We start from the raw sequence: 144179 nt of genomic DNA on the forward strand, positions 1-144179 counted from the left end.
GACACCTCAGAATCCTTGGCCAGAACAACAAAAAATCAATCAAGTCTCAAACATATAAAAATATATACATATTTACAAATGTACTGTTTATGGCACTCTAAATTGTTTACCCTGGTTGGCTCTTAAAGCCGTATAGTTTACGGATCCCATCCACTGCAAAAGCCAACATGGAGGGTGTGCACGCAGGGCACTGAATGCTGCACCTGAGACAGCCTCTCAACTTCAAATTTGGCATAGGTCTATTCCAGTAATGCATTCTGCATGGTATCCCCACATATCTTAATCTGCTAGAAAAAGACAAAAATCCAACACTATATTATAGTAAATATATGGGAAACATATTGCAAGCAGTCGGTAATTAGTTCCATTTTATAGTCACCGACCTAAGACTTTTGTGCGATGTTCAGGCATGCTAACAAAAGCTTGCCGTGACATTCCCAGAGCCGCAATCTTGAGATCCTCATATTTAGTGAACCAATCCACTGCATACAAGGTTTTAAAATTGACTGTTGCTGGCCAGTACCCACTTTCAACTAGATCAGCAATGTCCACTGAAAAAGTCTTTGAGTGTATCGCCCTGAAATTCAAAGACAAAAAGCAATTATTTCAATGCACAAGCAATCTTAAATGACATTACTGCATACATTTTTTTCCCCAAAAAACATTTAGATTCCTTCCAATCAAATTTACTTGCCTTCCTGTGGAAAAAGTTGTTTTCCCAGTTGAACAATCACAGCAGGGAAGCATGCTTGGTCAAAAATCAACCATTCTAGGAAGCAAGGGAAAAATAATTTGATGTACTAAATTCCAGTAACATCAACGTTAGTCAGCGGAGGTATTCTTTCAGTGTGATATTAACTTATATTTCACCCAGCGTACTTTGGGGATTTAATAAAAAAATTATATTTAGTATATTATATAAAATGGTGTTTGTGGTATGTAACTTAAAAGTACCTCTTTAAGGGTAGGAGAATTTCTCTCCCTCATCTTCCTCGATGTATGTGGATGGTGGCAGTGGCTTAAACCCGGCTTCTGTTTCTCTCCAGGTCTCCTTCTCTTTGGGAGAGGCTGCCCTTCCTGTTCCTCATCAAGCAAAACAAACTGTTCGGTCCCAGTTTTTGACGTTGCTGAAACTCCTGTAGCTTCACTTGGATCCTCCTTGATTAAAAAAGAGAACATACCAATTGTTACTTAAAATGTATCGCAAGGCCCGAACATCTTGTTTTGAAAACATTATTGTCATATTGCATACTATAAATTAAACCAAATTGATCTGATATTGTGGAGTAATGGTAGACAAATACATCCCTTGTTAATCTAAAGCATTCATAAATCAAAGTTCAAATCATAAACCACCCTTAATTTGAAAGACGAAATCAAACTATCACACTCCAAAAATAGGGAAGCTCTCAAAACTTAGAATGAATGTATAGTAAAGGCCCCACAATGGGCCTTTCACCCTGCACCCTACACTGTATCATGTAGAACTATTTTATGGGCTGATTCGTGGTTTCTGTTAGTTTCCTTATACCATTACATTATCTGTTTATGTTTATATTTATATTGTAGCGTCCCTCAATGATGAGCTAAGCGTCTGGAACTGGTCTCACCAACCATGTATTCACATCCCAGGTAACACAGGCTACAATGGGCCGTAGCCTGAGTACAAACAATAGAATATTAGCAAATGAATAGCATCCATTGTCTGTATCGACAGACTCCACATTCGCTGTGTCAGCACTCGGACTGTAAACCCAGATCGTTACAATATTTAAAAACAAAACAAAATAAACTACTTACCTGACAGAAGGATTATAACATCGTCGTCTTCCAAGCGCTCCATGTTTATGACGTAGCTTTGTGTTAAATGGACCGGAAAGTTAAAAAAAACTTTATTTACGACAGTCACACGACAGGTCCGCTCACGCATGCGCACTCGGGCCCGCCTCGGTATGAATGTAGTTGCGGGGACTTCTTAGATCCTTCGAATTAGAGGTGTAATCTATCATCAAATATTAATATCAAATAACGTGAATAACGTTCACGCTCACTGAACGACGCAACGCACGGACGATGATTCAAACAGCACGCTACGACGTGGTTTACGGCATGGCAGCGTTCACAGCAACCACCATAGCAACGATAAAAACGTGACATTACTACGATTTTTCTGGCGAGATCTGAAAAATATTCATGATAACTAATAAAATATAGATCGTAAGCATGAACTGGCTGAAGATTGTGGAAGCAAAGAGCATATTTCTCGCTAGAAATGGTGTCAGAATGTATTTTAATGCCCAAACTATATTATAAAATGACATTTTTATCTGAAAATACAAGGAATGTCCGCCATGTTTTCGTTTTCGCAGACGGGATCTTGAGAGTCACGTGACGTGGGCACAGGCCAATGCAAAACAATGGGCAGACAAAAACGTAGGTATCTCACAATCTGAGAGGCCAAATTGTGAGAATACTACGTTTTTCCAAGTGGACCAACGTAGGTGGTGTACGTTTTCTGATGAGACTGGGTTGGCATATTCCACTTACAGGCCTAAATACATAGAAACAATCCCAATTTTCCCCGAAAGCTCAATTGATTGTGTTGACCAAATTTACATACAATGCGTAACTAACGCGAGTGAATTTGTCTGCACCGGGGATCGAGCCCCGAACCCTGTGATCAGTGGGTGAACTGCTCTGCCTGCTGAGCCACAGCCACAAGTAAGGTATCCATCTCACTCCTCTGTTCCTCAACTTTCTCCGTCTCACTCCTCTGTTTCTCTCCCTTTCTCCGTCTCACTCCTCTGTTTCTCTCCCTTTCTCCAGCTCACTCCTCTGTTTCTCTCCCTTTCTCCATCTCACTCCTCTGTTTCTCTCCCTTTCTCCAGCTCACTCCTCTGTTTCTCTCCCTTTCTCCGGCTCACTCCTCTGTTTCTCTCCCTTTCTCCAGCTCACTCCTCTGTTTCTCTCCCTTTCTCCGTCTCACTCCTGTGTTTCTCTCCCTTTCTCCAGCTCACTCCTCTGTTTCTCTCCCTTTCTCCGTCTCACTCCTGTGTTTCTCAACTTTCTCCGTCTCACTCCTCTGTTTCTCTCCCTTTCTCCGGCTCACTCCTCTGTTTCTCTCCCTTTCTCCAGCTCACTCCTCTGTTTCTCTCCCTTTCTCCGTCTCACTCCTGTGTTTCTCAACTTTCTCCGTCTCACTCCTCTGTTTCTCTCCCTTTCTCCAGCTCACTAAAGACTACAAAAGCTGCGCGGGTTACAAATAGAAGCGCCCCGTCAGGTTTTAAATCATAACCTTCTGTTTTGGCTGTAGGTCCGGGTCCGTACGGGACGGCTTCTGGGTCCAGACCCGGACCGCGGTCCGCCTGTTAGTGACCCCTGGTCTAGAAGGTCGGGGGACACATGACACTCTGAGCTTCTCTTTCTCTTTCCAGCTTCTCCTTGCTCTTCTCAATCGTTATCACATCAAAGAAATTCATATCTCATCAATACATGTTACTGACTTGACTTCTTCCCCGGAGTCCCTTTGCCTTATCGTCCGCAGATCCAGGGCCGCAGCTGTGGCCACATCGTGGATTATGATCTATGGATCGCGTATCAGAGATCGTAATGGTGGATCCAGTATGGCGGATTCTGTATCATGCTGGCTGACCCTGATAATAATGGCGGATCCTTTATCGTGTTGGTATCTGATAATGGTGGTGGACCACGATCGAGGTGGCAGCTGATGCTGGATCCTGATGGCGGCAGTGGACAATAACTGTGGACTATAGTAGCGTCCGATCTTGATGGTGGATCATGATCGTGGTGGCAGCTGACCATAGACTATGATTGTAGCAGGACTGCTTGATATATAGTATTTCTCCTCAGATACTTGACCATTACTGACAATAATCCATCAATTCACCTTCAGTTATGCTTCAAAATGTTTACCCTTATCAATGCTGCTAAAACCTTTATCTTGATGTTCTCCTTTACACTTGACATCCATTGCACTTCTGTCCGTCCTGGGAGAGGGATCCCTCACATGTGGCTCTCTCTGAAGTTTCTACGTTCTTTTTTCCCTGTTAAAAGGGTTTTTAGTAGTTTTTCCTTACTCGTTGAGGGTTAAGGGCAGAGGATGTCACACCATGTTAAAGCCCTATGAGACAAATTGTGATTTGTGAATATGGGCTATACAAATAAAATTTGATTGATTGATTGATTAGCTAGCTTAATAATACATACATTTTTAAGCTAATTCATCATCGTACGTTCCTGCGACAGTAAGTCGGAATTTTTGCAGTCATCAACAACCCACCAAATTCCACAAGTGATGGAGAGATTCAGTTTTTGTAACCAGCCGGGCTTCCCAGCAAGACGGGCGAAAAGCTAGTTGCTTCCTTTGCTACTTTCCCTGGCAAGTGAAGGGGAGCCAGAGCAAGCAAGCAACCTGCGATAAACAGTCTATCTGACAATACTTTTTGTTGACTACCAAATACTCCCAGCATACTGATGATGAGAGGCAATGGACGGATGCACCAGAATGAGTGTGAAAGGAGCTGTGTGAGACCGATGACCTGGCCACCGGTTTGATGCTGGACCCCCTGCTGGGCTTCAAAACCCGTAAAATGAACAACAGTCCTCCACCAGAGATACAGGGTTGGGATAATCTCAAAGAGACCCTGGTGCAATTTCAGCGTACGCATGACTTCAACACAACATTTGAGGCGCTGACTGTGGGCAAACTGGCTGATGACTATTTGAATTCTCTGGGAAGCCATCGTCAGGAGCTACTGAGGCAACATGTCTATCGCTACCTCAGCGCCTTTCTCTTGGACAGTGGTGTCAAGATAGAGTCCTGTGATAGATACTCTTCAGAGACCAATGGAGCAACGGTAACCTCTACAAAGCAATGGTTTGCAGGACAGCATGTGGAGGTCCTGCTGGGCTGTATTGCAGAGTTGAGTCCTGCTGACAGCGCTGTGCTGAAGGCAGGAATCAATGACTTTAGTGTGATGTATTTCACACGCAAACGCTGCGCTCAGCTGTGGCTTGGGCCTGCAGCTTTTATTAGCCATGGCTGCAAACCAAACTGCAAGTTATTTGCTGGTGAGAAGAATATCGCTTATGTTGAAGTGATTCGTCCCATCTCACCTCACATATCACACAAAACTGATACCACTGAAGCAAAACCTTACAGTTTGCCAAAATAGGTGCCACAAGGTTTAGAAGCAGAAAAGACCTCTGGAAACAGAAATGGAAATGAGGCGGTAAGAAGAAGGAGCAAGCAGAGTTCTAGACTGGCTCTGACAGCACAGTCAGAAAGACGAGTGTCCAGAGCCCATAAGAGGCATGGAGGAAATACAGAGATCTGCACAGCTAAAGGTAACAGGGGGGTTAGGGAAATGTTTCAAAGCCATTGATAAAGTAAAGGTAAGGAAGCGAAAAAAGTGAACCTATTGTACATGTGCTGCGTTGGAAGTAAAGTCAAAGAAGCCTGTCAGGAAGAGGAAGCTGTTAAATTATCAAAACAGATGGCAAATCATGTCAACCACAAAGCAACAACCAGCTAGTAAGCATGAAGAAGAGATTGTCATAAAGCAGGCAAAGCATTGCTGGTCTGTACTGCTGCTGCTGCTGCTCGCCTTGATTAAAACACTTAAAAAAGAATATTAAGTGTTCTGGCTTTTCTTCACACCTAACCCTAACCTTCCTGAAAAAGTTTATATTGTTTGAATGTACTCCTTTTTCCACTGTTTTAACACTGTAAACACTTGTCCTTCTTCTAAATCAGGTATCACAAGCATTCTACATTACCTGGTTGGCATGGTGAGTAGATATTAATAGGGAGTGTACTTTACGATAGTTTGCTGAGGGTACAGAGCCTTAATTTGGTATGTTATTTTTAATTATCCACAGACGGACAAATTGTGCGGAATGTGTTTTGCCAGCTACAGAAACCTGCTGGTGTCCCACATCATTACAAATAAACAGGAGTTTCAGGTTCTCATGAAATATGGGAATGCATGGTGAGATTAGGAGAAATCTTTTTTCATATTTATACCTAGATACTCCGTTATGCCTGGACAAATTATTTCTTTATTTCCTATGACAGAACTCCACAAAAATTGACGTGACACTGATAAGAAGGCTTACATCATCATATCTTATTTAATTTTCTATCTAACTATACACATATTAAACTTGAGCTTTCTACGGTATCGATTTTTGTATGTCTTTTGTGTAACAACCACAAATGTTAGGATATAGACTGAAATCTGGAACCACAGGGTTTTAGTTTGCAATTTATATCTTTTACACTTTATTGTAGAGCAGGGATTCCCAAAGTGTGGTGCACGCGAGCTGCCTCTAGGGGGTGTGTGAGAGGAAAAATGTAATGGTGCTCTCTCCCCCTCCCTCTCCCTCTCTCTCTCTCTCTTGCTGCAGGTTGAGCCACTTGCGCTGCACTTGAAAATCCTCAAATGGATCATCTTTTTTATCCATATCTGTTTCTGAGCCTATGCATGTGCCACTCTTTGTTCTTTATGTGGTGGATCATGTGTAACTTTATTGTAATTTGATTCAGATTAATGGTGTTCTAATTTCCGTAACCGCTGTTATGTATGGTTAATTGTAAATTAAATTTGAGGCAATTTTTCTTTAATGTGGCGGAAAATATGACAGCATTTTTCCCCATGTTTTCTCATGATGGGCAAATCTGCAAATCTTGTTTTTTTGGGGATCGTTCAACTATTGTTTACTGTTTTTTGAATGCAGAAAAGATTCTTGAAGACTGTCAGGGACCGAGCAGGAAGATCAGAGAGCCACAGATTTTCTTTGGGAAAAAATGGTATTTTAATTTTGTTTTCATTAACAAAAAAGCAAAAAGATAAACTTCACAAATCTTGGGCCAGTAAAAGGTACACTAACCAAACTAGCCTCCAGTAACAGATGAAGACCAGTTAACAGCACCACAAAAAACTGCCCCCCAACTGACACAGGGGAACATATATAGTGGCTGATCAAGCCACTCAAAACACAAAAGGGGATAGACTTAGACATACTAACATTCAGAGATGGGCAAAAATACATCAAAATGTATTTTGATACAAAATACAAAATACCCCTCAAATAAATGTATTAAAATAAAATACAAAATACTGGTGCCAGAAAATTTAACAAAATACAATACAGCCCATAAACTTTGGCTTTGTATCAACAAGAAAATATTCATCACAAATGAATAGCATCACACATTAGGCCTATGTATACTATAAAAGCAAAATATATAATTAAAACCAGTTGTACACAGGTAAAGAGCCTAAATAAATGACTGTACATCAAGTTCTGCACAGAAAAATGAATGAAAATCAAAAGTAAATAGTAAATCAATACAAAAGTGAACAGGTAACTTAACAAGTGAGTAGCCTACTTACTTCTCTTTTATTGTACCTTGGCCAGTGGCATGGTAGTCTACTTATTTCTCTCTTACATTGGCCAGTGGCATGGTAGGCCACATAGTTCTATATTACAGTGTTAAGTGTCTCATACAGGTTAAGAACAACTAACTTTTCAAATATTTCTGGTGTTAACCGCCTCCTGTGCGGATGGAATATTATTCCTGCAAACGAGAACAGTCTCTCAACCGGAGCTGAAGAGGGGAGGGTTGTGTTAAATCAAACAAAAAGGAGCTTGATAAGTGGGTACTGCTGAAGAGAAAGCAGGTCTTTTCTGGTGTCCTCCAGAAAACGAAGGGTCTCTAACTCAGCTTTGCTGTGGCTTGTGATCTCCTGTCTTTCCTGGACTTGAGTTTCTTCAGCTGAGAAAACAAAGAAGTCATCTTCCTCATCATCTTGGAGGTTGGAGGAAGCCGTTTCACTCTCTGCCACCAGGCCAAGATCTTCAGCTGAGTGGAGCATAAGCTGGTGGATTCGCCTCCTTTCTCCTGACAATCGTGGTGGTAGCCAGCGCATTTTGAAGAATGGGTGAGTGACTGTTGCCAAGATGGCTTCGTTCACATCCGTCTTCAACTCCAGATAACTACTGAACCTTTTCTCAAAACCTACCAAGATGGCTTGTAAAAGGGGAGAGGTGTTAGGTTGGAGGCTTGTAGGTCATGGAGTTTGGATTGCACAGCAAAAAGGGTAGGGATAAGTTCACCATAGTAGCAGGATATCTGACCCTGTAGCCGATCTATGGCTACTGCAATAGGTCTCAGGATTTTGCAGTACTCTGCCAGGTAGTCAAGCTCCACCTCTTTGAATGGAGGGAGCTGAAGTTTTTCCATCATTTCAGGTCTCTTAAAGTGGCCAGCTGATTCAAACTGTTATACATAGAATTCCAACGTGTTGGGCATGGTGTTTTCAACTGTTCTTTTGTCACTTCTGACAGGAGTTCTGCCGTCTTGGGTCTTTTTGATGCATTCCACAAAGCTGAGCACTTTCCCATGGCTGTGTGGTTCAGACAGGAGAGTGTGGGAGAGTCCTTCATCGCCTGCTTCGCATCAGTGGTACACACTAAGCTCAGTGTATGAGTGGCACATCTCACATGAGGTGGTAGGATGATTGCACCTTCAGACACTTCTTCTGTGTCATCATTCTCGTCTTCATCTGCAACAACAGATATGTTGAACTCCCTAAAGGCCTTTACAAAATTTGGCCCATTGTCAGTCACTGTTGCAATGATGTTTTCATTTGACAGGCCAAATTCTGAGTGGATTTCCTCCAATATCTCAGCAATGCGGTTGTAGTTGTGTGGACTTGGGAAATGTCTGCATGCGAGAACGACTGATTCACGTTCAGTTGAATCTGGCTTGATCCAGTGAGCTGTTACGCCCATGAAGCTAGTCTTACTAGTGGACCAGATGTCAGCAGTGGTGCAAACATATTGCACCGTCTTCAGTTTATCTTCCAGATCACTTTTTTGGCATTGAAATATGCTTCTGAATGTATTTTGAGTATTTTAAATACAAAATTACTCCACTCTAAAGTATTTTGTTACAAATTACGTTAGATTTTTTATCGGCCCTATCAAATACAAATTACAAAATACTCAAAAGTAATTGAAATACGTATTTCAAATACAAGTCATAGAAATACTGCCCATCTCTGACCGTAAGCAGCACCTAGAGAAATCCTACTTGCATCGGTGCCATCCATAAAGATTTAAAGATAAATACCATGTTTGCTGTGTTCATTCACGCAACAAATATAGTTCTCTGCAGGGGTGTCGTCCCCCACCCCCCCATCCCAGAGCGATCAGCTCCAAAAGGTAATAATCTGGAGATATTGTCCCTGGTAATATTCATCCCAAATTAGGTGAAAATCTGTCCTTACACTGTTGAGTTACTTTTGCTTGTGTGCGTGCACACACAGGGCACACAGAGGTAAAATCAATACTCTGAAGCAGGGATCAGAACTGTTTACATTCAATAAACAAGTCCTCCAGTTCTAAAAATGGGTCTATACACGGTAGTAATCTATTTTCATTAGCCTACAACGAAAAAATATGACAACTAACTGACTATTTATGTTCTGTGCCCAATGTTCCTTGTGTCAGAATTTATGTGTTTTCAGATATAGGACCATAATAAATACAATTTAAGACCTCTGTCAAGAACATAGACTGTATAGAAAGATTCGTCTTGCTAACCAGAAATGAATCTGAAATTTACGGGACATGAACAATGCCATCTTGTCCATTTGGAACCCCAGACCCAGTAGCAAAAGGGGATGATGTCGGCAATCAAGATCACGTGGATACACATGCTTGACCAGTCTTGGCTGTCAAATATGAAAAAGTCAACATTTGAACAAACATCAGCGTGATAACAACTGCATAGAATGACAAAAAACAATATCTGAGAAAAAAAAGTATTTAATTTGTGTACTTTGTATTGCTTTCGTCCATGTCCCATCCACTGACATAAAGGAGGTGAGATGTATGACCCATACTGCAGCCAGCCACCAGATGGCGATCAACAATCTTTGGCTTCATATTTGGTTTCAGTCATGCTGTCCATCTTTGTATAGTCTATGTTCAAATAGAGTCCTTGAATGACTTCCCAATAATTTAAAGGGCCCATATTTTACATCTTTCTGGGATTTAATTGTAGGTATTGGTACCCCTAAGATGATATATCAGTGGTTTAAAGTAAAAAAACTGCTGCAATGTGTATTTCCATGTCCTCACTTCTGCCTCTCTCTGGCCCTCCAGACAGAACAGACTGTTTTCGCCTGCCTCATTAATTATTTATAAGCCCCTCCTTTGATTGGCCTAACATTCAGATTTTTGACTTTTGACTTTTTAAGCTCCTGTAGAAGCTTTGCCTTTGGGAGGCTGGAAAATTAACAAATCGACTATTGCTATTTCAGCCATCTAAAACCACAGTGAAAGATGTAATCTCAATCTTCGGCCAATCATAGTTAACATTGGGAGAAAGGCCGGGTACACCCTTGACAGGTCACCAGCATGTAGCAGGGCAAACATAATAATTAATATTGACATATGCAAACACAATACTAATCCTCAATAATAATTACTAATGACTACAATACTAACTACTACTACTCAATACTAACCAGTGAAACTCTCTCACTGAGTGGTGATTTGTGTAGTTTCTTTGTCAGCAAAAATAATAACCAGATAACTATCATATTTTGATGATCATTTCAATTCGCTTTGTGATCTGAATATTAAAGTTTAAATAACACATTTTCTGTCAACAGACAGATGTGTGGACCTCACATCTGCAAACTGGACTGCACTACACAATGGTAACCTGACCAGAAACTGGACATCTGGAAATCTCACCAAGTCTTCAGTCTCTGAGTTCTGGGAGTGAGTCAGTGTTGCCAAACAAAGCTCATTATAAATGACATAGGGTGGCAGGAACATATTTAATGTATAAATACATTCTGTCCTTGGTAAGGACAGTAATTCTTTGCACATGCAACCACCACCCACTGTCTGGTGTCCCCACACAGGAGAGGAGTGTTGTCCATGTCTGGGGGAATAGACGAGATTGGCACAGTGAAATGGGAGCTGCTGTTGTGTCTCCTGGCCTGCTGGGTGGCCTGCTACTTCTGCATCTGGAAAGGTGTCCGCTTCACAGGAAAGGTCTGTGAGCAGATCAGACCTGTGTGCAATCAATTTAGTTTTTATAGCCTACCAATGGTTTTGCCAAATTATATTGGAGGGACTGTTATAGATAGTTATGCAAAATGGTGTATCTTGCATCTGAGGTACTTCTAGTTTAAAGCAACAGGAAGACTTGGCTTTGATCAGGGAAACTACACTATTGAGGTTTATGGTTATTATATTTTTCATAAATATTTCTATGGTTATGGAGTAAAACTGGGCCAAAGCTCTCCTCACTTAACGGCTTTGTCATATGCTCTTCTTCAAACATATGTGTAAATTTAAATGTAAATGTTACTCTCTGCCACTGAAACAATGTTCACAGTTTAATCAGTTTAATTCTCTGTCATAGTTCAGAGATAACAAGGAATGTCAAGGACCCGAGGATAGTAGCTAACAGAAGCAGCAGCAGTGTCAACCAATGGTCAGCAGGGATTTTCCCACTTACTGCTGATACAGTTACAGAACATTTAGAACATTTGCATTGAACAACTGACATCTGCTACATTGGTGCAACTGACTCATCTTATAAAAATGAGGAGCATTTTGACATTTGGTTCATACTGGGTTTATTTTTGTCAGTTCTCATTACAGTGCCAACATGTATTTACTATCCTGGAAAAGTTATCGAACACTTGTAACAAATTGTAACTATTTTCTTCATTTTTCTTTCTGTTGTGTTGACATGGAATGGAAGCACCTCTTGACCAACACTATCAGTATCATAGGGTCAGTGCTCTTGTAACCTGACACAGAAATATGTTATCTATCCTCTGAAATTTCAGGTGGTGTATGTCACGGCAGTGTTCCCCTATGTAATGTTGGTCATTCTGCTGGTCAGGGGCTTGACACTGCCAGGGGCCTGGCAGGGTGTGGTCTATTACCTTTATCCAGAACCTTCTCGTCTGGCAGACCTTCAGGTGAGACACCTTAGATGAATCATGAAGTTTTACAATGTTTTTTCTGGGACTATGTGACTAAAAGATGTTTTTCAATGGTAAATTTTTATGTTGACCAGTCAAAGCTACTTTTGGCCAATTATTGTTGTAGATGTGCAAAGAATGGTGATGAAACCGCAGTTCTTTTGACACAGTATTATGACGATGACCTTATTACATATGGTTTTTCACCTTTGGTAATCAGGTGTGGATGGAAGCCTGCGCTCAGGTCCTCTTCTCCTATGGTGTTGCATCAGGGACCTTAATCACTCTGGGCAGCTACAACAAAGTTAAGAACAACTGTTACAGGTAAACCATGTGATCAGTAGTTCCACTGAAACATTGATGAAGTTGTGTTTTTGGAGTCCAACCATCAGTTTCACCCCACAGTTAGTATCAGGTTTTCTCTCTTGTGAAGGAAGACAATTTATTTTGAAAAGACCTATAAATTATGAATCTGCTTTTGCATTGCACTGTTTCCACAAACCTTTCAGTTAAATACATCCAGAGCCTTCTGCAATGCTCTGGGAGATAGCACTGAATGGTCCAAAATGTATCTAACTTATAAATTGTATTAAGTGAGAACTTTATGGGGTGACCGTAGTTAGGTATAGTGGGTGTATATACACACCCACTATACCTAACTACTTAGAAATCAGGTCAATATATATATATCTATATACAGATATAGATATATATATATAGTGTACCACATTGTAAAATTGATAGAATATATCATTTCTCTGTGCAAGAAGGCCCCAGTTTGTCTTCTGGCCAGACAGTTTGCGGCATGTCATTCCCCAACCCTTCTCCCCGTCTCCACATTCCCTATGTATATCCACTGTTGCTATCAAAGAAAGGTGTGTGTGTGTGTGTGTATTTGTGTGTATTTGTGTGTGTGTGTGTGTGTGTGTGTGTGTGTGTGTGTGTGTGTGTGTGTGTGTGTGTGTGTGTGTTTGCAGGGACAGGGTCTGTGGCTGTGTGTGCTGAACAGTTGCACCAGCTTGGGTGCAGGATTTGCAGTCTTCTCAGCTCTGGGCTTCATGGCCCAGGTCCAGGGAGTTCCCATCAACATGGTCGTGGATTCAGGTCTGATTTAAACCTTGAAGCAACCATGTCTGTTAAATATGAATTTTCCTTCACTCACATTTTTGCTTCAAAAGGACAAAGATCTAATTCAAGACAAGTGGAGAGGAAGAAAATTCAAATGTCTCTTCTTTCCTCTAAGGACCTGGTCTTGCGTTCATTGCATTTCCTCAGGCTGTTGCCATGATGCCCCTGCCTCAGTTTTGGGCTGCCTGCTTCTTCATCATGCTCATAATGTTGGGGCTGGACACAGTGGTAAGATAAGGAGTATTTCTTACACGAATGGGAACGTGGTCGCTTTTGGACCCCATTGTATTTGAAGATTTTATTCATGCTAGGGTCAGTTTGTTGGTCAGTCAACTACTTAGGTCCTGAAATATTTCAACACAATGTTTAATTCAACTAATATCATTGATCAAGATTTTTTTCTGAGATGATGTTGAGCTTTTGATGATATGTCATGGCAGCTGCATGTTTATAGGGAGAAAATTAAGCTTTCAAAGAAATGAAGGCTCATTTATGTTATGGGAGTGCTGTGTCTGGCACAGGAAGCATTGAATCTGTACAGAGCACGATCGGAATTACAATAGTCACAATATTTTTACCTTGCCATTTTCATTCATAGTAATGTGTTCTGAATATACAAATCTATTTTATGTAGACAAGAGTGGATGGCAGTTACTTGAAACTTATTTAAGAGAAAATTGTGTTTTCTCTTTCAAAGTGGATGGGTACTCTATTGCATGTCGTGTCATTACCACAGCTGAAATGATAATAAGCCTGGGCCTGATGCATGTTTTTTTAAATAATGTGTTGAAGTTATTCTCCTTTTTGTCTGTTTTCATGTGTTAGTTTACAGGTTTGGAAACAATAACATCATCAGTGATTGACATGTTCCCAGGAACGATGCGCAGACCCTGGCGTAGAGAAATCTTGATCCTCCTCTTTTGCTCTATCTGCTTCATCATTCAGATCCCTCTCACTACTCAGGTACCCTATGATGGTGAAACCTTACCCAAACACAACACCTATCACTAAAACAATTCTTATAGTGGAGGAGTCTTTTAAGTGACACTGTATATGTATGTTCTCTGTTTCCCAGGGAGGAGTCTATCTGTTCCAGTTGGTTGATTACTATGGTCCGAATGGAGCATGTGTATTATTTGTGTCTCTGGTCCAGTGTGTGGCTGTTGGGTGGGCCTTTGGTAAGTGATATAACTCACGGATGCATGGTTTTGGGTTTAAACCGGGATTTAAATTAGGAAAAATACATTGTGTGAGTAGTTGTCCTAACCTAGTCATCTCGTTTCTCTTTACTGTTTCTTTCCAATCAGCATAAAATAAGTAAGCAGTGTTCTAAGACTCACAAATGGAGGTACAGCTTTACTTAGCATAAAATGTACAGACCCCAGACTCTGAGAATACATCACAAAGATTATCGACACAATATATATATATATATATATATATATATGATGTGTTGACTTTTGAGGATAGGCAAGGAGGATAAGCATGACTTCATGTTTTCAAAAGCCTCCTCAGCTGGTGAGTTAGACTAAAACTTAAAACTAGAGGAGGTGGGAGCATGTAGAGGTGCAGCAATTGAACTACAATATTATGAGGAGAATGTCTGCCAGGGTCTCCCCAAAGTTTATGTTGATGGCTGCTCATTCCACCATGGGAGTGAACTCCGGGCCGGAGTTGGTATTGTCTGGGTCAATAGAATGATCACATTGACCTCACTCACGACCTGGCATGCCTGAGGGATGGTCTGCCCAGATGACATTTGGGCTGGTTTGGAAGACAGAGAGTATCTTTGGGCCCTGACCTGGGACCATAAGTCTTAATTAATGGTATCCAGCTGTGTGCCGAGCCTGACGAGAAGATCTGCCCCCACAAAGAAGGAGGAGTGGAGTTGAGGAACCACACTCTCAAAGTTCCTGACTTGTCTCTTTCCAATCTGTACAGAAATGGCGCATATTCCAATCGCTTTTAGAGGAGTTTGCGGCAGCTCTGCTGAGCGATGACAGTTGCTGCACTGTACTGTGACGGCCCTGCCTAGCTGCTTAGATGCGGGTGTGGTGGAAAGTTACTGTGTTTTCCTGTGTGTCCTTGAAGGTACCAGAGGAGCGCAGTGGTGACAGCCAGGTTTCGCTCCACAACACCTTACACCTCACTATGCTCACACAGTCACATCTACATGACTGATGTTACTGACGTACACACTCCACATTTGTCGTTACTTATTGGTTGTTTAATTTATAATAAATACTTTAATTTACCGTCATTCATTGTGTCCATCTTCGTATTTGTCATGACCTGTGAGCCGGGCCATGACAGTACAAAGGTGGGGGGCATATCATGTTTGCACAAGTCAGTGTACAGGTCCATACTGACTGCGGATTTTTCGGACCAGAGGGCTCCCAGGGTGTTTGAGACTAGAACACCATTAAGAAAGACACCTTCAATGATGCGGGGGCTGTATAATGATGGGTTTTCATTGTTCAATGAACAAAGGAATGAACTGTGACTTTTAAATGTATACTTGGAGCCATGTAGTGGTACTGGCTGACTTGCAGTGGTCCGGGTAAGATCAGAGCTGGAGTCAGACTCTGAAAGAGGCATGTGCATTGGTGAGGCTCTGCTGGGTGCCTGGATGACAGCGACTTTTCCGTCTAGTATTGGAAAACTAGCACCAGTTGGTTGTTGTTGACTTTAGCCCAAATGCGTACCTGGTAACAGTCAATGAGCGGAGCCAGTCGGTCCAGCAGGTCCTGACCAATGAGAAGAGGTTCTGTATCGATGGCACAGATAGGATGTGCAAGACTCATCTCTTGGAAGGTGATGTTAACCCAGGCATGTTTGGTGATGAGTGTCTTATCCTGCTTGTGGACCCTTATTGAACCCGTTCAATAATGGCGCCTCGAACGGCCGCCTCGGTGTGTTGGTGCGCACTTTTTTGTTTGTTTTTAGTCTTTAACTCAGTTAATTGCGACTCAACTCGGATTATTTTCACGATGGACGAGCTACTTAACATCAGGGACACAACACCATCTGATTTATTTCCCAACTTTCTCGCCTCTTCCGTGGATTTAGTGGATTTACTTATCAAAGGTGCCGTGGTCCTCGGTCACGCAGCGAGCCTGAGGCGGAGACGGAGAGGAAAGCGCGCTGGGGCCCTGGTGCGCTTCAGGGAGAGAGGATTACGCTCGCCTCTCCCGAGTATACTCCTCTCCAATGTCCGCTCACTGTGCAATAAGATGGACGAACTGCGCCTTCTCATCAGGACAAATAGAGACTTTTCCCTCTCTTCTGTTTTGTGTTTTATGGAATCGTGGCTGACGGAATCTACACCGGACTCTGCCGCACAGCTGACCGGCTTTCAGCTGTTACGCGCGGACCGCGACCCGATCCTCTCACGCAAAGCAAAAGGCGGAGGGATTTGTTTCTATATAAACCATGGCTGGTGCAACGACGTGAAAGTGATTTTACAATCCTGTTCTCCTGACCTGGAATCTTTTTTCATCACCTGCAGACCGTTTTACTCTCCCCGTGAATTCACTTCTTTTATCCTGGCCGGAGTTTACATCCCACCGCAAGCTGACGTGCGCGAGGCCCAGCGTCAACTCGCTGATCAGATACTAGGAGTGGAGAGAAGGAGAGAGAACACGTACTCCCCTGTTATTGTCATTGGGGACTTTAATAAGGGCAACTTAACTCACGAACTCCCCAAATACAAACAGTTTGTTAAATGCCCGACCAGAGGGGAGAATACTCTGGACCACTGCTACAGTACCATCAGCAGGGCTTATCATGCAGTTTCCCGCGCTGCTCTGGGTCTATCCGACCACGCGCTTATTCATCTGATCCCGGCCTACAGACAGAAACTCAAACTTTCTAAACCTGCTGTGCTGAGATCTAAGAACTGGAGCAGCAGTGAAGCTGTGGAGGAGCTGCGTGATTGCCTGGACAACACAGACTGGGACATTTTTAGAACTTCTTCCAACAGCCTGGACGAATTTACAGATGCTGTGACGTCATACATCAGCTTCTGTGAGGACAGATGTATTCCAACACGCACCAGGGTGAGTTACAACAACGACAAGCCCTGGTTCACAGCAAAACTCAAACAGCTTCGTTTGGAGAAAGAGGTGGCCTTCAAGACTGGGGACAAGGATAGGTTCAGACTGGCTAAATACTCGTTTGGCAAGGAGATTAAGGAGGCCAAACGGCAGTATTCAAAGAAGCTGGAACAACAATTTGCAGCCAACGACTCCTCGTCAGTCTGGAAAGGCCTTCGGGTGATCACCGGCTGCAAAACCAAATTCCCCCACTCTGTGGAAGACCTTCAACTTGCAAACGACCTGAATGAGTTCTACTGCAGATTCGACAGACAATGGACCAGTTCTAACCCTACCCCACAGCTATCACACCTCTTCTTCCCAGCCTGGACAAAGACACTCCCCCCCCCCACACAAAATGGTCCCAGACTGCCCCCTCCCCCCCATCACACCTCTCTCCATTCAGGAGAGAGATGTCAACAAACTACTGAAGAGACTGAACCCCCGCAAGGCAGCTGGACCAGACGCTGTCTCCCCCTCCACACTCAGGTACTGTGCGGACCAGCTGTCTCCAGTGTTCACGGACATCTTCAACACCTCACTGGCTGAATGCGTGGGACCTGCCTGCCTCAAAACATCCACCATCATCCCCGTTCCCAAAAAGCAGAGGATCACAGACCTTAATGACTACAGACCAGTCGCCCTGACCTCTGTAGTAATGAAGACCTTTGAGCGCCTCGTGCTGACCCACCTCAAGGCCATAACCAACCACCTCCTCGACCCACTGCAGTTTGCCTACAGAGCCAACAGGTCTGTAGACGACGCAGTCAACATGGGACTCCACTTCATCCTCCAGCACCTTGACTCCCCCGGCACCTACGCCAGGATCCTGTTTGTGGACTTCAGCTCCGCATTCAACACTATCGCCCCAGCTCTTCTCCGAGACAAGTTGACACAGCTGAGCGTGCCTGAGCCCACCTGCAGGTGGATCACTGACTTCCTGACAGACAGGAAGCAGCGCGTGAGGCTGGGCAAGCTTGTCTCTGAGCCCCGGACCATCAGCACTGGAGCCCCACAAGGTTGTGTGCTCTCCCCTCTACTCTTCTCCCTCTACACCAACAACTGCATCTCCAGCCACCCCTCTGTCAAACTCCTGAAGTTTGCAGACGACACAACCCTAATTGGATTAATCTCCAATGGGGACGAGGCCGCCTACAGAGAGGAAGTTGACAGCCTGGCTTCCTGGTGCAGCCAGAACTTCCTGGAGCTGAACGCTTCAAAAACTGTAGAGATGATAGCAGACTTCAGGAGGAGCCCAGCCCAAACTGCCCCCCTCACCATGTGCGACTCCCCAGTTAAAACAGTGGAGTCTTTCAGATTCCTGGGGACCATAATTGCACAGGACCTGAGGTGGGCTGAGAACATCACCACCATCACCAAGAAGGCCCAGCAGAGGATGTTCTTCCTGCGGCAACTGAAGAAATTCAACATGCCGCAGAAAGTGATGGTCGAGTTCTACACGGCCATCATTGAGTCCATCCTCACTGCATCAATCACCGTCTGGTTCGCTGCCTCCACTGCCAAGGACAAGGGCAGACTGCAGCGGATCATTCGGTCAGCTGAGAAGGTCATCGGCTGTGACCTGCCGGCTCTCCTACACCTGTTCCACTCCAGGACCAGGAAGAGAGCAGGCAAGATCATTGCTGATCCTTCCCATCCCGGCCACCACCTATTCCAGAGACTCCCATCTGGAAAAAGGTTCCGGGCCATCAAGACCAAAACCTCGCACCACCTGAACAGTTTTTTCCCCATGGCAGTGGGGCTCACAAACAAGCCCCCTGCATCACACTGACTCTGCCCCCCCCCCCCGCACATAACTTATAACTTATATATTGTTGGCACTATCCGGAACCAATCACTGCACCTTAGCACCGCACGTGCCTATTGTTTTTTTTGTATATATTGTTGTTTTATGTCCGATTTGTTGTTATGTCCAAAGGCACCAACCACACCAAGGCAATTTCCTGTATATGTAAATATACTTGGCAATAAAAAGAATTCTGATTCTGATTCTGATTGTGATATTAATGTTGCAGGTTTCAATCTGCAGTGGTTTTCCAAGGGAGAGGTTTTGGCGACTTCAGAAAAGGTGTTGGAGCACATCAGGCTGATTTCAGAGTCAAGTAGGGCAAGGGAGCTGATGCAGCCTCCTATCGCTACTGAAGTGTAAATGCTCTGTGCATTGCCTTTATGGACGAGGTCACCTGAGAAAGTCAAGGAAGGAGCGGTGTCGGTGGTGAAAGTCTCCGGAGGCGTTCTGGTATTGCCTGGTCCTCCCAAACTGACAAAGTAAACTTTAGAGGTGGGGAAGGCATGCCAATTGGGGGCCAGTGTCTGGCTTCTTAGGAGAGCCTGGTGGGGCAGGTGAGCGGGCAGATGAGCAGGCAGGGACCTCAAGGTTCCTTACAGCCTCAGCCACACATCCCTATATCCATCCCATGATGCATTCCATGTTTTGGATTTCTGTTGCCATACTTACTTTCCTGGTGTTGATGGGGGCATCGGAACGATCCCTACTTCTCTGTTTAGAAGTGTTTTGATATCTAGGTCTTACCTGATTGTGGGGCTGGTTTGATCCCATACCTCCTTATCTCCTGCACGGTGAGGTCACCTGCTCTGCAGTGCATTATGACATCATACCGTGGGGGTTATGCAGAAATAAGGACTTAAAGGAGGTTTGCTCCTGTAGAAATACGCCCTCCTCTGGCGTCCATAATACTCCCTCGGGGGTTCATTTCTTTTTTGCGCAACAGCGAATGCCGCAGAGTGCGGAATAATGGTCTCTGGTACCAGGTAGGAGCGTTTCCATGAACACATGGATGCTCCTGGCCGTGGTTTTCCAGACCAGCTTCAGCTTCTCTGGGGATGGTGCATGAGGTAAGTCATGACCTGACTGTCCCCTGTATCCCTTTTCTGCTGATCACCTTGAAGCTGCGTGTGCAGAGCTTCGCACTCCTGCTGCACCTGGTCATTCTCTTACTGGGTTCAGGCCCGTTTTTCGGCCTGATAAATAGCTTGCATGGCCCGTGAGCTGCTCCACATTATTTTTGGCATCCAGCTGGGCTTTACAGTGGCAAAGCAGCGTCAGTTGTCCAAGCACTTTGGGAAATGTGTGTTTCTGACCAATGGGGTTATTAATGTATGTGAGCAATTCCTCGATCTTTTGGTCACAGGTACTTGCATTATAATTATTTAAATCACCTATATCGTCAGTGGAGAGGTTAATAAGACCAGCGACCAACTCTGGCAGGCCAGCTGGCTCCGAGGAAGCCCTCATCACACGGTGGTCCCTGCTACTCATCTTATCTTCTGAGTAGAGCAAGACACCCGGTGGACTGATCAAGCTTGCTTGTGTAGCGGTTACAACACTTAAGGATGCCGTTAAGGCAAATGTACAGGTGATGCATCAACCTGTGTCTTACAAAGTAACACTACAGGTTGTAGTGTTACTACAACCAAGCAGTTCTACTAGGATGCCGTGGCGGCTCAATCCCCTAAACTTAGTTAGCTGTTAGTGACTCTCAAAATCAAAAGCATGCAGAATTTCTCTAATAAAGGCTACTAACCACTAAGTAAAAAAAAACAAAATAACATTTTCACATTTTTTTTAACATTTAAATAAATTAAAATAATAAAAAAAAATATTTTGGAAAATTATTGTGCATAAATATTATGACACAGCTGGAATAAGACATCCTCACACGGGGCACAATTCATGGTGTGCACAGGAAGGAGCAGATTTGATCATTGGCTAATTATTTATAATCATCAAATATGATAATTAATAATAATACAATTATTAATTAAAATTAATTAATTAAATAAATCATTCAAATCAATAATACTATCTCACTGTGTGTGTGTGAGAGAGAGAGAGAGAGAGAGAGAGAGAGAGAGAGAGAGAGAGAGAGAGAGAGAGAGAGAATAAAGAAATTAAAAATGGCGGCTGAACCGCGTGATTTAAACAAAAGGGAGGTCGAGAACAACGTGGCTCTAATCGCAAAATGGCGATTGATGAACGACGTGGCTCGATCACACTATCTGGTCCCCAGAATGTATATAAGTGTGATTGTGTGTATAGGTACGTTTGAATGTGTGTGTGCAAGCGGGTTAAGAGAGAAAGAGAGAGGGAGAAGAAAGAAACATGCAACAAGTGATAAGAGGAGATCTAAATCACCACCAAGGACAATATGCAGTGATTTTACCACACAGTAACCAGGCGGGCGAACTGAGGTCAGTCCAGCTGGGTACCGGTCTTCTAACACGTAAAATACCCAGTATTGCTCTAACGGTGGCGAGTGTAACAGGGCGCTGCCGCTGTGTAAAGTGCGGATTCTATGCACAGTGCAATAACACAGTAAATACACAGCAACAACGAGGATCCAGCGGTCCGACACAATACTGCATTCAACAATAAACTATCTATTAAACTAGTCTTTCATCCTTCTGCAGGCAAAAACAGCTGACTACACGCAGCTGACTGTGGATCTGATAAAAGTATATAAACTCGACCCGTGAGTGAAAGACGTGTGGCCTTGGTCTTTTAAAAATACAAATAAAATAAAGGTTAACTCAAAAAGAGGGAAAGGTAAAAACGATACTGAAAGTAAAACAAACGTCTGCGTGTTTGCTCCCTATTAGCGACCGGGACACACAGAGGTCCATGTAGAAACAGCGGCGCACTGGAAAAAGCACGGAGCTGCGGAGTTGGGTCTCTTTTATCAACTGCGTGGCGTCACAGGCAGCTCCTGGGAAGTCACTGGGAGTCTGTTGGCTCTCAGCCAGTGAGAGGCCAGAATTTGAATTCAAACAGCGGTTTGCAAAGGAATTCTGGCGCACTTTGACCAACTGCTGAAAACTCTGGCTCAGACTTCTGGGGTTACATGTAGGCCACTCTATTGTTCTCTTTAGCTGGCTTTAGATCCCAACAATGTTTAACAACTGCCTGTACTTTTAACCTGTTATATAACTAACTATGTTTGTCATTCAGGTGCTGAGCGGATGTGTGATGCAGTTGAGGAGATGACAGGACAGAGACCTTTGGTTCTTTTCAAACTGTGTTGGTGTTACTTTACACCATTGATCTGCATGGTGAGTTACACACTATGAGCACTACAGTGATTTGCTTAAGATAGGCAGCAACAATAAGTTAAGAGAGTTCCTCCTAAATCAGTTTACATGGACAATTTCTGACATTTCATCATGTCATGTTTTATAACAAACAGTGTTAAAACTCATAGACAACACTATAATTAAAGGTTTACATCAATAAAACTGTGAGATTTCATGGTTAGTTCAGTGAGCATGACCATAGAAGTTCTCCTTTGTTTCTGTGTTTTGCCTTCAGGTTTGCTTCATCTGCTTTTTTGACTATCTGAGTCGCTCCCTGAGTCGCCCCAATAGAATGTTGGATTACTGAATGAATAATCGATTATTGTTGCTTGCTGTTGATTGAATTTTAATAGATTTAAAAAAAATGTGATTTGCCTTTAATATACTGTTTTAAATTAATTTAATAGTTTCTTTATTTAAGATAGGGTTCTTTATGACACAAATATTATCTGTACATATAAATATGAATTAATTACATTTCTATGAACAATTTTGTTTTAAAAAATAGGTGATTTAGGCTTATTTTAAAGCGTAGTTCAAGTGTCCCAAAATCAGGCAGAATTTTATTTTAGGCGAAAAAACACTAAAAGCTGTGTCATGTCTCCTCTGAGTATGATATCTCCATTATTTCTTCTGTTGTGGTTAGAAAACATCTTAAGGATTACAGAAATAATATTATATATATTAATATTTTAATCTGTTGATCTAATGTGTAAAACTGATATTGGAATAAGTTGTGTAATTGTAAAATTTTCTGTCCCCAACAGCGTCTGTTGGTCCTGTGGCATCCTGTTAGAGACCCTGTTGGTCCCAAGAAAAACAAAGAACATGTTCTGAATGAAACAGAGATGAAACCAGTGTCAGCTCCTGTCCCTGACATGTTATGAGTATTTCGGATTGTTTTATTGTTTTTAACATATATGTGCCTGAAAGCAGTATGACATACTGACTGCATGTGTATCATGTTAGTATTATATATTGTTTTGCAAATATAGGTTATTTTCTATCCATGGTTATATTTATTCCTTTAAATATAGAGGTGATTCTTTACAATTTGAAGCATCATATTATTACAACAGATTTTTTTTGTATGTTCAAGTGTTTCATGGATGTGTTAGTGGGTTCTTTCTGGCATTGGGATTATTATTATTATTATTATTACTACTATTATTATTATTATTATTATTATTATTATATTTGTCCTCTTGAATGGTATAAAAAAGGAGTTTCACTGTTTGGGGGAAATTCTGCTGACACATCTTGTATGAGTAAGTATTCTTTATATGTTCTGCATAAATCTTTGGAAATTTTAAATACTTTAAGTCTTAGTGCATATAGATACCTTGAAACAGTTTGGAGTAAGTTAACTATTTCTGTTTAATTAAACAGCATATTTAAATCATCTGGGGCTGTAAGTAATGGTTGTGTTGCGATTGGGTGAATTGTGAGAAAATTACTTTAAAGGGCCCATATTGTGTAAAATATATTTTCTGGGCTTTTACTATCCGTAATTACTTGAAGGGGGTCAGTGGGTACCCTCAAAGTATGAAAACAGTCACTCCGCGGACTTTTTCACTCAGTCCATTCGAAAAAATATGTTATTGAAACGTTGGGTTTCGTACTTCCTCTCCGTATGATGTCATCATGGAATCGCACTCTTCTCTCAGCCCTACCCAGCCGGTACCAGTCCAGCCTCCGAACCCACCACCCCCGCTCCCCACCACCACCATCAGCACCACCCCTCCCCCTCCACACCGAACGCGACACCAAGCTGACATGTTGCTTTCTTCTGACGTGCCGTGTCGGTGTGTGCTCGGCTCATTTTACAAATGCAAATCAGAATAGTTTCACTCAGTGGTGCAGAGGTTACACCTTTTTCTAAAAGGTACTAACTCCCTTTTAAGAAAATCTCTCCTATAAATACATCAGGTTTAGTATAATTATAGAATCATAAATTGTAGCTGGAATAGATTTGCCTTATATAAGTAAGTATGCTATAATGAGTGTAATCAGGGATACAATTTTCAGGGTACATCTGATGATACATCTAAGAGATGTCTTTCTGCTAACACCAAAACACTGTGCTTCACATAAAGCATATCAGCTGTGTCCTCCCAAACTACTGGGAAAAACTCAGCACCATATTCACATGTCCATGGCATACTAAGCTGTTGACTCTGCTGAAATTGCCTCATAATTTGGACTTCAATTGTCCAATTGTTATCATTAAACTTTCCCAGTATTCCATTAAAACATTTAACAATTTTATCCAAAGCGACTTACAATAAGTGCATTCAACTATGAGGGTACAAACACAGAACAGCAAGAATCATGTAAGTACATTAACTTAACACCAGAAAGAATAAACTGGTCCTCAGTCACATACTCATCCCATATAAATGTAAAGTACAATTTAAAAACTTATAACCGCTGCTTCAAAAGTGAAAAGGTCATTTGTGAAGTTTTACTCTGAAAACGTCACACTCGTAGTGTAATGGAAAATTTCACTGATCAATGTCTTACTACTGTTTTGACTATTTTCTGTGCACTTAGTGGATGCAACCTCAAAGTTCATGCCCTTACTTGGTAATTTCACCTCCTGTTGACCTTTATCTTTGCAACTGTGTCCTGGGTTTGATTCCTCTTTCTGTAGCAGTGGTGCCAGACAGCAGACATTTCCTGTCTGCTTTCTGTTTTGTTTCCTGTTTATCACATTGTATAAAAACCTTCCTTTTTTCCTATTCATGGTTGCACTCTGAGCCGTGTTGCTGGCTGTGTTACCCTCTGCAGAGCTAATAATTAAAACTCAAAGAAAACTCCGGTCTGAGAAACTCATTATTTCAAATCTCATTTCCACTAAATTCTAAATTTCCACTGCAGTTCATTCCTGAAGATGCCACGTCAGTCATTAACGTCAACACTTTAGAGGGCTCGTCCAATCACAGCCTTGTGAATGAAGTGTCTGTCTCCTGCAGACAAGAAACTACTGGCTCGTGTTTTGCGTGGTTCAATGAGTGACTCTGTTTTCTACGGTGGCCCTGAGAGCTCAACGCACTGCAACTTAAGAAAACACAAGCAAAGTAAGAAAACATCTTCATCAATTTCACAACACAACACAACACATTACAGAAATGCGCAGCAAATAAAGAAATGCGCAGCAAATACAGAAATGCGCAGCAAATACAGAAACGAGCAGCAAATACAGAAACATGCAGCAAATATAGAAAACGACAACGGAAGTGTTTCCAGAGGACAGCTAAAAGTGATGGACACTGCTGCCACAGGAGACACAAAAACGTCCAATACATCAAACAAATACGGTTCCACACAGGGGTCGGCAACCCGGCGCTGGAGCCGCATGCGGCTCTTCAGCCCCTCTGCAGTGGCTGTACAGTGTTGTGCATATTTTTCGCGAACGGTGAACTTAACGAATCAGTTTTCATATGATTAACGTGAACGTAACGATGAACGTGAGTGAACGTCACGTTCATTTTTTAAATCATCATCGTATCAGGCCATCATGAAATACCAGGAGCGGGTGTGTGTGTGTGTGTGTGTGTGTGCTCCCAAATAGCGCACATACACACTGGCCCCGGGGCTCCGCCCCCGCTCACTCGCTCGGAGAGACGCACAGTGAGATCAGAGCTCGGAAGAGGGGGCAAAATTGCTCTTTTGATGTAAAGGTTACCTACCCCTGCACAATTTGGACAATACATTGCCTCACGAACAGGGGCTTGCTTGTTAGCGCTGTTTATTCAGTTTAACAGGAGAAAACGGCATGTCTCTAGCTCAGACCGTTGAGGAGTCATGACGCTCTAAAGACAACGTGATATTTGAGATCGTATACGGCCCAGTGGGTCTCAGAGGGTTAACAGGATACATCTGCAGTAATAAAGTTTATTATTTATTAAAATAAACCAAAAACGTTTACAGTTTAGCAAATATTCCAAGATCACTGACGGACACCGACTTTAACAACTCCAAACTGCGGCAGCAACAACAAGCGGACGTGTCCATCACTTTTAGGTGTCCTCTGGAAACACTTCCGTTTTCTGTATTTGCTGCGCGTTTCTGTATTTGCAGCGCATTTCTGTATTTGCAGCGTGTTTCTGTATTTGCAGCACGTTTCTGTATTTGCAGCGTGTTTCTGTATTTGCAGCACGTTTCTGTATTTGCAGCGTTTTTCTGTATTTGCAGCGCGTTTCTGTATTTGCTGCGCATTTCTGTATTTGCAGCGCATTTCTGTATTTGCAGCACGTTTCTGTATTTGCAGCGTGTTTCTGTATTTGCAGCACGTTTCTGTATTTGCAGCATTTTTCTGTATTTGCAGCGTTTTTCTGTATTTGCAGCGCGTTTCTGTATTTGCTGCGCATTTCTGTATTTGCAGCACGTTTCTGTATTTGCAGCACGTTTCTGTATTTGCAGCGTGTTTCTGTATTTGCAGCACGTTTCTGTATTTGCAGCATTTTTCTGTATTTGCAGCGTTTTTCTGTATTTGCCGCGCATTTCTGTAATGTGTTGTGTTGTGTTGTGAAATTGATGAAGATTTTGTCTTACTTTGCTTGTGTTTTGTCCACTTGCATGTGTTTTCTTAAGTTGCAGTGCGTTGAGCTCTCAGGGCCACCATAGTTTTCGGTGTAAAAAACTTGTTGAAGTCGACACGACACTGTTTCCCTGGAAGAGAGGATTACTGCGTTGGAAAGTAAAGCTGTGGGCCCAGTGTAGACGAGTCGAGGCAGAAGATGGGCGCACAATCCCAAAATTACGGTAAGAGCTAAGCTACAGAGAGAAGCCATTGCTAACTGCTAAGCTAACTCTTAGATCTGAATAGCGTGTTAACAACTGTGGGATTAGCTCGAAAGTTGCTAAAAGAAGAAGAGAGCATCGAGTGCTTGAGCAGAACAAGTGCAAGTTTAAATATGTACGAACTGCTTAAATTTAAGAGTTTGTTCTCGTTAAGTTTTTTCAGAAACGTGACGTTTTGTCCTGTTGTATTCTATAGGAAACTGCCCGTCTCTTCACACCTCTGAGGCAAATGGCCGGCACCACGAACCGGAGCAAGGGTAAGACTAAAGAAGAGGCCGGACCTTGCAGCTCTTGCAGCAGCATTGAGAAGTTCAGGAGTCGACAGAGAAGAAAGAGGGTAAGATTAGATTCATTAGATCATTTTTCAGTTACATGTGTAGGTGTATATTGTCATTGAACTGTGCTGATTGTACTGATTGTGTTTATAGCTGATTGAAGCGGGACAGATGACATGGATCCATCCTTCAACAGCCAGGAGCTCACGACCTGTGTGCCACACTTCAAAGAAGACTAGAAGCTACACTGAATCTCACAGCTACACATCATAGACGTCTACACACTGGAGCAGATTCGGACAGAGTCCCACAAAGAACTTATGACCCAAAGAGACATTTCAAGCTTCACCTGATTAGTTTTTCACTGGCTAGGCCAGTTGTGTTTTTACAATATTTGTGCTGTATGTAAATAAAGCTTTGACTCAACATATAGCTTGTTAATGTTTTTTTCCCTCTACAATATGTTCAACATATAACATCAAGCATCACATGAATAAATGTATAGTCCTCAGTAACTGCAGTGCTTTTGGTAAAGGCTTACTAATAATTAATATTAATAAATAAATTATTAGTAATAATAACTATTAATTATTATTATTATTATGATTTCGCTGCAATTCATATGTTAATTAGATCATACCTTCGCTCCGCGACTCCCCGCCGGCACTCCCCCCTCACCAGCCCCCCAACTGTGCTACCAGTGGTATGTTTATGCCCGTTTGTGTCACGGGCGAACGCGGAATTCGCATCCTGTAAATGGGCACTAACTGCCAGGAATTAGGTGAGTTTGCAGGCGTTTGCAGTGGCGAAAATTCGGCTTTTCGTGCAGTGGGGGTACCAATACTTCAATTAAGTCCCAGAGTTGTGTAAAATATGGGCCCTTTAACTGGCCTCTTTCAATGCAAATTAATAGCAGTTCTACTCAAAACTTTCTCTGGTTGAGGCCAGATACCAAGCAGAGGAAATAAAATTCCACCCTCGTGTCTATGAACTCCTTTCAGTCATTACCAAATGATTGAAGAGGATTAAATTGTAGATTGATTGATACATGACAGCTTTGCGTTTAGTCCCTGATCCTTTGTCATTACATTACATTACATTTAGCTGACGCTTTTATCCAAAGCGACTTACAATAAGTGCATTCAACCATGAGGGTACAAACCCAGAACAACAAGAATCAAGAAAGTACAATTTCTTCAAAAAAGCCAAACAACAAAGTACTGTAAGTAAGTGCCATTTAAGTGCTACTAAATTGTTAGTTTAAAATTGTATTCAAGGTACAGACAGAAGAGGTGTGTTTTTAGTTTGCGGCGGAAGATGTGTAGACTTTCTGCTGTCCTGATGTCAATGGTGAGCTCATTCCACCATTTAGGAGCCAAGACTGTCCAGTGCAACATCTCCATTACTGCTACCACTGCATCAACCCATTTTTAACACTCTGTCATAACTTTATTCTGTCATTCTCACGGGAGCATCAACCTGCAGAGTACAATGAGGTACATTAATTTATCCGAGATTATAATGACTTCAGTGTCTCCTGAATTTTTCAGCCACCAACAGTTTGAAGTTTTATAACTAGTTGATGGATTGTCATGAAATTTGGTTCACACAGTCTTGTCCCTCTCATGATGAGATTGTATAGGGCAATCTTCATTCTAATTCCACAATCATCTTTTCTTTCTGTCATCTTATCACCTTCAACTTGGTATGTGTGTCCTTAATGATCCAAGGGAGTGGAGTGTCACATTTGGTTGCTATACTTTCATTATTAATAAAAATTGAATAAACAAATAAACGACTGGCAATATGTAGCAGTTAAAGGGGATGGGGCAGTGTGCTGTCAGTCTGCTGATCAAGTTGAGCGTTTCTTCTTCCACGTCCTTGGATAAATTAAAGCAACCACTGGCCAAAAACAATGCAAGATAATTTTGATAGTTTGTTGTTTTTATTGACACAGTCACGGGTGTCGTTGGTGCTGATCACCTGCAACAACATCCTCTTTAGCTCTTTCTCTACAAAGATGAATTTTGTTGCAGCAAGGATTTATATTGACCTGGATTACAGAGCTTTTATTTTGAAAAGTTCTGAACATTTTAACGTGGCCAGATATTTAAATAATATATGTGTATTTTGGCCTGTATTTCAGACATTTGGGGTTCATGTCAGTCCATCCTTGGGTGTGTGTGAGCCTCTTGGTGAAAAGAGAGAGAGAAGCTAACAGGATCTAAATGACACTCAGAAATGAAAGAAGTGGACGTAAAATCAGATGGATGCATGGTGTGAATCTACATTTACAAATCTGTTAATCGTGTAAAAGAACGTTAGTGGACAGATAGTGAAGTCAAAATTGTTATTGTGGCAGAACATACACTATGTCAGTGGACTTCATTTTAAAAATCACATCTTCATTAAAACACTTTCCTAGTTAACAAATGAGGCAATGAGTGGGAGGGGGTACCTGTTCTTAATTGTGAAGTTGTTGAGACCTCTGTAGTCAATACAGGGCCGGAGGGTCTTGTCCTTCTTTTCCATAAAAAAGAATCCTGCTCCGGCTGGTGATGAGGATGGGCGGATGATCCCAGATGTTAACGACTCCGTGATGTATTTCTCCATAGACCGTGTCTCATGTGCTGATAGCGAGAAGAGCCGACCCTTAGGAGGTGTGGAGCCGGGGAGCAGGTCGATGGCGCAATCATAGGGGCGGTGAGGAGGCAGGGACATGGATTGAGACTTATTGAACACTTTTTTAGGTCCAGATATTCAGGGGGAATTCCTGAAAGGTCAGATAACTCGGGGGAAACTGAGAGGTTGGAAGTGGAGGGGCAGGAAGAATTAAGACAGACAACATGACAGAAGTTACTCCACTGTAAGATAGCCCCAGTCTCCCAGTCAATATGAGGGTGTGTTTCCTTAGCCACGGATAGCCCAGAATAACAGGTTGTTGGGGAGCATTGATCAGGTGGAAGGTAATAGTCTCAAAGTGGTTACCTGATATGCCCAGGCGAAGAGGAGCCATCTGGTGGGTAACCGTCTGCAGGAGTCGACCATCCAGGGCGATGGCGTTGATGGGTCTCTCCAGAGGAACCCGGTGGAGGTCCAACTGATCAGCGAGCAGAGTATCGATCAAGTTGGTATCTGCACCGGAATCGATGATCACAGAGATCTTAAACCCTTGTCCGAGGCAGAATAGCTGTGCATGGAGCGGAGGCCGAGAGGGCATATTAGAGTTCACAGTCCGGGTCACCAGTGCCCTCTGAATTACTGGTGAGCCATAGCTTTTACTGGGCAGGAGGAAACAAAATGACCGCTTTGTCCACAGTACATGCAGCAGTTATCCCGCAAGCGGAGCTGTCATTCCGCAGCTGAAAGGCGGGCTCACCCTAGCGACCTCGGCTCCGGAGAGGGGGGTGGAGACTGAGTGGATATGTGAGGCTGCCCCCGGGGGCAAGCGAAGCCGGCCCTCTCCTTCTGCCTAGTGCGGAGACTTCCGTCAATACGGATGGCTAGAGCGACTAGGGCATCCAGATCCCCCGGGAGCTCCCGGCTATCATTTGGGCACCTCGTGGCTCCAAGATACACCATCATTCGATGTTTAAACATTGTTTTCATAGTATAGTTGGTAATGGGCTAATGCATACATTCTTAACCATTGGGCTCTGGCCCATTTGTGGGCCTTGAGTGCCCTCTATTGGGCCGCTTCCATTTGTGAAGCCAAGTTGACAGATGAGCTAATGCTGACCGCTATTTTGTAGTGTGTGGAGTGATGGAAAAGTTCCTAAAGCGGAAAAACAATGACGGCTACGCTACTAATCCACTGAAAAATGTCAAATTTGGACGTAAGTACAACCCGGATTTCATTAAATATGGTTTTGTCAACCGAGTTGACGATGGAGAGCCCAGAGCCCAGTGTGTGGAGTGCGGCTTGAAGCTGAAGCCTTCCAAACTAAAGCTACATCTTGAGACAACACACCCAACTCTTGCTGGGAGGCCAGTAGACTACTTCAAAAGAAAAGACAATGGACTACAAACACAGAAAAGGTCTATTGTTTCTCAAACTCAAAATGTGCATTGAAAGCCAGCTACTTGGTCACGAGATGTGTGGCACAGACTAAGAAAGCCTTCACGATAGTGGAGGAATTGGTGCTACCTGCCGCTGTGGATATGCGCCGTGAGATGATAGTGGAGACAGCCGCGAAGAAGCTGCAGACAGTCCCGCTCTCGAGCGACACAGTGAATCGGCAAATTTTAGAAATGCCAGGTTGTGAAAAGAATTAATGAGCTCACTGATTAGTAGTGCCGCATTACTGCTGTTCTTTGTTGAAACATAAAGGCGTCATCAGGCAGATACTTGATCGGGCACCTGAGGCTAAATGGACTCGCAGTTCTCTACACCATGAAAGCCTTGCATCAAGAAAGATGTCACCAGAGTTCCATGAAGTGATGGATGTGATCGTGAAATCCGTCAACTTCATTAAAAAGAATGTTATGAACTCCAGATGTTTTTCTCAGCTGTGTGAGCACATGGAGGCAGATCATGTCCAGCTGCTGTATCATAGTGAGGTGAAATGGCTCTCAAGAGAACTGGTCTTCAGTCGCCTGTTAGGAATGAACGTTTCTGTTTTCTCACAGAGAAAACATCCCCATTCGCACACTACTATGCAGATACGCGGTTCCAGGCTAAACTTGCCTATCTCTGTGACATCTTTTTACAACTGAACCAGCTGAACCTCTCACTCCAAGGGAGAAATAGCAACATATTTTTGGTTGCTGACAAAGTCCATGCTTTCAGACAGAAACTTTCCCTGTGGACAAAGAGGGCTAAGGAGAAGAGGATGGACATGTTTCCACTTGTAAGTGAAACATTGGAGAACTCCCCACATGTGAACATTATCGATTCAGTCTCTCAGCACCTCTCACAGCTGACAGGGAAATTTGGGAGATACTTCCATGAGGATCCCAGAGAAGGAAGTATGGATTTTTGACCCATTTTTTCTGGACCCCACTGCAAATGACATTGCCTTGCCCACACATTTGGAATTTCAGCTCCTTGAAGTTGCATCAGAAAGCAGCCTCAAGTCGCATTGGGACAAACTGGACGTGGTCTCTTTCTGGATAACTGTTTCAAAGGAGTACCCATGCATCAACAGCTGAGAAATTCCTTCTCCCATTCACAACTACATACCTGTGTGAATCAGAATTCCCCATTGTGGCCACAACCAAGACCAAGGCCCGAAACGGACTGAGAACAACCCTGAAGGCTCCATGTTAGCCCCTACCCCGACTGCTAGGAACCTGGGTGTGACACTCGACAGTCAACTCTCCCTTACTGCCAACATTACTGCAACAACACGTTCCTGTAGATACATGCTGCACATCAGGAGAATACGTCCCCTTCTCACCCAGAAGGCGGCGCAGGTTCTGGTCCAAGCCCTGGTCATCTCACGCCTAGACTATTGTAACTCCCTCCTGGCAGGTCTACCTGCTAGTGCCATCCGACCTGCAGCTCATCCAGAATGCAGCAGCTTGCCTGATCTTTAACCTACCTAAATTCCCTCACACTACTCCGCTCCTCCGCTCCCTTCACTGGTTACCAGTGGCTGCCCTCAAATGTAATGTAATGTAATGTTATGAAGGACACCCTTAGAGTGAGCCTTTCCCCCATCCCACCCGAAGTGGACCTTCTGGTGTCTGAGAAGCCAGCTCAAGTGTCTCATTGACTACTGGACATGAAAAGTAAGTATACGAAATCGCCAAAATGAATAGAATTATACAGCTTTCTGATCAAAATCTTTGAATGTGAAAATTGAAATTGATACATGCTATGTGTTTGTTTGTCACAGATATAAAGAATAACTACTTGTTCTGCCTTTGGGCGCTTTCCTCTCCACTTATTTTGAGAGCAGAACTTCCTGGTTTTAAGTACTTTCTTGTTTGCTGTGGCAAATATTGAATTATTAGTTCATGTTGTGTTCATAGGCAAGACTCCAGCCTTATAAATTGAGGTTTTAGCCTGTTGGGTTTTACTTCATCATATACTTACAGTTCATGTGCATATAGGATGTTGCATCTGCAGCTTTATATATGCTTTTGTATAATAAATCCCTCTGGGTAGAGTAATTGTTTTTTCTTGGCATCTGTCAAACCCATATCATTTTTAAAGAACCTGTTGTGTATTCATTGTATTTGATGGCTTTTGTCTGTAAAACAGGGTGTGGCTTTGTTGTAGATATTTAATACAATTAAGATAGAACAAAGAATATAATTGATTAGCCAAAATAATAAGGGATGTGTTAAAGGGCCTTGGACCACTACATGTATGAAAGGGTGGGCCTTGAAGTAGAAAAGGTTGAGAACCCCTGCTTTATACTATATATAGTATATATATATACATATATACACACACTCACCAGCCACTTTATTAGGTACACCTTGCTAGTACCGGGTTGGACCCCCTTTTGCCTTCAGAACTGCTTTAATTCTTCGTAGCATAGATTCAACAAGGCGTGGCATTTAAACAATGCTCAATTGGTACTAAGGGGCCCAAAGTGTGCCAAGAAAATATCCCCCACACCATTCCACCACCACCACCAGCCTGAACCATTGATACAAGGCAGGATGGATCCATGCTTTCATGTTGTTTACGCCAAATTCTGACCCTACCATCTGAATGTTGCAGCTGAAATCGAGACTCATCAGACCAGGCAACGTTTTTCCAATATTCTATTGTCCAATTTTGGTGAGCCTGTGCGAATTGTAGCCTCAGTTTCCTGTTCTCAGCTGACAGGAGTGGCACCCGGTGTGGTCTTCTGCTGCTGTAGCCCATCTGCTTCAAGGTTCGACGTGTTGTGCGTTCAGAGATTCTATTCTGCATACCTTGGTTGTAACGAGTGGTTATTTGAGTTACTGTTGCCTTTCTATCATCTCGAACCACTCTGCCCATTCTCCTCTGACCTCTGACATCAACAAGGCATTTTCGTCCACACAACTGCCACTCACTGGATATTTTCTCTTTTTCGGACCATTCTCTGTAAACCCTAGAGATGGTTGTGCGTGAAAATCCCAGTAGATCAGCAGTACTGAGAAATACTCAGACCAGCCCGTCTGGCACCAACAACCATGCCATGTTCAAAGTCACTTAAATCCCCTTTCATCCCCATTCTGATGCTCGGTTTGAACTTCAGCAAGTCGTCTTCACCACGTCTAGATGCCTAAATGCATTGAGTTGCTCCCATGTGATTGGCTGATTAGCTATTTGTGTTAACAAGCAATTGAACAGGTGTGCCTAATAAAGTGTCCGGTGAGTGTATATATATATACAATTATGCTGTGTCCTGCACAGAGCTGAGCACTAGAGTTGTGGACATTTCTCCATTATAAGATGCATCGCCACATGGACTTGGACTCCGCTGAATAACACCTTAAAGGTCCGGTCGTCCTGTGTCTCTGTCGGAGTCTGTTTCCTTCTCACTCCCTCTGACCGGCGCTCACTTTACACTTAAACAATATGGGTTATGGCAACACTGATCACAAGTTATTAGGACACGTACAGGACTGACGTTTACTTTGTGTTTGTTTGATTCTCTAGAGTTTATGAGACATGCTACACAACACGAGATGTGACGTGACACGCACAGTCAGCACATCAGGGTTAAAGTTATCGGAACGATCCAGAGTAATAATACGACATCGATTAAAAATAATTGCATGTGATTATCAGTTCAAGTGTGAGGAGGGACAGAGACGTGAACACACACACACACACACACACACACACACACACACTCCTGCAGACAGAAGTTCTCCCCGCAGATTAAGAAGCAGCGCGGAGCAGAGTCACTTGTTGACCAGCGGAGTAATGCGCTTCAGTGCTATGGCACTGCCAAGGGTGTGTGTGTATGTGTGTGCTATTAGCTAATGTGATGTAATGTACTGTACTTAAGTGGAGACACTTCAGGTGAATACAGTCTATTAGGTCAATAAACTATTTAACAAAAGCCAAAACTGTTACATTTCAATATGAACATTCTCATATACTCTATTTATATATACTATTTTAATTATGACAATAAATGATGAGGATGAAAGGGCATCAATTTCATGGTTATTTAATACATTTGGTCAATGCATTAGTAAATTAAATTGTTGTCTATTAAAGACTTTTAATTGAGTTTTAAAATATTATTCATTTTGTTAAAAGGGTGTGTGTTTACATTTTCCAGGACAGCCAGTCCTTCATCATTTGTGCGGACGCATGGTCTGAGAAAGTTCTAAATTTGTTCGTACTCTGCGGACAAATTTAGGGAAGAACTTATCGATGAATCTCAGATTTGCACGTATGCACTGTTTGTAAATGAGGCCCAATGTGAGCGAGTGTGCAGTGGTGTGTTCAGTTTCTGTGAGTGTTTGATTAAAACTGTGTGAGTTGTTATTATTGCACATTAATATGAATAATGTTAAATATTTAAATACATTTACTGTCCACACAAAATAAAAACAAAATATATAAATGTTATGCCCATGTAAACAAGGCAGATAGACCCAGACTACAAGAACGCCACTCAGGGAATTTTACCCAGAGAATAACTACCAGAGAATAACTACCCAATAAGTGCACAAGTTCTTGAGACTTGAGTTTCCAGTTCAAAAATAGTGTAAATATTATTCAAAATTAACCAACCACCTGTAAGAATTCAGCAAACCAACTAGCCTGTTACCCGGCCTAAAAGCAAAAAGTCCAGCCGACTCAAACCCCTCGTTATTAGACTGCAGTTGGTTAACATGAGTCTTTATTCCTTGAGACTCATGTCAGTGACCCTCATGCATTTTAACTTAGCTATTTACGTATGTAAATGAATGGTCTGTATTTATATAACTCCTTTCTAGTCTTGATGACCAGTCCACTTTACACAACAGTTCATTGCCATTCACACACATATTCATAGAGTGCATCTATGGGCAGCTCTTTTTTCTATGAGGGGGATTCGGGGTTCAGTATCTTGCCCAAGGACACTTCAGCATGCAGATGGGGATCTTCTGGTAAGACAACCGCTCTACCCCCTCAGCCATTTTGTTACATGTATGTAACATGGATCAGCAACAGTCTGCAGTCTGACAGCTGGGTCAATGATGATGTAAGACAGAGACAGAAGGAGGACAGGAGGAGCCTGGGTTCCATGAGGCAACAGTAAACAGTCCTGCTGATAGTGTAACGCTGTTCCGCTAATAAACTACTGGTGGTGGAAACTGTCCTACAACTTGTGAAAAGAAAAGAAGAGTGGTACCAAAATGCAAACCATGTTACACAAACTCAAAAGGTTTCATGAAGAAGGAATTAACTTTTATACATGTTTTCTAAACATCTAGGGTTCATACAGTGAGTTTTTCTGAGTAATACAGAATAGAAACAACAAAAAACTCCACAGGGTTGCCATGGAAATTGTGTGTATAACTACCATAACACAAAATGTAGCAGATGAGTAAATAATATATAACACTATAAAGAAGAGTTTTCACTTACACAAGCAGTGTCAGAATGGTAAAGAATTACAACTTATAGCTGCATAATGTTGCATGATTGCACATCAGGCTCACACATGTAAAGAACAATCATGTTAAGATATATAAGAATGTTTGGATGTTTTCATAGTATCATGCAAAGTACTTTCACCGATTATCTGATGTGCTTTTGTTTTGGCAGCCTTTTAAAAAATACCCAACATGTCAGGGAGAGGAGCTGATACTGGTGTCAACTCTGTTTCATTCATGTCTGTTATCTTGTGACCAACATGGTCACTAACAGGATGCCACAGGACCAACAGACGCTGTTGGGGACAGAAAATTTGACAGTTACACAAACAGAATTATTATCAAATTAATATACTGCATATACATGCTGTTCTGAAAAAAAATATGAAAACTAAAGCAGAATGAAAGAGAAGGCCGGATGTATCGGCGCTGTTACCTGTCTGAGGGAGCCCTTGGTGAGGCAAATCTTGCCAATAGCCCAGATGGGTATTATAACTATGGAGGAGAGGGCTATGGCCCAGCCCAGATAGTGGGCCCAGTCTGGATACACATAGTTACCAAATGTCAGGGGCTGATAGTCCACAAAGGAACAGATGAAGCAAACCTAAAGGTAAAATACACACAAAAAATTAAAATTCTCTGGACAGACACACTGAACTACCATGAAATCTCCAAGTTGTTTGAAAGTACACATTTTTCACATCTTTCAGATTTAATGCTGTTTCTTGTAAAAACATAATAATAACAATAAAAATACTTTAACACTTTATACTACTTCATACTTCTACTGATACATTCATACTTCTACTCTGATACATTTCAGAGAGCATTATTGTATTTTATACTGCATTACATTTATTTGACAGCTTTAGTTCCTTTTAAAATGAAGATTTCAAACAATAGACTAGAAAAAATGAAAATGAACATAAATTTAGTTTTTTCAAATGTCTGAGTTGTTAAAAGCTTTTTCCCTCTGAAGTTCTCAAATGCTTTCATGATCTATCTCAGCACAAATCAAAGAGAGAAATAAGCTCTCACAATATATCTAATGTATTTAAAACTGTTTATAATGTATTTTATTGTAGCTTCACTTGCTGCTTACACAGCTGCTCCAGTATTGATGATTTAATGGTGTCATATAGCTTAATAAAATAATATAATAGTCAGTCAAACAGTCAAACAAGTACTTTTACTTTAAAACTGTAACTACAGTGAACTCGTGTCAGGTGAAGTTAAATTTAAATATTTCAGCCCAGAGACCGCAGCGAAATGGTACAAAAACTTGTGCTTTAGTATTATAGTTACAGTGGTCAGTTCAGTGTTTATTGTTAAAGTGTAAAGTGAGCGCAGGTCAGAGGGGGAGTGAGGAGGAAGCAGACCCCGACAGAGACTCTGACACATACAGGACGACCTAACCTGTAATGAGCATCTGTCCTGGAACAGTGGTGGTTATAATTATTCAGCCTTGGGAAAACGGCGGAAAACATTAATCAATTATGTTCTGTCACCACCTTCAGATATGAAGGTGGTGGAGGCTTTGTGGGAGGCGGTAGATAAGGACAACCTGGAGCTGTGCGGACCCAGCCAGAAAGAAGGTGACACATTCAACCACCAACCTGCCCATTTTGAATAAAAACGTAACCTGGGTGTGTGGCTTGGTTAAGTGTGAGAAAGTCCAGTTGGTTTTGCCACTGCTCTGTTTGGCAGAGAAAATCAATTTTCCTGTCATTGATGATGTCATGGATGAGCAGTGCTTTGTTGTTTAAGGAGATATATTAGGGATATTAATGTTGCAGTGTTGATGTTGAGGTAAAGGGGGTGAGGGGAATGATGCTGTCAATACAGATGAGAGGTCTCAAAACATAACATGGCGTTTCTGAAATGTTGAAAAATTTGGAAACAGGTTTGACGCTCTTGCTTGACAGCAACCACTGTAGTTGTCTTCTTTGCTATATTCAGTGTGTAACTCACCATGCAGATCAGTGGGGTAAAGTAACGCCAACACAGTATGAAAATAAACCATGGCCTCTGTCCTGTCATCTCCTCAACTGCATCACAGATCCGTTCAGCACCTGAAGGATAAAACATAGTTAGTAATATAACAGTTTAGGATCCATGAATAAGTCTAAGAAGAATATTATTATTTTGGTTATCATACAAGGTGTAATGGTTTTGTATTGGGGGTTTTATTTGGATTATTTGTTATTTACTGTTTATTTGTGATCATACTAATTTGGCAGGAAGTAGGTAGCATGGGATATGGGCAGGGATTATAGTTTATATGAGCACCTGTTGTGAGTGGGGACGTCGTATTTTTTGTTGACCGTTACACTATTTTCAGCTTGATAACTGTGATTGCTTTAATCTATGAGTTTGGGCATGTCCCAATAAGTTGATCATCTTTTTTCTTTAAAAGTTGAAAGGCATTTTTCCGGTTTTCAGTGAATTTTTTGATTAGTGTGTCATTCAAACTATTAGGCCCAACCTCAGCCTCTGAACGAACCACAATAAGGTAAGCTTACGGTTGGCATTTATGGAAGGAATGCCAGTTGCATATTGACTGCTGTTCATTGGGGATAAGTGCCGGATTGATTGAGGATTGATTGACTATGCGCATCGACATAAATATGATTGCTCAATTTATCTCCAAGGTGAAATTGTGAATCATCGCTCTGTCTCTGAATTTGCTGCTGCTCTGCTGCTATGTGGGGAATGACGTTTGCTGGATGAATTTCTTTTCTGTCTGTGGATGTGTTTTAAAGGCCCCATATTTTACATCTTTCTGGGATTTAATTTCAGGTATTGGTACACCTAAGATGATATATCAGTGGTTTAAAGTCGAAAAAACGGCTGCAATATGTATTTCCATGTCCTCTCTTCTGCCTCTCTCTGGAGCTGCAGACAGAACAGGCTGTTTCCCCCTGCCTCTTGAGCCCCTCCTCTGATTGACTGACTGCACTTTGAGTGACACACGACCAGGCCTATCACTGGTCTCATTCTGGCGCATTTTACAATCTCTGACCGTAAACGAGACGTTTTCAATAACATATTTCTTAGAAAAAGGCAGCGGAGTGACTGTTTTCATACTTTGAGGGTCCCTACTGACCCCCTTCAAGTAATTACGGATAGTTAAAGCCCAGAAAATGTATTTTACACAATATGGGCCCTTTAATGCACAAAGTTTTGGAAAAAATCCAACAGGAAATAAAAGACAAAATGAATGGTTTTCCAGCATAGCAAAATACAGTGATGCATTTAATGAGGATGTCAAACAGTGGTTGATTGAATCTTGAGGAGCTGCAACATAGCAGGCTTGGTAATTCCAATCCTGCTGCAATAAATTAAGAAATGCTTTTCTGTCTTACAACACATTAACCTCAATTACCATCCTAGTATATCTATCTGAGAGAGTTTTTCTTTCGTAATGAAATGACACACATCCCTACCGATTTTTGTACATGTCGATCAATCATGGTGCGACATGTACAAAAATTCCTTAAAACCATATCAATGTCTTCACAGGGGCTGTTGTTACACACATGTAGTTTGAGGAAGATTGAACAATGTACACTGAAGTTACAGCAATTTCATGTGTCACGGAAAATCGTTGAAATTTGACGCCACGCCACTAACATGGCGTCCGACGAAAACTCAAAGTTTCCATATGACTTCATCATCAGTGTCTTGAGGCCCTTTAAGACAAAGTTTGACATGGTTGCAGTCAATGAACGAGGAGTACGTCAAAGTGTAAGACATGCAAAAAACAAGACATTTCTTGTTGCCACCAGGGGGCACTGTGATTTTAATTTAATTTTAAGATTTCTGGGCAGATGTCATCAGGCGGGGACTCATATAATATATGTCCAGTTTGGAGTCAATTGGACCATGTATGTCCAAGATACAACAACCTTGTGTTTGGATGGCGAATCATCAAAATTTCACGCCACGCCACTGTCACATCGTGTGACAAAAACTCACAATTTGAGTTAGTTTTAATCTCCAATGAGTCATCATGACACTCTCTGAATTTGATCCAAAATGGACAACTTCCTGTTGCGTAAATCTAACTGGTGGCGTCGACTTGATACACGTGTGTACCGAATTTCGTGAAGATCGGTTAAACCAGATGGAATTGCTGCATTTTAGGGGGGCGATGTTATGCCATTTTGCCACAACCATTTCTAATTACTCCAGAATAAGTACATTTTCATCAGGTCTGACGCACCTGTTGAAAATATGGACAAAGCTCTTTCATGGCCTCCTATCTAAACAGAAGATGTAAAAGCTCTTCAGGACAACAGCCTTTTCCTCAGAAGCTGATGTAACGCCATGGAAGGAATCAAATATTTGCATGAGCTAAATCTTCCTGCCAATATGTTGACAGTTATAAGAATATTGCCTTATAAACTCAGGGACAAATGGAGAAGTGTAGCTTGTGAGCTGCAGGAGAGGCGGCGTAACAGAGCCACGTTCAGTGACATCACAAATTTCCTGGAGAGACAAGTGAAAATTCTAACCGACCCAATGTTTGGCAACAGAATGCTTCAACAGTGACAATAAACAAAGTTTTGAACAAATTTCCGCAGTCTCGTTCTGGAATTAAAGTAAATAACTTTGCCACAACTGTAGCCCCTGTGGAAAACAAAACTCAACTTGGAACTAAAAGAAAGGAACATGTTCTAACTGAAAGAAGGATGTGTCTTTGTCGTGGAGGAGGACACATATTGGATGCATGTCCGGAGTTGGAGAAGAGACCTCACAAAGAGAAGATAGGCTTCTTGAGGGAAAAGGTTGTCTGTTTCGGCTGCTTGTGTATTGGACACATCAGTAACGAATGCAGAAAATGGATTTCCTGTGCAAAATGTGGTCTCCAACTTCCAAATATACTTTACATTCCTTCAAAAGAAAAGAGAAAAGACTCTCTGACCAAGCAGAGAGGATATTAGAGGGTTAGGGGTCAGCACCCTGGTCTAAGGTGGTCTTCATGGGGCTGGTGATCATGACTGTAAACTTCCTATTGTTCCTGTGCAAGTTAAGTCTAAGAAGGGCACCAAGATTCTTACCACCTATGCTTTCTTGGAAAGGCTAAGCATGGTTCAACACTTGCTGCAGAAAGTCACTGTTCTTTTGTTGCAGGCAGCAGAGTGGTACTTTCCATTTGTGAGTCTAATAACAGATACATAAACTGTGGTTCAAAGAATAGTTGCATTCTGGGAAAATATTTGCTTTCTTGGCAACAGTTACAGTAGGTGGAAAATGTATATGTCTCTCTTCTGTACTGTAAACAGGGATAAGAAGTTTTAAGGTTAAAGGTTTTCAAGGGCTCACCCAAACCCCAGGACCTGAAAACCAACCCATATGGGTATAACGCAGGTTCTGTTTAACATACGGTATGTGCATGAGTTAGGGCAGTTATTATTTCCCAATATACATGATCATTGCAATGTTTAAAACATGAATTATTGATGTGTAATTTTAGTTTCTTCCCATTGTGATGCAGTAGCTATTGCTACTTTCAGACATGCACTGAACTCTGGACGAAGTGCATGTATGAACGAAAATGTCTGAGTGAGGGCCTCTGAATTATCTGCGAACATTGTCCGCCTGGCCCCCTAGTATGAAGTGCGTAGAAATTCAGGAGAATTGGATGTGAATGCAAAACAGTAGATACTAATCAGGATTTACAGCTAGCGAGTGGGTGCGGTCAGGACATTATGAAAGGATAAAGTGTATCAGCAAGGAATAAAAGGTCCGAGAGGAAGAAGTCGGCGACAAAGATGTCCACTTGGAAAGAGAATGTGATTTGCAGGCCTTTGGTGATAAGGGTAGCGATAGCAAGAACCAAACAGAAAATGGCGCCATGGACATCTCGGTTTTAAGTACAGGTAAGTTTGAGTTTATGGTCTTTCAGACCAGACACTGAACCAAACAATACTTAATATCCTGGTAGTATAGGTCTGCTCTTTTTTCAAACCCCCAGCCACTGTTGTAACCTCACGTCTGGTTGGCCTCAGGTATTAGCATTTGGATATGTATTTGTTATGTTTAAATACTGACATCCATAGGGCTTTTGTTTACACATGTTATACATAGGTATCCATTCTTTCAGCAGCAGTGTGCCTGTTTATGACCATTGTCAGGCCTGTTGACCAAACGTGCTGCATAAAGACTGGGTGTTGGAGATAATTGCAGGATTAATAACACACCTGGAATACCAGATCTGAATTGAGTGGGAATATGTATAGGTATATACAGTATATACACATGTAACAAGTGCACACAAAGCCACGTTGATGGAAGTACTTATTAGCATTCTCACGAAGTGCAAGTTACACATATTCCTCAGGTGTAAGGGGTTTGATAAAAGTGTTAGTTGTAGTTTAGAGCAGTCAGTTAATGCAAAATATAATGGAATGCCATCCTTCTCTATTGTAATAGGAACGAGATCATCCCTTGGAGCAATAACAGGAATATGGCTTCCATCAATGGCATCAGCACACATAGCCACACCAGACACTTGAAAGTAGATCGGGGCATTAGAAAATGGCAAATACCCTTCTCATTGTCAAAGTTCTGTAAAACATTTGACCAGAACATATGTCTGATCAGTCCATGGCTTTGTCACTGTGCTGCTGGACATGGATCCACAACACTGCAGCTTTCTGCTTCTGGTGTAATATCCATGCATGATGTATAGCGGTTTTGTACTCCTTTCTGCTTGCCTGTATCTCGCTTTTGACTCTTTTGCTTGTAATATTGCTGTAAATGCAAAAATAAGCATTGCAACATAGTAAGTGATGTTGTCTCCCACCATCTTCGACGTATAGTAAACACTGTAGTTTCCACAGGAGGATTTATACGTCATGTCCTGCACATCCTGCTCTTCCCAATTCCTGAGAACCTCTCGCTACGTTGTGCATGTGTGAAAGGCAAACTCTGGAGAAAATCTGGACCCAATTCTCTGGAGTTCCTCCACAGAACATGTCTGATAAGGGGTTCAAACTCTGTGGCAAGGCATAGTCTCCACCACGTTCTAGCTTCACAAGGCTTCCTCATGGGACACCACGATCAAATCCTCCACACGTACCTCTGCTCCCACTCCAGCTTCAGCTCTCCAGCTGCCCCTCCCATTTCTGCTCCCGTCTCTCGCCCTCCTCAGTTCAGACACGTGAGCCACTTGTTCCATCTCTGGAACATTATGTTGGGAAATTAGGGAAGTGCAGAGCTTTTTTAGGCCTATGTTCCTTAGTTTTTGAACCTACACCTATGGAGGATGCTCTCAAAGGTGAGCTCCTAGCCATCGCTGTCAGCCTGTACAACTCATTCTCTCCGGAAATCACGGTGAGTCCATTCAGCTCCACCCTACCGCCTCAACTCTCAATCACATCGTTCTTGGTCTGATTGGTCCAAAGGAAAACCGGTGTCCCCACTGTCCCTTACTCTGTTTAAAGGTCTGCCTTATCTCCCTCTGAGTGCACAGCTGCCCCTCCCACTTAACCTCCAAAACTCTTGTCTGTTCTGTCAGAATATCACGATCTACAAGAGGTATTCAGCAAACAGAAAGGTCTCTCTCTGCCTCCACATCGCCCATATGATTGTGCAATCAACCTCCTCCCTGGTGCTTATCTTCCCTCAAGCTGGCCCTATAACCTGTCCAGACCTGAGAGAGAAGAAATGGAGAAGCACAGTAGTGAATCACTGGCTGCAGGTATTATTCGCCCCTCCTCCTCTCCTGTCTGTGCCGGATTTTTCTTTGTTTCTAAAAATGATAAGAATCTGCGCCCTTGCATCGATTACCGAGGTCTCAATACTGTTAAAAGTAAATATCCACTGCATCTCATCTCCTCGGCATTCGAGCCATTGCACAGAGCCACCATCTTCTCCAAGCTGGACCGCCACAACCTCTACTACCTGGTTCAAATTAATGAGGGACACGAGTGGAAAACCACTTTTAACACCCCACTTGTACACTGATTACCTGGTCAGGCCATTTGGCCTAATCAATGCCCCAGCGGTTTTCCAGGCACTGGTGAATGACATGCCGCAGGATTTCCTCAACCAGTCAGTGTTTGTCTATTTCTTTCGTACCTCGGAGGAACATGTGGTGCACGTCAGGCAGGTGCTGCAGAGACTTTTGGAGAACAAACTTTGCTGAAAAATGCCAATTCCATGTGGAGAGTCTCCTTCCTGGGTTACATTATTGAGCAGGGTCAGGTGAGAACAGAGCTGAAGTGGCGCTTCACCACGGCTCCTGTGCTCATCCATCCTGATCCAGAGAGGCAATCCATAGTGGAGCTGGATGCTTTTAACACAGGGGTGGGGGTCGTCCTCTCTCAGCACCCTCACCTACCGGCCCAGCTTCAGAAATGTCAAGCCAGATGACCTCTCCCGTCAGTTCTCCCCTGAAGAGGTCTTCATGGATCTTCTCTTCCCTCCTCATTGGTGGTGGCTGCACTCTTGTGGGAAATTGAGTCGGTGGTGAGAAAAGCTCTAATTACATACCCTGATCCTGTCTATGGTCCTGCTAACTTTTGTTTGTCCCTGACCCTGTTTGTTTCCCAGCACTGCAGTGGGCCTACAGGTCCCGGTTTTCCTGTCATCCTGGTGTGAGTCGGACCATCGCTCTCCTGTGTCGACACTACACCTACGCCTTTGTCACCGCTGTCCTGTATGTGCTCGCTCCAAGGATTCCCAGTACCTGGTCGACCCTTGTCCCACATTGCTTTGGACTTTGTAACCAGACTCCCTTCCAATTACTCACCATAGTGGATGGTTTCTCTAAAGCCTCTCATTTTGTAGCTCGGCCCAAGCTCCTATCTGCATTAGAGACCGCTGATCTCCTCATCAATCAAGTGTTCCACCTCCACGGCATTCCCCTGGATATAGTCTCTGATAGGGGTGTTCTCAGGACACCATCCTCAAACCAACGGTCAGTTGGACCGGGCAAATCAAGCCCTAGAAGCAGCTCTGCACTGTGTGGCCTTCCAGAGCTCAGTTTAGAACGGAAGCGTATTGCATTCACTTGAAAAAAACAAAAAAACAAAGCTTAAGTTTTTATTTTTTATTTTTTTAAATGAAAACTTATCTCGGAATTTCCGAGATAATTATCTCAGAAAAACATAACTTTTTTTTCAAGTGAATGCAATACTAGCTCTTTGGCTCTGTCTCCGTGTTTCTCTTGTCTGTGACACAGACTCTATCTGTGTCATCTCTCTGTATATATATATAGGAACCTCTATGTAGAGAATTATATAGTGAACTAATCGGTGAAAGGAAAAACGGTTTTGGACACTACTTCACGCATTCTCTCTGCACCAGTAAGTGTTTCATTGTCGCAGGATTATGATGTACAACAATAACAACTTCAGTCAGTGGAAATTCCCGCAATTAATTTTAAATATTTATTTTACATAGTATTTATAATTTAAGGGTAAAAGCACATTGAATGACCACATTTATATGTAGAAATAAATATAGATATAAACTTTGCTGCAGTTTGTGCTGTGATGCACTGCTCGTATTTATAGTGCACTATATAGGGTGTAAAAAATTTCACTCCCATAGCTTTTCCCCTCTATCTCTCTCTTTCTCTCTCATTGTCTCCCTCATTCTGCAGGTTATGGATCTCACACTACTCAATTATTATTTAATATCTTTTATTATTATTATTTTTATTACTGTTATTATTACATCCATAAATATGATTTTTATTATTGTAATCATTATTACAACCAGACTGTCAGAGCTTAAATATTACAAAATTGTTCCAGCCACCCCCTCTTTCTCTCTTAAGCGAGAGTGAAGGTTGGTGGTTTATTTCCCTCCATTTTGCATACGAAAGTGTCCATGCTGCACATAGATGTACTGTTTGAATGTGTGTGAATAGGTGAATGGCAAAAATGTACTGTATTGCCCTTTAAGTGGTCAACAAGACTCTTTTCCACCCAGCTCTCCTCCTCAATTTTCTCCACTCACTCTAAACGGTTGAGGCAAATGGCCGCCCACATTGAGTCTGGTTCTGCTACAGGTTTCTTCCAGTTAATGAGTTTTTTCTCTCCACACTCACCAATGCTTGCTCGTTGTGGGAACTGTTGGGTTTCCCTATAACTTTGTGGGGTCTCGACCTTACTACGTAAAGTGCATTGAGAATCTGTTTGGTGCTATGGTGTGTTTTGAATTTAACTTGAAAACTAAAGAACATACAGGACAACAGAACTTATACCACTTACCAAAGGCCCACCCAACAGCCACACACTCGACGAAAGACACAAATAACATGCATGCTCCATTAGCACCATAGTAATCAACCAGCTGGAACAGATAGACTCCTCCCTGGAGAACGGGGACATACATATAAAGTGTCACTTAAAATACTCCACTATAGCTGTGTCCCAATTCAGCGGCAGCATCCTTCGAAGGATGAGTGTAGACCATGAAGGCCAAACCTATATGTCATGGTCTTGTCTACAAACAATTTCCAATTGCATCACCAGCTTGTTGTGCCTGTACCTTGCTTGATTTATTTGGGTGGCTGTGGATTAGGGGCTGGAGCGGGTTGTTGTTTAAACGGAATTATCGGCGGTTCAATCCCTTTGCCATACTGATAGAAATAGTGCTGCCCATAAATGCACTCTATGAATGTTTGGGCGAATGGTAAAAAACTGTACTGTAAAGTGCGTTGAGAGGTCATCAAGACTAGAAAAGCTGTACATAAATTCAAACCATTTGGCTTACTGTTGTCGCCTAGCAACAGAGGTAAAGATGAAAGATGAGAAAGTTCTTTATTTGATTAAAAATCTGGAAAAACATGAAGCATTTATTTTTTTGTTTCTCTGGTATCAGCAGAGATGGCGATGATTAACCGCCAGTATCAGCATGTGATGTATCTCATGGTAAGAGGGGACCATGGCCAGGTGAAATAACCTGGTTAATCTGAATGCATTTAGCCATCAATGATGCTAACATTAGCTAATTAATGGTGGTTACTCAATGTCATTTCACTTTGACAACTGTATATTTCAAATAACCAGTGATGGAATGTTACTAAATACTTTAACTCATGTACTGCATCTAACTGCAAATTTATTGTATTTGTACTTTATGCAACTTCAACTCCACTTCATTTGAGATTCAAATGTACTTACTGTACCTACTGTGAAGCTAAAATTAGCTACTTAAGATTACAATTTCCATAACTTTCCTGTCCATTGAAAACTACCTATCTACAAATACATTGCTTTTAGAAAATGTTGAATTCATAAAGTATATAAAGTAGTTAAAATAGCTCAACTTTAAGTATCTAAAGACATAATTGTAACATTCACATGAAAACAGCAGTAATATTAATTAAAGACCCATATTAACAATCAAACATTGAGATGAACAATTTTACGACATGAGTACTTAAACTTTTTCTATTTTAAGTACATTTTGCTGCTATTACATACTTTTTTCAAGAATGCTTCGAAATGTGTAGTCTAATCGCACCACAATCTGTCTTTAAATGCAGCCTCTGAAGGAAGCAGCCACTGAATTAGGACACAGCTTATGAGAATTTCTTGAATGTTGTGTGGTTTGGGTAAGGTTACATCATTGAATAGTACCTGAGTGGTGAGAGGGATCTGTATGATGAAGCAGACAGAGCAGAAGAGAAGGAGGAATATTTCTCTTCGCCAGGGTCTGCGCATCGTTCCAGGGAACATGTCAATCACTGATGATGTTATTGTTTCCAAACCTGCAAACTGACATAGAAATAGACAGAAGGGAGAATACCTGAATAACAGATTGTTATGTCAAACATGCATAAAGTAGAGTCTCCTCCATGTTTCTCATTGAGGATGGTGCTCTTTTCTTTGAAAACCTCAAGCCTCTGTGAATACATGAGGTGACTAACCATAAAGCTCTGATTTAATTTCATCGATCCACAGCAAATATTCCAAGAAGAATTTTACTTAGTCAACATGCATGTTTCCAAACTACATTCTGCTGTTATGCACTGCCAACAGTACCATGACTCTTTTTATTTATTTTTTCAACTAAATTAATGATAATAATTATAAATGAAGATACTTCTGATACTAGATCAAAACAATAGTCTACTTGAAATAACATTGCAACCCACTTATTTATCAATACTTTTTTGTCGCATTATAGATGATCTAACAATAGCCTAACAGCTTATCCCATGGCAAGCATGTTCATACACATCAATAAAACCATTAGTTCCTCCTTGTGAGTGACATCCATTGTCTTCTACCTCAAGATGAAACTTCTGGGTATCAAACCTCTGCACACAGGTGTGCATAGGCTTGCTTTAGTTTCTTGAAAACCTGTCAATTCTCTTTTTAGATCCTCTTTAAGTTCTAACTTAGTAGTGGGAGGCTACAGGTATTTCAACTCTCTGGCCCTTTGCATATCTTGACATTGCGTGTAACCCTAATGACTCACACCATAGCAAGGTGCTATACACACCTTGACTCAAGGAGCTCCAACACCCCACCAGTTGGTGGGGGGGTTAAACGACCTGCATGTTTAACACAACAACTCTGAGGATAGGTGAAGATCCTCGAGAGATTAAATACCTGAAACCTCCCACAAGTTGTTATTTTTCTGTTAAAGACTTTTCATTAAAAAGACTCTTTAGTTTAAACTCTGCATCCTGGGTCCATCTGCCTCACCAACCCTGACACAAGTCTGTTAGAACTAAAGAAGCCTCTTGGACGACCAGTGTAACATCTTCAAGAAACACAAGCAAGTCCAGTTGCCTATGTACACATGTCCAATACTAGAAAACATTAGTCAGAGTTCTGTAATCCTCTAAATTGTTCCCCGATAAAAAAATGATAACCCACTGTGGTCTGCATGTGTGGGTTCGAATCCCATCTTTGTCGCAATAGTTTTTACTCTTTTTGCTGTTTCCACAGCCACTTGTCACCGTTGTTAGAACTCTCCTAACAGGAACAGTTTGACTTTCAGAAAATAAAGTTACCTCAAAACAGGAGGAAGTGGTTGCGTGGTCAAGGTGATGGACTGTTAATCCATTGTGCTCTGCGTTGAGCATCTAATTAATAAACAGCATTCTCTGTTTATTATCACACGTGTAGTTTTCTTCGATGATACTGCCAAACCCTAAAAGTCCCTAAACATCAACAGTGGTCATTGACCAACTCATTAAAGCAGTTAAAATATCTAACTGACTGATGGGGGTAATCCACTGAACATGGTGCAAAAAAGCTGTTTAACAATGCTGTAGCGTGTAAAGCCAATGCTGTTCAACTGTCACATGTTTACAGATATAAAGGCTTACCATAAGGTAAGGCGCTCCAGATGGAGTATTACCGTACCACACGAGTGTGCCGTATGTTTTGGTACTCTATATTCCCCTCTATACACGTGCACACATCAAAGTAGGCTTGAGCACCTGCCCTCTTTTTTCCTCGAGAGAAAGTGCCCTTTTTCTGGGGTGCTAATTTTGTTATAATTTTTTTTTTAAATAGATGAATGTTATACTCCTATTCGTGCACAGCTACCTTGTCAACAAATATATTGATTAAATAAAAAATCTATGTATCAGGTCGTCTCTACCCTTCCTCCCTCCAAGTCTCCAGCACAGGGCTGAGCACTAGAGCTGGGGTATTGGGGTGTGTTTATCATCCTCAATCACAAGGGATGGTAGAAAGGGTTAACAGAACCCTCAAAGCTAAGTTAAACAATATCTGTGCTGGCACAAAGCTAAACTGGGTAGATGATCTACCACTTGCACTAATGAGCTATTGCATGTAAACTAACATTTAAACCTGCATGAAATGCCTACAGGTCGACCTATGCTTGCGCCGAATTTAAGGGGCCCATACAAAGGACCCCCGCTTGAACAAATGCAGATGAAGCTGAAAACTAACTGCCATACAAAAGCTATTTATCTTCAGGAGAGGAGCAGAGTCCCACAGCCCGGAGAGCCTGGTTCTGCCAGGGGACGAGATCTTCATTAAGGAAGTAGCACCAACCAAGACGGAAAGGTCCATGTAAGGTGGTCCGAGCAACGCCCAAGGCCATCCAAGTGGAAGGAAGCACTATGTGGTACCATCTGAACCATTGCACCAAAGCCAGCCAGTGGCAACACAGTAGAAGGATGAACAGGATGCCATAGATTCACCTTCTAATGGAGAAGACGTTTGACAAAACATCATCCCGGAGCTGAGGGTGCAGCTGACTGATTGCAACGGGGCTGTCACTTTGGATATGTGGACAGATGATTTCCATAAAATAGGTTATCTTTTTGTCACTCTGCATTACATTAACAACAAGTGGGAGCTGACTGAGCGAGTGCTTTGCACTTCAGAATGGGACAGTGCATTACGCAAAACCGCAGATAACCTCAGACCAGCTATAATCCAAGCACTGCGTAAATACAATCTTGGTGAGTTTTTCTCGAAACTGGTGTATGTGACTGACAGAGGTGTAAACATAGTGACGGCCCTCCGCTCTGTTACTAGACTTAGTTGCACCGCACACATTTTGAACACAGTGCTTCATACCACGCTTGGAAAGCCCGCAGAAGATGATGTCTTTGGCGAAGAGGTATCTGCCCTTATCGACTCTGCAAAGTTGCTTGTCACTTACTTTAAGCAGACCAACCTACAGAATCGTCTGAAAAAACCACTGAAAGCTTCCGTGGAAACATGCTGGAACTCGCTACATTCAATGCTGGACTCTATCAGCAGCCAATATGAGGACATTCGTGCTCTTCTGGAGGAGCGAGGAGAAGAAAATCGCCTGACCAGCTTAAGCACAGAGACTTTGGGTGACATTGTTACATTTCTTTTACGATTTAAGGAAGCTACCAAGGTCTTAGAGCCATCCAAAACCCCGATCATTCACATGACCGCTGTGTGGTTGCAGCGCCTCAGGCATCACCTGCAACCATCATCCACTGACAGCTTGACACTGTCAACGCTGAAAGAAAACCCCCTGAAAATTCTGACTGAGAAGATCAAGCTGCATCTCCTCCATAAGCTTGCAATGTTTTTACATCCCAAACTGAAAATCCTGAGGCTGCTTCCAGACCAGGGTGATGTGATGAGCGTTTACAGTGAAGCAAGATGTCTTGTTGAAGGTATTATTACAATATGACTGCATAATATAGCCTAATAATAATATTTGTCAGTCTCGCAACGTATTTAACTGCCAAATGCTTCATTTGGAATGCATATTAAAAATGCCATAAATTGGGCTATTATTTCTTTCCTGCAGTGTGCAGAATGTGAGTTTGCGCTTTCTGCTCTAAAACATAACCCTTAATGTTTTCGCCCTCCTCTCGTTCATACTCTTTTGAAATCTGACTTTCCTCTTAAATTAGCATTGATATTACATTTCTTTTACTATTCTCAAGAAATCAAAGTGAAAAGTGGAAGCCCCCTGCAATGTACCATGGGGCCGAGCATACCACCACCGGTGAAGAGACCCCGTCCCCTATCAACAGATAAGGACTTGCTCTAGCGATGAAAGTTTGCTGCCGACGGATGAGGTGGCATCCTACATGGATTTCAAAACACCCAAGGAGGATCCTGTCAATGTTTTGTGTTAGTGGAAGGAGCACTCGACAATGTTTCCTAACCTGGCAGTGATCGCACGGAATGTGCTCGCCATCCCGGCTTCGGGTGCAGCCAGCGAAAGAGACTTTTCCATGGCTGGGTTTGTGATACAAGAACATGGAACCCAGCTTAAACCAGGGACTGTTGATGATATTCTGTTTTTGCACAGCAACCTCAAGCTCAAGGATAATTAAATGTCAGCACGAGCACAGTGAGTACAATAATTGGTGTTTTATTCTGCCAAAGAGGCAAGTTTGTTCTAATGGCACAATATTGACTGTATTGTATTTCTGCACAGCAACCTCATTCTCAAGAGCAATGACACGTCAGTATGAGAATAGTGAATAGCAACAAAGTTTTAAATGTCACAAGTAAAAATAAAGCGTTTTGAAGTGAGTGACTGTTTAGCCTCTGTGTTTAAAAACAGGTGAGTCGCAGGTCCAGATTTGAGTTAGAGGTAACTGCGGGTAACGGGTCGGTTCTGGTACTGAGTTTTGCAGGTGCGGGTGGGTGCGGGATTGCAAAACTGGACCCGTGCAGGGACTCTGCCCCAGTGTTTTTTGGTTTATGGATTTTTGGACTATGCCTTATTTTGTAAGAACTCTACCTTAATTAAAAGGACACTTTTGGTTATACTTTTGCCTCTGCATTTTTGGGTCCACCTGCTTCCATAAAACTTGACAGGGTCCCAGTTACCAACATGACAATAGAGCTACAATCCGAGCATGATTAAAAACCCAATCAAATACAGTGGGGTCCCAAATTCTGCTATCCCATTAAAGTAAGAAATCTTCATCTTACTACTGTGTCGAGCCCCAACATTATGAGCATGATGAAGAAGCAGACAGCCCACAACTGAGGCAGTGGCATCATGGCCAAAGCCTGAGGAAATGCAATGAACGCCAGCCCAGGTCCTTAGAGAAAATAAATAAAATATTAGTTGTCATCCTCTCCACTGCCTCATTTTTTTATCTATCCCCATTTGTAATGAATATGGGAGGATAGTTAAATTCATGTTTAGCACAGACAGTAGCGTCAAGGTTTAAATCATACCTGAATTGACAACCATGTTGATGGGAATTCCCTGAGCCTGAGCCATGAAACCCAGAGCTGAGAAGACAGCAAACCCAGCAATGAAGCTGGTGCAACTGTTGATCACACACAACCACAAACTGTCCCTGCACACACACACACACACACACACACACACACACACACACACACACACACACACACACACACACACACACACACACACACACACACACACACACACACACACACACACACACACACACACACACACACACCAGTATTGTTAAGATATAATCCACAAGTTCTTATTTCTTCTAGCATCTTTTGCATGTATTTGACATCAGCAGTAGAAACAGATTGGAGTCAAACTGGGGCCTAACTGCTGAAAGAAATTACACACGTGATTTACTCCCTAAAAAGAAAACATCGATGACATCAGTGCAATGTTTTAGCTTCCTGTTTTATTTAGAAATTATGTCCCTTGTGGGTCTGTAGCTTAAAGGGATAGTTCTCCTAGAAATGAAAATTCCCTCATTATCTACTCACCACTGTGCCGATGGAGAGGTGGGTGAAGTGTCAGAGTCCACAAAACAGTCTCAGGGTAAAGAGTGTCAGATCAGAATTCAATACAACTGGAGACCAAATCTTCAGACGTAATAAAACCACAGAAAAAACATACCTTGCACCCACACTGCTCGTGTGTCATCCAAGTGTCCACAAGCCCTGACAACAACGTAATTTACACGGTGTTTTAAGCCTAAAAGTCGACCAGAAGTGGCTAAGCTACCGGCTGTTAGCATGTCTCGTTTCTAGTCCAATATGAATGTCAGGGCTTGCGGACACTTGGATGACATACAAGCAGTATGGATGCAAGGTATGTTTTTTCTGTGGTTTTATTACGTCTGAAGATTTGGTCACCCTTTATTTCAGTTGTATTGGACTCTGCACCCCTGAGACTCCTAAAGTGTTTTGTGGATTCAAACACTTCACCAAGCCCTCCATCGGCATAGTGGTGAGTAGATAATAAGTGAATTTTCAAGTGAACTATCCCTTTAACTTCCTGTCTTTGTCCTCTTTCCTTGGACTTTTCAGTCACGTTTTCTAGCCTTATCTTACTTCCTAGTGTTACTTAGTATTTTTGGTTCTTTTTAATTCGTTTTTTGGACCACCCTTTGCTTTTGGTACCTTTTGTTTAATAATATTTTCTATTTGCTGTTATTAAAGGACTACTTCAGATTTACCTTCCTGGCTCCTGTGTTTGGGTCCTTCAGCTTTTCCATGCATGACATACTGATCACATGGTTTACCTGTAACAGTTGTTCTCTACTTTATTGTAGCTGCCCAGAGTGATTAAGGTCCCTGATGCAACACCATAGGAGAAGAGGACCTGAGCGCAGGCTTCCATCCACACCTGATTAACAAAAGTGAAAAACCATGTGTAATAAGGTCATCGTTGTGTCAGAGAAACTGCTCTTACATATACATTCATTTTTCCTCTACAACAGACTAAATTAATTCACTTTTAAAAACATTTCAGGCACATAGCATCACGTTATGTTTTCACAAATGCCACCAGTCAAACATAAAACTTCATGATTTATCTAAGGTGTCTCACCTGAAGGTCTGCCAGACGAGAAGGTTCTGGATAAAGGTAATAGACCACACCCTGCCAGGCTCCTGGTAGTGTCAACCCCCTGACCAGCAAGATGGCCAACATTACATAGGGGAACACCGCCGTGACATACACCACCTGAAATTTCAGTGGATAGATAAAATACTTCTGTGTCAGGTTACAGAAGAATTGCGCCTATGCTCCTGATAGTGTTAAGCTGGTCATACACTGTACAATATTAGAAATGCTTCTGTCAAATTCCAACTCATTCTGTACGAGTAAATACTGTATGGTCCAATCGTCTGCCACAACCTGACTGCTCACACTGTACGTGTAAAATGCCCTTGTGCAAAGCTACAGAGCCCTTCTGGTGACATTTTGGGAAAAAAACATTACATGTCCACGAAATAACGGGAATGGGAACTAGAGAATAGGTTGTGCACCGTACACTGACTCTGATTGAGGCTACACTTTGGTGTAAACGTTTGCAATAACTTGTCAATAAAAACATAGGGCTCTATTCTCGTGCGCCATGGCGCATTGTGCAAAGTGCAGTAAAATGTCCAGAGCGTGACTGTGTGCGTGGGTGACAGGATGCGTCTGGTGCATCTGGAAACAGTGTTATGGGTGTGTTAAGCGTTGACAAAAGTAGACATACTGTGGTGTTATACTTTCATCCTCCCCTATGATAGGATCTGAAGCCAGCTAAAGAGAACAATAGAGGGGCCTACATGAAACCCCAGAAGCCTGAGCCAGAGTTTTCAGCAGTTGGTTAAATTGCTCCAGAATTCCTTTGTTGACCCCCAGAGGTGCAAACCTCTGTTTGAATTCCAATTCTGGCCTCTCATTGTCTGAGAGCCAACAGACTCTCCGTGACTCCCCAGGAGCTGCCTGTAAGGCCACACGTGATAAAAGAGTCCCTGCTCTGCAGCTCCGCGGTTTGTCCTGTGCGCTGCTGTTGCTACAAGGACATTTCCAAGTTGTTCCGTATGACCTGGTCACTAAAAGGGAGCAAACCCGCAAACGTTTGTTTTACTTTCAGTTTTGTTTTTACCTTTCCTTCGTTTTTAGTTAACCTTTTATTTTATTTAGACCTAGGCCACACGTCTTGCACAGCAGGTCATCGCCGCCATTCCAGGGACGAGATAATGGCCCCTGCCTGATTTCAGCTACGGACCGCGCTGATAACGCACGGACGAACTGCGGAGCACCACCATGTGAAAGGCTTATGTCTGGGCAGAGACTAGTTAATAGTAAGGTTTGTTTTGAATGCAATTTTGTGTCGGACTGCTGGATCCTCGTTGTTGCTGTGTATTAACTGTGTTATTGCGCGGTGTATAGAGTCCGCACTTTTATGCAGCGATGGGGCACTGTAAGACACAGCACTGTTAGAGCAATAGCGGGTATTTTACGTGTTGGAAGACCAGTACCCAGCTGGACGAATCTCAGATCGCCCGCCTGGTTACCGTGTGGTAAAATAACCGCCTATTGTCCATGGCATTGATATAGATCTCCTCTTTATATTTGTGTGTTTGATGTTTCTTTCTTCTCTCTCTCTCTCTTTCTCTCCTAACCCGCTTGCACACACACATTCAGACGCATGTATACACACACACTGACACCAGACACTGTGACCAAGCCGCTTTGTTCATCCATCGCGATTTCTGTGACTAGAGCCACGTGTTATGTCACATTGTCTTTTGTTCTTGATTTTTTCTTTGTTTAAATAAGCTGCCATATTGAATTTGGCAATACGACATAAACCAGCGTGACCTTGTGTGCCATCTTTAGCCCCCATCCTCTCTCACACACACACACACACTATGTGTGTTATCATTAGTGTAGTAGCTTGTGTTGGTAGTGTCTTTAGTACAGTAGACATTTGTTGAATTTAGTATTATTGATGTTACTGTTTTTTAAGAAATTCTGTTTGTAATTAAAGAGCAAGTGTTTGATTATTCGTGCATACTTGTGTGAATACAGCTGGATTGTGACAGTCAGTGCTCGGATTCAAACCGTCACTGTTCAAAAATATTGATATTGCATATTGATATTGTAAATTGAACTTTTCAAATTGAGATTGATTTTTACAGTTTGACTATTGGTCCCTGACACCAGGGTGGTGCCCAGTCTTTATTCATTTTAATTAATAATATAATATTTGATTATTATTAATAATTAGCCAATTATCAAATCCGCTTCTTCCTGTGCACAACATTTATATGTAGGTTTATCCTATGATAATAAATATCTATTTGGAATGGGGGATAGATTGTTTACAGATTTAATTTTTTACAGACCCCCTCTCTCTCTGAGACTTGAGCAGTCAGCCCTTACCAAAATGACTCTACACTGTTGCGTGGTGCACACACTCCTTAAAAGGGAAGGATAAGGGAAGTTTAATACAATGTTTGGTTAATCCTCACTGCTAACACACTGAGTACATCTCAATCTCTCAATTTCGTCATGGTAACAGATGTGCCAGGTACATCCTGTCACCAGTTTGCCAAATGTGCACAGTCATGGTCCCTGCGCACTGGACACTTCACTGTGCTTTGCGTGGTGCGCCGTGGCGCATAAGGATAGGGACCTATGTTTTTATTGACTTGTAATTGCAAACATTTCCACCATAGTGTGGCCTCAATCAGAGTCAGTGTGTACAGTACGTGTCAAACTCAAATCCAAGAGGCTTCATAGTGTGATTAAGTGAAACATTTCATCTCTTATTCAAGCGGCTTCTTCAATCCAGTTTGTTGTCACTGTGTCTGTCACTTTGCGGCGGTGCGGGCAGGAAAAAAGGCACAGAGATTAAGGAATCGACTCGTGGATGTTTCAACTGTGAGAGACGATGAAGTCGGCCGACCAAAATTTCGGACATGTCAGAAATTTATCAGAGCGTCCGACGGTCGGTCCTGAGCAATAAATCACTGCTCGCTCCCCCCTGTACACTGCACAGCAAACGATGTATAACAAAGCTGAAGATTGTACGACTCTTTTTAGAGTCATACGTCTCAGAAATCGGGGGAAAAACCAGGCTTAAATCGGACAGTGTATGCCCAGCTTTAGGCCCTGTCCCAATTCCTCTCCCTTGGCCCAACCCCTAGATATGAAGTGCCCTTTGCTGTGAATGTCCCCTCCAGACGGAGCCACAAGGGGAGGACCAGAAAATATGTACTCTGTATGAATGTGTATGAATATTTGGCTTAGTTATTGCCTATAATATGGATAAATATCCGTTTGGATACAGAGAATGAGATAAACCCTAAGTAGTGAAATGGGCCCTAACCCTTAGCCTAGAAAAAGGTATGTATGTAAATGTAACATAAATATAATAATAAATCAACATCTCAATACTCAAGAAGCATGACGTTTCCCTGATAACTGGATACAAAAAAGGTCTCCATTTCATACACCTAACAACATTTCCACCAAAAGTCGCACATAACAGACCTTTCCTGTGGAGCGGACACCTTTCCAAATGCAGAAGTAACAGGCCACCCAGCAGGCCAGGAGACACAGCAACAACTCCCATTTCACTGTGCCAACCTCGTCTATTCCTCCAGACATGGACAACACTCCTCTCCTGGGGACACCAGACAGACTGGTGGTTACACATGTGTTGAATCACTGTCTTCCACAAGTACAGAGTATACTTTACACATGTAATCCATTACTGCCACCCTACATAATATATAATGAGCTTAGTGTGACATTAGACTCACTCCCAGAACTCAGAGGCCGAAGACTTGGTGAGATTTTCAGACGTCCAATTTACTGAAAGGTTGCCACTGTGTACTGCAGTCCAGTTTGCAGATGTGAGGTCCACACATCTGTCTGTTGAAAGGAAAACAAATAATTATGTTCATTAAAATTAAAATGTATGAAGTTGTGCATACATAGGACTCATCATTCCTTTGTACATCTGGGCAAACATGAAGCTGAACCCCACTCCACCCATTTTCCACCTTTAATTTAACAACAACAATGTTTTATTCGGCATCCTGTCCATTGGGACCAAGAAACAAAAAGATTGTGATAGTTTTGCAGAAAATAAAGAAGTCAAACATTCGGGTCGATGTCAAGCAGATCACTACTGCCCAGCGCTAAAGTGTAGCCAGAAAGGGTGGAGGGGCAGGGGGGTCAAATAACTCTGTTTGAAGAGAAAGTTGTATTTCATGTGATGTTGTCACAGGGGTAAATGGTCTGTATTTATAAAGCACTTTTCTGGTCCTGATGACCACTCAAAGCGCTTTACAGTTTTACATTCACTCAATCACACAAGCATTCATATAGTGCATCTATGTGCAGCACTTTCTCTATGAGAAGGGGCAACAGCCGCTGGGGTATTGGGATCATGTGAGAGAGACTCTGATTGCATAAAAGAGAGCAATGAAGGTAAAGGAATTATTTTGTATTTGGGTGTAGTGGACATTCTCAGCCTTAGCCAACATTGAACCAGGATGTTCAGGATAAGGACAAACAGATCCTATTACCTGCAGGACAAATTGATCCTATTACTGATATTGAAGTTTATTCAAATGGAACTGGTCGAAGGAGATCAACAAGCAATGATGCCCAGAACCCATGTTCAACTCATTAACAGTGCTTCCCCTCTCTAGAGGGGAATGTCACCAAAATAGAGATATTACAAACATATGTCATAAAACCACATTCCATTATGTACTGAAACCCTGTTTATTTTATATCTGAAACAACATGACAATAATATTTCTTTCTAATTGCTTTCAGGTAATTTGACAGGATTCCTACACAGAACTTAATAGAAGCTAAATGGAGAATTTAGAAGCCATTTACCATATAAATGCAAACAATAAACTGAGACTAGTAATGTAATATTTTATTTCTCTTGTGATTATGGTGGCAGCTAATCGTGGATCGTAATGGTGGACTGGGGATCCTGATGGTGAATCCTGATCATGGATCATGGTGGTGGATCTTGATGATGGATCAGGCCCAGATCTAGAAGTGAGCATTGGTGGGCAATGCCCAACCTAATTTCTACTCTGCCCACCTATTTGTCAACTTTCTTCTGTACTATTTGAATCTGATGTGGTTCGGGGAAAAGTGCCAGGGAGGGAGTCTGATTGTGCACAGGTATTCTGTGTTGGCTAATCACTCTCTCCCTGTGGCAGGTCATGTGAGTGAATGACAGAGCTGAGAGAGATGGTTTACAGAGCGAAAAGGAGGGGACCCAGGACGGAACCGTGACGGACCCCAGTAGTGAGTGGAAAAGGTTCTGACACAGATCCTCTCCAAGTTACCCGGTAAGTGCGGCGATTGAGGTAAGATGAGAGCAGGGAGAGTGCAGAGCCTTAGACACCCAGATCCGAAGGGAGGAAATAAGGATCTGGTGGTTCACTGTGTCAAATGGAGCAGAAAGGTCTAGAAGGATGAGGACAGAGGAGAGAGAGGCTGCTCTAGCAGTGTGAAGTTGCTCTGAGACAGCAAGGAGGGCAGTCTCAGTTGAGTGGCCGGCTTTGAAACCAGACTGGTGATGATCAAGAAGGTTGTTATGTTGAAGATAGGAGAGTTGATTAAAGATGGCTCACTGGAGAGCTTTGGAAAGAAAGGGAAGACGAGAGACAGGTCTACTTCAGATGGGTTGAGGGTAAATGGTTTGTATTTATTAGTTTTTTGTATTTATATAGTGCTTTTCTAGTCTTGATGACCACTCAAAGTGCTTTACAGTACAGTTTGCCATTCAGCCGTTCACACACACATTCATGCAGTGCATCTATTAGTAGCACTTGGGTGGGTTTCTTTAGGAGAGGGTTTACTTTTGCCTCCTTAAGAGAGTTAGGAAAACAGCCAGTTGACAGGGAAGTGTTAATAAGATGGGTGAGAAGAGGAAGAAGGTTGGGAGCAATAGACTGGAGAATTTGAGAGGAGATGGGGTCAAGGGGGCAGGTGGTTGGGCAGGCGGAGGTTACCAGGGTAAGAACTTGATTGGGAGACAGGGGGGTGAAAGAGGAAAGAGAAGGGGAGGAAGATGAAGTTGATGGAAATGTAATTACAGAAGGTGGGTTTGAAAATGAGGAACAGTTTACGTGTGCGTCAGGCTCCGACGCAAGGGGATGAGCGTTGTGAGAGGGTTGTGGCTGGCGGGGGCTCCGTCGACGGGGGAACAAAAGGCAACACAGCTACCGTGAGCCTTGCCTGGGGCGAGCCATAAAATGTGCCCGCCTTCGACTACGACCTCAAATCAGATGAGACAACCTGCTGAATTTAAGCATATTACTAAGCGGAGGAAAAGAAACTAACCAGGATTCCCTCAGTAGCGAAGAGGGAACAGCCCAGCGCCGAATCCCTGTCCGACAGGCGGGCATGGGAATGTGGCATACGGAAGGCCGCTTGCCCAGTGCTGCACCAGGGTCTGGTCTTCTCGGATTCAGGAGAGTATTTTTGAACCGTCCATATTATAATAATTCTGAGATTCTTCAGCGTACCATTAGTGGGAGCATGCGTACCACTGTTGGTGCTACACAGATTTTCCCATAACAGTAGTATGACCTCTCGCAGGATGCTCGCTTGCATTCTTAAGCCAATCATTTTAGAGGTCTGCAGCATGCTTGCTGCTACACTTACTATTGTCACATAATTGTAGTATGCCCTTTTGCAGACTGCATGCTTCCATTCCTTAGTCAAATATTTCAGGTCTGCAGCATTCTTGCTGCCACATATAGATATTTCTCACAACAGCCGTATGACCTCTCGCAGGATACATGCTTGCATTCTCTAGTCAATAATTTAGAGGTCTGCAGCATGCTTGCTGCTACATATAGATTGTATGATTCTAGCTTGGCATAGGTTTCCATTGTTTTGGGGGATTTGCATGTGTTCCCTGTTTTATCTTAGCATGCTGCGTGGCTAATCCAGGTAACATCCAAAGAATGGAGCCATCCGCACCAAACATAACTGTATTCCCATTTGTGCAATAAATGGTTAAATGACAATGTGTTTCTGACTGAATGGTGGATTTAGGGAATCTTGAATTTTTGAAACTGTACATGCCATGCTTGTGTGTAGTTTTTATGGAAAAGTGGTGACAGAGTTCAAGTTACAAGGCCTCTAAAAGATATTTTGTGTAATATATAGTGTATATAGTGTAATCTGATATTCATCCCTGGTATTTTTAAACAAAACAAGGTAGTTGGTATTACTTATAGTTCGACTGGCTTTGCCTTGAATGAACAGATTTTGCACTAAATATGGGCAGCTCAGGTTCCTATGATGAACGTATTTGGTAATAACATTTTGTACTTCTATATTGTTACTGGCGTCACTCATTAAGTCATCTATGATAAGTAGGTTGTTCTGGTCTAAGGGTAGTAGTGCATCGTCACACATAGAATCGGGTAAACCATTCAGAAAAATGAATGTCCCTTATCTTAAGGAGGTGATCATATAAAGGCTGCCAGCAGGAGTAAATATATACAATATTATCAATCCTATGTGAAATAACAGTCAATACGGTTTAAATATTGCTCTTGACAAAAAACATCTTTCAGGAATTTGAAACACCACTCACCACCAGACTAAATTGATGTTGGAGTCGACCATCAAACCCCTGGTCTGCCCTAATATCCATAAGGGAGTGTACTAAAATCAGGCTACAACTTTCTTGATGACTGTTGACTAATTTCTGGAGTAGAACTTATTTTTATTACATCTGATGGTTTCACACTCAGTCGTGATGTGGGCATTGATATTCTGTGGGGTATAGTTTTTTTTGCCTCCACTGTGGGATAAAGACACGCAAAGTCATAATATCTAATCTCATGGCGTTTGTTCCATGAGAGTGCCATTCACATTCCCACATCACCACCATCCTCAGACCGTTTCCAATGCTGCTTTTTCTCCCCATAGGGTACTTTAATGATAGGAGTCATTCAAGTCTGCCTGAATGTGGAATTTGACACATCCACTTGTGAAGCACTTTGGTCAACCAAGTTGTTTTAAATGTGCTATATAAATAGAATTGACATTGACATCCATGAAAATGTGTGTTTTTCCTCATTTTGCCCGTCCACATAGTGAGGTTCGAATCGTTGTTCACTGTGATTAAGTGCATGTTTGATCTCAATGTCGAGTCTCAACTTCGTAGAATGTGCACTTATTGTGTGGTTCTATTTTTTAAATCGGCTGAATAAAACACTCATGTGCCACATTGTTCTCCTTTCTCTGCTCATTGCAGTGAGAAAACATAGTGGGCACGCACGTATGCAGCTTCTTTTACATTACATTTCATTTAGCTGACGCTTTTATCCAAAGCGACTTACAATAAGTGCATTCAACCATGAGGGTACAAACCCAGAACAGCAGGAATCAAGAAAGTACAATTTTCTTCAAGAAAGCCAAACTACAAAGTGCTGTAGGTAAGTGCCATATAAGTGCTACTAAAGCGCTACTTTTTAAAAAAAATATTTTTTTAAGTCAAGGTATAGTCGGAAGAGATGTGTTTTTAGAAGCTGTATAGACTTTCTGCTGTCCTGATGTCGTTGGGGAGCTCGTTCCACCATTTAGGAGACAGGACAGCAAACAGTCGTGATTTTGTTGAGTGTTTAGCTCGCAGTGAAGGAGCAACAAGCCGATTGGCAGATGCAGAGCGGAGTGAACGGGCTGGGGTGTAAGGTTTGACCATGTCCTGGATGTACACTGGACCCGATCCGTTCGCAGCATGGTACACAAGTACTAGTGTTTTGAAATGGATGCGGGCAGCCACTGGTAACCAGGGGTTGTGCTGGTGGTGGGGAACGGGGTTTCTTTCTAGCCATGTAGATTTTACGTCATGCCCTGCAGTATTTTAATTTCTGACATGGTACAAAATTGTGCTTGACAACTTGCAGCTTGTGCTGCTCAAAACACTGTCTGGATTTGCAAATGCTTTCACAGTCAACACATTTTATGGTCTTGCCAGGCTGACAAGCTGTGAAACAAACACCACTGCAGCAGCATTGGAAAAATGCACAACACAAAGAGAGAAACAGAAAACAGAAAAAACTAAATTGTTCAGATTGTACAGAAAGCAACCTTTTTTGAGAAAATCTCATCATTGCATAATAATATTAAAGGGCCCATATTGTGTAAAATAAATTTTCTGGGCTTTTACTATCCTTAATTACTTGAAGGGGGTCCCCACCACCAGCACCACCCCTCCTCCCCTCCACACCGAACGCGACACCAAGCAGACATGTTGCTGAGCTAGCAGCTTGTTAGCTACCAGAGGCTAACCACAACACTGAAGAAACACTGCAGAATGGAGGGATGCAAGGAAGAGAACGTGTCCGTGCACATTCCTCCTAAGAACGTTACTGTTCGAGACCAGCTGTTACGCTTTATTTCTTCTGACGTACCGTGTCGGTGTGTGCTCGGCTCATTTCACCACAGTCTCTCAACCTAGCTGTGATCTATTTCAAAAGTGCAATAGATGTCATGTGTAACAGAGCTCTGGATCTGCAAAGGGGAAAGTTGAGGTGGCTTGGGCAATGGGCATATAATCAAGATTCCTTCCACAGGAGGTTTACCAGACACATCGAACTGGGACTTCATATGTCCCATCTAGCTTGGGAATGACTTGGGATCCCCCAGGAGGAGCTAGAAAGCATGGCTGGGCAGAGGAATGACTGGAATTGTCAGCTGCCTCTAAGACCCAATTTCGGACAAGCAGAGGAAAATGGATGGATGGATGGATTTGGTTACACGCTTAATACGCTTGTGCTCTGCACTTTTAACCATGTGCGTGGATAATAAGGGTTCATAGTGTATATCAATGAAAAGCCCATGCTGACCTGTGTTCCAAGGATTGTTGCAGGTAGCCCAGGGCAGAGTGGCCCTGAAACAGTAGATGAGGTATAGGAGGGCCCAGGCCAGGACAATGCTGTAGAGTCTGGAATAAAGCTGGATCACCATGATAGCATAACCAGTTCCTGGAGGAAGAGAACATGTAAAATACAGTATCAAAGTCCTATTGTGATATACAGCTAAGAAATATGACAGCTACATTACCATGATAATACTGCTAGAACTTTTCATAACCATACAGACATTGGGCCTCATTCACCAAAATCTTTTTCTAAAATTGGTTTTTTGAGAAAGTTCTGTCTTCTTATAGTGACTAAATCCCATCGTCTTCGTAAAGGCAAAGTGCATGCCAGTTATTCCTTATTAGCAAAGGTGATCGGTCTGTTACTTTGAAGTGATGCATTTCTTTTTTTATTTATAATTATAAGTGATAAAGAGCCACATGCCAGGAAAATATTCGAAATCCTGAATTAGAGTGGTAATTTAAATCATATTATACAACTGTGGAATTGAAGACAAATTATAAGTTATTATTTTGCACAATCATGTCTGTATTTAAGTGTGCATATGTGTGCTTTTGAGTGTGCATAGATTCTCTTCTCAACCAAGGACAATTCCCTTAGAGAAGAATATTTGTGAATGTCAGAATCTTTGTAAAAACTGCTTGAGTGTTTATATGTGTCTCACTTTTTAAATTCAAGAAGTCAGAAAGTTCCCAGAAGATAAAGCAAGTGTATCCGTGTAAAGGAAAAGGAATGGAAAGAGAAAATATAAATGAAGCAAATTATATCAATATGCAGCTATCATTAACAAAGTAAATAGTAAAAAAAATTTTTTTTGTAATAAACAAGTCAAAATTTGCTGTTTACAACTTGTCAAATGAGTACTTGATGCCTTTGCCTTGTTTCCTTCTGAGTATTATGAAACTTTTCATGTGTTAATGTGATACAGATCTTTTTTTTTGTTTTTCTTTTCCAGGAGGGACAGCAATAAGCTTCTGTACTGATCCATGTTTATCACAGTGAGTAAAAAAGATGCAGCACTTTACTTTTTCGCTCTGCATCTGCCAATGAACACATCCTGTCTCAGAACATGAAAGAAATAGCATTTTTTGGTCTCTGTCTTCTAGTGATTTTATTCTTTATTATATCAAAAAGAAGATGAAAAACACCTTATATTTCACTTAAATTTTTAAACTCAAATAAACTTGTCTTTTGTTTTTTTAATACCTGTTTTGAAAGGAAAAACCAATGATCAAAAGCTACATGGACCGTTAATGTTATCAGTACCACCAGTACCATTAATAAAACCTTTGGAATGTGGAAGAACAGGCAGAGTGTGCTGAAAAAGACAACATGAAGCTGTATCTCAAAGGAAAACTTCGAACAACTTGGAAGATCTACTCAATGTTAGTATGGTCATTAGCTCATTTATAGTCTATATACACAATAAAACATTAAACGTTTGTTGTTGCCCGTTGTGGCAATGGATGGACTGATGGCCTCTGTAGGGCCCCAAACAAGTAGTAAATTCACAAGTATTTACAAGTGGTAAATAGACAAAAATGCTTTTGACACTGGCAATATAATTAGAAACGATAATTACCCTTTGCAACTGGGCAGAGTTTGTTCCAGCAGGTGATGGCACCCTCCTGTGTTAACTGACCGATCGTATTCTCCAGCAAGTAGAGTGGCACACCACACAGCACAGCAAAGAAGATATAAGGCAACAAAAAGACACCTGCACACACAATAACATAACATCAGCTGTTGATAAAGTGAGTACATGGATGATTTACACTCACACATAATGGATTAATAGAATTATGATAAAATTATATAATAATCAATCAATCAAATTTTATTTGTATAGCCCATATTCACAAATCACAATTTGTCTCATAGGGCTTTAAACTGGTGTGACATCCTCTGCCCTTAACCCTCAACAAGAGTAAAAAACATTTAACAGGGTAAAAAGAACGTAGAAACCTCAGAGAGAGCCACATGTGAGGGATCCCTCTCCCAGGACGGACAGAAGTGCAATAGATGTCACGTGTAATGGAGAACATCAGAAAGATAAGGGTATTTGCAGCATTGATTAGAATAAACATTTTGAAGCATAATGGAAGGTCAATGAATTGATGGATTATTGTCAGTAATGGTCGAGTATCTGAGGAGAAATATTGTATATCAAGCAGTCTTGTTGAAATCATGGTCAGCAGCCACCACGATAATGATCCACCATCAAGATCGGATGCCACTATAGTCCACAGTCATTGTCCACTGCCGCCATCAGGATCCACCATCAGCTGCTACCTCATCGTGGTCCCCCACCACTATCAGATGCCAACACGATACAGGATCCACCATTATGATCACGATCTCTGATACGTGATCCACCATCATAGTCCACTATGTGGCCACAACCGCGGCCCTGGATCTGCGGACGATAAGGCAAAGGGACTCCAGGGAAGAAGTCAAGTCAGTAGACGGAGAAAGTGGAGAAACAGGAGTGAGACGGAGAAAGTGGAGAAACAGGAGTGAGACGGAGAAAGTGGAGAAACAGGAGTGAGACGGAGAAAGGGAGAGAAACAGGAGTGAGACGGAGAAAGTGGAGAAACAGACGAACAAAGAGGGGGAGTGGGATATAAGAGGGGAAGAAAGTGATTCTAAAACTGTTCAATTGTTAAGATTTGTTGAGATTTATTATCTGTAAAATTGGTTGAGACTTTTGAGTCAAGATGTGAAACAGAAAAAGGGAAATTCAAGCTTTTGCTCCCTTTATTTTATTTTTCTGAAGTTAAGCCCTTTATTTGAACATGAACAATTTTCACATTTTATTTATTTTCTCTTATTTTGAAATGCAGCCCAACTTTTATATAGCTGTGATAGGCCAATTATTGGCCGACTGATATCTATGCGCTCTAAGTCTTGTTTGAACTTGAGCTGAATTTTTTTATTCAGTTTTACGCAGAATAGGGTGTATTTATTTTGTCTGTTTTATATTAGATTATTATAGAGACTAAAGCAGTTAATTGGCATTAAAGGAACCGCCCTAACCTGGTTTATATTACATTTTTAGAGATAAATTCCAAATTATGCAAATTAATGATGAGTCATCTGTGCGCACCAAAGTTAACCATGGTGTTCCTTAGGGTTCTGTGCTCAGCCCAATTTTATTCTCATTCTCATACATGCTTCCATTAAGGACACACTCTGTAAATTTCCACTGCTATGCGGATGACACCCAGTTATACCTATCAATAAAACCAGAACAATGTAATCAATTAACTAAACTTCAAGCATGTTTCAAGGACATAAAAACCTGGATGACCCGCAATTTTCTCTTATTAAACTCAGATAAAACAGAGGTTCTAATACTCGGCACTAAACACCTTAGAGAAGCGCTATCTAATAATATAGCCATTCTAGATGACATTGTCCTTGCTTCCAATGAAACGGTCAGGAATCTGGGAGTTATCTTTGATCCCGATTTGTCCTTTGATTCTCACTTAAAACAATTTTCTAGGACCGCCTTCTTTCACTTAAGTAACATCTAAATTATCAGACATGTCCTGTCTCAAAAAGATAGAGAAAAACTAGTCCACGCCTTTGTTACATCAGGCTCCAGCATTAAGTCATTAAAGACTCTGCAGCTTGTCCAAAATGCTGCTGAACTTGTCCTGACAAGAACAAAGAAAAGAGAGCACATTTCTCCAGTATTAGCTTCACTACACTGGCTTCCTGTTAAATCTATAATATAATTTAAAATTCTTCTCCTCACCTACAAGGCCTTTAATAATATAGCTCCATCATACCTTAAAGAGCTGATAGTACCTTATCAACCCACTAGAGCACTGTGCTCCCAGAATTCAGGCTCACTTGTCGTCCCTAAAGTCTCTAAAAGTAGAGTAGGAGCCAGAGCTTTCAGCTATCAAGCTCCTCTCCTGTGGAATCATCTCCCAGTTTCAGTTCGGGAGGCAGACACCATCTGTACGTTTAAGAGTAGGCTTAAAACCTTCCTTTTTGATAAAGCTTATAGTTAGAGCTGGTTCAGGTCTTTCTTAGACCATCCAGCTTTTAGTTATGCTGCTAAAGGTCTAGAATGTCGGGGGACACATAACACATGGAGCTTCTCTTTCCTCTTCTGCCTCTTTATCTCATTAATGTCTCATCAATACATGTTACTGACTTGACTTCTTCCCGGAGTCCTTGTGCTTTATCATTTTCAGATCCAGGGCTGCAGCTGCGGCCACATCGTGGATCATGATGGTGGATCTCCAATCAGAGATCGTGATGGCAGATAGTGATGATCGTATTGGTGGATGATGATGTTAGCAGCTGATCGTGGATAGTGGTGGTGGGTCATGATTTTGTTGGCAGCTGATGGTGGATCATGCTGCTGGATCCTGATGTGGATTATGACGATGGATTTTGGATTATAGTGGCATCTGATTGTGGTGGATATTGTTCGTGTTGGCAGCTGATGGACTATTATTTACAACAAGACTGCTTGAACTACAATATGCCTTATCTCATACTCTACCATTACTGACAATAACCCCTCAATTCATTTGTCAATGCTTCATTTCTATCAGACATTTTCTTATATACAAATACATTAAACATAGACACACTTTCCATTATAACTGTTTTTTCTAATCAATGTGGTAAATACTGTTATTTTGCTGATGTTCTCATCTACACGCAGCACCTCTGTCTGTCCTGGGAGAGGGATCCCTCACATATGGCTCTCTCTGAGATTTCTAAGTTTTTTACGCCTTGTTAATAGTTTTTCCTTAATCTTGTTGAGGGTTAAGGGCAGAGGATGTCCCCGAACTTTTTTAAGCCCTATGAGACAAATTGGAATTTGTGAAAATGGGCTATAGAAATATCTATCTCTCATGGAGAGCCAGAAACAGACCCAGAACGTTCAAAAGTAACGCTGAACTGTAAATATTCAAAAAGACTTTGAAGTCATTAAAAACCAGCATCGGTCTCCTCGAGGTGATGAAGGAAGAGTTTGCTCTAGTGTTTAGTGAAGCTGGGAAGCATGAGAAGCTTGGCTCTTTTTTTGTATGAAAACTGTTTGAAAATCGAGCCCGACAGAATTCAGAGGGCTGTTGCCGAGTAAAAGTTACATAGTGTTCCTTCACTATGTAATACTTGCAAATTAGAACTAAGGACAAAGTACAGGTAAATCTTATGAGAATGTCATTAATTCTGCAAGTAGTTGGTAATAAGATGAATGTTTGCGCAAGATTAGAGCAGGAGGCTCTTGGCTTAAAATGAATAGCTGCCCAGGCAGGCACAAACAGGCTAGTGACATTACACTCAAAATGCAGTCTGGCAATTAGAGGAGGGCGTCGTTATTTATGAGGCAGACAAACCTGCCTGTTCTGGCTTGAGCTCCAGAGATAGACAGTTAAGGGGACATGGAAAGTATTTTTTTCTACTTACGACAACTGATATATCACCAATACCTCAAATACAATACCAGAAATGTGTAAAATGTGGGGCCTGTAACTTTTCCTCAAATACCATTAGATTAGTGATTTCTTATTTGTTAATATACACATCTTTAACCATGTTTACCCTGCAATGAAGGAAAAAAGAGTTACAGTCCAATAACTTACCTCCTCCATTCTTGTAGCAAAGGTAGGGAAATCTCCACACATTGCCCAGCCCTACCAAATAGCCTGCAGCTGCCAGAATATATTCCCTTTTCTTGATCCACTGTTCCCTTTTATTTACTTTGGTCTCCATGTCTCCTCGGTGCTCTGATCAGTACTGTCAGCACACACCTCAGTCACCTGTCACCACTATACTGATTATAGAGGGAGGTGCCACAAGAACTGCAAATACTTGTTTGTTGAAATGAGGTTTAGCGTAAATTCAGTCAGGAAGACCTAACCTGCATACTGATCAGCTGATTGTGGGCGTTCCTAAATATCCAATCAGGTCTGGCGTGGTCTCTTTCAGCCAGTCATTCAGCAGCTGTCAAACTTTTAAAATCCCTTCTCCTCTCTTCCCCAGTCAGCTGTCATTCAGTGACTCGCACAACGCAAGCTTTCGCTCACCTAGCTTATTTTCATATCGATGTCGGTCTCTGACAATGATTATCCCCAAGAGGTTCGGACCCAGCATCCAGGAGATGCTGGGGCGAACCCGACGAGTCCCCCCCCCCGGGGAGGCCGATTTCCTCATCGCGGCATCATGCCAGCTTCAGGCCGGCCTCCTTCTTGGCTCCGTGACCCAGCGGTTCAAGTAAACTGTCCATCGATTCTACCTGATCGCAGATTGAGCACGAACCAGCGACCCCAGCCGGGTCCCCCGCCGCGTCTGTTCGCGGCCGCAAAAGTTCATCAAGCGACTTCTTCCAAAGCCCCCTCCCGAAGATAAGTATCACATCGTCCTTCTTAACACTCCTGCAACCACTTTAGCTTAGATAATATTCTGACAACCACTCTGCAGTCCCCGGTCCTCACCGTGCAGAAAACCCTAACGTCTAAAACCCTCAAACGCCGCAGCCGCCGCTTAATGCTCAGCGAACATCAGCGCGCGCCTCCCCGATGCAACCAGGCACAGGTCACTCAGCGGCCCAACTCCGGCTGAATGTGGCCACACACATCTCAGTCTGCTGATATTCCGCACAGCTCAAATCAGAGTATTACAAGGCAAAAAAACATAATCCAGTTAGCCTCATTTCGCCATCCCAGAGTGCGATAAAGCGCCAATACGGCGAATTAATCTCTGCCAGACTCAGAGACCCGTTTGTCGTGTTCTTTTATCCTTAGGTATGAGAAGAGTCAGTCTTATTCTGGTTCAAAAAGTATTTATTCAGAAGCAATGAAAAGGTACAGCATAGTTATGGGCACTCAATACACAGCCTCGGCTTTCTAGTAGCACGGGGTAGTCAAGAGTCGCCCCGAATGGACGACAGGTGCAATATTTATAATAGTAGGTAGAAGGCGTGGTCCCAGCATCTTGGAACTGGAATCCACCAATGATGAGGAGCTGCTCCCAGGTTCGTCCCTCCTTTGATAGTAGCTCAAATCTTCACATTCTGACAGTGTTTGGTTTTGTGTATTAAAAACAAGCCTTTATCCGGCTGAAGCCTTGTGGGTCTTCAGTAGTTTTGCAGATATGGTGTTGTTGTTCATTGGAGTGAGAAACATTGTGTTTCTGCTTTATTGGCTGCATGTTCTGTGTGCGTAAGCATGCGTATTTATCAGACAAGACAACGCCTTTCCTATCTGCCCTTCAGAAGCTGAGGCAGCTGCTTGATTTCTTTCTAAGGCATAGGTCACAGTGTCTTAATGAGCACAGTGCATTCATGTATGTGTGATGTTGAATAAAGCTAAAGGAATACTGTAATATATATATATATATATACACACTACCGTTCAAAAGTTTGGGGTCACTTAGAAATTTCCTTATTTTTCAAAGAAAAGCACTGTTTTTTTTCAATGAAGATAACATTAAATTAATCAGAAATACACTTTATACATTGTTAATGTGGTAAATGACTATTCTAGGTGGAAACGTCCGGTTTTTAATGAAATATCTACATAGGTGTATAGAGGCCCATTTCCAGCAACTATCACTCCAGTGTTCTAATGGTACATTGTGTTTGCTAATCGCCTTAGAAGACTAATGGATGATTAGAAAACCCTTGAAAACCCTTGTGCAATTATGTTAGCACAGCTGAAAACTGTTTTGCTGGTGAGAGAAGCTATAAAACTGGCCTTCCTTTGAGCTAGTTGAGTATCTGGAGCATCACATTTGTGGGTTCGATTATACTCTCAAAATGACCAGAAAAAGAGAACTTTCATGTGAAACTCGCCAGTCTATTCTTGTTCTTAGAAATGAAGGCTATTCCATGCAAGAAATTGCGAAGAAACAAAAAATTTCCTACAACAGTGGGTACTACTCCCTTCAGAGAACAGCACAAACGGGCTCTAACCAGAGTAGAAAGAGAACCTCAGTTGAGGTCCAGTTGAGGACCTCACAGGTCCTCAACTGGCAGCTTCTTTAAATGGTACCCGCAAAACGCCAGTGTCAACGTCTACAGTGAAGAGGCGATGCCGGGATGCTGGCCTTCTAGGCAGAGTGGCAAAGAAAAAGCCATATCTGAGACTGGCCAATAAAAAGAAAAGATTGATATGGGCAAAAGAACACAGACATTGGACAGAGGAAGATTGGAAAAAAGTGTTATGGACAGACGAATCAAAGTTTGAGGTGTTTGGATCACACAGAAGAACATTTGTGAGACGCAGAACAGGTGAAAAGATGCTGGAAGAGTGCCTGACGCCATCTGTCAAGCATGGTGGAGGTAATGTGATGGTCTGGGGCTGCTTTGGTGCTGGTAAAGTGGGAGATTTGTACAAGGTAAAAGGGATTTTAAATAAGGAAGGCTATCACTCCATTTTGCAACGCCATGCCATACCCTGTGGACAGCGCTTGATTGGAGCCAATTTCCTCCTACAACAGGACAATGACCCAAAGCACACCTCCAAATTATGCAAGAACTATTTAGGGAAGAAGCAGGCAGCTGGTATGCTGTCTGTAATGGAGTGGCCAGCGCAGTCACCAGATCTCAACCCCATTGAGCTGTTGTGGGAGCAGCTTGACCGTATGGTACGCAAGAAGTGCCCAAGCCAATCAAGCCATCAAGCCAATCCAACTTGTGGGAGGTGCTTCAGGAAGCGTGGGGTGAAATTTCTACAGATTACCTCAACAAATTAACAGCTAGAATGCCAAAGGTCTGCAATGCTGTAATTGCTGCAAATGGAGCATTCCTTGACGAAAGCAAAGTTTGAAGAACAAAATTAATATTTAAAATAAAAATCATTATTTCTAACCTTGTCTATATATATATATATATAAATAAAGGTTTATGTATGGGAACAAGTTTAAGTACAGTGTATTGTATGCCACGGATTACAGTCCTAACACATAACAAAACATTAATTCTTTCTGTTAAGGTACAAACATGGTGCGCGTAAAATCGATCCTTTTCGGGGCTATAGTGTCTAATTATATTATTAAAATCCTAACAAATCCCTCCTTTCACACCATTTTGTGAACAACTTACTGGGGATCATCCACGAACTCCCCAACCTCCATCTCATCCAATGCAAACTCATCACTATTATCATCATCATCATCATCACCACTCAACAAAGGCAACTGATAGGGTGGGGGATGGGGCATGTTTTCCTTGGTCAGAGCCGTGGTGATGAGTCTGTTGAGCAAGGTCCTAAAGCAAGGGATGCAGCAGCAGCCACAGGTGACTAGGATAGCTGCAAAGATAGCTAGGGAGAGGAGGCAGGATGCAATCAGCCCTTTCCATTTGCCGAATGCAGTGTTCATCCAGCTATCTAGGGGGTTGTTAATTCTAGAGTCTGCGGCCATGTCCTGTGCCATGGTGCGTAAGGCGGAGAGGGCCCTGGTCACCGAGCCATCAGGGGCTGTATTGCTGGGGATAAATGTACAACAAGAACTTCCTATCATAGTGCACACACCACCTTTTTCTGCCAGTAGGAGGTCTAGGGCCATTCGGTTCTGTGTGACCATAAGGGAGCTGTTCGGATAGGCCTGTTATGGCGTCTTGAGTAAGGTTGGTGAGGTGTTGGAGATTGAAATGGACGTAGTTAATGCGATCCAAGTTTTTGTTGGGAGTTACCCATATCCAGATAGACTCAAATCCCGCTGCAATTTGATCCGCTAATTTATATTGGTCTGGAACACCCCGAGGAATCCCTATGGCGTCTATGTATGTGGGTGAGTCCCTATTTAAGTCAAAATGCGTTGTTTTTCGTCGGCGGGTGCTAGTGGGTTGTCCTGGGCGGGGAGAGAGGATAGTCAGGGGCATGGCTAATTGAACAAGTGTGCAGGAACCCTTCCAGTTTGAAGGAAGGCGGTTCCTCAAGCGTTTTCCTCCACAGTACCAGAAGAGGTCACTGCGGGCCCACTCCAGCTGTGTGGCGTTGTGCCAGTCGGTAACATTGATGTTTCTAGAACACCAGGAGGACGGTATCGAACCCACCTCTCTGTGAGATGAGTTACCTTTTTTAGTCAGACACGTGTAATTTCCCTTTACTGGAGTAAATATAGGGGGCAGCGTGTTGTTTGGCGCCGGGGGAAAGAGATGACTGAGAGTAGAGCAGTTGGCGGGACTGGCTTCCATGTGTAAGCCATACATGCAATCAAAACCGGGTCGATCCGAGTCTATCAGTAGGGGGGGCCGGGGTGGTGGTTAAGGTGGGCCGGGGCTGACTGCAGACTATACAATTAGTGAGGTTTTGGGAACGGGCGGTAAAGTGGACCCATTTTAGCCATATGTTTTCATCAGTGTATCCAGTCTCTATTTCTACCACATCTTCAACGGTACTGGCGTCATAATATTGTACCGCAGTAACTTTGACAACTCCGTGTTAACCCCCACTCAGACTGCTAGGAACCTGGGTGTGACACTCGACAGCCAACTCTCCCTTACTGCCAACATTACTGTAACAACACGTTCCTGTAGATTCATGCTGTACAACATCAGGAGAACACGCCACCTTCTCTTCTAAATGGCACTTACTTATAGCACTTTGTAGTTTTGCTTTTTTGAAGAAATTGTACTTTCTCTAATCTTGTTGTTCTGGGTTTGTACCCTCATGGTTGAATGCACTTATTGTAAGTCGCTTTGGATAAAAGCGTCAGCTAAATGTAATGTAATGACCCCCCTGCTTCTAAGTCTAGGGGAGGCTTTCACATGAAAATGACTGTGATCTTTACAAATGCAAATCAGGATAGTTTCACTCAGTAATGCAGAGCTACATCTGTTTCTAAAAGGTACCCCTTTGTGAACTCCCTTTTCAGACAATATCTCGTATAAATACATCAGGCTTAGTATAATTATAGAATCATAAATTGTAGCTTGAATAGATTTGCCTCATATACTGTAAGTAAGTATGCTATAATGATTGTAATCAGTGATAACATTTTTAGGGTACATCGGATACATTGTCAACAGTTCATGTCTGTCAAGCTCATCCAAGATAATCTGTTGGAATGGAGAGAGTGGCACAACTGTACAGTTTTCTAAGAAGTCTTTCTGCTTACACCAAAACACTGTGCTTCACATAAAGCATATCAGCTGTGTCATTGCGTGACAGTCCCAAACATTTGTCCTGCCAAATTACTGGAAAAAACTCAGCACCATATTCACATGTCCATGGCATACTAAGCTGTTGACTCTGCTGAAATTGTCTCATTATTTGGACTTCAATTGTCCTATTGTTGTTATTAAACTTTCCCAGTATTCCATTAAAACCATTCAAATAAACAACACCATTTTACATTACATTTCATTTAGCTGACGCTTTTATCCAAAGCGACTTACAATAAGTGCATTCAACTATGGGGGTACAAAAACAGAACATCAAGAATCATGTAAGTACATTAATTTAACACCAGAAAGAATAAACTGGTCCTCAGTCACATACTCATCCTATATAAATGGGATATGGCTGTAGCTGAGGGGTAGAGCGGTCTACCCCTCAGGTCTGCCCAAGTGTCCTTGTGCAAGATGCTTATAGAACAAAAAAGTGCTGCTAATAGATGCACTGTATGAATGTGTGTGTGAATGGGTAAATGGCAAACTGAACTGTAAAGCGCTTTGAGTCATCATCAAGACTAACAAAGTGCTATATATAAATGCAAACCATTTACCATTTATAAATGTAAAGTACAATTTAAAAACTGCTATAACCGCTGCTTCAAAAGTGAAAAGGTCATATGTGAAGTTTTACTCTGAAAAGATCACTGTAACAGATAGCTCTGTTGCCGTGGGTCTCTCGTCAGGAAAGAGCCGGATATCACGTATGACTTGTAATGTTTGCTTTATTTTCTCTCTTTGCAGACAGATAAATACACATATATACACGCTGGCTCTCTCGCCAGTCGCTGTCTCCATCTTCTCTGGATCCCTGTGTCCCAGCGCGCTACTGCTGATAAAGAGGAGAGAGTCATTTGTTGACATGGAACATCTGTGCAAAATCAGACTCTCTCCCTGGCACCGATCCCAGAACCCCATCCCCACTCTCTCCATTACATTACATTACATTTCATTTAGCTGACGTTTTTATCCAAAGCGACTTAAAATAAGTGCATTCAACCATGAGGGTACAAACCCAGAACAACAACAATCAAGAAAGTACAATTTTCTTCAAGAAAGCCAAACTACAAACTGCTATAAGTAAGTGCTATATACAGTAAGTGCTACTAAATTGCTACATTTTTTTATTTATTATTCAAGGTATAGTCGGAAAAGATGTGTTTTTAGTTTGCGGCGGAAGATGTGTAGACTTTCTGCTGTCTTGATGTCGATGGGGAGCTCGTTCCACCATTTAGGAGACAGGACAGCAAACAGTCGTGATTTTGTTGAGTGTTTAGTTGCAGTAAGGGAGCAACAAGCCGATTGGCAGATGCAGAGCGGAGTGAACGAGCTGGGGTGTAAGGTTTGACCATGTCCTGGATGTAGACTGGTCCCGATCCGTTCACAGCACGGTACACAAGTACTAATGTTTTCAAACGGATGCGGGCAGCCACTGGTAACCAGTGAAGGGAGTGGAGGAGCGGAGTAGTGTGAGTGAATTTAGGTAGGTTAAAGACCAGTCGAGCTGCTGCATTCTGGATGAGCTGCAGAGGTCGGATGGCAGTAGCAGGTAGACCTGCCAGGAGGGAGTTGCAATAGTCTAGGCGTGAGATGACCAGAGCCTGGACCAGAACCTTTGCCGCCTTCTGAGTGAGAAGGGGACGTATTCTCCTGATGTTGTGCAGCATGTATCTACAGGAACGTGTTGTTGCAGTAATGTTAGCAGTAAGGGAGAGTTCACTGATGAGTGTCACACCCAGGTTCCTAGCAGTCTGGGTGGGGCTAACACGTGGTTGTCAAAGGTAATAGTCAGGTCGTTGGAGGGAGACCCTTTCCCTGGAAGGAAAAGTAGTTGAGTCTTATCAAGGTTAATTTTCAGGTTGTGTGCAGACATCAACTGAGAGATGTCAGTCAGACAGGCAGAGATTCATGCTGCTACCTGTATTTCAGATTTGGGGAAAGAGAGGATTAGTTGGGTGTCATCAGCATAGCTGTGGTAGGAAAAGCCATGTGAGTGAATGACAGAGCCGACAGAGTTGGTGTACAGAGAGAAGAGGAGGGGACCCAGGACGGAACCTTGAGGGACCCCAGTAGTGAGAGGACAAGGTTCAGACACAAGTTACCCAGTAAGTGCGTTAAGGCAGGATGAGAGCAGGGAGAGAGGAGAGCCTGAGACACCCAGGTCCTGAAGGGAGGAAATAAGAATCTGGTGGTTCACTGTGTCAAATGCAGCAGACAGGTCTAGAAGGATAAGGACAGAGGAGAGAGACGCTGCTCTAGCAGTGTGAAGTTGCTCAGAGACAGCAAGGAGGGCAGTCTCAGTTGAGTGGCCTGCCTTAAAACCAGACTGGTGAGGGTCAAGAAGGTTGTTATGGTGGAGATAGAGGAGAGTTGATTAAAGATAGCTCGCTCGAGACTTAATTGGGAGACAGTGGGGTGAAAGAGGAAAGCGAAGGGGATGAAGATGAAGAAGAAGTTGATGGATTAGAAAATTAGGAGCGTATGTCATCTATCTTTTTTGTAAAGTAGTTGTTGTGCATATGATACCTTAAGTGTGGCACCATTAAATGGTGTGCCTTTGGGCATTCAATAAATTTGGTTATCAGAAAAAAATAGTGAATATTAATATAAAGAATATTAATATTAAATAACTTTAATTGATTAAAGTTACCTCGGGGCACCACCTTTCAAAGGAGGGGAAAAGATAGCCAATTTATTGATTAAGTCTCATGAAAGTACTCACTACAAATTTGGTACTCTGATCAATAATTAAATAAATAACTATAACCAAAATTACCATATAGATAGTTAGCAAAGTTGAAGGATATGGAGTTCTTGACAGTGTAGAGGTTGGCAAAATTCACACTTATGCAACATTAATGAAGACAACATTTGCCCTAACCTACTCCCCCGACCTGGTACCCCAGATACTGTACCTCCCTCCATCCAACTGCACACATCTTCGGGTTGGCAGTGAGCCCTGCCTGTCCTCAGTGACTCCAGTACCGCGGACACCCGCTGCACATGTTCTCCCGGTGTGAATTGTCTAAGCCTGGCTCCTCTGTTGTACAGGCGCTGTTGACGTGCCTAGGCCTGGAGCAAATTCTCACGTGATAAGTGTCAAAGTGTGTGGAGTTTTGCTTGCAGGTCCAGGACGTACTGAATTAATTTTTTACTGGGGCTTGGACCTTCCTCACAGTTTTCTCTAAGTAGGTCCAGTATGCCCCGTGGTTTTCTGCCAAATAATAGTTTAAAGGGAGAAAATCCCATGGAGGCCTGGGGCACCTCCCGCACTGCAAACAATAGAAGATCAAGCCAGTTATCCCAATTGCGTTCGTCATCCGTGAATGAACATACGGATCATGGATTTTAACGTCTTATTCAGCCAAGACCATCAGTCTGTGGGTGGTATACGCTGGTCCAAATAGGTTTAATGCCCAATAATCCGTACAGTTCCCTTAGAGTTCGTGACATGAACGAGGTGCCTCGTTCACTCAGGATCTATTTCGGGATCCTGACTCATGAGATGACCTGAAACAGTGCAACACTCTTTGCAGAGATGGTGCGCTGCGGCACTTCCTCTGGATATCACGTTGCGCATTCCACCAGGACTAATACAAAGCGATATCCTCGTGCACTCCGGTGAAATGGCTCGATGAGGTCCATACCAATGCACTCGAATGGAACCTCCATTAATGGTAACGGGCGCAATGGCGCTCTGGTAATGGCTGGTTGGTTCACCAGTTGACATTCACAGCAAGACGCGCACCAGCGGCACACCTCCCAGCGAATGCCAGGCCAATAAGATCGGGTCTTTAGTGTGTCACGACTCACTCAGTATAGCCTGTCCCTGATCAAAAATATGGGAATGTCTGTGCTGCGTGAGGGCGCACCATGTGACCATCAATTTGTATCACTTGATCAAAGGCTAAGCGTAGAGTGTCATCATGAGACTGCTCAAGTGGAAAATCTTCCATGGAGTGTAATTCAGGTACCAGCTCTGCAGTGTCGGATAACCTTGTGTCAACACTGAGCGAAGCGCACACTTCATATGTCCTTGTTCGTCGTGAGCACACCCCCACACACTGCCCCACTATTGAATGAAACCCAGGCATCAGTCCTCAGGATTAGGGGGTGCGTAAAGTGGGAGCTAACCGTGACATTGGTTCTATGTTTTTTCCCCTGATGTCTTATTTCCACTGTCACCATCGGGTATTTGTGAATATCACCATGCACACACTTAAAGGGCCCATAATGTGTAAAATACATTTTCTGGGCTTTTACTATCCGTAATTACTTGAAGGGTGTGATGGAAATCTGAAAATACAAGAGGCTGGAACACCAAATTTGTCTTTGTGTATTTTAATAGGGGATTTCTGCAGAAAGGATCAACACAGAGAGTCACAGGAATCTCAGAGTGTTGATGGAGAACAGTCAAATGCAAGGATCTTATGTAGGAGAACTAAGGCTGTTTGTCTGAGCCAGTTCAGACTGGTTCTGTAGATGCAGTTTGAGACAGGAATTAAGACACAGGAAACAGATTTGCATACATTTCCTTTGAAGATAAAGCAGACTGAAATTGTCATTGGACAGTCAATAAGAAATAGAAAGGTCATACAGGTTTCAGGTCACAAACAGTTCAGGTCATAAAAGTCTCTGACAGGTATACAAAAAGTTAATTTTCAACTACAAGGGGGTCAGTGGGTACCCTCAAAGTATGAAAACAGTCACTCCGCGGATTTTTTCACTCAGTCCATTCTAAGAAAGAAACATCACGTTTCGCACTTCCTCTCCGTATGATGTCATCTTGGAGTCTCACTCTTCTCTCAGCCCCACCCAGCCGGTACCAGTCCAGCCTCCGAACACCCCCTCCTACCCACACCCCATCCCCTCCAACTTTATAAACAACACAAGGTCAAGCAAACGTTTTGTTGCTGAGCTAGCAAGCTTACCACAACAACAATGTCGAAGAAATACTGCAGCGTGGAGGGATGCAAGCAAAAGAATGTGACTCTACACGTTCTTCCTAACAACGTTACAATTCGAGACCAGTGGTTACTCTTTGTTTTTTCTGAAGGGCCGGAGCGTTCCAGGAAGAATGTGTTCGTTTGCTCGGCTCATTTTACCACCGACTGCTTCCTCAATTTACAGCAGTACAACGCCGGTTTCAGCAAGAGATTACTCCTCACGGATGGAGCAATCCCCACACTCCAAGATTCCCAACCCGTAAGTAAAATAATTAATGATAGTTTGTATTCCACAAGGAATAAAGCAGAAGCCGACACACTATGCTCTTGTTTTGGTTTTTGAATGCTAACGCTAGCGCGTTGCGCAACAGCTCAGCACTGCTAGCTAACAGAGCAGCTTCACCTACGACCAACTTGTTGTGAACCATACAAACAACACACGTAACGTTATGTACCGTCACGGTTTTGTTTATCCGTGGTTGTATCTTAACTTTCTACTTTGCTGGTGTTTGTGCGACTAGCGCGTTGCTAAGTGTTAGCGGAGTAAGCACAGAGCAGCTTCACACTGAACTGGTTGTAAACCGTAGAAACAACACACGCAACGTTATGTACCGTCACGGTTTTGTTCCTCACACTGGTTCTTTCTTAACGTTCTACTTTGCTGCTGTTTGTACCACTGTTGTCGTTCCCAGCTTTGTTTCGTCACCTGTGCTGGGGCTGCAACAGAGCCTTGTGCCTAAGCAAAGGACACCGAGAGCTGACGGTGTAATACAGTTCAGGAGACTCACAATTGTGTTTTAACTGCATAGCGTTTACATTGACTTGAATCACAGCTAATGTCACTCCGTAAATGTGCTTTCAGCGTGTTTGTGGTTGTTAAAAAGTGTGTGTTGGTAGCGCCATAAAGGATACAGAAAAGGTAGTTCATATCTTACCAGACACAGACTTTTCAAGTCTTTCAATGTGCTTGTTAGAATACCAATAATCCCATCCACAGATGTGTTAGATAGTACATCACATACATGGTTTGGTACACTGTTTTCTAGCAGAGGCTGCTGTGTTTTAGTATTGACTTTATAACGCTAAATCTTCACATGGTCCCTTACATTTATTTTTATCTGCAGGGTACATCACAGCACGTATTGGCCACCTATAAACACGTGGGGACCCAAACAGACCCTCCAGCTACAAGACCGGTTGCGACACAACTTTCCAAGGGGACTCTGAGGGAACATGTGAGAAGCAAAGGTAAGAAAATTGGCCAGTATAAATAATACACATTTACATCTCTCAATTCAATGGTAAATGGAATTGTGGACAATGGTGGAGAGTTTATGCACAGATGTCTAAGTCATTGTTGGTAAACATGTAGAAAAAATCCTATTATGTTCAATGATAATATTCATTTCTTTCTCAAATTACTCAGTTTTTTACATTGGTGTCATTAGGCACGCAGGCCACAGTCACTTGCAGAAACATAGGGGTTGGCTCCGGCACATTTGGGGAGTCTGCAAAGTCTTCAACACCAGTCAGAGGGAATGTCAGCTTTGTCCAAGGCAAAAGACCAGCCAAAAGACCACGTGTCGTGAAACTGGAGGATGAGGATGCATCTTTTGACATTCCTGAGCCTCACGACTCGACATACAACCCGCAGGACTCTGTGACTGCTGTGACAGAGACATCACAAATGTCGTAAGTGTGCTTATCTGTTTTGTTTGGGCAAGTAAAAAAGGGTCATTCACATTTGATCGTTGAATATGTGTCAGATTGCATTTTCAAAAGAGAAATTTATTTGAAAATATAATGTAACCAAATGTAACTGTGTACTAAACACAGATCCACTCAAAGCCCTTCCTATGGTGAAAAAAAATACATCGTCTATGGAAGCTGCCTCCTCAAGCTCTTCGAGACCTGCCCAGTGTGCCAACGGTTGTGTGAAATCACCCCAAGAAGTCGAGGAACTTTCGTGGCCATTGATCAACTCTGCAGAGACTGCAGCTTCTTTAGACAATGGAAGAGCCAGCCAGTTTGTGGAAGCACCCCTGCAGGGAACATTCACCTGTCTGCTGCAATTTACTTCTCTGGTGCATCTTTCTTCCAGCTGGAGAAGGTACTTTTATATTATAAATTTATTTGGGAGAAATTGGTGAAACATGCAATAAAAAAGTAATTATTGTTGTTATATCTATATTAGATATTCAAGGCAATGCACATCAGTGTCTTCCAATATGACACATTTCGAAGACATGCAAGCATGTACCTGGAACCCAGTATCCTCCATAAATGGAAGATAGGCCAGGAGGTGCTTCTGCAACAGCTAAGCCAAAAAGACAGCATCATCATTGGAGGTGACATGAGGACAGACTCACCAGGTAAGACTTATTTTTTTCTGCATGATCAGGCTGTATAACTTTTTACAATCAATAGTTTTTTTTATATATATATCCCCAGGACACTCTGCAAAGTATGGCAGCTACAGTGTGATGCACCTTGAGAGAAACACAATAATTGACATCCAACTGGTGCAGGTGAGATATATTGGTCCTACAGTTTCCACAGGAAATATTATCGGGCTTGTATATGTATTCGGCACATAAGGCAGCGAAAATTATACATTTAGCAAGGACGGGTAATGTTGCATGATGCAATTACTCTTTTTTTACAGTACTGTTATGATACATAACGATAACATGTACGACAAACACTGGGGAAGTCTTTGTGTCTTGTTTGGTGATGTAACAAAGCTGTACAAAAGACAACAACAAAAATATATAACCTTTTAGATACGGTACCCGTATGTAACTATTATTGGCGTTTACTCTCTACAATCAGAGCAACGAAGTTGGCGGGAGTTACCACATGGAGCTTGAGGGCCTAAAAAGGAGCCTAGAACACCTTGCAGAAAATGGTATAACACTGGACTACATTGTCACCGACCGCCACCCACAAGTCCAGAAATACCTAAAGGACAATGACATCAAGCAGTTTTATGACATCTGGCATCTTGAAAAAGGTGAGGTTGTGTGTACGCTTGTGTTTTTGATGAAACAGGATGTCTTGTATGGTTATTTGTGAGTTCACGTGTCATTATATTTATCTATTTGTCCCTTTTATCAACTGTTACAATTTAACAAGGCTTATCAAAGAAGCTTGACAAGATAGCCAAGGACAAAGACTGCCAAATCCTAAAGAAGTGGCAGCGAAGTATCAAGAACCATGTGTACTGGACTGCTACATCTTCCAGCTCTGGTCCAGAGAAAGTGGCGAGGTGGATGTCTCTCGTAAACCACCTCCAAGATGTCCACACACATGAAGACCCCATCTTCCCCAGGTTTGAACATCCAGTGACGCCAACAACTGCCCGGAGCAAGTGGTTTGAGCCAGGTGTGTACTGTAAATGCTGCACAATGCTCCAATTACATTTGTGTTCTATCTGTATCTTTTCAGGGATCTCAACTGTGCATCAAACTATAAGAACGCAGTGTTTAGTCCCATGTCTCAAGAATCAGTGTAATGTTTGTCATTGATCCTCTGTAACAGGCTAATAATGTCTATCTAGCAACTTGTCATGTGGTAATTGGACATATCCATGAAATAATTGTCTGTTTTTTCACCCGGAAAAATCAGGTTCAAAATCACTCTACAAAGTAGAGAAGGCCCTGCTAAACAAGAGGGCCCTGAAGGACGTGGAGAAGTTGAGCCTGCAAAACCAGACTTCATCTTTGGAGGCGTTTCATAGTGTTATCCTATCGTTTGCCCCTAAGAATGTTGTCTTCCCATTCATTGGAATGCTTTGCAGGTAATAAATCTATAATGTATTGGATAGTTTGTCATTTTGATCTGAAATGATTGTCAATCTATATTTTATGGGGCACATTCACAATTTAAGAAACATGTGACCACATTTATAAAGAATTTCATTGGTAAGAAATTAATTAAAAATCAATTACTACAGACCACAGTGATTTACATATTCTTGAATGCTTCCGTAAAAAGGAGGGGTGTGCAGCAGTGAACATTGAAAGTTCATATGTAATCATCAGAAAACCCCAGCGTACAAGATACTTAGTGATGTTTGTCATAAGTTGATTTGCTCTGAAAGTGCCTTATGTTTGGTTGAACTGGTGTGAAAAGGCTCAGATAGGTAATTTACACAGATTTCTTTGTTTTTCAGGTTGTACCTTTCTGCAATGCACTTCAATGAGAATGCTGATCGCACTCAGGAAACTACCTCATCAGGGAAGCCCATCTACAAAATAAAATTTCCAAAGGCAAATAGGGGGCAATGCACAGCAAAGCCAGTTAAAACAGGGACAGATAAAACAGGGCCAACATACGGTAAGATACACAACATTTTATTACAAAGTAAAAATCAGCATAAATCAAATACTTAAAAAAGATTGATTTACAAATACTTTTCAGGTTACATCCAAGAACTTATGGATGTCCTATTTCACCAAGTTTTTCACAATCCGGAACCATATGTTGAGGAGGTTCAGAGGATCAACGTCCCTGAGCCGCTGTCCTCTCAGTACATGCAACAACCAAAGGAAGAGGTCATCCCTGGCGATGTCAGTTGTTTCAGTCAAGGGGCAGTCTGAAACCAACATAACTGTTGTTTGTACACATCATCGGAGAACTCCTCACATATGCGAAGGACTATACACGAGAGTGTCTATGGAGTCCCTATGCCTTATCGTCCGCAGATCCTGGACCCGCGGCCACATCGTGGATTATGATGGTGGATCGCGTATCAGAGATCGTGATCGTAATGGCGCATCCTGTATCGTGCTGGCAGATCATGATAATAATGGCGGATCCTGTATCGTGTTGGCATCTGATAGTGATGGTGGATCCTGATCGTGGTGGCTGCTGACCATGATTACAACAAGACTGCTTGATATACAATATGTCTACTCAGATACTCTACCATTACTGACAATAATCCATCAATTCATTTACCTTCCATTATGCTACAAAGTGTTTATTCTAATCAATGCTGCAAATACCCTTATCTTTCTGATGTTCTCCTTTACACTTGACATCTATTGCAGTTCTGTCGGTCCTGGGAGAGGGATCCCTCACATGTGGGTCTCTCTGAGGTTTCTATGTTCTTTTTACCCTGTTAAAAGGGATTTTAGTAGTTTTTTTAGTAGAGTGCTAAGGGCAGAGGATGTCACACCTTGTTAAAGCCCTATGAGACAAATTTTGATTTGTGAATATGGGCTATACAAATAAAATTTGATTTATTGATTGACACAAGGGAATTAATACCCTCACCTTTTTCTCCTAAGATGGCCCCAGCACCAGCTGACAAAGTTCCAATATGCCAGATGCCTGTAACACCTGAAAGGGGGGGGGGCAAAACAGTTATTGCACTTTATTGACTGAATATCAGGACCTCACAGGTGTCACTGCAGTGAAGTTATTACATTTTTTATATTTTTATTCATAGATTTTTATGCACACCACTGTGATTTTTGCAAGTTGCTCTGTTACTGTGTAACTTCTGTAATAAAAGTAATTTTCTACTAAACACAAGTGCCTCATATGTTACATTTCAGGGAGTTAACATTGCTAACCATTTGATATATTTATTGTAAATATGCATTCAATTTACATCATGTTAGCTACACAGGATTAATAATTTCACACAGTATGTTTTAATCAGAGAAGCTATTTCAATTAATGTATTAAAAACATGTAAAACATCTCTTTACTTCAGCTTCTAACTAGATCTTGCACTCCGACATGCTTAAAATCTTTTTAATCAATTGCTATTTCAATTTTTATGCATTTTAAATGAATTCGATTTCTTTCAAATGTATTATGACGTCTTCTCATTTGAAATCCAATTTACCATGTTTGTATCTATTTTGAATGCAAAGAGCTGTATTTTTTGTTTAAAGGGTTCTATAAAAATTAAGTTTTATTATTATCTATGAAATCATTTATAACTTACCGGTGAGGTCTGAGCCTCAAAGGCCAATAGTCAGCCTGGTAAATATTGTGGGCATTTTGAAGAGAGTACAGATTAAGGCACACAGTTTCCAGGCTGGGATGATAAGTCATGCAGTTTGTGGGGGACTGAAGCAGGTTCATTCTCCCAAGAACCTGATGAGCAGAAATAACAGGAAATGTTGGTACCATATCGTATAGAAGACTTTGGCTACAGTGAAGGTTATTAGATAATCTACAGTGAAGATTATTAGATAATTTACGTTGTGTATCTCCCTGCAGCACACATTCTCTCGTTCTGTTGGCATCTTCGCACAATGACAACAGCTGCACCTGTAGAGGAAGCGACACAAAGGCATGAGTACGTGACGACAACAATAGTAAACGCTAATTATGTAACCACATGATTATACACAAAACATAATACACATTTTTTTAAACTTATTCAAATTCAAAAGTTCTTAATTTGCCCGTGGAGGACAATTCAAAGGCACATAGAGCATGTCAAAACACAAGTTAAAACAATGATGACATCAGTGCAATGTCTGCAGACAGTTAAAAAACTAAAAGAGTAGTGTATATGAATGTAAAAGTATGGTGAACAGGATAACGGTTGTGAAAACGGATTTTAAGAACGTGTAGAAATACTGAATGATAAATACTCAATGATAAAAGTAATAGGAGTGCATTGGGGTAGGTTATACAGTTATAAAATGATGTACAGTTTAAGTAGTTAAGAAAATATATACAGGACCAGGTAGCAGCAGATGAATAATGATTTTAGCTTATGAATAAATATATATATATATATACAGCAGATATGTAGTATATTAATAAATATAGCAGTGAATAAGTAAATCTAAGCAGGTGAGTGAGTATAAGTGTATGGTATCTGTGTGTGAAAAAAGTTCAGTAGCTTGAGACTCTGTATGGGGGGATGGGGGTAAGTGAATGTCTCTTCTTGGAGGGGAAAAAGGAAGAAAATGTATGTGATTGAAGTTTGTGTGTTGGGTGGGGGGGTGTTATAAAGCAACTGGCATCACACAAATACAGTGTTTTGTAACTAAGCGTTTTGTTACATGAACTCAGCTTTTAAACCGAACATTATTAGGACATGAATAAAGTATTTCCACATGCAGTAGTACTGTAACGTAACCGTTACGGCGTACTGTAATTCTATACTGTATCCTGGACACTACTCCGTTCATTGGCCGGCTGTCCTGCTAAAACTTGAAAAATGACGACAATATAACTCACCATTCAGAAAAATCTTGTCGCAACCGCCTTTGAATGGGTGGTTGGTCTTCAGCCGTATCCTACTCAGTGTCTGACTCTGGCTCAAACATGTAGGGTCTTGCGTGACTCTCAGCTGTAAACGCCGCCAGGAGATCTGCATTGTCCCTAAACACCCATTCTCAACTAATTCGCCAAATGGCAAAGTCCAGAGCCAGTATGTCCATCATCCATCATTACGCACCACTGTCACTGCAGTATTTATAGGTTTACAGCAATCGGACTGATTGATCACACCTTGCCAAGTTTGTCAGTGCGCTCTGTGCACCTGAGAGCATGTTCACTCCAGCGATATTATACACAAAATATATGAAACTACAGTCCTACTAAGCCATAAAACTATTAAATATTGAGCAACTCTAATAATATTTTATTGTAGTATATGTGCATGTGAAATTTGCTTGAAGTTGTTTAAAGGGATTATATCTTAAAAGATATAAAACAACTTCAAGCAAATTGTAAATGATGTTAATGATGAAGTGGATCAATAATCTGGATGCAATTCATCACCTCATGTCTGCATCATGGAATGAGTCACTGCTCACTGTGGTGTTGCCGATCATTTGAAATATTTTTTCTTTAATCCCTGAGTTCACACATTTTGAAGTTTGTCATATGCTCCAAAATCACTCACTTTATTGTGAGGTAACCATTTTATAGTGCTATCTAAAAGTTGTATTATATTTTTATACCCTATATATTGGACTATCTACAAATATAATAAATATAATAGATAGTTATATTGAAAATATATAAATATAAAAATTGAAGGTGTATGTATTAAGCCACATGGCTGAAAATCATGACCAGCTACTCAGCTTGGCTCCTACTGTACAGTAATTAGCAGAGTGTCACAAGCAGTAGAGAAAAATGTATTGTCATTAATTTAAGGGAACACTTAATCGTCATAGTATAACACCAAGTCATTTAAACTTCAGGGATATCACTCTTACCTGCTTTGGTGCAAATGAAAGTGACACACCTCTTCCGACTATACCTTGAATACAATTTTAAACTAACAATTTAGTAGCAATTAAATGGCACTTACTTATAGCACTTTGTAGTTTTGCTTTTTTGAAGAAATTGTACTTTCTTGATTCTTGTTGTTCTGGGTTTGTACCCTCATGGTTGAATGCACTTATTGTAAGTCGCTTTGGATAAAAGCGTCAGCTAAATGAAATGTAATGTAATGTAATGTACAATAGGTGCAATGGAGAGGCAAAAGCAAGACAACCCCCAAAAAGGGAACAGTTCTGCATGTGGTGGCCACAGACAATTGTTCTCTCCTTATCCTTCGTGACTGATTCTTCTCTAGTTTTGTGTTCTGCTGGTGTCCTTGTCACTACTGGTAGTATGAGGCCGTACCTGCACCTCGATCAGGTTGCACAGGCAGTCCAGCTCCTCCAGGATGGCACATCCATATGTGAGACCGCAAGGTTTATTATGTCTCCAAGCACAATCTCAAGAGCATGAAGGAGATACCAGAAGACCGGCCATTACAAGAGGAGAGCTGGACAGGGCCATAGAAGGGCATCATCCAGCAGCAGGACCGGTATCTGCTCCTTTGTGCGAGGAGGAACAGGAGGAACAGGAGGAGCACTGCCAGAGCCCTACAAAATGACCTCCAGCAGGCTGCTGGTGTGCATGTTTCTGACCAAACTGTCAGAAACAGACTTCATGAGGGTGGCATGAGGGCCTGACGTCCTCTAGTGGGACCTGTGCCCACAGCCCAGCACCGTGCAGCTTGATGGGCATTTGCCAGAGCCAGAGGACCTAAATGCAGGAGACTGCAGCTTGGTTGCTGATTGATCATTTATTAAAGAGATAAACTAAACTAAACAGTCTTCAAAGAGCAATCAACCATGGTGATAAATCTTCATCAAAGAAACTAAAAGGTAAGGCCTTTAAGGGAAAAAAAACAACCTAAAATACGAGGAAGGACCGTTATAGACTGATGAGGAACAGGGGAAACAAGACGAACTGACAAGGACAAAGGGAAGCACTGAATTGAGACTAACACTGAGACTGAATTGAAATAAATTGATAATGATAACAGGTGAAACACTTAGACAAGTGGAGACAATCAGACAGGCGGGAAACAGGACAAGGACATGAAAATAAAGCTACAGACACACAAGGAGCAAAACTTCTAAATAAAACAGGAAACAGAACTCAGAATAAACAACAAAAACAAACTAAATCTAAACACAAAAAAAATGTCCAATATCAAAAGTTTCCAACAAAAAATCTAAAAGCTCTGCAGAAAAGTAGAGCTCAGAGTCATAGATGTGCAAAATGTTGAAATAATCAGGCGTGTTACTCTTATGCCATAGCTGAATTGGTAGTGTGAATTTGATTCAGATTTGTGTGGTTCAATGTCACTCAACTATTTTATTAAAATAAATTGTGCCATTAACCTCATTGGAACACATTTGTTATTGAAGAATATTCACAGAGGAGAGTTTCTCAAAAAAGCCCTAATTATTTTTTGGGGTCTAATCATTTAGACTTGACAATAGGACTGTAGGTTTATTTCTTTATTTAATGAAATGACAATGGACAATACAATACAAACACAACTGTGACCAGATGGTACTGCATATTCTTATTAGCCTACTTTGGAAGTTGCTTTGACTTTGATGTTGGGTATAAGAAATCTGCCTCGCAGTGTCACTATCAATGTCCATTAGGGTTTGACTGCATTCCACTAGATCTCTCTTTATTCATATATACAGCAGCATTTCTGGCACAGGTTCAGCATATACATTTTCCTGTGCTCCTTTACCCATTGTGGTGTGATATATCTGCTTGAATCATACACGTGTTAAGGAAATAATTCAAGTGGTTGTGGTTGTTTTAGTTTATTAACCCCACCAAAAAGGTTGTTTTTACCCCTGTCTGTTTGTTTGTTAGTTGGTTTATAAGCAAGATTACACGAAAACAAATGAACAGATTTCCATGAAACTTGGTGGAAGGATGGGTGTCGTGGCCTCTCCCCCTCCCTCATTCTGGCAAGAGTGTGACTATCTCAATTTAGGGACTGCATCCTTCATCAGTTGCATTTGTAGATGGATTGCATTTAATTCGCCAGTCATGGGACTACACTGTGTGCACAATTATTAGGCAAGTTGTATTTTTGAGGATACATTTTATTATTGAACAACTACAGTGCTCTCGGTCAATCCAAAATGTTAATAAACCTCAAACCTGAATATTTAAGAAAGTAAAAGTGAGGTTTTGGCTTTCTTAGGAGAATATCTATGTGTGCACAATTATTGGGCAACTATTAGTGTGCAGAATTATTATGCAACTAAATGAAAAACGAAGATTTTCCCATCTCACTTGTTTATTTTCATCTGTTAAAGTGAGAATAATAAACAAACAACTCAAAATTTACAAATAAACATTTCTGACATTTCAAAAAAAAAATCAGTGACCAATATAGCCACCCTTCTTTTCAATAACAGTAATAAGCCTTCCATTCATGGATTTTGTCAGTTTCTTGATCTGTTGACGATCAACTTTTTGTGCAGCAGCAACCACAGCCTCCCAGACACTGTTCAGAGAGGTGTACTGTTTTCCTTCACCGTAAATCTCCCGTTTAAGAAGGGCCCACAAGTTCTCAATCGGGTTTAGGTCAGGTGAGGAAGGGGGCCATGTCATTATTCTTTCATCTTTAAGGCCTTTACTGGCTAGCCACGCAGTGGAGTATTTTGATGCATGCGATGGAGCATTGTCCTGCATAAAAATCATAGTCTTCTTGAAAGATGCAGACTTTTTCCTGTACCACTGCTTGAAGAAAGTGTCTTCTAAAAACTGGCAGTAGGTTTGGGAATTGATTTTGAGTCCATCTTCAACCCGAAAAGGTCCAACTAGCTCATCTTTAATAATACCAGCCCATACTAGTACCCCACCTCCACCTTGCTGGCGTCTGAGTCGAAGTGGAGCTCTGTGCCCGTTACTGATCCAGCCACGGGCCCATCCATCTGGTCCGTCAAGAGTCACTCTCATCTCATCAGTCCATAAAACCTTTGAAAAATCTGTCTTCAGATATTTCTTGGCCCAGTCTTGACGTTTCAACTTATGTGTCTTGTTCAGTGGTGGTCGGGTTTCAGCCTTTCTTACCTTGGCCATGTCTCTGAGCACTGAACACCTTGTACTTCTGGGCACTCCAGGTAGGTTGCAGTTCTGGAATATGACAGCACTGGAGGATAATGGGTTCCTGGTAGCTTCACGTTTGATTCTTCTCAAATCTTTGGCATTTAATTTGCCTCTTTTTTTCTCAACACGTTTCTTGCGACCCTGTTGACTATTTGCAACAAAACGTTTGATGGTTCTGTGATCACGCCCCAATATCTTAGCAATTTCAAGAGTGCTGCATCCCTCTGAAAGACTTTTTACAATTTTTGACTTTTCAGAGTCAGTTAAATCTCTTTTTTGGCCCATTTTGCCTGAGGAAAAAAAGCTGCCTAATAATTATGCACACCTTGATATAGGGTGTTGATCTCCTTAGGCCACACCCTCCCTCATTACACAAATACACATCACCTGATATGCTTACATCCAATAGGCATTCAAGTTTATACAGCTTGGAGTTGGAAAATATGCATACAAATTATGATATAGTCAAAATACTCACTTGCCTAATAATTGTGCACACAGTGTAGACTGTCCAAATGGCTCCTCCCATTGAGGCTAACAAATGTGTCCTTAAACCCCCGAGCAACGGAGGCTCCGCCGGGTGGATCCTTCCCGGCCCAACATATTCCATATTTCATTGCACTTCAGTGACAAACTGCAGAAAAAGGCAGCGGAAAGTAAGACAGAAACACCAGAAGAATTTGTGTCAATTTACCATTTATTTAACACGTCTAATAAACAATTTGAAGCAAGTTAAGTTTTCACATCACTTTAGTAAAAAATTTTGTGTTTAGTTGTCACTTTATTGTAATTTAAAAAAGTTAATATTAATAAGCTACATGTGTACATGTGTGCTTGTGATAGTAACTATATAATGTTTTTAAAATGTTCTGATACAGGTTACTATTACAATCTCATGTTTAGCTTGTTAAGGAATCACAGTGAATTAGACTCAGTGAAGATGTGTAATTATATGTTAAAATATGATTATAATCTCCGCACACTGCTATTGTAAACCGTGCTCATAGTTATTATGAAGCTTAGCGTAAGTTCAGTCAGGAAGACTTAAACCTGCATACTGATCAGCTGATTGTGGGCGGTCCTAAACATCAGGAACGCCCATAGGAGGACTTAACCTGCATACTGATCAGCTGATCATGGGCGTTCCTAAATATCCAATCAGGTCTGCGCGGTCTCTTTCAGCCAATCATTCAGCAGCTGTCAAACTTTAAAAATCCCTTCTCCTCTCTTCCGCAGTCAGCTGTCATTCAGTGACTCTCATAACAGTGTCATTCAGTGATCGCTATAGCACGCTCTCGCTAAATCCTCACTAAATACTTGCTGATCATCTTCATGTCGGACTCCGACAACGACGATCCCCAGGAGGTTTATGATCCTAACACGGATCTGCTCCAGGAGATCGCCTCCAACTCCTCGGGCGGTCGGCGCAAGAGCCTTCGTCTGGCCGAACGCAACGGATCCCCCACAGACGAGGCTGACCTTCTCATCGCCCAGCTACAACATCACGGCATCATGCCAGCTCCAGGCCTGCTTCCTTCTCAGCTTCGCGAGCTAGCAGACTGCGCTTCTCTTCAACCCGGTCCCAGTTCCCACCCAGGGCACGATCCAACTACCCCAGCCGATTTCTCCGCCGCGCCGGTTCGTGGCCGCAAAAGAACCAGGAAAGCGGCTTCATCCAAGGCCCCCGCAGCAAAGATAAGTAACATATCTACCCGATCTTGTGCCTCTACACCCACTCCCGCTCCAGGTAACATTTTGACAACCACCTTGCAGTCCCTGGCCACAACCCTGCAGAACATCGATACCCGGCTGGAGACCCTCGAAAACGCCGCAAACTTCGCTTCTTGCTCAGCAAACATCAGCGCCCCGCTAGTCTCCTCAGCGCAATTAGCCACGCACACGTCCTCTCTGCCCAGCGAAACCATTCAACACACTCTGGCCTCAGCCGTCCCGGCACCGGGTGTAGGTAGGCCATACATACCTCAGTCATCTCCGCACGTCTCAGATCAAAAATATTACAAGGAAAAGACATCAATTTAGTCAGCCTCATTCTGCCATCGCCTGAGTGCGATAAAACCATTGCCACAGGAGAAAACATCACTGCCGTGTTCAAAACCACGGATCCGCGTCTAATCAGAGGCTTAACAATCGGACAGTTTCTCATTGCCTTTAGCATCTACCGCGACACCATCTGCTCCGTCTACCCCGAAAGGAGACAAGAACTTGACGCTTACCTGATGTTAATCGGCGACTTAAATTTAAGATATGGAAGGAATATATTTTACCACTACCACAAAGCCTTCTCTAGCAAAGCCGCGCTGTATATAGCGCAATATAATACACGTCTTAACTGGTCCGAATTAGACACAGAATTACTCATCATGGTCGCTGGAGGCGCTCAAGCAATTACATGTAATTCCTGCGGCAATACGGGACATACATACCTCTTCTGTCCTTCAGTGCCGTTCCAAAATAACACCCCCCTTCCATCCTCCTCTCAGCGCAACGACAGCCTGGGCCACCAGGTGCATCATTTCAACCAGTCACCAATTTGCCATAAATTCAACTTTAATGTGTGTACATTCCCCAACTGCCACTTTCTCCACATTTGCAGCATCTGCAAAGACGCTCATCCCAGGTCCGTCTGTCCCAGACGCCCGAACTCATTCCGGAACCCACCACAGATGCAGAAACATCGTGGTTCAAAGCGATTTTGAACACTCATCCCTCCACACCAATTAACGTTCAACACCTAGCAGCAGAATTGTCTTCTCACCCCGACTCTGTATTCGTAAATTATTTAATCACAGGACTTTCTCAGGGCTTCCGAGTGGAGGTCCTGTCTTCTCCCACAGTTACATACGTAGCAAAAAATCTCCAGTCCGCCGTAAATGAACCAGAAACAGTTTCTCAGTTGCTCGAGAAAGAAGTGAAAAAGGGCTACATTATCGGTCCCTTTCAGTCATCTCCATTCTCCGTGTTTCGCTCAAACCCCATAGGCATAGCCACAAGGAAATATTCGGGAAAAAATAGATTAATTTTTGATCTCTCAGCTCCCCGCTCCGGCCCCTTCGCAAGCGTAAATAGTCTCATTCCACCAGAGCCATTTTCTCTCAATTACGCCACGGTCGACAACGCAATACAATTAATAAAACTCGCAGGGCAAGGAGCCTGGCTTTCCAAAGCAGACATCACCGACGCTTTCAAAATCATCCCCATACATCCCTCGCAGTGGAACCTGCTTGGCATCCGATGGAAATCCAAGTTTTACTTTGCGGTACGCCTAACTTTTGGTGGTAGGAGTAGCCCAAGCATCTTTAACCAACTGTCTGAGGCATTGTGCTGGATTCTGCTTAACAGAGTCAGAGTTCCAACTGTTCTCCATCTACTGGATGATTTCCTTCTTGTAGATCCTCCTCAAGACAGCTCAGGCGCGTCCCTCTTCAAACTTAAATGCTGCTTTCAATCCCTCGGCGTCCCTCTGTCAGATGAAAAAACAATAGGCCCGGATACACGTCTGGAGTTCCTTGGCATTACGCTAAATTCCATCCAAATGAAAGCGTCCCTCCCATTGGAAAAATTACAGCGCATTCGCGACATCGCAAAAACATACCGCGCCGTCAAAAACATCACCAAGCAGCAGCTACTCTCTCTCCTCGGTCACCTTAACTTCGCAATGCGCGTCATTCCTCAAGGACGCTCCTTTATCTCCCGTCTTTTGGACACAGCAACCTCCGTTCCAAATTTACACGATAAAATATCGCTTGATGAAGGGTGCCGATCCGACCTGTGTTTCTGGTCTCATCTGCTCGATCACTGGAACGGGGTCACTTTTTTCTACGACGACCTGGTTCATTCCTCTGATTCCTTGCAGTTCTTCACGGATGCCGCCCCATCCGTGGGTTTTGGGGGTTTCTTTCAAGGACAGTGGTTCGCTAGCCGCTGGCCTCCCTCATTTCCAAGACACAACTTGTCATCCGCGCTATTTGAAATTTACCCCATTGCCGTAGCATGTCATATCTGGGGACAGCATTGGGAACGCAAACGCATCTCGGTCCTGTGCGACAACCAAACGGTAGTTAATATAATCAACAAAGGGCGTTCCTCATGTAACATTATCATGCCGTTCATGAGAAGTATCACGTGGTCTGCCATTACACACAATTTCATTATCACAGCACGTCATGTACCAGGGCATTACAACACTTTAGCTGATTCTCTCTCCCGTTTTAATTTCCAGACATTTCGACGTATCTGCCCAGAAGCCTGCTCCAGTCCGATTCAAGTGCCTCCCCTCCATGTTCTTGCTCTCTATTAAAGGATGAACCCCTGTCTAAATACCTAGACTCAGCAAAGGCCTACATTAGGAAAGGACTAGCAACATCTACTCTAAAAATGTATGATTTTTCCTGGAGGACTTTTGCTCTGTTCTGTATCTCCATTCATGTACCACCTAAACCTGTTCACATAAACTTAGTGTGTGCATTCATCTGTTTATTGTATGGACGTCCGGCACTTCAAACCAACTTACATTCGAGGACTAGTAGCAGGAATACAGTTCAACGCCAGATGTCACAACCCTTCTTTCCCCAGTTTATTTTCAAATCCGGCTGTTAAATTATTACTTAAAGGCATCTCAAAGGTTTCTCCTCCCCTTCCTGACCATAGACAACCCATCACGCTCTCTGTTCTGCACAGTATGCTGTCAGTGCTTAGAAACGGCATGTTTTCCCCTTACACAGATTCTCTTCTCGATGCTGTATGTCTATTAGCTTTTTATGGATTTCTAAGAATTGGGGAGTTTACTACAGGCTCTCAAACATTTAATCCCGATGTTGACATTTCCTTCAACGACCTAAATTTCCACTCTGCGCACTACAGTCTCCAGCTTAAACATTCTAAATGCAACGGCGCTTGTTCTATCGTAGTGGCTCGCATCGATTCACTTTTCTGCCCCTTTAAATCAATGATTAATTTTCTGAAAATCAGACCTTCTACTAGCCCCCTTGGTCCCCTATTTCTCATTCCTGGGAAACTTCCTTTATCAAAAACCTGGTTCAATAATCATCTTAAACAGATCCTCATTAAAAGCAACCTATCGCCCGAGCGCTATTCAGCTCATTCCTTCAGGATAGGAGCTGCTACTTCTGCAGCCAACCAAGGTATTTCCTCTTCTTCACTACAACAAATGGGGAGATGGTCTTCTTCTGCTTTCACCTCCTATATCCGCCCTGATATAAACACCGTCCTTTCGAATCAAAGATCTCTAAAACCCTGATGTCAGTAAATCATGCATATAACTGGTGGTGGTTGTATTATCTGCTCACTCTTTCGAGTCGTGCTAGCTATACAAATAACTTCACATTTAAACACACACCTGAGCACTCTCCTCACTCATTGCCTACGCGGTCTTGGTGACCCTGCTTGGTCTGAAGGACCCCATACGTGCTTCGCGACGTATGTGTGCACACCGTATTTACTTTCGGTCCAGCGGACCTTAATTTCTGTTTGTCATGCGACTTAATTTACGTTACGGAGGCTGTACCGATTTGCATTTCTGTTGACATTTCACTTTATTTGGTCTTAGACCTTAATTTCAGTTGGTCAAATGACCTTTTATTTATGTTCGGTCCTTGCTGACCGTTTATTAAGTTCTACATGTAGATCTTGCACTCACCATGGCTTTAACTTGGTCCAGCGGACCTTTATTTAAGGTTGCCATGCATCTTAATTTCTTTTGGCGGTTGCTGTACCGTTTTAATTTCTGTTTGTCATGCGACTTAATTTCTGTTACGGGGGCTGTACCGATTTGCATTTCTGTTGACATTTTCATTTTATTTGGTCTTGGACCTTAATTTCAGTTGGTCAAATGACCTTTTATTTAAGTTCGGTCCTTGCTGACCTTTATTAAGTTCTACATTTAGATCCTGCACTCACCACGACATTCACTTTCGGTCCAGCGGACCTTAAATTTTGGTATCAGGCAACCTAAAAATTGTAGAGGTTGTTTTACCGATATATAATTTCTGTTAGCATTTTATTATTTAGTCTTGGACTTAACTTTATTTATATCTGATAACCTTTAGTTAGGTTCTACATTTTAGATCCCATTTCATACCTGCATATAATCTTGCACTTACAAATATTTTCATTTCTTTCTTCTGCTCGCCTCAATATTTCTCATTTATGATCTCTTACTTGTCGGTCTCCAGACCTTTATCTCATATCATTATCACTCGGGTTGCAGTTGCACTCTAACGAGTCATCTCTATATATCTATCCAATAAATGTTATAACGATTGTCTGTTTACCAAAGCATGTTTTATTTTGCCTAGAATACTACAACACAAGGTAAGACTCATCATTATCTCACTTCTCCTGATCTACCTTCTTCGTCTTCCTTCTTTTGGGGGTATTCCTGTTTGATGTTCTGCTCCACCCCCTTCTAATCCTGATGACATCACACAGGGGTCTAAAATGCCAAAGACTATAAATATTCACTTTACTTGTGTACGTTTGTCAAAATAAACATCGTTAAATTGTGAATCAAGTCTCTCCTGATTGAAATGAAGCTTAGCGTAAGTTCAGTCAGGAAGACTTAAACCTGCATACTGATCAGCTGATTGTGGGCGGTCCTAAACATCAGGAACGCCCACAGGAGGACTTAACCTGCATACTGATCAGCTGATCATGGGCGTTCCTAAATATCCAATCAGGTCTGCGCGGTCTCTTTCAGCCAGTCATTCAGCAGCTGTCAAACTTTAAAAATCCCTTCTCCTCTCTTCCGCAGTCAGCCGTCTTTCAGTGACTCTCATAACCCCTCCTCCACCCCAATCTCCTCCAGTCTTGAGAGAATTTCATCACCTCTTCCGGATCCCGACCTCAACTGATCGTATGTACTGTTTAAATCCCACATCGTTTTGACAGCGATCATGGACCATGATGAGGATCCCAATAGTATCAGTGGATCATGACAACGGATCGTGGACCATGGTGGCAGCTGATTGCAGATTAAAAAATCTACAGACTGCCTAAACAATATACCTATTACTCGTGGCATCCATTGCACTTCTGTCCGTCCTGGGAGAGGGATCCCTCGCATGCGGCTCTTCCTGAGGTTTCTACGTTTTCCCCGTCAAAAGGGGTTTTGTAGTTTTTCCTTACTCTTGTTGAGGGTTAAGGGCAGAGGATGTCACACTTAGGGAAGTCCAATAGGACTATGCTCATAATATGGGCCATCCAAACAATCTATTGACTGATCAACCACCACCAGTGTCTAGACCCCGGGGGGTATTCCTGTTTGATGTTCTGCTCCACCCCCTTCTAATCCTGATGACATCACACAGGGGTCTAAAATGCCAAAGACTATAAATATTCACTTTACTTGTGTACGTTTGTCAAAATAAACATCGTTAAATTGTGAATCAAGTCTCTCCTGATTGAAATATACTTATCTGTTTTGACACTGAGAGACGTTGAGGGACGTGATGTGGACTGTTATCTACAGCACTGTGAGAGATTATCACCTTGAATATTACAGATGAGGTAGAAAGACATTTTATATATTTGTATATATATTTTATATATCAGTTCTTGCTAAGGTCATCTGTGGTGCTTACACCTCCTGAACACAGAGTAAACTCTATAAGTGCCAGTCTTAGAGTTTATTTAACTCTAAATAAACTTTACTTAACATAGCTGATAATACATGTGTCAAAAGGCCCAAAAAGTATTTACAGACTGTCTTTAATCTGAGGTGTTGCTCCTTTGTTCCATGCTATCCTACCGATGTGACATAGTGATTTCAGCATAAAACATCCTTTATAGTGATTTTTTTTTTCTCAATCGTCCCTGATAAAATGACAGAAAACATAAAAGTATGGCATTATTGCACAGTAAGTGTTACTTACAGTACAGTCTGTCTCCTAATATTCTGTGTATATTCAATTATATATTTGAATATGGTTTTGGATTAAACAGCGCACTTCCAAGACAAAGAATGTACATTAAAAGTATTGCATATATAATGTAATGCATTATGTGCCATGCTTAGCTTTGATCGTTTGTAAGTTATGAAAACAGGTCTGTACCTGGAGTCAGTGTTGAAGTGATGACTCTCAGTGTTCAGCCTTGTTGAATTCCAGTTCTGTCTCCTCATGTTGGACATCCATGGTTGCAGGCTGTCTGAGTCACCTAGAGGAACACCTTACACAAATACACAGATATGTAAAGTCATACATATGCCAGGTTAACTCCTTCACAGACTTTTACATGATAAAAATAAAAGTATAGGTGGTGAAATAGGTGGTGGACATCAGCCTCAGGTTCTCTATTTGACTGTCTATTCTAGTAAAGTTACACTTCCTATTATTTATTTTCATGTGACAAACAAATACATCATTCATTCATTCATACATCATACAGCATGTTCACTTATTTAAATCACGAATGATAGATTCAGTAAGGTTTGCTTAAGATTAATGATTAATTTAATTAACTGAATGTAGCAGACAGGTTTAGTTTTCACTAACACATTACAACACATCAACACCAATACTCTGAATAAAGCGCTTTAGGAGACGTAATGCTACTTTAAACAGCTGCTCTTAAAATGCAGATGTGACGTTAAATATTCACGTTTCAGTCGATCGCAGTAAATCTGTTTCTGCAGTATGATAATCTGGGTGTGTTGTGGTAATATTGTTAAACTATTTATAGACAACTTTACTTTACCGTACAGCAACAATAACAAACTCAACCAGGGTCATACCACAGTAGCTGCACTTCTATTTCGGGAACAATAATCTAATATGACATTAATACTGAAGCCAACTAGGTTGGCGAGCAAAACAACTTTACATCATATTAGATATCTAACGTGGTGGAGCTTATTCTCCAAACACACACAGTCGCCTTGAGTTTAAAAGTTTTATCACCATAAACTCTAACACTTCTCTCTGCTGTGTGGACCGGTTCATGTTGGTGTTGTGTCAGTTTAATAACAGTAGTGATCAATATGCTCCAGTCCACAGACTTATTTTACTTCTCTGTCAGGACAACCAGCCTAACAACAAACCATATTATTCATCCGATATGCGAATGAAAACTTCTCCACAGACTCGGGTCGTGTTCAGTGACGGGGATTAGCCTGTTAGCTCAGGTGAAGCCGAACAGACAACAGGCTAGGAGCCGGAGGGACGAGCTAACGGTGACGTCACCTGTCCTTCAAGTTATACTTGAAGGACAGTATAACTGTAGTCATAATTTCAAACCTTTTTATTATCTAAACGAGCGAGTTAGAAAATATAATTCACCCCCCCCCGTACTGTTGTCATAAAGGAAGAACTTAGTGATTGAGACTCGTTTTTTGAACCAGGCTGTAAACAGGTTTGATTCAGCTCTAAAGTTGAGCTTTTTAACATAGGAGTCAACGGGAATCGACTCATTCTTGGAGCTAGCCTCAAGTGGCCACTCAGTGAACTACAGCTTTTTGCATTTCTATATAGGCTTCATCGCTCAGCCTGGGTTGTTGCCACTTGAGCCAGACCAGTGACAAGTGTTTGCACCAAAGCCGAAAGTGGCATACACCAATAAATTATCAGATTTATAAAACCAAGTGCACGACCCTGAAGGCAATGTTCCCTTTATATACACAGTCCACCTACAGACATGCGTACATGCATTAGCCTCATATACCGCCCTATACATGCCCATGTTTAACCACAAATGGTCAAAGCAAAGCACCTATTGATTGTTAAATGATCCTTCTGATCATGATAAAGAACACGAGTGGAGGATACTTAAAGGTGGAGGCATAAAAATGTATATCTTTGCTCCATCAGTGTGTTTGCTACTGCTGGGGACAAGGGGACAAATGAGCTGTTACTGCTGGAGTGAAGAATAGCCTCTATACTTAGGAAACCAGCATGTGTGGCATTGTGTTGAAGAAGGAGGGGGACACTGACATGGCTGGTAAAGCACTGTTTGATTATTAAATGCATGGCATTCCCTGGTGAGGAGGTCTTTTTTAACACCAGGGCATCTGAACACCTTCAATTTCACTTCAGCAGGCCGATGGCACACTCCACAACTGAATTTATGCACGTGTTTTTGATTTACATAAACAAAATATTTTTTAGACAAAGCCCTAATAGCAATATGAGTGCATTCAACTACTAATTTAAATTATCACATCAAAACCTGCAGCCATTATTAAACATATATGGTAAACATTATATAGTGTTAATCATGTCAAACACATAAAGCAGCTAATCCCACTGGTAACAGCCAGTTGCCAAAAACCCTACAATGGTGAGTGCTTGTGTTGGTATTGGAATGGTTACTGCACGTAAAGCCCAATTTTCGCCCCTGCAAATGCCTGCAAACTCCCCTAACTCCTGGCAGTTAGTGCCTGTTTACAGGATGTGAAGTATGCGTTCGCCCGTGACACAAATTGTCGGAAACGTACTCAAGGTAGCGCAGTGGGGGGGCTGGGGAGGGGGAAGTGCCCGCCGGGGAGACGCGGTTCGAAGGTGTGATCTATTTAACATATGAATCGCGGTGAAACCGCTGGTGAGAATTTATCTCACTTTCACCATTGGATGAAACCACAGACCTTTGAAACGAAAAGTCACTTGCTATTGGTCACCCTGGGTCATTATAATACACACGTGGGTAACCCCTTCCCACACAATAATAATAATAATAAATAGTTATTATTACTAATAATTTATTTATTATTAGTAAGCCTATACCAAAAGCACTGCATTTTGGTATACACATTTAATAGGTACATGTTGAGTCAAAGCTTTATTTACATACAGCACAAATATTGTAAAAACACAATTGGCCTAGCCAGTGAAAAACTAATCAGGTGAAGTTTGAAATGTCTCTTTACTGCCTCTGGGTCATAAGTTCTTTGTGGGACTCTGTCCGAATCTGCTCCAGTGTGTAGACGTCTGTGGTGTGTAGCTGTGTACTTCAGTGTAGCTTCTAGTCTTCTTTGAAGTGTGGCACACAGGTCGGTGAGCTCCTGGCTGTTGAAGGATGGATCCATGTCATCTGCCCGCTTCAATCAGCTGTAAACACAATCAGTACAATCAGCACAGTATATTGTGGCTTTCCACCACAATATACACCTACACATGTAACTGAAAAATGATTTAATGAATCTAATCTTTCTTCTCTGTCGACTCCTGAACTTTTCAATGCTGCTGCAAGAGCTGCAAGGTCCGGTTGGATGTACCGGGAGTTCCTTCATACTGGCTCATAGTACGTCTTAGTATGTCATAGTACGTCTTACAGGCAGCTGGAAAACTACATGAGTAACATGAGTATATTATTAATAAACAGAAATAGCCTCGCTAATTCACCGTTGGAAGATCCATAGTAGAAAACACAATTACTACACAGTTACTTACATACATTGGCGTCATTTTCCACACTGCAAATCCGGACTTGCAGCAAGAGCTTCGGCAAAATGTGCAGTGACTGCCTCGTTGTGGGGGGGTTAGGGGACTCAGGGACTGACCTGATGGAACCGCACCGGTGCGGTTCCATCAGGTCAGTCTGTTCAAAACTAAACCCAGTTTAGCATATAGATCCAAGAGCACAGCTCTATGGTTATCCAGTCATAATCATGGGCCAGGAAACCTTGTGGTTCCTAAACACTCAGCTCCTCCAAATCCTTCTATTTGCATTAAATAAATATTCCCCTTTCCCCCGTATTGTGCATACACAATGATTATAAATGTTTTTTCACAACAGTAAGAAGCCCATCATGTGAGGAAACTGCCGCAGGCTCTAACTGAAATTAGAGTTTGAAAAGGCATTTGTATTTTTCTTACGAACTGTGCCGACCACGGTGATCTTCCTCTCCAGGATCTGCCGCGCGAGTTCGTAGGAGGTGAAGTAATTGTCGCACGTGACGTTACGACCGTGCAGTCCCTCCGTTACATCGAGCACTACCCGCAACCCCTGGTTCCGTTCTGGGCGTCCGCCACTCGGCTTTCCGGTGTACACTTGCATCTTCCAAGCGTAGCTGGATTTTGCATCGCAGGCCACCCACGACTTGATCCCGTATTTCGCCGGCTTGCTGGGCATGTACTGTCAGAAAAGACACCGGCCTAGGGAGAAGAAGAGGAGGAGAAGAGATGAAAGGAGAGGAGATGAGGACGAGGAGTAGCAGCCGCTATCTAGCTATAGCTACATAACATAATAACATAACATAATAATGATATAAAAAAAAACGGAAAAAAAAGACTAACCTCTGAACGGAACCAGTTGCTCGTCCATGGTCACTTCGGGCCCCGGGTTGTAGAGGTGCGGTAGCCGCGACACCCACGCGTCCCAGACCTCTCGCACGGCCGCCAATTTGTCTGTGGCTCGTCTCGTGCGTCTCATCTCGCGGCCGTCGAAGCGCAGCAGTCTGGAGTACGTGTGGAAGAGTTTTAGGGGCATCATGGCACTAAATATCGCCCGGCCGCTCTCGGCGTCCCACAGGCTGGCGGCGGCCTCGCCCCGGGACCTGTACACGCCCGCTAAGATCAGCAGCCTTACGTAGGCGCGCAGGTCGGTCTCGTCCATCCCTTTCCATTCGTCACCGTATTTTCGACGACCCTCCCGATTCGTCATCTCCAGGATGATGTTCTCTACCGTAGGCGTGACGAACAGGCGGAACGTCGAGGCTAGGTCACCGGCATCGTGGGGCCCAGGGGGACCCCGATGGGCGTAGCGGCAGCGCTTTGAGCCGCAGCAGAGGAGGAGGAGGAGCAGCGGCCCTCCTCTCGGACGTACGCCCTCGAGGACCATGTTATTTCCCCGTTTCTTGACAGGAAGGTCTCTCTTTCCATGAGTCCGGTGGTGGTGGTGGTGGTGGTGCCGTGGTCTTGTCCTTCTTCTTCTTCTTCTTCCAAGGATGACGAATCTGCAGCAGCATCACCCACTGGGTCGTAGTCTTCGTCGCCGTCGTCATCGTCTTCGTCGTCGTCGTCGTTATCGTTATCGTCATCGTCATCGTCATCGTCTTCATCTTCATCGTCTCGGTCTTCTTCTTGGTCTGCTTCTCCATCTGCTTCTCCGGCCGCTTCTCGGTCTTGCTCTTTCGCGTCCTCTTCGGGTTCAGAGGATTGTTGCTGGGAGAATAGCTGTTGGAGAACCTGTTCTCTGGTGAAACGCGCCTGACGTGACATGGTGACATGGTCAGGGAGGGTGGCACACGGAGAATGGCACACCGGCTTCTCTGTGGGTCTAATATACCCCCCGAGATTACAATTGGAATCGGGTGTGGGTCTAAATGACCCCACAGAGCACCACAGCGCCCTCTCTGGGGGTCTAAATGACCCCCCAGGAGAATCGAGAATGACAATCCATTGGTCTCAATGACCCCAGGAGAATTGGATAATGACAATCTTTGGGTCACCCTAACCCTGACCGGGCTTGCGGATGATCGCACGCACTCACACACACACACACACAGACACACACACACTCTGGGTCAATCCGACCCAGGAACAACACGAGGGTTAATACTCATGACAAAAACAACTGTGTGCACTGTGTACGCATTAACACTTATTTCCCTTTATCTGAACTGGTGAGATTTTACTTTCATAGACTAATATATCTACATACTCTGTGTCTAATTCAGGTTTAGTCAATTTATTATTGTGAATCAGTGCCAAATTTAAATTAGTAAATGTTCTTAGTAGCTGTGATGGAAATCTGGAAATACAAGAGGCTGGAAACACCAAAGTTATCTACGTGTATTTTAATAGGGGCTTTCTGCAGAAAGGATCAACACAGAGAGTCACAAGGATCTCAGAGTGAAGATGGAGAACAGTCAAATACAAGGATCTTATATAGGAGAACTGAGGGCTGTCTCTCTGAACCAATCCAGACTGGTTCTGTAGGCGTAGGTTGAGAGAGGAATCTAAACACAAACAACTGATTTACATGTGTTTCCTTTGGAGATAAGCAGACATACATTCTGTTCTTTGGAGAGTAAATAAATGGCAAAAGGGTCTGGCAGTTTTTAGGTCAACACAGTTAAGACCATAAAACAGCTCAGGTCATAAAGCATTTGGACAGTTTGTTTATATATGTAGATACAGGTCATAAAAGTCTTTAGACAGGGCTGCAAAAACTTACTTTCCAACTACAAAATAGTTTTCAACCCTACTTAGTTAATTTTTCCAATACAGTAGCTCAGTGCAAAATTAACACATCTTTCCAACTGTGTAAATAGCAATGAATGTAGTTTTTCCGAATCAGCTCTCTGTTTCCTGGGGACATACTTGCTTATTGGGCCTAAGGAAATAAACTTAAACTTGCTCTACTTGTTGTAGCTGCCATATTGTCTCCAGTTGATGAGGTGAATACTGATAGTACTGATCAGAGGACTGAGGAGGAAACACGACATGGAGAGCAAAATGGAAAAGAGGGAAACGTGGATGAAGAAAAGGGAATATTTTCTGGCAGTAGCAGGGAATGTTGTGGGCCTGGGCAACGTGTGGAGATTCCCATACCTGTGCTATAAGAATGGAGGAGGTAAGCTGGAGGATACAAAGCCAAAGACTGAATTTTAGCAGCATCAGCAGTGGAATTAAGAAACCAACTAGAACAGTGCTCTTAATTATTTGCCATTTGTGCTGTACTTGTCTATTTTGATATGGCTTCAAAATATTACAATATTATCCAAGATGCAACAGGCTATAATATTTTTACATGCCGTCTCTTGCATGTAGAGCAGCCACCAGCTGTTTCAAGGTCCATTCACCTGCATGGCTTTTTACAACATCAACATTGTGCTCTACTGTGCACATATGACTCTCATCATATGTGTGATCCTGACTTGTCTGCGTGTTGTCATGATCCAGGGACTTGTGCCAGCTTCTCTTTTTAGCAGTAGAAGGAAATGTACACTCTCCTGGCCACCATGCAATGACATCTAACAGGTCCATGAATACATTTAGAATTATGTTATAACTCTAATTGCAGAGTTAAACAAAACAGCTCAATTTATTCATTTAGTTATTATTATTTATCAAACCAATAAAGCGTAACAAAGTTCAATCTGTTTTCGGTAACCCAATTAGAGTTTGCCTTGATCTCATTCAGCAAATGACATAAAAAAACAACAACATCATTTCTCTCTCTCTTTCGCTGTCAGCTGTCATTTCAGTGATTCACTGCAACACTCCTTCTAGCCAATTAGCTCCAGTCACTAAATATTTCCTGCACAATAGGTAATCTTATTAACTGTGGATTAAAGAATACAAAGAATTGATTAATCAACTGACAGAAAACGAATCTGCAGCAGATGGCTGGATGGATTGACAAACAGTTAGTTCTTGTACTCTGTAAAAGTTTCATGGCCAATTTTTTTGTCACTCACTTTATCAACAGCTGATGTTGTGTAATTCTGTGTGCAGGTGTCTTCCTGTTTCCTTATCTCATCTTTGCTGTGCTGTGTGGTTTGCCACTCTTCCTGCTGGAGACTGTGATTGGTCAGTACACACAGGAGGGCGCCATCACCTGCTGGACCAAGATCTGCCCACTTGCAAAGGGTAAATTGAGCATGGCATTGGTTCAGGTCATGAAGTCAAGCTCAGCAACAATTCAGTACATGAGCTGACAGCAGCTGATCTCCATGCTGGACCACAGCTGATCCTCTTCTATGCATTCAATTGGCAAAGTTTATATTGCGCACTCTATTTAAGATGCCTTAGCTGAAATATCTTCCTACTTCCACTGCAAGCCACTTTGCAACCCACATCCACCCCAGCACTTCCTTCTCATACTGAATCTAAGCTTACCAGTGTTATGTGTTGAGGCTAATGTCTGCTTTGTTCTGTCCCTGCCTCACTTTCCATGATGGCTCATAGAATGGTATGGAGTTGTGCTCTCACTATCTCAGGCTTTCCACCTATGGGGAAGGCAGAACGGTTGCAGAATAGAGCCATCTGCCCAATATAAATTATTAACATCAAATTAATTTTGACAAAAGTGGTCCTGACTGAATTATCAGTTCTGGTTATATTACCAAAAATAAAAATCCACACTCTGATTAAACATTGTATACATTCTCTTTCTGCTTGTCATTTATCGTTTTTGTCTATAAAATTAACTTCATAATTCAAAAAAATCCATAGTTATAATTTTCCAGAGGCAAAGATGATGTCTCCAGATAGACTTTTTTATTTGTCTTTTAATCTTTGTGTTTCAGATAAAGTTGCACATTTTTTAATTTATACACTTGCTGGGCTTTTTGTTATTTGGTTTTGACCTCGGATTTGTAATCTCCTGGTGTTTGGGCTTGGAATTATTTGGCCTCCCTTATGTGTCTCTGCATGATTTACTTCAGGTCTTTGTCTTGTTTCCCTCTCCTTGGATTGTAGCTTACCTGATCTAATGTGTCACACTTGTGTCCAATTGTCTTCCCTCCCTTTGAGTATATAGTATATTTATAGTATATTTCTCTCTGTCTTCATTCATTTCTTCATTTTTGTCTGCATTTGCGTCCTGCTAATTACAAACGTAACATCATGACCAATGTAGCTATAGTCCTGAGCAGTATGAACACTGTTGTCATGGTATTGTTGCTTTCACATTTCTCACTTATAAAGCGTTTATAACCATGTGATACTGTATTGTTTCCCTCCAGGAATTGGCTATTCTATCAACGTGATCCAGGTGTATGCCACCATCTACATCCTTATCCTGGCCTGGGCCCTCCTCTACCTTATCTCCTCTTTCAGAGGCACACTGCCCTGGGCTACCTGCAGCAATCCCTGGAACACAGGTCAGTGTGGGTTTTTACACACTGCAATTATCTACATGACTTCATGGGGGTAATGTCACAGAAAGGGGTGGGGCAAGGGGCAATCAGAAGCTCCCCCTTGGAATTGCATAACAAGGTCTGTGATGTAAAATTTTGACAAGATTAGTGTTAAGGATTTAAATCTGTCTTAAATAAGACAATGCTCCTAATTGTAATCATATTATGTTTGTGATGTATTCAAGCAACAAAATATGCATTGAGTTGTTTAAATGTTTTTTTCAAACATTTTTTATTTCTCCCACTTTATCAAACATGATTGATAATGTGGGACACCCTCAATTTGGTAATCTGGGACAGTCATTGAAGTTCTCTTAATAGTGAAAATATGCATTTAGTGATTCCTTTAGTAAAATAAAAAGATAAACTAAAGAGATGTACCATATGATCTGGAGTTGTCAGACAAGAGTTGGAGGGGAAATACAGTCTGTCCCTGTTTGTTTAAATCAATTGTCCGGTTAGTTAATTTACCTCAAAGGTTTGGCGCTTGGCCCCCCCCTATGGCAAGCCATTTGACTATTTATTGCATATCCTTGATATCACATGTCAGTCCACTCCACTAGTTCGGTCTTTGTCAGCACTAGTTGGACATTTGGTCGCACTAGTTCAGCATTTTATCGTACTAGTTGAACAAAAACTCTAACTAGTCACTCTTTTTCAGCAACTAGTGGCACTTTTGTCCAACTAGTTCCAACAGAAACCTTACTAGTAACACTGTGCGCCACACTAGTAGCACCAAAGTTCCTACTTGTTGGCTTTTTGATGCACAAGTGGACCTCTGGACCGAACTAGTAATGCTGAAGTGAGCATAGTTAAAAAATGAAAGTACATTGATAAGAAGCACATTAATAAGTAAACCTATATACATAGGTGCTCATATGTTATGATACAGTAAATGGATGACATCCTTAGATATGTAAAATAATGATGTGAATGTGTACAGATACTGTGTAATTCCTTGTAAGTGAACACAGTATGTTATCACTAATTTAGTCATTGCCTTATTTGTTTGTATATGACAAGTGTTCAATTGAAAAAAAGTAAATAAAAGCTACTCAGGTAATTTTGCACTGCCACCTACTGGCAACAGTAAATACGGCAGCAGCCCACATAAAATGACCTCCAAGCATAAATCAGATAGTTTTTCATTATATGAAGTCAAAATGTCTCTCACTAGTGTAACTAGTGGATATTTGGGCCTCACTAGTTAACTTGTAAACATTTTGTCTTCACTAGTTAACTAGTGAGGACAAAATAGTCTTTAACTAGTTAACCAGTGGGTATTTTGGCCTGCACTAGTTGAACTAGTGTACATTTTGGCTCGTACTAGTTAAACTAGTGCAGACAATTGTTGGCCACTAGTTAACTAGTGAGCTGAATCCATGTTTGACTAGTTAACATGTCAGAGCTTTTGCAGCTCACTAGTTAAGTAAGACTTTCAGTGTTACTAGTTCGGTCCAGAGGGCCACTAGTGTGTCAAAAAGCCAACAAATAGGGACTTTGGTGCTACTATTGCAGCGCACAGTGTTACTAGTAAGGTTTCTTTTGGAACGAGTTGGACAAAAGTGCCACTAGTTGCTGAAAAAGAGTGACTAGTTAGAGTTTTTGTTCAACTAGTACGATAAGATGCTGAACTAGTGCTACCAAATGTACAACTAGGATATGCAATAAATGTTCAAACAGCTTGCCATACCCTCCTCTTCATTCTCCACATGCTCCCCCTCAGTAACATCATACGCCACCATGGCCTCCATTTCCACTGCTATGCTGACAACACCCAACTCTACATCTCCACCAAATCCATCACTCCCGCCACTCACTCCACCCTCACAAACTGCCTCACAGATTAAAGACCTGGATGCAAAATAACTTTCTCAAGCTCAACAGCGACAAATATGAAAATCCTCATCATCGGCCCAAAATCAAGGGCTCCACTGTTCTGCATCCACACACATCCGTAACCTCTGTGTCATCTTCGACCAGACCCTCTCCTTTGAACACCACGTCAACCACATTACAAAAGCAGCCTTCTTCCACCTAGAAAACATTTCCCAAATACGCCCCTCCCTCTCCTCCTCAGCATCTGAAACACTCATCCACGCCTTCATCACCTCATGACTTGATTATTGCAATAGCATCCTTTACGGCACATCCACCAAAATCATCAACAAATTACAATACGTCCAAAACTCAGCTGCCTGTCTGCTCACCCACTCCCGCACCAGAGACCGCATCACCCCCGTCCTTCATAACCTTCACTGGCAAAGAATACAGTTTAAAATTCTCCTCATCACATACAAAACCCTCCACAACCTTGCCCCCTCTCACCTTTCTGACCTCTTGCACCCGCAACCTCAGATCCACCAACACCAACCTCCTCACCCCAATTACCCTGTCCAAGCACCGAACCTGGTTTTTTATATAAAAAAACTTTCTTTTAACTGCTATAATGTTACCTTATCGTTATTGTTCTTACTGCCACTGTTTTTACCATGTTAAGTGCCTTTGAGTACCTTTTAAAAGCACTATACAAATACAATTTCTAATTTTTATTATTATTATAATTAGCATGTAGCAGTTAGCAGTTAGTTCTCGAGGACACAGATGATCCAAAAAGCATGTGGAGAAGACAATGGGCTGATCGATGATGATGGTCTGTTTGTTCCCTGAGTAGCCCCAATAGAATGAATAATTGGTTATTGTTGTTTGCTGTTGATGGAATTTTAATTGATGTTTTAAAAATGTGATTACCCTTGAAATAGAATGTTTTCAAATTATTTTATTTAATTTTTTTAAGATAGGGTCTTTATGAAAAATTATGACGTTTTTATGTTAATATAAATTATGAATAACATAAAATGTCTTCGTAATTTGTTCCTAATGCTTTTAAAAGATTGACAATCAAATTCAGGCAGAATTTTCTTTTTCTGCACAAGGAACCTCTCCTCTGAGTATGATATCTCCTTAGGGCTTGAGCATTTATGTTATATACAGTATACTGATAATGCACAGTGCTGACATGATGCAATTATAAATGATATTGATGTAAATGCAATGGAAGGTAATGGAAATTTACTTTAGCGCATATGAGACAATTAGGCCCATCTTTAATGATTTATATGTTGCATTAGGGTTTTATATGGCATCTGTTATCTGTGAGTAGACATGCTAATTAGTCTGATTTCAAAATACATAATCTGTATAAATGATCTGCTTTTCCAGTCTTGACGACAACTCAAAGTGCTTTACAGTTTAAGTCACATTCACACAAATTATTATATCCACGATCAGCTGCCACCACATTAATGAATCTTTTAGGTAAGAAAACTGAACTGAATCCCTTCCTCTCAGTTGAGTTGAGATCTGTCAGTTGTGAGCAATATTTAGAGAGGGAACATTTAGAATATCAAGAATTATCAATGAAAGTGAATAAAGTGTTTTTAAAAAAAAAATCAAATACATTTAACATAAATTAAAACGGCAACAAACAGTGTGCTGAGTCTGAAAATGAAACCAAATAACTGCTATATTCTGATTTCGGTGATCTGAATAATAATAATTATAATAAGAACTTTATTTGTATAGCACTTATCTAAATAAGAATATAAAGTGCTTCACAAAATACATGGCAATAAAAGAATGAATACAAATAAAAGGAATTCAATTAAATTCAATTTTAAGAGTCAAATCATAAAATATTAAGGTCAAGACCTTAACATTTATAGAGAAACTCAACAGTTCCCACAATGAGCAAAAACTGTGGCGACTGTGGAGAGAAAAAACTCCCTCAATAACCAGACTCCATGTGGGCGGCCATCTGCCTCGACCGGTTGTAGTGAGCAGAGAAAATAGGGGAAGAGAGGAGAGGTGGGTGGGGAGGGGAGAGAGACCAGGAACAGTTCTGCAACCATCATATTCAAGCTTTGAAGATTAACATTTAATGAACACGATCATTTGTTTTCTTATTAACAGACAGATGTGTGGAACTCACATCTGCAAACTGGACTGCACTACACAATGGCAACCTGACAGCAAACTGGACATCTGGAAATCTCACCAAGTCTTCAGTCTCTGAGTTCTGGGAGTGAGTCAGTGTTGTCACATCAAGATCATTGTAAATTGCATTGGGTGGCAGCAACGGATGAAATATATGAAACGCATTCTTTCCAGACAGCAATTCATTAGGCGTCGTAACCACCACTCACCGTCTGGTGTCCCCACACAGGAGAGGAGTGTTGTCCATGTCTGGGGGAATAGACGAGATTGGCACAGTGAAATGGGAGCTCCTGTTGTGTCTCCTGGCCTGCTGGGTGGCCTGCTACTTCTGCATCTGGAAAGGTGTCCGCTCCACAGGAAAGGTCTGTGAGCAGAACACAGATCAGACCTGTCTGCTGGAAAAGTTTATATACTGCCAATTATATGATATGAGATTGTATAGTTAGTTGTACAAAATGGAGGCCTGTTGTTATGTCCCGCATCTTTGGCCAGAAAAGAGTTTTGTCGAAATTTCATGTTGATTTTTTTATGTAATGAGCATCAGTCATAATTATGTTTCAGTAGCATGTACATTGTAGCAATGTATAAAGTTACTCTGAACCCTAAAGTACAGTATCACTTAATTTACAACATATTGGCTGCTTCAAACAGGTCAAATGGCAGAATGGAGGCTTTTATTTGTATCTGTTGCAGAGCTAACACTTATTACTGTCCAGGAAAAGTTCTTGAACACTTGTATCAAGTCTTAAAAAATTTGATATTTTCTTACTCTTTCAATTGTGCTGACATGGCATTAAAGCAGTCCTTGATTTCATATGTTGTTTCTGTTTTTGAAACACAGTGCTCTACTTAAAGATGTAACCAACACTATCAGTATCATAGGGTCAGTGCTTCTGTAACCTGACACAGAAATATGTTATCTATCCACTGAAATTTCAGGTGGTGTATGTCACGGCAGTGTTCCCCTATGTAATGTTGGTCATTCTGCTGGTCAGGGGCTTGACACTACCAGGAGCCTGGCAGGGTGTGGTCTATTACCTTTATCCAGAACCTTCTCGTCTGGCAGACCTTCAGGTGAGACACCTTAGATAAATCATGAAGTTTTATGTTTGAGTGGTGGCATTTGTGAAAACATAACGTGATGCTATGTGCCTGAAATGTTTTTAAAAGTGAATTAATTTAGTCTGTTGTAGAGGAAAAATGAATGTATATGTAAGAGCAGTTTCTCTGACACAACGATGACCTTATTACACATGGTTTTTCACTTTTGTTAATCAGGTGTGGATGGAAGCCGGCACTCAGGTCCTCTTCTCCTATGGTGTTGGAGCAGGGACACTAACCACACTGGGCAGCTACAATAAATTCAAGAACAACTGTTACAGGTAAACCATGTGATCAGTAGTCCGATGCAGGGTGCAGTCCGATAGGGCTGTGGAGTGTGCTAGCTGAGCATGTTAGGTAGGGAGAAAATGGACAGACAGGTAATCCTGAAAACAAAGAAAAGCAGGTTTGATCAGGTGGACAGACAGGCAAACAGATTGGTTCAAAAAGCAGGCTAAACGAGTTTAAGGGTCAGCCGAGGGATTCCTAAATGGTCTGTAGTTATAAAACTCTTTTCTAGTCTTGATAACCACTCAAAGCACTTTACAGAGCAGTTTTGCCATTTACCCATTTACATACACATTCATACAGTGCATCTATGTGCAGCACTTTCATACATCAATCATACACTGCTACCAAGTGTAAGCATTAAATATGTAGACAGGAGAACAAAAAAAGATTAAACAATCCATAATCCCAACCCCTCCAACTGTTTGTCCTGCTCTGCATCACCAATGAAGAGCAATGCACTGACTCCCCAAACCTATTTTTAGTGGAATGATTCTGAAATGCATGGCATTGGAAGAGATGGTCCAAAATGGATGTAAATGATGGATGTTAATCATGGATGAATAAGTGAGAACACACTGGGTCACATGTTAGCTGAATAATTAGGGAGTAGACTACATGGGTGTAATTTCTCTGACCATAAAGGCTCTAACTTGACTCCTTGCCAGCCGGGTCATTTGAATCCATGTCATTGCCCAACTCACTGTCCCCACATTTCCACTGTTGCAATCAAATAAAAGGTATGAGATTCTCTCAAAATATCTGAAAACATAAATAGGAACGACTGAATCATAACAATACTGGGGGGAAGAATGAAAGAATGTAGGTAGCTCAAATCTGCTCTTTATGTTTTTTAAACTAATTAATCTTATACATGTCAAGTATCTCAGAGTTGGGCATTTCAAAGCTCTGTGTGTTTACAGGGACAGTCTGTGGTTGTGTCTGCTGAACAGTTGCACCAGCTTCATTGCTGGGTTTGCTGTCTTCTCTGCTCTGGGCTTTATGGCTCAGGCTCAGGGAATTCCCATCAACATGGTTGTTGATTCAGGTATGACTTGAAACTTAGAGACTCTGTCTATAAAACATGCATTTACCTGCCCACAGACTTATGCTGCAGAAGGACAAAGATCTAATAAAAGACAAGTGGAGAAGTAGACAATTTAAATGTCTTTTCTGTTCTTCAAGGGCCTGGGCTGGCGTTCATTGCATTTCCTCAGGCTGCAGCCATGATGCCCCTGCCTCAGTTGTGGGCTGCCTGCTTCTTCATCATGCTCATTCTGTTGGGTCTGGACACAACGGTAAAATATCTCCAATTATGTATATGTAAATATATATATATATATATATATATATATATATATATATATATATATATATATACACACACAATCAACTATTCTAAGATCTCTTTTTCAACAAACCCAAACTACCAAACCATTGTGATAGAGTCTTTAGTGCAAGGGGGATTCAGGGGAAGACAGTAGAGTCCGGTGAGGGGAAATCCAGGGCCAGTGTTGTGCAATAAATTAAGTAGTTCACATTCATGTCTTTTTAATTTTAAATGAGCTGCTCCGAGTTATTCTTTTCAAATAGAACCTCCTCCTACCTGTGATGGAAGTTTTTTGGAAGCTGGTGAAAGGAGATTATGAAGAAGAGTTTATTGTAGACTTGATGCATCAAGGAGACCAGAAGGTGGAACAATATACAAACGCTAACAGAGTAACATGAGCAATTGTCACCTCCAAGTCTGAAGATGTCTTGCACCATTCTAACAGCACATCCATGAAAGGCTAGAATTGCTGTCACTCTCTATTGGACATAAAGGTTTTTGTATCCTATTTGATAGTTAAACCTAAAGTATGCATTCCTAAATCATGTTGTGTCCTTATGTCTTGCCACTGGTGAAATACGCAAAAGAGTTGGAGTTGGTGCCTCTTTGTCTGGGGCATCTGAGTTAGATATGAAAGTCCATGACACTACAATGTACTGCTAGTTGGCCCGTTATCTATATCCTGATCTTGGGTATTGCTGGGAGAGAAGAGAGGGCTCTATTCTCATAATGGTATTGTGCAGATGTAATGTGTGAGGATGGTGAAAAATTCCTTACCCTACCCACACATCCCCAGCCCCCTAATGACTGCCACATCCCAAACTAAATGAACAACTGCATACTATTATGGAATGACAGACAGGGGTGACTTTAAATTAATCCTGACACTCATGATACCAGGGGCAACCGCCCATCTCACAGAGCACAACATATAGGAAGGAGCATGTCACACACCTAGCAACATAGCCATGTCACAAAATACAGTTCCAACACTAAGCAACTCAATCAGCATGTGATAAACTGTGTATGTCCAAAAAATAGTCACTGAGTATCATGTTATTTCATGCTAACAACACAAACTATATATCAAATGAAAGCAGAGACTTAGAACTTTTTTCTTTTGGCCAATCTTTCTTTCTTTCCTATTTTTGTTAAGATTTTTGTTCATGAATCACATTCTTATCACAGAGTCTGGCCTGCCAATATGCTTTCATACATATACTTTTAAAGTTTTCAGTGTACCATGACGGAGAGGCGCTACAAATGTAATAATCTGTTGAATCTCTATTCTGTCCCTTTACATTTTAGTTTACAGGTTTGGAAACAATAACATCATCAGTGATTGACTTGTTCCCAGAGACGATGCGCAGACCCTGGCGTAGAGAAATCTTACTCCTCCTCCTCTGCTCTGTCTGCTTCATCTTGCATATCCTTCTCACCACTCAGGTACTCCACAAAATGATGTGACCTTACCCAAGCACAGCACCTAACAATCAAAGAATTATTATAGGGGAGGATTTATTTAAGTGAAATTACATATACACATAATTACATATCCCTGTTGTCTGTTCTCCAGGGAGGAATCTATCTGTTCCAGCTGATTGATTACTATGGTGCTAGTGGAGCATGTATAACCTGTGTGTCTCTGGTCCAGTGTGTAGCTGTTGGGTGGGTCTTTGGTAAGTCATATTTGAGAGTATTGTGTTAAAATGGGGGAGCAAACTTAATTGGCGGAAATCCTTCCCCAGAATAAAATAATTTCAAACATGTAATCTTCAATTAATTTCTACTCCACCGAACAGCCAGATAAACTATAATCATACAAGTCCCCAAATCATCTCAGATCCACCTCACATCCTCCATAGTACCAGCTCCTCCCGTTACAGGTACAGGGTGCCCCTCAGGCACCACCATATCAAACTCTCCTCGCAGGGGATGGTGAGCAGACCCGTACCTGAGGATCATAGGTTCTGGGATGAAGTGTTGGGGGGAGCAGGGCAAAAGGCTTGGATGAGGGTCTCTGCCACAGAGTCAGAAGACCCGTTAAGATAGAAAGTGGTTTGTACTGCACTTGCTGCAGGGTTCATTGCAAGGCTATGCTGTCCGCTGGGTTCATAGCAAATAGGCAGTATTCTGTTTTTTGGTAAAAAAAAAAACTTGACTGTTTACCAGACAACTCCTAAGTGCAACTTAAACATCTCTAGGTTTGCAATTATAAATTCAGTCATTATCTACTCACCACTATGCCGATGGAGGGGTGGGGTCTTTGAGTCCACAAAACACTTCTGGAGTCACAAGGGTAAACTTTTTTATAGCAGAATCCAATACAATTGAAGTCAATGGTGAGTCATTCTTCAGACGTAATAAAACAACGGAAAAAACATAACATGCCTACATACTGCTTGTGTGGTGTCATCAAAGTGTCTGCAAGCCCCAACATTCACATTCGACTCGAAACAAGGTCATTTACACCGTGTTTTTAGCCTCCATACAAACAGCTACTTGTTACAGGCCAGTCTATTAGTCATATTAGATTTATTCTACGGCCTGTCCTTTTAACCTGTTACATTACTAACTATGTTTGTCATTCAGGTGCTGAGCGGATGTGTGATGCAGTTGAGGAGATGACAGGACAGAGGCCGTGGCTTCTTTTCAAACTGTGTTGGTGTTGCTTTACACCACTGATCTGCATGGTGAGTTACACACTATGAACAAAGAAAACAACTACAGTTATTGCTAAAGATAGGCAGCAACAAGGAGTAATGAGTCCCCCCTAAGTTGGTTTGCATGAGCAATTTTTTCTGATTTTTGACAGCAAAATATTGTAATAATTTGAATATGTAAACCTTTCAAAACCATCATGTTAAATCTGTAAGATAACGATAAATAACTGGGAGATCCAATGGTGTTAGTTCAGTGTGTCCAGAGAATTTGTATTTTATGTGTCTATTTGCCTTCAGGTTGGCTTCATCGGCTCCTTTGTGGACTATCAGCCCCTGACATTTGGGAACTATGTGTATCCAGACTGGTCCTACTATCTGGGCTGGGCCATAGCCCTCTCCTCTATAATTGTTATACCCATCTGGGCTATTGGCAAGATCTGCCTCACCAAGGGCTCCCTCAGACAGGTAAGAACACCAATACATCCTGCCTACTTTTTCATACTGTTTGACTTTTTATTATTTTCATCATATAGAATGTCTATTATATGAATTTAATAATAAATCTGTTGAATTTTCTGTCCTCATCAGCGTCTGTTGGTCCTGTGTCATCCTGATAGTGACCATGTTGGTCCCAAGACAAACAAAGAAAATCTCTTGAGTGAAACTGAAATAATACCAATGTCAGCTCCTCTCCCTGGCATGTTATGAGTCAATATGAAGGCTGCCAAAAGAAAAGCATATTACACAAGACACATGTACTGTGCATGATTCTATGAAAACATCCAAACATCCTTATATAATATCTTTACATGATCTGTTCTTGTATATACTTACGGTGCTTCTTGAGTATTAGGAACACTATGCAACTGTGAGATGTGCATTTTTACCCATGCTTTTATTCATGCTTCCTGATATTGGCTACCTGCTGTGTGTTTTCTCTTGAATGGTATGGGAAGGTAGTTTTACTGTTATTTTACTGCTGACACTACTATATTGTACAACATATATCTTTTAGTTCATGAAGATGGTGCCTCCCTAGTGGCCGACTGTTGCAGCAGCTCTGCTTCACTCTGAGCCCTTTTTTCTCTCTAACTTCGTCCTTTTTCGTTCTTTCTTACTCTCTTTTGTGTGTTTTTGTTTTACTGAGATTTGTTGAGAATTTACCCATTGTGGGACTAATAAAGGACAATCTTATCTTATCTTATCTTTTTCTATTTACATAAGTGTAAGTAAAATTTATGCAATTTCCCCCAAAAAATCTAACTATCAGTATCTTTATTATTTTTAAATTGAACCTACGGAAGCGTATTGCATTCACTTGAAAAAAAATTACTGTGAAGTAATGTTTTATAGAGTGGGTCCAAAGTGGCAAGCGCATGTGAATACTGTATTCACAGTATAGTGCAATACTGTTAATTAACTATTGGTGGAGATGATGTGCCAACAACATGCCAGTGAAAAGAAAAGAATACCGCAAGAAGAAAACAATGTAGGTTACTACGGAAGCGTATTGCATTCACTTGAAAAAAAAAAAAGTTCTGTTTTTCTGAGATAACTAACTCGGAAATTTCCAGATAAGTTCTGTTTTTCTGAAAAAGAAAAAAAAAAAAGTTCTTTTTTTCTGAGATAACTATCTCGGAAATTCCGAGATAATTTTTTTTTCTGTTTTTCCGAGATAATTATCTCGGAAAAACAGGAAAAAAATTAATTAGAAAAACAGAGCTTTTTTTTACATGCGTTTATTTTGAAAGTGAATTTCCTGTATAGACGCTATATGTCATGGCCCTAATATACGGAAGCGTATTGCATTCACTTGAATAATAATAAGATAATTGTAATCTAGTATTTTGATGAAGTTACATTTTGCATGGACGTTTCGCATAGAGCCCTTGTTCAGCGGGCTGCATGTAACTGCTGACAGTCTTTTGTTTGGCACGATTTCTTGTATTAGCGCCATGACGTATAGCGTCGCTTCAAACTGTCAGACTCTCCTTCTGTATAAATAACAAGTGAACCACAAAAGACTAATGTAGCCGAGCGTGTTGTTCTCTTATACTGTCACAGGCCTCTGCCGGAATCACACCCGGTTACTTTCCTTCATACTTCAAAACTTCTCTATCGACAGAACCCTCCTCCGTTAGAACCCCTTTCAAAACAAGAGTCCCAACCAACACCCTGCTTATAACAGGAACTACACATCAATCTTCCATAATAAAGCCACTAAATAAAATAGCTTACACTAACAAACGAAATATTTGAATTATGGACAAAAATGAAAACTATCCTTTATCTATCTGTAGCATGTCGTGTTATTTTATCCTTAGGTATGAGAAGGGTCGGTTTTGGTTCAAAAAGTATTTATTTAGAAGCAATGAAAAGGTACAGCATAGCTATGGGCACTCAATGCACAGCCTCGGCTTTAGTCAGTAGCTCGGGGTAGTCAAGAGTCGCCCCGAACGGACGGCGGGTGCAATATTTATAATAGTAGGTAGAACTTCATTGGTCAATAACGAGGGGGAGTCACCGTTGCTAGTGAACAGGCTGGTCCCAGCCTCTTGGAACTGGAATCCACCAATGATGAGGAGCCGCTCCCAGGTTCGTCACTCCTTTGATAGTAGCTGGGCAAATCTTCACATTCTGACAGTGTTAAGTTTTGTGTATTAAAAACAAGCCTTTATCCGGCTGAAGCTTTGTGAGTCTTCAGTAGTTTTACAGATACGGTGTTTGTTGTTCATTGGAGTGAGAAACATTGTGTTTCTGCTTTATCGGCTGTATGTTCTGTGTGCGTAAGCATGCGTATTCATCAGACAAGACAACGCCTTTCCTATCTGGCCTTCAGAAGCTGGGGCAGCTTCTTGATTTCTTTCTAAGGCATAGGTCACAGTGTCTTAATGAGCACAGTGCATTCATGTATGTGTGATGTTGAATAAAGCTAAAGGAATACTGTAATATATATAAAGGTTTATGTATGAGAACAAGTTTAAGTACAGTGTATTGTATGCCATGGATTACAGTCCTAACACATAACAAAACATTAATTCTTTCTGTTAAGGTACAAACATGGTGCGCGTAAAATCGATCCTTTTCGGGGCTATAGTGTCTAATTATATTATTAAAATCCTAACAAGCATATCCCCGAAAGATGGTCGAGACTTTCAACTGATGTTTTCAGGTTTATTTGAAACTTCCCTAAACAACACCGTAAGAGCGTGTGCCTCTTCGGAGGGTCGCTAAAACATTAAACTTTTCCTTTGTGAAGTTACAGATTCATAACAGTAAGTCCGCGTCTATACAGGAACTTCACTTTCAAAATAAACTTTTTGAAAAAAAAAAGTTTAAAAAAATTAATTAGAAAAACAGAACTTATCTCGGAATTTCCGAGATAGTTATCTCGGAAAAACAGAACTTTTATTTATTTTTTTCAGAAAAACAGAACTTATCTCGGAATTTCCGAGTTAGTTATCTCAGAAAAACAGAACTTTTTTTTTTTTCAAGTGAATGCAATACGCTTCCGTAGTAACCTACATTGTTTTCTTCTTGCGGTATTCTTTTCTTTTCACTGGCATGTTGTTGGCACATCATCTCCACCAATAGTTAATTAACAGTATTGCACTATACTGTGAATACCTGTGTCCTGTCTCACATGCGCTTGCCACTTTGGACCCACTCTATAAAACATTACTTCACAGTGTGACTAGTAATATTAATATAAGTGTGCTATATGCCAATGAACAAGTAATCCTATACTCTCAAGGAAATGTAGAAAATCCAAACTACTCTCTTTCCCTTGCTCCCTTCTTCTGTTTCTGCAAAAATCTCTTGTAGAATCATTGACCCAGCTAGCTGCAGACCATTGTTTACCCATTTTACATGGAGTTGGGGTGGTGATGGTGGTGACTTGATCAGGCTAATAAGTCTACAGGAATAAAAGGTTTATATGTTTGTACATTTCAAACCTCATATGGCCATAAGCTTTTGGGAGATCACAGATAGATGTGGTCAAAATAACTTCTCTCGGTAGGGTAACTGGGCTCAGTCTTAGAGATATGTTGAGGAGTCTGGACATCTGGAGGGAGCTTGGAGTGGAGCTGCTGCTCCTTTGCATCAAAAAGAGCCAGTTGAGGTGCCTCAGGCATGTTATTAGGAGTGTTGCTCGGGTGTATAAATATGCTAACTATAAAAATACATCCATTAAGTTGTCATGAATAGAGAAATTGGCTAGACCAAAAACCTTTTTTGTACCAGGCTATAAATATGCTTATTTCTGCTGTAAAGTTGAGAACTTTACTATGGAGATCTAAGATGATTGACACCCTTTTAGAGCCATTCTCAAGTGGCTGATCAGGGAACTTTTCAGTTATGAAAATGCCCATAACTGGTTAGGAAAACTCTTTGAGAGGGAAAGTAATGAATAAGTCATTAATATATTCTTTCTGATGGAACCCCCACTTAGCCTAATTGAATGGAGAGCTTTTCTAACAAAATACAAATGTGTATGCAAGTTATTTAATTTTGTTTGTGCTTTAAACTGAGAATCTCTCTTCAAACAAGCCTTAGTTTCTATTTAATCTTAACTTTTTTAAATGTTAACATAGTCTACCAGTTGCAAGTGTAGCGATCAACATTAAATCAATCAATCAATCAATCAATTGTATTTGTATAGCCCATATTCACAAATCACAATTTGTCTCATGGGCTTTAACAAGAAGTGACATCCTCTGTCCTTAACCCTCAACAAGAGTAAGGAAAAACTACTAAAAACCCTTTTAACAGGGTAAAAGGAACGTAGAAACCTCAGAGAGAGCCACATGTGAGGGATCCCTCTCCCAGGACGGACAGAAGTGCAACAGATGCCACGTGTAAAGGAGAACATCAGAAAGATAAGGGTATTCACAGCATTGATTAGAATAAACAGTTTGTAGCATAATGGAAGGTAAATGAATTGATGGATTATTGTCAGTAATGGTAGAGTATCTGAAATATTAAAAAAGGCAAGTAGTAAACTGTAATATAAAAAAAAGGTAAAACTTTTTTTTCTGTGCTTTCCTCCAGTTTACACCAGATTTTAGGAATGCCAATCATCTGGGGCCTTGTTTATAAAAAAAATGTGTAGGATTCATACTTAAAGTGTACGTGTGCTCAAAAGCCAAAACTGGGGTACACCCAAAAAATTATTTGATTTTCAAAACTTTGCACATGCACACCGGAAGGCAATTTTCCCTTCATAAAAAACAGTACATCTGGAAATGTGTGTGCGTGGATCTGCCTCATATCCTGCTCTCTGCGCTTCTGCATTGAAAACTTAAGTCATACTTGGTGATACAGGCACAGTGTTTAAAATGTATTAGTTGCTTGACTCTGCAACTTTTATGGCATTTGAGCATAATTTGCTTTAAGTTGACTGATATCTTTAACAAATGAAGGAGGTTTATGGAATAGTTATGTGGCCCAAACATAAATAATAATAACTGCTAGTTTCATATATATGATAAAGTGGATCTATAATCTGCTTCACTTCACCAACTGATGTTGCATCGCCGCTAAAATGTTTGTAGGCCTGAGTCAGTGCCCACATTCTTTCATCAAGTTTGTGTGTAGAGAGTTGAACATTTGGCGTACACATCTTTCAGACCCAGTTTTTTGCATATAAAAGGGTTATAAATCAGGCCCCTGATGAGCATCAAAGAGAGGGGGTGGAAAAACGGCCTTCAAAACACCTCTAGGGTATTTTGCAAACCTTGTTACAACAACCAGACTTTCTGAGAGGAATTTGAAACAGATTGTATATTAAGATGGATGACATGACAACTCCCCAAAGCAATGGCAAAAGTGGCTGGCTGCAGTATAGGTCATAACCCCCCACCTCCTATATGCTAGTGTATTGGACATAGACCAAACTAAAGAGCCAGATACATGTCAAATCATTTCTGTTATTTTAGGTAGTTATCATCACATTGATATTTGTTCAAGTGTAAAGGTTTGTTAAAGCTCAGGCCGTTACTCCTGTGTTTTCCCTATTTTCTGCATTCCTCTCGCTGTCTCCTCCTTCCCTGTGTGTGAGTGTGGCAGTCCTGGCACTTAGCGCAAGTTCCACAACTGGTCTCGATCTCCCAATCAGCAGCCTTACAAGATCCCCGGCCTTCTCTTCACTTATCATCAGATTGTTCAGTCACCTCAGTGGTACTAACTCTCGGACGATCTAAAACGTCTTCTAGTGAAAACTATTCTGTATGCTTCTCGTGAAACCTCCTAATGCTCTTTTTTCCTTTTGTGCCTCAGGATCGCCAGAGCCAACCCTTATCTCCATCTCACAGGATCACCTGCTAAGTCTCAGCCAGCCACCAGCTTGTTACCTGCCTGCCTCAACGCTTCTTTAAAAAGACTCTTTTCTCTTTTACAAACCAATCCCTTTCTGTGTCTGCTTTCTGGTCTAGTTCAAAACGAAACATAAAAGTCTTGCCAAACTATGGACCCGGCAGACATAGATACCCTCCGCCAAGCCCTGGCTGCTCAAGGAGCATTAGTGGGTCAGCACCAGCGGACTCTGCACGACGTGGTGGAAATGCTACAAACCCTCAATACAAATGTTGCCCGGCTCAGCACTCACTGGGATCAAGTAACCACTCATCTCACTGCTTCCTCTCCCTGCGATGTTGCTCCAGTCCCTGCGGATGACCCTCCTGCTCCTTCTGCCTCCGCTCTTACTCCCTGCTCAGCCTCCATGCCTCAGAGAGCCGTTCATTCCCACACCTGAGCATTATTCAGGGGAATTGGGTGCTTGTGACCGGAATTTCATTATGATCCATAATATTAGGGAAAAAAACAGGCAGTGACTTCATAGGATGGAAGAGCAGCAGTGTACAGACTTTAACATGTGGAGCTGAATTGGGATGAACTGGACACAAGCGGAAAGCAAACACATTTGTGGGGACTTCTACCGTGTGTTTAGATTTGGGTATAGACCTTGTGACCTTGAGGCTAAGGTAACACTAAACTGCCCATTCCATTTACCTATCTCAAATTATTTTTACCAGGTTGTTGCCAGTAAGATCTATGGACCAGGTAAGAGTTACCAGGTTTGTGAGTTTTCGCAATATGTTGGTTGCTATGATAAAGGATGAAAGGAAGGGATATGGGAGATGCTTGACTTTGATCTGGCAACCCTTAACTTCAGACTACATTGTACGTGGTTGACCAGTTGCAGCCTGCAGTAGCAGCAGCCATGGATTTGTTGATGAGCAGTGGTGAATTTGAAACCCTTAGTAGGCTATTTAGAGTTAAAAATGCAACGACCCCTCCAAGTTGGTATCGTATTCAAATTTCAGGGGTTAAGCATTAACTAGTTTGCGAGATGAAAATGCCTCCCAAAGGAAATGAGGACATCAGGTTATTTTGAAAGAACTGAAGGGTAAATAACAGCTGAGAATATTTATATGAATGTATATGAATATTTATATGAATGTAATAGTAGATGTGACAATACCGGCTGACAGCAACATCAGAAAGAAGGAACATGAAAAGATTGAGAGGTACCAAGGGTTGAAAGAACAGCTGGAAGAAATGTGGAAGGTCAAGACTAATGTGATCCCCGTGGTAATAGGAGCACTGGGGGCTGTGCCCCCCAAACTGGGAGAGTGGCTCCAACAGATTCCAGGATCAACATCTGATGCCTTAATCCAGAAGAGTGCAGTCCTAGGAACAGCTAAGATACTGCGCAGAACCCTCAAACTCCCAGACCTCTGCTAGAGGACCAGAGATTGAGGAATGACAATACCACTCCCCAAAGGAGGGTGAGAGGGAGATTTTTTTTATCTTGCTGTACCTCTACAGTCACTGTAGTGTCTACAAATGGTGAGCACTGATAGTACTGTTCAGAGGCCTGAGGAGGGAAGACAAACATGGAGACCAAAGTGGAAAAGAGGGAACAGTGGAGGAATAAAAGGGAATATATTCTGGCAGTAGCAGGGAATGTGGTGGGCCTGGGCAATGTGTGGAGATTCCCATACCTGTGCTATAAGAATGGAGGAGGTAAGTTGGATGACACAAAGTCAGTGTTCTGTAGTTGTTGTACCTTTCATGATCACTAAAAAGCTGTTTTTACAGGTATATCTATAGTATGTATGGAAACAAACTGCCAAAATAAATATAAAAGGAACTGCAACTTAATACCAAACATTCCTCAGTATTTTCTGAGTCAGTGTCTAAAATGACTGCAACAGTTTGAGACCTCGAGTGAAACTAATCTAACTGTTTCCTTGTTGAGGGATGAACATGATCAAAATGTGTGCAATACCCATAATAGTTGCTTGTGATTAACTAAAATGGAATGTTTAAAGTCAGCATTTTATTGTGGTTTACAAAAGTTAAAGAAACCTCAACTTTATTCTGTATAAATTCAATGTGGACTATGGTGGCAACCGATCGTTAGGCAAGTTAAGGGCTCAATTGCTACTAATTTTAATAAAAGCCATGATAATGTTTCAAAATCTACACTGAATGTAAATTGTAAGTACAGCATATATTTATAATTGTTACAGATTTTGTACTTGCTGAAAAAGTAAAAAATTACTTTATGAAATGTTTGCATTAAGGGGTTAATTGAATAGTCTTAATGTCTTTCCTGGAGAGAGATTGAGCAACATGGTTAGGGTGCCTTTAGGGAAAGTAGTTCACAGGTTATGTAGGTTTTGAGTTATTTCCGGTCACTGCATAACTTGAGTACAGATCTAAAAAACTATTATTGTGATCATTGACCTTTCAGCTTGCACTCATAGTGGGTCAAGATTTACACATGTCAAGTGTGTCAAATAATCTTCTCGATTAGTTGACAAAGAATTTTGAACAAACATTAATTTACCCTCAGGCTGAATTAAAATAACTTTGGCAATCCTTTGACTATCATTACCATCAAGTCAATACTTAATTTTTTCCAACAATTTCTTCATGAGCAACTGCCTGTAAAATTAATGATTCCTAATGGCTTTTAGTTTAACTATATCTTTATTGAACAGTAAATTACTGATATCTTGTAGTATCTGTAGTAGATTTTACAGTTAAATTACTGTTAATCGTAATGAGTTTACAGAACTGGACAAGATGGTCAATCTCAGTGGAGCTAGGGTTTTTAAAGAATTCGTTGTTTATATCGACGGATAATAAAGGGTTAAATGTAATTGGAATTATTTCCTTAAACTTAGCTACAGCACTATCAGGTAGACATCTAGAAAAGGAGTTTTTTATTAGTGGCATATATTCTGATAATGAGAAATCGAAGGTTATTAAATTATTGTCTGATAGAATCGGATTATGTGGAAGTGCTATTAGATGTTCAATTTTGACACTGTATGATAATACAAGGTCAAGTGTGTGGTAACAACAATGAGTAGGTTGGTGTACACACTGACTGAAACCAATTGAGTCTAGTACTGAAATAAATTCTTCACTAAGGCAATCATTATTATTGTCAACATGAATATTAAAGTCACCGACAATAATAACTTTATCTGTTTTAGGACTAGGTTTGATAAAAACTCAGGGAATTCCGTTAAAAATTCTGAATAAGCCCCAGGAGCACGGTAAACTACAGCAAATATTCTGTTTATCATCAAATGCGCCAAATATTCAATATATGACATTTAATTATTTTTTTACTTTTCTTATAGATTCTTCTTCATGTTGAAGTGATTGCATCAAATCATTTCTGCACATAGCCTAGCTGCTCATTCTTGCTGCTTATCAGCCGTTCTATCACACTGAAAATGTTCTGTTGTATTCAGATCTGGGGACTAGGCAGGTCACTGACTGAACAGACATTTTAACATGTCATGATAAGCATGGCTGGACTGAAGACGTACAATTCTTCAGATTTTGTGCCATTATCCAACTTATATTATAAAAATGGATCAAGAAAATCAAAAGATGGAAAGACAGATAGCTCGCCTTCAAAGTAAAAGTTTTAGGTTGTGAGCCATGTTGGCTGCACCGGTCAATTTCAAGGGAGTGCTGCAGTGAACGGTGAATGGCAAACAACTGTACTGTAAAGTGCTTTGAGTGGTCATCAAGACTAGAAAAGCGTTATATAGATACAGACTATTTACAGTAATATTCATGTATGCATGTAATTATTAATTTATACATTCCTCAGGTCACTAGTTTGATTAAGGCCATTTAATCTGTAATTTTGGGTGAAGACTTCATATAGTGTTGTGACTTGTGAGTCTGACTCGTAGAAAGAGTTTAAATTATCTAGATCTTTATTGTTGGCTCCATGATAACGACCCTAAAAGTTTGTGGATGTCTGGCCTACATAACCCAAAAGGTTTACTTTGAGGGCAAGCTGTCATTTGTTAAATTTTCATTGTACAACAGCATTTAGACAACATTGGCTATCAAACAATAAGATCACACCCATCAACATAAATTTTCATCTGCACACAATATAGGCAATGATATTAGGCAATATCCTTATAAAGTGAATTGTTCAATATACAACGTGAACAACTGCAGAGGAATGAAACTTCATGCATAGACTGATGTAAAAACAGTTTAGAGAGAGTAGATCAACTAATAGATTAATTGAATCATAGTTGTAGCTTTATTTACATTTTCTTCCTCAAATTTCTTACACCAGCTTTAACTGGCTGGGCACATTCTGATGTTGACTTTTCAGATTCAAATGTTAGACTTGGCACATTTAGAAAATACAAATGCTCAAACTTGTCAATAAGCAATGCCTCTACAGTCCTGAGCAGTATTGGCAGTATTATCGTGTTTATGTTGGTGTCATATTTATCTGCTGTATGTCACAGGGCTAAAACTAAATGATTCTGCAAGATTTTTGATGTTTTCTTCCTCCAGGAATAGGCTATTCTAGCATAGTGATCCAGCTGTATTCCAGACTCTACATCATTGTTATGGCCTGGGCCCTCCTCTACCTCATCTACTGTTTCAGGGCCACTCTGCCCTGGGCTACTTGCAACAATCCCTGGAACACAGGTCAGCATGGGTTTTTACATCGACACTGCCATCTTCATCAGACATCTGTGACAAGATCATTCTTCATCAGTTCATCTTCACCCGTCCATTCCCCTTTGAGAGAGAAAGCTCTGTGCAGATAGAGATTTTGTTTGTGTGCGATCAAGCAGTGCTGTGAACTAAATGGCAGGCTCTGCAGTTAAAAGTTAAGATCAGGAGGACAGCCCTCTTTGCCTCACTCTCCCTCTCTCCCACACAAACACACTCACCCTCTGTCACAGTCAGATTGACCATAAGCAGCACCTCGAGAAATCCTACTTGCATCGGTGCCATCCATCAAGGTTTTAACCTCTTTGCATTCAGCAAAAAACACTTTTGCTGTGTTCATTCACATGAGTATGTAAGAGTTTGGCATGTACACCATTTGGTTGTGTTTCAGTTCAGTGAGTATGGGACCATGCTGTCAGAGCTCCAGTCAAGCACTGAACCATTTGTTAAACACATTTTTTAACTTAGTAACATAAACTAATAACCATATAACTATCATTCTGATGATCATTTCAATACACTTTGTGATCTGAAAATTGAAGTTTAAATAACACATTTTCTGTCAACAGACAGATGTGTGGACCTCACATCTGCAAACTGGACTGCATTACACAATGGTAACCTGACCAGAAACTGGACATCTGGAAATCTCACCAAGTCTTCAGTCTCTGAGTTCTGGGAGTGAGTCAGTGTTGCCAAACAAAGCTCATTATAAATGACATAGGGTGGCAGGAACATATTTAATGTATAAATACATTCTGTCCTTGGTAAGGACAGTAATTCTTTGCACATGCAACCACCACCCACTGTCTGGTGTCCCCACACAGGAGAGGAGTGTTGTCCATGTCTGGGGGAATAGACGAGATTGGCACAGTGAAATGGGAGCTGCTGTTGTGTCTCCTGGCCTGCTGGGTGGCCTGCTACTTCTGCATCTGGAAAGGTGTCCGCTTCACAGGAAAGGTCTGTGAGCAGATCAGACCTGTGTGCAATCAATTTAGTTTTTATAGCCTACCAATGGTTTTGCCAAACAGGAAGACTTGGCTTTGATCAGGGAAACTACACTATTGAGGAAGCAGCAGCAGTGTCAACCAATGGTCAGCAGGGATTTTCCCACTTACTGCTGATACAGTTACAGAACATTTAGAACATTTGCATTGAACAACTGACATCTGCTACATTGGTGCAACTGACTCATCTTATAAAAATGAGGAGCATTTTGACATTTGGTTCATACTGGGTTTATTTTTGTCAGTTCTCATTACAGTGCCAACATGTATTTACTATCCTGGAAAAGTTATCGAACACTTGTAACAAATTGTAACTATTTTCTTCATTTTTCTTTCTGTTGTGTTGACATGGAATGGAAGCACCTCTTGACCAACACTATCAGTATCATAGGGTCAGTGCTCTTGTAACCTGACACAGAAATATGTTATCTATCCACTGAAATTTCAGGTGGTGCATGTCACGGCAGTGTTCCCCTATGTAATGTTGGTCATTCTGCTGGTCAGGGGCTTGACACTGCCAGGGGCCTGGCAGGGTGTGGTCTATTACCTTTATCCAGAACCTTCTCGTCTGGCAGACCTTCAGGTGAGACACCTTAGATAAATCATGAAGTTTTACAATGTTTTTTCTGGGACTATGTGACTAAAAGATGTTTTTCAATGGTAAAGTTTTATGTTGACCAGTCAAAGCTACTTTTGGCCAATTATTGTTGTAGATGTGCAAAGAATGGTGATGAAACCGCAGTTCTTTTGACACAGTATTATGACGATGACCTTATTACACATGGTTTTTCACCTTTGGTAATCAGGTGTGGATGGAAGCCTGCGCTCAGGTCCTTTTCTCCTATGGTGTTGCATCAGGGACCTTAATCACTCTGGGCAGCTACAACAAAGTTAAGAACAACTGTTACAGGTAAACCATGTGATCAGTAGTTCCACTGAAACATTGATGAAGTTGTGTTTTTGGAGTCCAACCATCAGTTTCACCCCACAGTTAGTATCAGGTTTTCTCTCTTGTGAAGGAAGACAATTTATTTTGAAAAGACCTATAAATTATGAATCTGCTTTTGCATTGCACTGTTTCCACAAACCTTTCAGTTAAATACATCCAGAGCCTTCTGCAATGCTCTGGGAGATAGCACTGAATGGTCCAAAATGTATCTAACTTATAAATTGTATTAAGTGAGAACTTTATGGGGTGACCGTAGTTAGGTATAGTGGGTGTATATACACACCCACTATACCTAACTACTTAGAAATCAGGTCAATATATATCTATATATACAGATATAGATATATATATAGTATACCACATTGTAAAATTTATAGAATATATAATTTCTCTGTGCAAGAAGGCCCCAGTTTGTCTTCTGGCCAGACAGTTTGCTGTCAGGGTTTAATATTTTCCAGTGCTTAGTTTCCACCATTTCCAAGGTGTTTTCAGTTATTTAGTATCTCCTCCTGTTTCTTGTTTTCACACTCCGTGTTCTGTTTCGTGTTTTATTTTGTAGTCTCTGTTGCTTGTGTTTTCTTTCTTCACTTCCTGTCTGTGATTGTCTGCACCAGTCCTCATGTGTTACACCTGTGTCGAATTGCCCCTGCCTTCCCTGTGTGTCTGTATTTAAGCCTCGGTTCTTCCCTTTGTCCTGGTCGGATCGTCGTCGTATGTCTCTGGTCGTATGTGTTCTCGTGTATACCCGTCCTAATCTCCTGTCCTGTCCTCCTGTCCGGATCTCCTGCACTTCTGTATCCCGTGTCTCCTGAGCCTCTGCACCTCTGCACCCTCCCGTGTAAGCTTCCTGTATTTTCTCCCTTTGTGCTCCCAGTTTGGTTTGTTAAAGATTCGTTTTGATTAAAATTATACTTTTTTAAGTTTAAACTCTGCGTCTGGGTCCAACTGCCCCCCACACCGTGACAGAACGATCCGACCAAAGATATGGACCCAGCAGAGATTAGTTTTTTTTACGAACAAGTTTATTATTTGGATTGTCTGGTGGACAAGCTGGGTTCACCGGGCACCCAGCACCAAGCAGAGACCCTGGAGGAGATCTCTGTTGTGGAGGCATGGCTGAGAGACCGCCCTTGGGTGAGCCATTTCGTCCCGTACCTCGTGGAGGTGAGGGACAGACTTAAAGAATTCCTCAACCCTCCAGTCCCATCCTCAAACCCGTACGTGGGAAGCCGCCTGGCTCGGGGAGGACCCCGCAGCCTCCAGAAAGCTTATGCTGTGGGTGGCAGATGTCGGAGCAGCAACCCCCCGCCTCTCTGGCCTGTTCACAGGCACCACCCTCCAGCCCCATCCACAAACCCATACGTGGGAAGCCGCCTGGCGTTTGGAGGACCCCGCAGCCTTAGGGAGAAAGTCTCTGCTGGGGGTGGCAGACGTCGGAGAGGGGGCGCCCACAACAGGAACCCCTCACCTCCAGTCCTGGCTGAGCCACAGCTTTCCCCTGTCCTGGCTGAGCCACAGCCTTCCCCTGTCCTGGCTGGGCCGCAGCCTTCCCCCGTCCTGGCTGGGCCGCTGTTCCGACGTCCTGTTCCGCGCCGGAGGGTCCCGGCTGACGTCACTCCTGTTCCGACGTCGGGGAACCTCGCAGCGTCTCCTTCAGTTCCTGTCCCGCGCCGGAGGGTCCCGGCTGACGTCACTCCTGTTCCGACGTCGGGGGTCCTCGCGGCATATACTCCAGTTCCTGTTACGCGCCGGAGGGTCCCGGTTGACGTCACTGCTGTTCCGACGTCGGGGATCCTCGCAGCGTCTCTTCCAGTTCCTGTCCCGCGCCGGAGGGTCCCGGCTGACGTCACTCCTGTTCCGACGTCGGGGGTCCTCGCGGAATATACTTCAGTTCCTGTCCCGCGCCGGAGGGTCCCGGCTGACGTCACTCCTGTTCCGACGTCGAGGGTCCTCGCGGAATATACTCCAGTTCCTGTTACGCGCCGGAGAATCCCGGCTGACGTCACTCCTGTTCCGACGTCGGGGATCCTCGCAGCGTCTCTTTCAGTCCCTGTCCCGCGCCGGAGAATCCTGGCTGACGTCACTCCTGTTCCGACGTCGGGGATCCTCGCAGCGTCTCCTTCAGTTCCTGTCCCGCGCCGGAGGGTCCCGGCTGACGTCACTGCTGTTCCGACGTCAGGGATCCTCGCAGCGTCTCCTCCAGTCCCTGTCCCGCGCCGGAGAATCCCGGCTGACGTCACTCCTGTTCCGACGTCGGGGATCCTCGCAGCGTCTCCTCCAGTCCCTGTCCCGCGCCGGAGAATCCCGGCTGACGTCACTCCTGTTCCGACGTCGGGGGTCCTCGCGGCGTCTCCTTCAGTTCCTGTCCCGCGCCGGAGGGTCCCGACTGACGTCCCGACTGACGTCACTCCTGTTCCGACATCGGGGATCCTCGCAGAGTATACTCCAGTTCCTGTTCCGCGCCAGAGGGTCCCGACTGACGTCACTCCTGTTCCGACGTCAGGGATCCTCGCAGCGTCTCCTCCAGTCCCTGTCCCGCGCCGGAGGGTCCCGACTGACGTCCCGACTGACGTCACTGCTGTTCCGACGTCGGGGATCCTCGCAGCGTCTCCTTCAGTTCCTGTCCCGCGCCGGAGGGTCCCGACTGACGTCACTCCTGTTCCGACGTCAGGGATCCTCGCAGCGTCTCCTCCAGTCCCTGTCCCGCGCCGGAGAATCCCGGCTGACGTCACTCCTGTTCCGACGTCGGGGATCCTCGCAGCGTCTCCTTCAGTTCCTGTCCCGCACCGGAGGGTCCCGACTGACGTCACTCCTGTTCCGACATCGGGGATCCTCGCGGCGTCTCTTCCAGTCCCTGTCCCGCGCCGGAGGGTCCCGACTGACGTCACTCCTGTTCCGACATCGGGGATCCTCGCAGAGTACACTCCAGTTCCTGTCCCGCGCCGGAGGGTCCCGGCTGACGTCACTGCTGTTCCGACGTCAGGGATCCTCGCAGCGTCTCCTCCAGTCCCTGTCCCGCGCCGGAGAATCCCGGCTGACGTCACTCCTGTTCCGACGTCGGGGGTCCTCGCGGCGTCTCCTTCAGTTCCTGTCCCGCGCCGGAGGGTCCCGACTGACGTCCCGACTGACGTCACTCCTGTTCCGACATCGGGGATCCTCGCAGAGTATACTCCAGTTCCTGTTCCGCGCCGGAGGGTCCCGACTGACGTCACTCCTGTTCCGACGTCGGGGGTCCTCGCAGCGTCTCTTCCAGTTCCTGTCCCGCGCCGGAGGGTCCCGGCTGACGTCACTCCTGTTCCGACGTCGGGGGTCCTCGCGGAATATACTCCAGTTCCTGTTACACGCCGGAGGGTCCCGGCTGACGTCACTGCTGTTCCGACGTCGGGGATCCTCGCAGCGTCTCTTCCAGTTCCTGTCCCGCGCCGGAGGGTCCCGGCTGACGTCACTCCTGTTCCGACGTCGGGGGTCCTCGCGGAATATACTCCAGTTCCTGTTCCGCGCCGGAGGGTCCCGGCTGACGTCACTGCTGTTCCGACGTCAGGGATCCTCGCAGCGTCTCCTCCAGTCCCTGTCCCGCGCCGGAGAATCCCGGCTGACGTCACTCCTGTTCCGACGTCGGGGGTCCTCGCGGCGTCTCCTTCAGTTCCTGTCCCGCGCCGGAGGGTCCCGACTGACGTCCCGACTGACGTCACTCCTGTTCCGACATCGGGGATCCTCGCAGAGTATACTCCAGTTCCTGTTCCGCGCCAGAGGGTCCCGACTGACGTCACTCCTGTTCCGACGTCAGGGATCCTCGCAGCGTCTCCTCCAGTCCCTGTCCCGCGCCGGAGGGTCCCGACTGACGTCCCGACTGACGTCACTGCTGTTCCGACGTCGGGGATCCTCGCAGCGTCTCCTTCAGTTCCTGTCCCGCGCCGGAGGGTCCCGACTGACGTCACTCCTGTTCCGACGTCAGGGATCCTCGCAGCGTCTCCTCCAGTCCCTGTCCCGCGCCGGAGAATCCCGGCTGACGTCACTCCTGTTCCGACGTCGGGGATCCTCGCAGCGTCTCCTTCAGTTCCTGTCCCGCACCGGAGGGTCCCGACTGACGTCACTCCTGTTCCGACATCGGGGATCCTCGCGGCGTCTCTTCCAGTCCCTGTCCCGCGCCGGAGGGTCCCGACTGACGTCACTCCTGTTCCGACATCGGGGATCCTCGCAGAGTACACTCCAGTTCCTGTCCCGCGCCGGAGGGTCCCGGCTGACGTCACTGCTGTTCCGACGTCAGGGATCCTCGCAGCGTCTCCTCCAGTCCCTGTCCCGCGCCGGAGAATCCCGGCTGACGTCACTCCTGTTCCGACGTCGGGGGTCCTCGCGGCGTCTCCTTCAGTTCCTGTCCCGCGCCGGAGGGTCCCGACTGACGTCCCGACTGACGTCACTCCTGTTCCGACATCGGGGATCCTCGCAGAGTATACTCCAGTTCCTGTTCCGCGCCGGAGGGTCCCGACTGACGTCACTCCTGTTCCGACGTCGGGGGTCCTCGCAGCGTCTCTTCCAGTTCCTGTCCCGCGCCGGAGGGTCCTGGCTGACGTCACTCCTGTTCCGACGTCGGGGGTCCTCGCGGAATATACTCCAGTTCCTGTTACACGCCGGAGGGTCCCGGCTGACGTCACTGCTGTTCCGACGTCGGGGATCCTCGCAGCGTCTCTTCCAGTTCCTGTCCCGCGCCGGAGGGTCCCGGCTGACGTCACTCCTGTTCCGACGTCGGGGGTCCTCGCGGAATATACTCCAGTTCCTGTTCCGCGCCGGAGGGTCCCGGCTGACGTCACTGCTGTTCCGACGTCGGGGATCCTCGCAGCGTCTCCTTCAGTTCCTGTCCCGCGCCGGAGGGTCCCGACTGACGTCCCGACTGACGTCACTCCTGTTCCGACATCGGGGATCCTCGCAGAGTATACTCCAGTTCCTGTTCCGCGCCGGAGGGTCCCGGCTGACGTCACTCCTGTTCCGACGTCAGGGATCCTCGCAGCGTCTCCTCCAGTCCCTGTCCCGCGCCGGAGAATCCCGGCTGACGTCACTCCTGTTCCGACGTCGGGGATCCTCGCAGCGTCTCCTTCAGTTCCTGTCCCGCGCCGGAGGGTCCCGACTGACGTCACTCCTGTTCCGACATCGGGGATCCTCGCAGAGTACACTCCAGTTCCTGTTCCGCGCCGGAGGGTCCCGGCTGACGTCACTGCTGTTCCGACGTCGGGGATCCTCGCAGCGTCACCTTCAGTTCCTGTCCCGCGCCGGAGGGTCCCGACTGACGTCACTCCTGTTCCGACGTCAAGGATCCTCGCAGCGTCTCCTCCAGTCCCTGTCCCGCGCCGGAGAATCCCGGCTGACGTCACTCCTGTTCCGACGTCGGGGATCCTCGCAGCGTCTCTTCCAGTTCCTGTCCCGCGCCGGAGAATCCCGGCTGACGTCACTCCTGTTCCGACGTCGGGGGTCCTCGCAGTGCTTCTTCCAGTTCCTGTTCTGCGCCGGACGGTCCCGGCAGACGCCACTCCTGTTCCGGCGTCGGGGGTCCCGGCAGCTGCGACTCTGGTTCCTGCCCCACGTCCAGGGCTGAGGTCTGCGCCCCTTCATGTTTCGGGACAGCTGCAGAAGCGGCGGTCATCTCCTGAGCTCCCGTGCTCCGTCCCTGACCGGCCTCCGGGTCGTCCTCCTGAGCCCCTGTACTCTGTTCCTGATCGGCCAAGGTGCCGTCCTCCTGAGCCCCTGTACTCTGTTCCTGATCGGCCACGGTGCCGTCCTTCTGAGCCCCTGTACTCTGTTCGTGAGCGGCCAAGGTGCCGTCCTCCTGAGCCCCTGTACTCTGTTCCTGATCGGCCAAGGTGCCGTCCTCCTGAGCCCCTGTACTCTGTTCCTGATCGGCCACGGTGCCGTCCTCCTGAGCCCCTGTACTCTGTTCCTGATCGGCCACGGTGCCGTCCCCCTGAGCCCTTCTCTGTTCCTGAGAGGCCACGGTGCCGCCCGCCGGAATCTTTGTTCTCGGTCCCTGATTGGCCACCGCGCCGCCCGCCCGAGACTCTGTTCTCTGCCCCTGACCGGCCACCGCGCCGCCCGCCCGAGACTCTGTTCTCTGCCCCTGATCGGCCTCCGCGCCCCGGTGCTCTGTCCAGGAATCCCTCCTCCGGATCCCCCCTCCTCCCTCCCGTCTAAGTGCGAGTTTTGGGCCGTCTAGAATTCGGCCCTTGAGGGGGGGGTACTGTCAGGGTTTAATATTTTCCAGTGCTTAGTTTCCACCATTTCCATGGTGTTTTCAGTTATTTAGTATCTCCTCCTGTTTCTTGTTTTCACACTCCGTGTTCTGTTTCGTGTTTTATTTTGTAGTCTCTGTTGCTTGTGTTTTCTTTCTTCACTTCCTGTCTGTGATTGTCTGCACCAGTCCTCATGTGTTACACCTGTGTCGAATTGCCCCTGCCTTCCCTGTGTGTCTGTATTTAAGCCTCGGTTCTTCCCTTTGTCCTGGTCGGATCGTCGTCGTATGTCTCTGGTCGTATGTGTTCTCGTGTATACCCGTCCTAATCTCCTGTCCTGTCCTCCTGTCCGGATCTCCTGCACTTCTGTATCCCGTGTCTCCTGAGCCTCTGCACCTCTGCACCCTCCCGTGTAAGCTTCCTGTATTTTCTCCCTTTGTGCTCCCAGTTTGGTTTGTTAAAGATTCGTTTTGATTAAAATTATACTTTTTTAAGTTTAAACTCTGCGTCTGGGTCCAACTGCCCCCCACACCGTGACAGTTTGCGGCATGTCATTCCCCAACCCTTCTCCCCGCCTCCACTTTCCCTATGTATATCCACTGTTGCTATCAAAGAAGTGTGTGTGTGTGTGTGTGTGTGTGTGTGTGTGTGTGTGTGTGTGTGTGTGTGTGTGTGTGTGTGTGTGTGTGTGTGTGTGTGTGTGTGTGTGTGTGTGTGTGTGTGTGTGTGTGTGTGTGTGTGTGTGTGTGTGTGTGTGTGTGTGTGTGTGTGTGTGTGTGTGTGTGTGTTTGCGGCTGTGTGTGCTGAACAGTTGCACCAGCTTGGGTGCAGGATTTGCAGTCTTCTCAGCTCTGGGCTTCATGGCCCAGGTCCAGGGAGTTCCCATCAACATGGTCGTGGATTCAGGTCTGATTTAAACCTTGAAGCAACCATGTCTGTTAAATATGAATTTTCCTTCACTCACATTTTTGCTTCAAAAGGACAAAGATCTAATTCAAGACAAGTGGAGAGGAAGAAAATTCAAATGTCTCTTCTTTCCTCTAAGGACCTGGTCTTGCGTTCATTGCATTTCCTCAGGCTGTTGCCATGATGCCCCTGCCTCAGTTTTGGGCTGCCTGCTTCTTCATCATGCTCATAATGTTGGGGCTGGACACAGTGGTAAGATAAGGAGTATTTCTTACACGAATGGGAACGTGGTCGCTTTTGGACCCCATTGTATTTGAAGATTTTATTCATGCTAGGGTCAGTTTGTTGGTCAGTCAACTACTTAGGTCCTGAAATATTTCAACAGCTATATAGTGTATATAACATTTAATTCAACTATTATCATTGATTAAAACAACATTTCAAAAGAGATCTGAGTACAACAGAGACAAAACAAACATAGCCAGACATGTCATGGCATGGCCTCTGTCAATCCAGAGCGGCTTAAGGTCCAATGTAATTCTGCTTTTAAGGCATGCACTGAACTCCGGAAATTCTCTGCATTTTCCCTGGAGGAGGTGCATGTGTGAATGGAAATGTCCAAGTGAGAGCTGCCAGATTATCTGTGGGCTTTCTCCGCCTGGCCTCCCAGTATAACATCAGCAGAAAATCGGAAAATCCGATGTGAGAACACAGCATGGGGTCCCCCGTTGAATTCACAGTGAGCGAGTGGGGGGGTTGATGACGCTGCTAACACGGGACAGAATGAAAAATTTAAAAAAAAGAAAACTAAACAAATATCTCCTGCTGAAAAAGTAGCGTTGTACACATAAAAGACACCTACAAAGATGTTTAGAAAGTTTGTGGTGATCATGTGATCTACACAGTGGAGTTAATATGTCACTTTATGCCTCTACCTGCTTCTCCTGACTGCTATCTATCTATCTATCTATCTATGCTGTCAACATCTCACTTTTGTGGCATCAAATAAATAAGTAAAACCAAACTCTTCAGGAACATAGAGTCAAATATGCATACAAAAATTAATCTATTTGTGAGTTTTGGTTTGCTCCATGTCCTATTTGCTAACATGAGTCGTGGATTATGACCTATGCAGCAGCCAGCTCCGAGGTGGCCATCATAATGTTTTGGCTTCCCTTTGGGAGCCGTCATGTTGTCTATTTTTTTTATCATGTCATTGTTAAGACATAACAACAACTTTGTGTTCTCTAGAGAAGTAATCATTCTTAATTTAGCACATAAAAACGGACTGCTTTCTTAAGTTAAACAGGAAAACTGGAGTTTGCAAACATACATGCTGATTTTTCCGCAATATTTCAGAGATGTTGAGTTTATGATATGTCATGGCAGCTCCACGTTTAGCGGGGGAAAATTAAGCTTTCAAAGAAAAGAACACCATCCTATCTGTGACACGTGGATGAGGCTCATTTATGTTATGGGAGTGCTGTGTCTGGCACAGGAAGCATTGAATCTGTACAGAGCACAATCAGAATTACAATACACACAATATATAATATATATACAATATATTTACAATAAATGTAACATTACATTTTCATTAATAGTAATGTGTTCGGAAAATATATATATATATTTTTTTATGTATAGACAAGAGTGGATGGCGGTTACTTGAAACTTATTTCAGAGAAAATTGTGATTTCCCTTTCAAAGTGGCTGGGTACTCTATTGCATGTCGTGTTGCTGCACCTAAGACTGACTGGTTGTTACCAACATACACTCACATGCCACAACTGAAATGATAATAAGCCTGGGCCTGACGCATGTTTGTTGAAATAATGTGTTGAAGTTATTCTCCTTTCTGTCTGTTTTCATGTGTTAGTTTGCAGGTTTGGAAACAATAACATCATCAGTGATTGACATGTTCCCAGGAACGATGCGCAGACCCTGGCGTAGAGAAATCTTCCTCCTCCTCTTTTGCTCTATCTGCTTCATCATTCAGATCCCTCTCACTACTCAGGTACCCAATGATGGTGAAACCTTACCCAAACACAACACCTATCACTAAAACAATTCTTATAGTGGAGGAGTCTTTTAAGTGACACTGTATATGTATGTTCTCTGTTGCCCAGGGAGGAGTCTATCTGTTCCAGTTGGTTGATTACTATGGTCCGAATGGAGCATCTATATTATTTGTGTCTCTGGTCCAGTGTGTGGCTGTTGGGTGGGCCTTCGGTAAGTGCTATCACTCATGGGTGCATGGTTATGTGTTTAAACTGGGATTCTAATTTGGAAAAATACAGTGTGTGAATGAATCTGGGGAATCTATCCTCCTAACCTATTCATCATGTTTCTCTTTACTGTTTCTATTTGAATTGTCAACAATAATGTGCCAGCAAAGACAAGGAAGTGGAGTTTTCAAAACAATCAAAAAGTGACAAATGTTTTATGAGGAAGGAAAAGCATTAAATACATTTCCCTGGCCTCACCGATGCATACAACAGGAACAGCATGTTTATTTAAAAACAGATTCCTCCAGATACCTTAAAGGGCCCGTATTTTTCACCTTTCTGGGATTTAATTTGAGGTATTGGTACCCCTAATATGATATATCAGTGGTTTAAAGTCGAAAAAGCTGCAATGTGTATTTCCATGTCCTCTCTTCTGCCTCTCTCTGGAGCTGCAGACAGAACAGGCTGTTTTCGCCTGCCTCTTGAGCCCCTCCTCTGATTGGCTGACTGCAGTTTGAGTGACACGCGACCAGGCCTATCACCGGTCTCATTCTGGCGCATTGACGATCTCTCTGGTAAACACAGCTGAAAGTTACGTTGTTACGTTTGGATACAGCCATAGAAGACCAGCCACATATTTACAGTCTGTTACAACAGGAGGTTTGTGAATGGTAAATTACACCGTCCTCATGTTTGTTCAAGTTTTAGCAGGACAGTCGGCCAATGTAGGAGTAACGTCCCGAGTTACAGTACGGAGTTTCACAATGGAGTTTCAGTACGGAGTAACGTCTATGTTGTAGATGTTGGTTTGGAGCCTGGACTGGTACCGGCTGGGTGGGGCTGAGAGACAAGTGCGATCCCGAATTACATCATACGGGGGAGGAAGTACGAAACAAGACGTTTCATTAACATATTTCTTAGGATGGACTGAGTGAAAAAGTCAGCGGAGTGACTGTTTTCATACTTTGAGGGTCCCTACTGACCTCCTTCAAGTAATTACGGATAGTCAAAGCCCAGAAAATGTATTTTACACAATATGGGCCCTTTAAATAGCGACCCCTTGTTATATATATATATTTGTTTGAATATGTATTTATATATATTTTAGCATGTAGAGGTGCAGCTATTGAACTACAATTAGTCTCTTGTGTTAATTTGCAAACGCCTGAGTACTGTTTCCTGCAACAGGGAGTTGGATAATCCATGACAGCACTGACTTTAGCAGTGTTCATCTGGATGCTGGTAGGAGCAATGATGAATCCAAGGAACAACACTGACCTCTCATGAAAAAAATTAAGCTGTAAGGCTTGCAGTGTGAAAGTAGTGCTAACAAGCACTTGATGTTAGGTCAAAGCTGTGGAAATGAGAGGGAGGAGTACCTATTTTTAAAGGCAATCTTGTTAAGGTAGCTGTAGTATGTGCCAGCAGGGGATGAGGATTTCCAAATGTTTCCAGTAGTTAAGGAGGTCTCAATGTAGTTGTACATGGCCTCCATTTCTGGACTTGATAGAGAGTAGATAAATCCCTTGGGGGTTGAAGTGACAGGGAGGAGGTCAGTAGTGCAGGCATATGGCCGTGGGAGGGCCGAGATGTGTCTTATTAAACACCTTGTTTAGATCACTCAGGAGGGACCTTAGAGATGACAGGAACTGTGAGGGGGATTCAGGACGTGCAGAGAGAGAAACAGACAAGAGACTGGAGTTTTTGCAATAGTCCAATTATATTTCCAGAAGATCAGTCTAGATGGGGTTATTGGAAAAGGATATGCAGGGGTGACTTAGGATAAGGGGATGTTAACGTGACTCAATATTGTGAAAAGTAACTGTCTGAGTTACCTGGCAGTATGAGCCTCAATTGAGAATTTTGGAAGAACATCCTAGAGATCTGCAACATTGCAACATTCAAACCAACATTGTAGTCATAGTAGTTTCGAAATCCATTTTTTCCCAAATGCAAGGAGCGGGAGAGGAAATGAGTGAATTATCATGGGTTTCTTGTAAAGTATTCCTATAGGTAGCCACTAATGGCAGCTAATAACCACACGCATGGAGAGAACACTGCTATGGAAAGTAAGAGAAGGCAGCTGACTTCACTTTAGCATGGATTACAAACCAACAGCACAGGTATGATCTGGGCACAAACACAATGGGGTTGTTGTTTGTGGGTTCAAGCATTCAGCTGTGGTCCCCTCTTCCTAGAACTGTGTATTGGTGCTAAGGCATTTAGTGGTACCAGCTTACTTTGACCGCTGCTACTACTACAAAGAGCCGGTCAGAGCTAATAACTCTTATAGCACTGTTGTGAAACAAATATACACACACAAGTATACTGTATGTGCAAAGTTAGGCTTGAATGGGAATATTAAAAGGTTATATTTTCACTATGTAACGTTGCCATGTCAGTAGCGACAACATGACAATGCACTGTCACATTTGAACTAACTCTATGCTAAGACATCTGATTCTCTTGCTGGCTAGTTACTTATTGGAATCATCAACTATGTCTACACTGTTTATATGCAGCTCAAAGCTTTCATGTAAAGTAACACATGCTGGAGCTGGAAATTTGCTGCAACACATTATCTCTTCTTTTTTTTAGAATTGGTGCACATTTTCCACAGTGGCAACACCAATTGTCCTGGTATGAGGCAGCTCTGCTCTCCCTTTTGCAGCCTGGTGCCGCTTCACTGTAGGCAGTGGCAGTCTCATCCAGGCCCTCCTCCTCCATTTGCTGTAGTTCCTCCACAGTGTATTCAGGCTCATTTAACACACTTTTGACTATTGTCTTCAAGTTTTGACCAGGATGTTTTGATTCTGCTGTACCCCTCGTTCTGATGCTCACAAAAATGAGAAAGTATATGTTGTAGTTCTAGCCCATTCACAAAAACATTCGACTGAACTGCAGAGGACACTGACTGCGAAAGGAACACTCTACTGTATATTTGGATCGGAGATAGTGCAGGAAATAATGAACCTTCCACAACTCTCACCACAGACAACTGCCCTGGAAATACTCACATTACTTCATAAGAACCAACTTTAAGAGGTCTACCCAAATATCTGAA

At 42.5% G+C, this 144179-nt stretch overlaps 3 protein-coding genes and 2 pseudogenes across 4 annotated transcripts; 4 read left to right on the forward strand and 1 right to left on the reverse strand.

The window, feature by feature from the left end:
- Nucleotides 1-9660: 9660 nt before the first annotated feature.
- LOC117765952 lies at nucleotides 9661-22685 on the forward strand (annotated as a pseudogene).
- A 14312-nt stretch (nucleotides 22686-36997) lies between these two features.
- On the reverse strand, nucleotides 36998-70808 carry LOC117766884 (sodium- and chloride-dependent GABA transporter 2-like). The gene is made up of 14 exons (XM_034594303.1): nucleotides 70679-70808; nucleotides 66649-66783; nucleotides 65031-65168; nucleotides 58944-59055; nucleotides 58672-58804; nucleotides 55225-55359; nucleotides 54917-55020; nucleotides 53628-53752; nucleotides 53376-53488; nucleotides 48588-48725; nucleotides 47214-47316; nucleotides 38956-39056; nucleotides 37421-37588; nucleotides 36998-37280 (listed from the first exon to the last, which is right to left on the reverse strand). The coding sequence occupies exons 1-14, from the start codon at nucleotides 70806-70808 to the stop codon at nucleotides 37161-37163; spliced, it is 1755 nt and encodes a 584-aa protein (XP_034450194.1). The 3' UTR covers nucleotides 36998-37160.
- Nucleotides 70809-81082: 10274 nt separating this feature from the next.
- On the forward strand, nucleotides 81083-86260 carry LOC117766875. Its single transcript, XM_034594287.1, has 11 exons — nucleotides 81083-81417; nucleotides 82283-82406; nucleotides 82607-82850; nucleotides 82995-83268; nucleotides 83353-83530; nucleotides 83610-83686; nucleotides 83991-84171; nucleotides 84294-84542; nucleotides 84786-84957; nucleotides 85333-85496; nucleotides 85581-86260. Exons 1-11 carry the CDS (start codon nucleotides 81154-81156, stop codon nucleotides 85757-85759), a joined length of 2106 nt encoding a protein of 701 aa, XP_034450178.1. The 5' UTR covers nucleotides 81083-81153; the 3' UTR covers nucleotides 85760-86260.
- On the forward strand, nucleotides 86205-120072 carry LOC117766883 (sodium- and chloride-dependent GABA transporter 2-like). Of its 2 annotated transcripts, XM_034594301.1 has the most exons (15): nucleotides 86205-86260; nucleotides 106934-107117; nucleotides 108002-108136; nucleotides 109234-109371; nucleotides 113380-113491; nucleotides 113633-113765; nucleotides 114343-114477; nucleotides 114682-114785; nucleotides 115716-115840; nucleotides 115978-116090; nucleotides 117431-117568; nucleotides 117699-117801; nucleotides 118715-118815; nucleotides 119083-119250; nucleotides 119374-120072. In XM_034594301.1, the coding sequence occupies exons 2-15, from the start codon at nucleotides 106988-106990 to the stop codon at nucleotides 119491-119493; spliced, it is 1755 nt and encodes a 584-aa protein (XP_034450192.1). In that variant the 5' UTR covers nucleotides 86205-86260; nucleotides 106934-106987; the 3' UTR covers nucleotides 119494-120072. The 2 variants fall into 2 exon arrangements, with proteins under 2 accessions (XP_034450192.1, XP_034450193.1); XM_034594302.1 differs by lacking the exon at nucleotides 86205-86260 and having other exon boundaries at nucleotides 106776-107117; nucleotides 108002-108076.
- Nucleotides 120073-126683: 6611 nt separating this feature from the next.
- LOC117765953 overlaps nucleotides 126684-144179 on the forward strand; it is an 18483-nt pseudogene continuing 987 nt past the window's right edge.

The sequence above is a fragment of the Hippoglossus hippoglossus genome, chromosome 8 (genome assembly GCF_009819705.1).
Source record: "Hippoglossus hippoglossus isolate fHipHip1 chromosome 8, fHipHip1.pri, whole genome shotgun sequence".
NCBI lineage: Eukaryota > Metazoa > Chordata > Actinopteri > Pleuronectiformes > Pleuronectidae > Hippoglossus > Hippoglossus hippoglossus.

Bases quoted from the DNA above. Each gene is read 5' to 3' on its own strand.
- LOC117766875 (XM_034594287.1), top strand. From the start codon at position 81,154: ATGTCGAAGAAATACTGCAGCGTGGAGGGATGCAAGCAAAAGAATGTG. The intron at 82,407-82,606 runs GTAAGAAAATTG...TGGTGTCATTAG, and splicing joins GGAACATGTGAGAAGCAAAG to GCACGCAGGCCACAGTCACT. The intron at 84,172-84,293 runs GTGAGGTTGTGT...CAATTTAACAAG, and splicing joins CATCTGGCATCTTGAAAAAG to GCTTATCAAAGAAGCTTGAC.
- LOC117766883 (XM_034594301.1), top strand. From the start codon at position 106,988: ATGGAGAGCAAAATGGAAAAGAGGGAAACGTGGATGAAGAAAAGGGAA. The intron at 113,766-114,342 runs GTCTGTGAGCAG...CTGAAATTTCAG, and splicing joins GTGTCCGCTCCACAGGAAAG to GTGGTGTATGTCACGGCAGT. The intron at 119,251-119,373 runs GTAAGAACACCA...TGTCCTCATCAG, and splicing joins CCAAGGGCTCCCTCAGACAG to CGTCTGTTGGTCCTGTGTCA.
- LOC117766884 (XM_034594303.1), bottom strand. From the start codon at position 70,808: ATGGAGACCAAAGTAAATAAAAGGGAACAGTGGATCAAGAAAAGGGAA. The intron at 59,056-65,030 runs GTCAGCATGGGC...TCCTTTCAACAG, and splicing joins CAACAATCCTTGGAACACAG to ACAGATGTGTGGACCTCACA. The intron at 58,805-58,943 runs GTGAGTCTAATG...TGGTGTCCCCAG, and splicing joins TCGGCCTCTGAGTTCTGGGA to GAGAGGAGTGTTGTCCATGT.